Source organism: Lynx canadensis, chromosome C1 (assembly GCF_007474595.2).
Source record: "Lynx canadensis isolate LIC74 chromosome C1, mLynCan4.pri.v2, whole genome shotgun sequence".
In the NCBI taxonomy this organism is placed as follows: domain Eukaryota; kingdom Metazoa; phylum Chordata; class Mammalia; order Carnivora; family Felidae; genus Lynx; species Lynx canadensis.
In genome coordinates, this window is record NC_044310.1 from 105,367,910 (window position 1) to 105,505,155 (window position 137,246).

Sequence of the window (137,246 nt, forward strand, 5' to 3'; positions counted from 1 at the left end):
TTCCAATCCAGAATTCCCTCTACCTTTCTTGAGAGTCCTCCCCAGATTCCTCTGTGCTACACACCCACAGGCCCTTTTCCAGCTGGGTGCAGTGTCTCTTGTTTGGGCTCCAGCTAACCTTTGGGTGCCTCTCTACCTCCTCACACCTTGTACTATTTGGTTCCCTTTCTGTAGCTTCTGAACCCTTTTCTCAAGCAGTTTTCCTAGATGCCGTGTTTCTCCAAAGGTGCCCACAAGACTTTATTTTATTTATTTGAGAGAGAGAGAGAGAGAGGGCATGTGAGTGGGGTAGAAGGGCAGAGGAAGTGAGAGAATCCTAAGCAGGCTCCACACTCAGCGCAGAGCCCTATGCGGAGCTCCAACCCACAACCCAGGGATCATGACCCCAGCGGGGACATCAAGAGTCCGACACTCAACCAACTGAGTCACCCAGGTGCCCCCCACCCACCCCCACCCCCGCACAAGACGGTTTAAATGATTGCTCAGAGGACCGAAGACCGTTGAACCTTTTTAAGATAGCAGTGGGCAGGGGAAGTTTGGGGGCAGGAGTTGGATAGTCAAGGCCTGAGAAATAAAGATAAGAGGGTGTATCACTCCCCCAGGAAACAAAAGAGAAGGTGGATGGAGGAGGGGGCAGTGGCTGTGGGCAGCATTAGAATGATGTTACCCCGTCTGGTCAACAGAGCGGGAGTACACACACTCCTGCCTTGACTGGACCAGGAGATTTTGATCACTACCTTTCTGACCCATCCCCCAGTGCCCAGGGCAGACATGGCCACACCCACAGTGCCCCAAGCTGCCTGCCCTGATGTGACTCACTTCCTCTATATGGGCTGGTGAGGTGTCCTGAGGCAGAGGACACCAGGCCTTCAGCCTGGGATTTAAGTATCTGGGCAGGCTTCTAGGAAAGAAGAGACATGGACTCCAGTCGAAGAAAGTCAACCTGACCCAGGTCAGACTGGCTTGTGCAACACAGAAGCCTATTTGGGTAAAGGAGTAGAGCTTGGCCACCATGTAAGCAGAGGAATTCAGGTGCCAGGAGTTCTGGGGAGAAAAGGTTTCATAACAAGAGGAAAAATAACCAGGAGGAATTTCTATGTGTTCTGAAATTATGCAATGCAAGGATTTTGCAGAAAAGCAATATGGAGTTGGAGTTGAACCAATATTCATGAGTCAACAGCTGAGTCTCTATATATTACTGCTTATCCCCTATATATTCCACTAAGAGGGGCCCCAAATCAGCCATGCCCTCATCTAAGTGATGAAGAAAACACAGGAGAAGTTGGGAGACCTGGATCTTGTTCCAAGCCATGGCCCTTGGGAAGTCACTCCACCTCCTGAATCAGTAACAAGAGGGGGGTAGGCTAATCACCTCCAACAACCCCTCCTCTCTGAAATTCTAAAAGTTGAGAGCATGGGGGTGAAAAGTGGTTAGTAAATCTAAAAACAACCTCGATCTAACCCTGGAATTGAACAAAACAAAACGCCAGGACCAAAGGAGTGAGATTCCAGCAAGTTTCAGTGGAGCAGTTGTAAATGCATTTCACACACTCCCTCCTTGAACTTCTGGGCCACAAGGACTACTCTTCCACCATGCGGCTCGGGTTTGGCCTGCATTCTTCAAATATGGGGTTCAGCCTTGCTCATCTGCCAGGAATCCCTTGCAGAATTTTGGACTGGGGAAACAAAAGCCCTCTCTCTCCCTTCATCTTCCTCTAAGCCTACTTGGAACATGTGCCCAGAAGAGACATATGGGCAGAGAAGGGTAGAGAAGGTCAAAGACATGGGACCAGAGCTGCAAAGCCACTGTATGGCGGTAACCCAGACTAGGAAGTCTCCTGCAAGTGTCTTGAGGTCTCAGAGTGTGCAGGGGTGGGGGTGGGGGGGTGCCGGTGTCTGCTGGAGGCTCTTCTTTTGATCCTGCCTGCCCACCAAGTCCACCTAGGAACCTGGTGTCCTCCAGAGACTCCACTTCCCAACAAGTGAGCAAACGGAGCCCCTGGAGATCTGTGGGCGGAGCCAGTGCCTTGGAGACCTCTAGTGGCCACTAGGGGGCTCCCGGCTCCCGGTGGCTTCTAATGCCCTCCTGTGGCCAGATTGAAGATTGGCAAGATAGAAGTTGCAGAAGAGAGCCAAGACTGGACTCCTAAGGGAGACAAGTTAACAAAAACAGTTACCATTATAAAATAACATTATGGCAATATTTATTGTTTTTTTAAATGTTTATTTATTTTTGAGAGAGAGAGAGGCACAGAGTGTGAGCAGGGGAGGGGCAGAGAGAAAGGGCGACACAGAATCTGAAGCAGGCTCCAGGCTCTGAGCACAGAGCGTGACGTGGGGCTCGAACCCACGAGCTGTGAGATCATGACCTGAGCCGAAGTCAGACACCCAACCGACTGAGCCACCCAGGCGCCCCTCAATATTTATTGTTATGTATTGGTTAACATTTTGACATGTGTACCTACTGCTTTGTGCAGCAGCCCTCTTCTAAAGTGCTCTACATGTATTTATTTAATTCTCACAATAGCTTATAATATAAACACTATTATTACCTCTTGTTTCAACAATGAGGAAACCAAGCACAGAAGGGTTGAAATAATTGCCCAGGTCACACAGCAGACTGGAATTCTAGTCTAAGAAGTCTGTCTTGGGGCATCTCAGTGGCTCAGTCGGTTGAGTATCAGATTTCGGCTCAGGTCATGATCTCACTGTTTGTAGCTTTGAGCCCCGTGCCTCACTCCCATTGCGCTCTGTGCTGACCGCTCAGATCCTGGAGCCTGCTTTGGATTCTGTGTCTCCCTCTCTCTGCCCCTTCCCCTCTCACTCTCTCTGTCTCTTGAAAATGAACAAATGTAATAAAACAAGTTAAAATTTACAAAATAGTAATAATAAAATAAAAAATAAATAAAATAAAATAAAAAAGAAAATGAACAAACGTCAAAAAAAAATCATCTAAGAAGTCTGACTCCAGGACCTTTGCTTATAATCACCATGCTGAAACTGAGTCCAATTTTCCAGGTTTCCAAGGAATTACAGAATGCTCAGTTAAATCACAATTTCAGATACACCACAAATAATTTGTTGACTTAAGTATCTCCCATGAAACAGTTGGGTCAGACTTAATACCAACAAATTATTTGTTGTTTACCTGAAATTCTAATTTAACTGGGTATCCTGTATTTTTAGTAAGTCTGGCAGCCTTGTTTTACAAGGCATTTTTCTCTGCCAAATGACATCACACATATTACCTAATTTAATCCTCCCTGTAAGGCTATTCTCAGATGTCTAGGATGTCCCCTCCATACACTTCTCCCAATATTCCCATTTTTAAAAATGTTTTTAATGTGCCCAGCCCCTGCTTGACCTATCTAGGGAGGCAGGAAGGAAACAGCTCCTAGATAGACCCCAGGGAGCTGACTGGGAATTAGTTTCCAGTGACTGCCTGCTCAGGAGCCCCTCAGGCTCCCCAAGGCTGTTTACCTGCTGTTCCCTGCACTGACGACTTTGACCCCAGCTGCTGGGGTTGCATCACTTACAGCTACAACATCTCTGGCAGCCAAAAGGCAACAGAAGCAATCTAAGACACAGGGACCCAGGGAGCCTCTCCCATCTCCCTGTTGCCTTTTGGGAGTATGATGCTCTTGTCCACAGGGAACACCCTTTGCATTTTTCTCTCTTGACTCTGCTGATCTGTTCCCCACCCTCTAATACCTGTGTTCTTCCTTCCCCACAGATATAAACAGTCCCCTGGCCCTTCCCAGTCAGGCTGGCTGGCTCTGATAAGGCAGTAGTAGTCAGGGACTTTGGGGGTTAGGAACCCCTCTGGGGTGCAGGCTGGGGTGCCCTGCTGGTATGTGCCCCAACAGGTTTTTCTCTATCAGCCTCAAAATCAGCCTAGAGCCTGTCTGACCTGTCCCCCCAGAGAGCTGGAGCCAGAGGCAGAGCCAGGTCAGAAGCTGGATTTAGAGACTAGGTTTTTATGGTCCCTCCTGGCCCCACAGGGAGAGCAAGGCACAAGGCCTCTTGTGTCTTCTCAACTGCTGAGAGGCTGAGAGGCTGAGCAGGCCTCCGTGGGCTGAGGCCGGGGCCCCTGGGAGGAAAGATGCTCTGTGGGGAGGGGTTTACACGGGGGACCAGGTACAGCTTGGTCCTCTCCCACATTTGGGAGGGGCCAGAGCTAGAGGCGACAGCTGAGCTGGGCTGCCAGGGAGGTCATCTGACTGGCTGCCCGGCCTGGGCTGACACGCCCCTTCTCCTCTAGCAGGCCACACAGAAGCTGGTGTCCACACAGGCAGGCGCCAGGCTGTGACGACTGCCACCTCGCCTCCAGCACCTCTGGGTAAGCACCGGAACCTGGGCCCTCGTGTTGGAGGAGGTGGGGAAATCTGGATGATCCCATGGGAGAGGGAGAAAGGAGTTTTTCTTTTCTAGTGTGGGTGCTTCCTCCCTTGTCTAGGCACCCAAGTGCCCGCAAGAACACATATACACATCAGCTCAGAGAGTGCACCTGCTTACCTAAAGATCCCTGCCAGAGACGCCAAGGGTGAAAGGCTAAAGGTGAAAGGCCGGTGGCAGGCAGGTAGCCTGGGGGGCAGGGAACAGGGGCTGACTTGTGGGCTGGGGCTGAAGGTGAGGAGGTGTTTTAGGAGTTATCTCCCACCCCACATACTTAAACCTACCACCTTGCCTCACCTCCCCTGCGCCACCCCAGGAACACCTAGCCAGTCTACGGGAAGCAAGGGATGTGGCTCTCAGAAGGGGGTCATGCACCTGAGTCCAAAGTTTGGGAGCCATGGAGTCAGGGAGGGTTTGTTGAGGGCTAGCTCCAGCAGCATTCCTGACCAGTCCTTGCTTCCTGAAGGAGGGGTGAGAGCTGGGAAAGAAGGGGGCTCCCCTCCTACCCTTCCACTTGTGCTCTCAAAGCTGCCAAGCAAGTCGATACTCTCTTTTTGTGCAAAAGGGGAAAGAAAGCATGGGAGGTGAGCCCCGGGGTCTGAGGGTCATAAAGAGGCCCAAAGGGCCAGGAGGCTCTCCTCAGTTGGCTCCCATTTCCCTCCCTGGCATAGCCAGTGACACCATGTCTGTGACCAGTGGGAAGACAAGACCATCCCTGACCCAGGAGATCCTCAGCCATCTGGGCCTTGCCAACAAGGTAGGGGCTGTAATGGTTGGAATCATGGTTGGTGTATCAACTGCAGGGCGATGAGAGGATGGGGGACAGGAAAAGGGAGAGCAGGCCCTGAGACCCTGCCAAGGGCTGGGTTAAGGCCCTGGGGTAAGCGTGCACAGACCTGCGATGCTCCCCCCAACCCCTCACCCCTCGTGCTCTTATAGACTGCAGCGTGGGGGACCCTGGGCACCCTCAGGACATTCTTGAGCTTCAGCGTGGACAAGGATGTGCAGAGGCTGCTGAGGGCAATTGCAAGCCAAGGTGAGCCCTTCTCCCTCTGCACCTGGGGCTCTTCCCTACAGGAACCAGTCTGCAGACCAAGAAGGAGCCAGGAAGGAGGAAGTGATGTTGTTCAATAAACGTTTGTGGAATGCCTTAATTCTTGTCTGTCAAGTACCGTGGTGGGTGTGTGGTTCCTATTCTCAGGACACTGCCGTGAGGTAAGGCTTATTTCCATTTTACAGATGAAGAAACAGTGAGACAAAGGGGCTGGCCCGAGGTCACATGGGTCACGAAGGCAGGGCCGGGCCGGGACTCTAATCCAAGTCTGTGATCCCCAGAGCCATCTCTCCCCCAGCATACCAGGCCACCTACACTTAATTCGGGGCCAGGTTCACATGCCATTTTGGCATCTTATTCGCATCTTCTCGAGGCCAAATGGAAGTTGGGGTGACGCAGCCCCTGCCCCTATCTTTCATGGCCCTTTCCTAGATCTCCATCTCTCCTCCTCTGGAGGCTTCCAGCATGAGGAGGAAGGGGATCCCCCCCCCCCCACCGTAAAGACTCAGCTGGGTTGTGACCAGCTGATGGCCTAGCCCTCACCTCTGTTCAGGTGTGGACCGCAGCGCCATTGTGGGCGTGCTGACCAATCGGAGTAGGGAACAAAGACAGCTCATCTCTCGAGCCTTCCAGGAGCGCACCCAACAGGTGAGGCCACTGACTTCCCAGGAGCAGTGGACTGGGGTGAGAGGCCGCCCCGAAATCTTGGGGTGCAGCAGTACCAGCTGGAGGGGGGGTGGCTGGTGCTTCTGGCCTTAGATAAAAGCCAGCCAGATATTCCAAATGTCCCCTGCGCCTCAGGGACCTCCCCCTCATATCTTCTCCTCTGCCATGGGGCCATTTATCACAGGACCTGGTGAAGTCCCTGCAGGCAGCACTCTCTGGCAACCTCGAGAGGATGGTGATGGCTTTGCTGCAGCCTGCAGCCCATTTCGATGCCCAGGAATTGAGGACAGCTCTGAAGGTACCAGAAGAGGCTCTCTGGGTTTCTAGGAAATGAGGACACCATTGAAGGGAGGAGAGGGTTCACTGCCTGGCCTTTGCCCACTCCAGAGGTATCCACTTGGCAGAGGCCCCCTTTAAACAACCCATATTGACCCTTAGAAGGACAAGGGGTCATCCTCTGCTCTCTGCCATACTGCCGACATGGCCCAGTCTCAGAGTGGCCTCCCAATTTCCCACAGAACCCAGGTTCCACTGAGGATGTGGCTGTGGAAATTCTTGCTACCCGAAGCCCACCCCAGCTGCAAGAGTGCCTGACAGTCTACAAACATAGTAAGAGCACGTAAGGAGCATGGAGTGGGGGTGGGGTGGGTGACAGGTTAGGTGAGCCCTCTTGGAACCTGTCTGCCTCAGAGCTTTTCCCTTGGGGTCTCTCCCCCCACCCACCCTTACCGGTTCTCAGTCTCCCCAGGGTAAGAGCCAGATGTGATCATTAAAGAAAGAGAAGCAGTGATTAACCATCTTAGTCTGGGGCCCCAGGGCGGATCCCAAGGTAATGACAATGTTGGGCGCTATGACAGCCCCAAGGGTGCCCATGTCATCTTCTCAACCCCTTCCTGATTCTGCCATCATATCACATCCCAGACTGAATGGAACCTTGCTACAGCTGAGGTGTGTGTGGGGGGGTACTTCTCCCTAAGTCATGAGTGTTATCCCTCAGGCCCTTGTTTGGCTGCCACATGGCTCACCCACTAATTGCTGACTGGCCTTTTCTCACCATCTTAGCAAGCCCCCCCCTTTTTCTTGCTTTCCCCAATTTTCCTTTGATGTCCATTCTTGGCCTGTCTTAATCCCTCTCCTGCCTCTTTCACTTCTTGCTTCTGTCTTTCTTTTCCCCTTCTCTTTTGTCTTTCACGTCTTCACATCTTTCCTCCCGGATCACTTCTCTGTGCCGCCAGTGAGAGGACCGGGCCCTAGCCATCTGGCCTCATAATGTAGGTTTCCCTATCCCCCTTGACTACCTGGCTACTACTCGAATCACAGACACCTCCTGCCCAGGGCAGGTTGGCTCCTGGAGATAAGGCTACTCCACTAAGTAGGGCATGGGTTACTCACAGTTTAGGGATGTTTTCAGAGTACCCACGATGGTGCTTCTGCCTTACATCCTGGGAACTACCGGCCATCAAGCTACCCCAAGCAGGGGCTGGCAGTAGGCACAGTGGGTTGGGCATTTGACAGAATATCTACACTGGAAAAAATTGGGAGGATTCAGAGAGCTCCTAACCCTACCCCAGATTTCCAGTTGGAGGTGGAGAAGGACATCAAATCTGAGACCAGTGGCATCTTGCGGGACCTGCTCCTGGCCCTGGCTAAGGTGAGGGGGACTAGCCTGCAGGGGAGGGAGTTATACTGCCAGGGAAGGAGCTGGGGTGGGGTGGGGAGCATTGCAATGGTATAATTAAGGAGAGAAGGCTTTGGGAGGAGAACAGGCTGGGGTCAGTTTGCCTGGAGATAAAAAGCTACCCCTCAAAGAGTCCTCCTGAGAGAGTTTCTCATAGGGGGCCCATGAGAGCTATTCTGGAATCATTGACTACAACCTGGTGGAGGACGATGTCCAGGTGAGCAGGGGTGAGGAGTCTGCACAGCCACGCACGTAAGACACCCTCCCCCACCATATCCTAGAGCCAGTGACCTATGTACCCACTTGTCCTGCAGACCTCTTCTTGCCTGGGGGAAGGAGTCCTTAGTGACATGTGAGGACATGACCTGTTGGGTAGTAACCATCTGAAGCCTTTTCACTCCTTTAGCCTCTGACTCCTGAACTCCCAGGAAGTGAGCCCGTCACGGATGACCGTTCTCTTGGGCATTTGGGTGGGGGAACCCTCCTCACACCTTTCCTTGTAGATCATTGAATTCCTTGAGTGCCAGGATTTCCCCAAATTGGGGAACTGAGCTGTCAGGGCAGAGCCTCTGTCTTAGCCCTATTCCTTTTTGTTTGCTTGTTTTAACCATAAATAAAAGCAACTACTTTACACTTTCAAATAAGCATTTCTACTGTGAATCCTGTTCCCATCATCATGATGATGGATTCTGGGAACATCACAACCGTGGCTCCCCAGCCCCCAAACAAGGATCCTGATTTACTCCTCCCTCCCAGGCATTAAAGCAGGCTGAAGGGCCCGGCACAGAGGGCACATGGGTCATAATATTCACGCAGAGAAATCCTGAACACCTTGTCCGAGGTACACACGGGACGTCTGGTCCTCCCAGCTTACTCTAATGATGAGCTTTGGCTGAGGAAGGTGGGGAGGGCTCATCCTTCTCTGTGATAATCACCCCCTGCTCTCATTTATCTTTCTGACTACTTCCCACACACACCACAAGTGTTCGATCAGTACCAGCGGTGCAGTGGGCACGAGCTAGAGAAGACCATCCAGAACATTTTCCACGGAGATGACCAGGCGGCTCTGCTCAGCCTAGGTAGGACCTGCTCAGGACATGTGGGGTAGGGTGCTCACCTGGCATGGGGAGCCATCTCCCCACTGTTCTCTCCTTGCTTGCAGTCTCCATGATCAAGAACACACCACTGTACTTTGCTGATAAACTCCATCAAGCCCTCCAGGTGAGACAGACACTTCTTTTCCCTCCCTTTGGAACAAAAACCAGGGTGGGGTAGCAGGGAGGACAACTTCTGGGCAACAGAGAGGAAGTTTCACGCTTTTGCTAGTGTAACAATCTCATATTTGTTTTATAATCATAAAGCCGCTCTCTTTTCCTAGGTTTACTAACTGTCTTGTCAATAGCAGAGGATTGAGCTGTGGTTAGAGCTAAATTAGTCGAAGCAAAAGAGCACTAAGGCTACAATTTTGGCCTAATTGGTGTTAGATGGCCAAACATAGATATAAATTTGCTCTATAAGACAGCATCTTGTCCAATTTCAGTGGTGGCCAGAATAATGATGGTGATAATGCTAGCAAGAATGGTGACAAGAGCCAGCATTTCTTGGGTGCTCATTGTGTCCCAGGGCCTATGCTGAGCTTGTGACACACATTTCAATTAATCTTCATGGCCACATTCCATCCCTGTTTTATAGATGAAAAAATTGAGGTACAGAGAGGCTAAGTTCTTTGCCCAAGGTCACACAGCTAATAAATCATACAGGCTTCCTACAAAACACATATGTTAACACATAACACTGTATGTTAACTCTACTGGAATTTAAACACAATTAAACACACATACACACACACAATGGTGCCAGAGGACATTTAACTGCCATGTGTCAAATCATAGTCTATACCATAGGTGTTGGTCTATACTATAAGCTATACCATAAGAGTTCTTAGCATCCAGGACCACCTTTTCCACTCTGGTCGGACTTTGTTCCATATTATCCACACTTAAGTTGGTGATGTTGGTTTGAGTAATTTAATAAACAGAATCCAATCATTCTACTCACTGAGCTAGGTCTCCTATTAGTATAAATGTCCCCTGAAACCTATAAATAAAAAAACTCACCCCAACTCTTAAGAAGATAAAAGCAGTTATCATTTTGGTAGATGGCATAGCTTCATGAGGACTGTTTGAGAAACCATCATGCCTTATTGACAGCTATTCAAAAGACAGTACGTATATGCCCTTATTTTATCATCAATGGAGATTTCCACTGTATTTATCCCATGAAGTCTGTACTATTGTATTGAGCCAACACTAAGACCGATTTGAAGAGTTGTGGTTATCTGTCTAAATTCTTGTTATAAAAACAAATTTGAATCCTAGCAGTAAATGACTGTAATGTATTTAGACTATAGGACCCATACTCTTGGATGTAAATGCCAGGTTGACCCTTAGAAGTAGAAGTCAAAAAATAATATAGGCCTGTTTTTCTGAAAACTTTTTTATTTTTTATTTTTTAAAAAATTTTGGGGCGCCTGGGTGGCGCAGTCGGTTAAGCGTCCGACTTCAGCCAGGTCACGATCTCGCGGTCCGTGAGTTCGAGCCCCGCGTCGGGCTCTGGGCTGATGGCTCAGAGCCTGGAGCCTGTTTCCGATTCTGTGTCTCCCTCTCTCTCTGCCCCTCCCCCGTTCATGCTCTGTCTCTCTCTGTCCCAAAAATAAATAAACGTTGAAAAAAAAAATTAAAAAAAAAAAAAAAATTTTAAGTTTATTTATTTATTTTGATAGAGAAAGTACAAGTCAGGGAGGGGCAGAGAGAGGGAGAGAGAGAATCCCAAGCAAGCTCTGCACTGTCAGCGTGGAGCTCGATGCGGGGCTTGAACCCACGAATCGTGAGATCATGACCTGTGCTGAAGTCAGATGCCTAACCGACTGAGCCACCCAGGTGCCCTGAAAACTTTTTTTAAAAAGGAAAAACTCAATCAGATGCTTCTATCTTATTCTCTTATGAGAAATATGTGAAAACATAGATTGTGACAAATATTTATTCAGAGAAGTGACCTTCAGTGAAGGCTGATTCAGGAAAATTCAGACCAATATGAACCATACAATGAATTTTCATTAAAAGATCCTAGAGAGGGGGCAGGCACCTTGGTGGCTCAGTCGGTTAAGCGTCTGACTTCAGCTCAGGTGATGATCTCATGTTTTGTGGGCTCAAGCCCAGCGTTGGGCTCTGTGCTGACAGATGGGAGTCTGGATCCTGCTTCCGATTCTGTGTTCCCTCTCTCTGCCCCTCCCCTGCTCCTGCTCTGTCTCTCAAAAATAAATAAATCAACATTAAAAAGAAAAGAAAAAACACAATCCTTTATCATAATACAAAATTGGTGATATATGAAATTTAAGATAAAGTAGCTACTAGGCACACTGACAATGAGATCATGAGTCCAGATGAAATATGGCATCCTGTTGTTACTTCCTCATTTTCCTTTCTATTTTTTTCATGGGAACGTATGATCTGTGTTGGTGCCATAAGTATGGGTGTCAGGCAGTTCTGGGAAGGGTCTTATGAGTCAAGCAACAGGAAACTCTGGGAAAGGGGCTCATAGGAAATAGTGACCGCACCAGTGCACATTTTTTATTTAGAAATCTGTCATGGTTACACATTTATTATAATCAGTTATAATTCAATTTGATACTGTATTGTACCTCTGTTATTTCTAAACAGAATCCTCCATTACCTTCTTTAACCAAAAGGCAGAAGGCTTGGTACAGGTTTAGGAGGAAGAGAGTGATGCTGAACCCCAGGGGTCCAGCCAGGAGAAACTGATAGATACAGATGAGGATGTGAGGTGGCCCTGGGAGGTCAGGATTCAAACCGGAAGGCACATGACCCTGCTCCCTATCAGAACCCCATCAATTCAGTTTGGGGATAGGCTGGGTATATGCTCCTTGGACATTCACTAAATTGGAAGTTATAAAGTTCCTGGCTTTCATGCTGTAAGTGTTTATAGGTAGCAAGTCTTTCCGATCCTTTTTATATTTTTATATTTTTCATTTTTCCAAGTCTGGGTTTATTTCAAAATTATAAAGATTTATGTTATTTTTTATTACATATAATAGCAAATATAATACAATTATATGGATTTTATTACTTTATATGTATTTTGTTACATACAATACAAATACTTATTACATATAATAAGCAATTTTTAGCTTAAAGTAAAAACTTTCACATTTAAAGTTTAAAAAAAAGATATTGGGAAAAAATTAGAAAAAAAGGGGGGTTGGGCGCCTGGGTGGCTCAGTTGGTTAAGTGTCTGACTTTAGCTCAGGTCACCATCTCATGGCTTGTGAGTTCAAGCCCCACACCGGGCTCTATGCTGACAGCTCAGAGCCTGGAGCCTGCTTCAGATTCTGTGTCTCCCTCTCTCTCTGCCCTCCCCCACTACACTCTGTCTCTGTCTCTCAAAAATAAATAAATATTTAAAAAAAATTTTTTTAATAAATAAAGCACGTACCAGCTAATGCACCAATACTTCCAAGGGTGTAAAACGCTGCAAAAAGCTTTATGCCACCAGGAAACCACAGCAATCCAGTTCCACAGATGGAGAAGAAAATGCTGCACGTGAATCGAATGAGAAACCATTTCAATCTGGTGCTGAAACTAAGGAACGAGGAATCCGGGACCTGTGTGGTCAGGCCCTGCTCCTGGGAGTCCTGGCGGCTCAGGACCTTCTCCACGGCCCCGCTCCCCTGCAGCTTCTGATTTTTTTTTTTTTTTTTTTTTGTCCGTGCCTTTGGGGCTGCCCACCACTGAACTCTTGAGGAATGAGACTCTAAGCTAGAGGCCTGGCCAGGAACGGTGGGTACACGGCCAGAACAACACCTACCCCAACTGCTCCCAGAGACTCCTCTTTCCTGCTGCATCATCTTCCACAAGGATGGACAAAGAGACAAATTTTGCTCCTAGATAATGCACACGTCTCTTTTCCCTGCACTCACACCTTGCTTCCCCTTTCTAGAGTAATTTACCTTGCCGTCCAGTCTCTGCTCTGTGAGAATCTTACTACCATCCTCTCTCCATTCTGTTTCACTCTCTACCAGGACATGGGGCCCAATTACCAAGTCCTGATGCGCATCCTTATCTCTCGAAGTGAGACTGACCTTCTGAGCATCCGAGCTGAGTTCAAAAAGAAATTTGGGAAGTCCCTCTACTCTTCTCTCCAGGTGAGACTTGGCTAGTTCTTGACCTGGAGCCTCAGAGCTTCGCCCCTCACTGCCACTCTGCCCTCACTGCACACAGCAGAGTGTATTTACGCCCTTGGAGAACTCATGAGTCTTTGGTTAATTTAGTACAGAAATCTTGATATCAGATAGTTGTGGGCCAGCACAAGGGAGGAAACAGAGTGCCTGGGCCATGGTGGCAGTGGGGTCTTTCTAACACTTGACTCTCTTGTCTACAGGATGCAGTGAAAGGGGACTGCCGGTCTGCCCTACTAGCCCTGTGCAGGGCTGAAGACCTTTGAGACCTCCCTGCCCTCCCTGCCCCACCACAGACATTCAAGGATATGAGATCCCCATGTTTGGCTGGGCCTGCAGGAAACCAGCTGGGCTCCAAATAAGATAACCCCTCACTGAACACCACATGCTCCAGCTTCTTGTGGAGGCTAGAATTTGAAGTTTCTTTCAAGTCCCTTAATTTCTTCATCTCAAAGTGAGGTCTATATGTGGGTCCCCTAGCTCTGTCCTGGGTATAGACATCTCTTTGATGGTTTCTGCCCTATTCATCCTTCCAGTACCCTGGCCAGAACATCTCACTGATTCTTGAATTCTTTTGGCAAACCTCGCTGTTGTTTGTGTGCCCTGATTAGAGTTTGGGTGGAGCAGGACATGGGCTGGGAGGAGGTCTTGAAGTTGGAGGTGCCTTTGATGTGCACTTGCATATGCAACAGGGATCCTGTTTGACACTCCAGTGCTGCAGTAAGCAATAAGCCCCCCCCCTCAAGGTCCCCCCTTCCCCCCATTATTCTCTCTTCCCCAGGAAATTTCAGGCAAAGAAACAGAAACAGGAGCCAGAACAAGGTCAGAAATGGTCAGAAGTAGCAAAGAACCATCTGATCGCGCTGCCCTCTCCCGCCTGGAAAGTCTTATGTTAAGGGAGCATAACCCCCAAATTGCATCTGTCCAAAGCAGGGACTTGGAAACCCACCTCCCAAACTGGATTCCCATTGAAGATCTATCAAAGACTCATAAACAGAAACAAAAAAAAAGAAACAAAAAAACCAGGCTTTGGTTCCCCCTGCTGGCCCTATTAGAAATGACAAGCAAAGCACACGCCACCCCCCCCACCCCCCCACCCCCCCCCCCCCCCCGCCCCACACCTCTTTACCCCACCCACCCCACCTTTTTGCATTCCTTAATTGGGTCAAATACTTAACCTGACTGCTGCAGGGCAAGGCAAACAACAGATCTCAGGAAAGAAGTTTTATTTCCAAACCTTAGGAAGGCATTACAAACAACGGAGATAGAAACCCAAATCAAACCCTGAAACAATGGGAGACAGGCCTGCAGGATCCCCAGGGAGACCCAGCCAGTCAGGGGTGGGAAGCAGGGGAGACGCATTCTAGACACATTCTAGACGGAGCCCTCACCCTGGAGCCTGAGTGTGTATATTAGTATGACTACTCCGGGGAAGGGGATCTGGGAACCAGAAAGCCTCACCCCCACCACCCCCAATGTTGCCCTGGATGACCTGGAGGCAGAGAAGGTGGCAGCACATAAGGGCAGGACCTTGGCGTTCACTGCCTGCTGGGATCCCCACCAGTCCATAAATAAGTTACCCTGCGTATCTCAGGAGTTGAGCTGGGGAAGCAAGCAGAAGAGCCATGGCCTCTGAAAGAGGAGGCAGGGCAGGCCCAGCCTTGGGCAGAGCTACAGCAGGACACAGTCTGACTCTTGCTTCGGCCTCTGCCGACGCTCCCCGGCTGGACGTCCCGACGTGGCTCCTCTCCCCTGTATGGGATTGAACAGTGGGTCACCCACCAGCTCAGAAGAGCACAAGGACAAAGGCTCTAGATGGAAGTGGGGGCTCAGTCAGTTAGGCATCCGACTTTGGCTCAGGTCACACTCTCACGTTTCGCGGGTTTGAGCCCTGCATCAGGATCTGTGCTGACAGCTCAGAGCCTGGAGCCTGCTTTGGCAGTGGGGAGAGAAAGATAAGATGGGACCCAGGGGAGAGAGACACCTTGAAGAGACCATTGCAGGACTAGCAATGACAAGTGTCCGGATGCGAGGAGCAGGGTACAGCTCTGGGCCAGTGGGAAGGCCCCTAGGCAGTGACCTCTCACCTGTGGGGAGGCCCGCCCTGGTGCAGGCTGGACTGCTGGCTGCTGCTGGTACTCCTCTTGCTGAAGCTGCTGGGCCAGTTCCAAGTCACTAAGACCCAATGTGCCTTGTGGTTGCTGCTGCAGGGACAAGGCGATTAGGTAGTCCTAGAGAGAGTCGCGACAGAACAAGAGCGGTGAGGTGGGCTGGGGCCTGGGGGACATTCAGGCCAGCTTTATGTTTCCAAACCCATTTTTCTTTCTTTTTTTTTAAAAATGTTTATTTTTGAGAGACAGAAACAGAGCACGAGCAGGGGAGGGGCAGAGAGAGAGGGAGACACAGAATCCCAAGCAGTCTCCAGGCTCTGAGCTGTCAGTCAGCACAGAGCCTGATGCAGAGCTTGAACCCACGAACCATGAGATCTTGACCTGAGCTGAAGTCAGACGCTTAACCGACTGAGCCCCCCCAGCCCCCCAAGACCCGTTTTTCTTCTCCTTCAAATTCTCCAGCTCCTCCTCCAGAGCAGAACACACAGACAAGCACATTGTGTGTGGTGACACTCCAGGCATGGAGGCAGTCCGAAGTAAACAGTAAAGGGGCACAGCTGTCATGTGTCATGATCTCTAGATGACCAAACGCATGCCCTGCCTGCAGCAAAGAGCTCCGAGGCAGCCGTGCTCCCTGCACCCTCCTGGAGGCCCCACACACCTGGTCTACGAGCCGCTGCTGTTCGGGGGAGCCGTTCCCACCTCCCGCTCCAGGTCCCTTGCCAAGGGAGTGACTCAGGTGGAAGTCCGAGTTGCAGAAGCAGCTGTCCCCATCCACGTTGTGCAGGCTCTCCCATACCACCTGCTCCTCCTGCAGGAAGCCCTGGTCGGTGACCAGCAGGTACAAGTGACTCTGCAAAGAAGAGGACAAAGCTCGTTGGTAGGATAGGTGACACAGAGGCAATGTGATGGCCAGAAATCACCTGGGATGCAGGGACCATTTGAGTCATCTGGTGTGCTGGCTGCCACCTGTCAGCGCGGGCATGTGTGTCTTTGACAAATACGTGTGGCCGTGGGGAGAAGGAAGGGATGTCTGAGCATATGGTCAGCTGGGGGTAAGTATGGCGATCGCTGTGGTCCAGCCTGAGTCCTCAGGGCTACGGGTCCCACACAAGATGCTGCTTCCTACCCTGCTTCCCATGGTTCTCTGGGCTCACCTGATGGCTCTGAGGATAAATCCTTTGAGAGCCAAAGACCTTTCCCTCTTCCGTTTAACTCCATTCCCTTCCTGGGAGCGATTTCCTGTCCCACTGACGACAGGCTTATTCCTTCTGGCTTGCTCTGGCCAGTGAGATGTTAGCAGAAATGACACCCGTCATCTCGAGGCAGAGGCATTAAAAGTGAGTGCGTGGTGTCCCTCTCTCTCTTTTCCCTCTCATATTCCAGATTAAAGCTGTTTTGTCAGCCTGGGTCCAAGAGCACAGAGAACATAGGCCAGAACTGCAGCCAATCTGCAATGGCCACATGGCACGCATGAGAAATAAACCTTTGTTGTAGGAAAACACAGGGATTTCAGGGCTTGTTTGTTACCTGAACTCAATCTACCCTCTCCTGTCTGAAATACTGACCAGGAAGAAAAAGCCACGGGGCAGTGACAGGACGCCACCCCCCAGCCCCCATCCCCAAAGCCTCCTTACCTTGTGCTTTGTCATGGTGCTAAAGTGGTTGTTTCGGAAAAAGACGCTAAGTTCACCCTCCTTGGCAGCGGCTGTGAGCTCACACAGTCCATGGTAGGTCAGCTGTGCTGCAGTGGTCTCCAGGAACTGCTCTGCGATCAGGCCTGCCGGAAGGAAGGGCACAAAATTGCGGGGCAAGAGGCTTGGCTTAAATCCAAAATCCACAACAGGAGGAAGGATCATTCATAGAATCCCTGTCAAAAGCCCTAGGGATGAGGGGCACCTGGGTGGCTCAGTTGGTTGAGCGACCGACTTTGGCTCAGGTCATGATCTCGTGGTTTGTGAGTTCAAGCCCGCATCGGGCTCTGTGCTGACAGCTCAGAGCCTGGAGCCTGCTTCGGATTCTGTGTCTCCCTCTCTCTCTCTGCCCCTTCCCCACTCCTGCTCTGTGTCTGTCAAAAATAAATAAACATTAAAACAATTGTTTTTAATTAAAAAAAAAATAAAGCCCTAGGGATGGTCCCACCTTCTGAAATCCCTTGGGACCTGGCGGTATTCATTCACCCAACGGGTAGTTCCTTGTGCCTGTACTTTGTGCCAGGCAGCATGCTGGGTACTGTACGCAACCGACAGTTCCCCAGATTCTCTCTCGTGGGGTGTTTATTCTAGGGGGACTTGGTGGGGGAGGCAGACAATAAACAATAAACTGAAGCAGCCGTCCTTCCCTCCACTAAGAGTCCTTCCCTCCACTAAGATCCGCAGGAGAGAGGGCAGGGCTGTTACCTTCTGTCACAAGGTTGGTGTCGCTAGAGTGTTTGCAGGTGATAATCTTCTCTACCAGCTGGTTGTAACTCAGCTTCCCAACTGCGCTCACAGCCTCAGGACTCTGCGTGGGCAGTGGGGCGGGGTGGTACCAAGACAATTAAGATCTTTTGAGGAAGGAAATGAAGCAAGCCCGAAAGGATCACAACCCTGTAACCAAAGAGTCTTGACATTTTCTGTACTCAAAGAACAGACCTCCGTGCGTGTGGTCTGCCCGTATTTGAGTGTTACCCCTCTCCCCAGAAAGGTTAAAATTCAAGGAATTCTGCACTGGGTCCAGCCTCTAAAGCCTATTCTCTTCTCAAGCCAATGTAATTCCTAACTCCCCAACACCCACCCCACAAAATGCTGTTCCTCTGTCAGCTTGAGCTGGATAGCAGCCTCATTTGGGCCGTCTCACCCTCACCTGTGGATCGACCAGCCAGCCGTGGTACAGAGGTATGCCTAGGAGGTCAAAGACACTGCACTCAGGAGTATACTCAAAATCAGAGACCCCTGTGAATCGCACATTGACGTCCAGACCTGTGGCCAGTTTAGGCAACACTGTCATTGCATCGTCCACATTCTGGGGTTAGGAAAGAAAATGATGACTATGTCACATCAACATGGTAGATATAATCTTCACCTTACGCAATAAGTCAGTTATATCTCAATAAAGCTGGCAGAAAACAAGAAGACAATAATGGCTAGTCTAGCCTCCCCTCTCCCGACACCTAGCTCCAGAAATAAAAATAATAAAATTGTTGCTTTTCCTCCCTGGTTCGCTTCCAGGCTACTCCATTCCTCTTTTGTCTCAACCAGTCTTTATCTTGTATAAAGGAACATATTTTCTAGGACAAAGATATACCCTCCTCCTCCAGAAAGAAATAAAAAAGAAACACAGACAGAAATCATAGTTTAAGGGCCCTTCTTGAGAAGCAGAAGAAAGGCCTCTCTTCCTAGCCTCAGTGTCCCCTCACAAACCTGCAAATCCCCACGTCTGCAGACCTTTGCCTCACCTGCTGAAAATTCAGCTGAAGTCCCTCTGACTTCTCCTGGGGCTTGATGGACAGGAGGCAGTCTCCTATAAGACAGGGTCCCTTTTCAGCTTACCCAATTCCCCCAAAACCTACTTCCTCTTCTCCTAGAGAATGGTCATGGACCACAGATTTTCAGAGCTGGAAACAGCCTTAGAATCTAATCCAGACCTCTCACTTCTCAAGGAAAAGAGAGACTCACAAAGATGAAGAGCTCACCCAAGGTCACGTGTGAAAGTTCAGGGCAAAGTAGGGTTACAATCCCAGGTTGCTCAGGGCAAAGTAGGGTTATGATCCCAGGCTCCTGACACCTTGATTTTTGCTTTTCATTCCCCAGCCCTGCAGAGACGCCCTGTACACCTTTACCTTCCCTGCTACTCTGAGCCCCAAACGGGCAGTCCCTTCCTATTCTGGATTTCTGAGTGGATAGCTCTTGAACCTCCCCAAGGCCTAGGCACTCACCAAGATGGGCCATGAGCTCATCTGATGTGATCACTTCCTTCTGAGGGGACAGCTTCACCTGGAGGCAGAAGGGGCGACCAAAGGGTTAGCCATGTGTGTATTTTCCTTCACAGAGCACTGAAGCAGAAATACATAGAAGGACTGGGGGAAGGGGAGGGAGTCGTGGGAAAAAAGGCTTGTAACTGGAGTGAGGGAATGCATGTGAAGACATTCCCATTTGCTAGACAATAGAAAATACAAGAGCAAGGCAGAAACTTGTTTCATTTTGTCTTGTTTTTGTGAATATCTTCTCATTTGTTCAAGCTGGAAAACTATGGAGAATAATCTGGAACGTGTTGCCAGGTTTGAGGAGATCGGGATGATCGAGGAGATGGATCAGGGAAGAGTACCCTCCCCAGCAATGTCTAAGCCCCCATCCGGACCCTCTCTTACCTTCCACTGAAGAAAGAGGATGTTCATGATGGCCAGGAGAGGGCAAGGGCCGTTAGTGCTCTGGGTGATGATGGGTGTCCGTTCTCCCTTCCAGGAGATCCACTTTACACAGTAGAAATCTACCTCCGGCTGTCGGGCCCTGGGGGGCTGGGGAAGCTCCTGGGGTCTGGAGCACGCCCCTCCTGTCTCTGCCTCAGGCTGTGTCCCGTGGGCTGGCCCCAGTTGGATTGAACTAGCATTAGGTGCAGGTGACTCAAGGTTATCCTGGCCCTGGGCCAGCGGCGAAGTTTGGTCTACCGTCTCCTGTTCTCTAGCTGCCCCATCAGCATCTCCGGCATCCTTGTCCTGGGGGTGCACATCTGGTTGTGACAGGACCTCACGGTTTTCAGGGCTGACTGCTTCTATAATCCTGGCCTTACCAGAGGCTGGATGCCCAGGTTGATGGTGTTCCATGGTCAGAAGAAGTCAACTGAGAGTCACCAAAGGATTTTCCTGCCCTCTAGGAGTTGCCTAATCTAGGCTTGGTATGTGAAAAAGAGACCAATCCAATAAGGAGGAAGTCATTGGGCTGGAAAGCAAATGGACCCAGAAAAGTCTTGTTAAAGGAATACAGTGTGGAAGCCCGGACAGTGTCTGTACAGTCACTCCTGGCTATGGGGAGTATGTGTCTTTCTTACTTAGCTGGGGAAGCAGAAGGGCCCCAGCCTGAGCTCTTGTCACCCCTAACTTAATGTGACCACATGGGACCAATGAGGATACAGGGCTTTCAGGTTGGGAGGAAGGATTTCAGCAGGATTGAAATCATTGGATGGAGTCAACTTTCCTGAAATGATACGGACAAGGAATGGAAAAAGGATGGAGAGAAAGGGAAAGTAAAGGCAGAAAGAAAGGAAAGAGATGGAGAAAGAAATGTTAAAACTGTCCAGCTGAGCCTTGAACAACACTGTTTTCAACCGCACGGGATTTCAACTGAGCAGACCCACCATATGTGGATTTTTTTCAGTAAATACGTGAACAGTACAGTAAATGTATTTTCCTTATGATTTTCTTTTTGTTGTTGAAGTATAGTTGACACACAATTTACATTAGTTTCCATTTTTTTTTTACTCTTATTTATTTATATTGAGGGGTGGTGGAGGGACAGGGAGAAAGGGAGACAGAACCCCACACAGGCTCTGTGCCTAGCCCAGAGCGCCACTCAGGGCTTGACCCCATGAACCGGGAGACTACAACTCAAGCCGAAATCAAGAGCCCAACACTCAACCAACTGAGCCACCTAGATACCCCCTTTACGACTTTCTTAATAACGTTTTCTTTTCTTTAGCTTATTTTATTGTAAGAATATAGTATATGATACATATAACATAAAAAATATGTGCCAATTGACTGCTTATGTTATTGGTAAGGTTTCCAGTCAATGTTAGGCTGTTAGTTCAGTTTGGGGGGAGTCAAAAGTTATACACAGGTTTTCTTTTTTTTTTTAATTTTTTAAAATATTTATTAATTTTTGAGAGACAGAGTGTGAGTGGGGGAGAGACAGAGAGAGAAAGGGAGACACAAAATCCAAAGCAGGCTCCAGGCTTTAAGCTGTCAGCACAGAGCCTGACGCAGGGCTCGAACTCACGGACCATGAAATCATAACCTGAGCTGAAGTCAGACGCTTAACCAATGGAGCCACCCAGGCACCCCAGATTTTCAAATGCATGAATGGTCAGTGTCCCTAACCCCTGCATTGTTCAAGGGTCATCTGTACTAATGGTTATTAATACAGTGATCTTTAGCTCACCCTGTAATGGTGTCAAGTTGGTAACCCCCAACATAGCCAGGAGGGTGGTAATTCCTCTCCCCTACACCAAACCCCACTCCCTGGCTGTTCGTGGATCATCCAGAGCACACACAGGCTGCTTATATCCTTAGAGCTACCTTCTCTTTGCTTCATCCCGAGGGTGAAAAGATTAACAATCACAGAGTGCTTGGGGTGAAAAGTGGAGATACAGACAGACAGAATCATCCCCTAAAAGATGAAACACCAGTGAGAAAGAAGTCTTTCTCCTCCAAGGACTCTACTGAACTTTACACAATCCCAAACTGCAGCAAAAAGGTCTTGGGAGGGGCTTCCTGTAAGCCAGAGAGGGGAAATGTAGGCCATGTGGACTTGAATCAGAGACAGGTTCTGATAGGCAACTTCAGATTCCAGCACAAAAACCACTGCCCCACAAATTCTGTCAGTACACTCTCGACAGCTGTAGTTGGCATAGTCAGTTTCTCAGTTCCTCTCTGCTCCCCAATCACCTAAACCTGGAGATACTCTCTTGCCCACTCTTCATATATTATGGAATGTGAAATGCTTTTTATTGACTTACATAAGAAATATTCCCTCGTAACAAGCACAGGGTCATGTACAGAAGTGTTGAAACATTATATTGTACACCTAAAACTAATATAACACTGTTAATTAACTGGAATTAAAACTAAAACTTAAAGGGGGCGCCTGGGTGGCTCAGTCGGCCAAGCGGCCGACCTCGGCTCAGGCCATGACCTCTCAGTTCATGAGTTCAAGCCCCGCGTCAGGCTCTGTGCTGGAGCCTGCTTCGGATTCTGTGTCTCCCTCTCTCTCTGCCCTCCCCCACTCTCACTCTGTCTGTCAAAAATAATTAAACATTTTTTAAAAATCTGTTAAAGGGGCGCCTGGGTGGCGCAGTCGGTTAAGCGTCCGACTTCAGCCAGGTCACGATCTCGTGGTCCGTGAGTTCGAGCCCCGCGTCGGGCTCTGGGCTGATGGCTCAGAGCCTGGAGCCTGTTTCCGATGCTGTGTCTCCCTCTCTCTCTGACCCTCCCCCGTTCATGCTCTGTCTCTCTCTGTCCCAAAAATAAATAAACGTTGAAAAAAAAAATTTAAAAAATCTGTTAAAAAATTAAAACTTAAAAAAAAAAAAAAAAGGAAATACCCCCCCTTACATTCATCTTCCTGTGTACATGTTCTTCCTATTCCCATGTAGATTGTTTTAGATATAAACCCTGGGCCTGTTTAACCTGCTCTCTATCAGCACTAAGCATCAAATCTAGCACAGACATTTAATTAAGGCTGTGGATGGCAAAAAAATATATAAAAAGCCACAAACGCTGTCCCCTGGAAAACATCTCCCTTCAATCTCTTAGCTCCCCTCTGCCCCTCACTCACGGTAAGAAAAGGGGAGAGCTTAAGACTTGTTAGAAATCTTGTCTTTTCTCCAGCTCCCTCCTAACCTGACACTATGCTTCCTTCTTGTAAAGCGGCAGGAATTCAGGGCTAGGTAAAGGTCTGAGACATGAAGTTGAAAGACGTAAAAGTTACCAAAAGGAGTCTAGTCACCCAAATTGATACTCCTGATTCAAATCTAATTCGTGCTAGCTGCATCTCATTACATGTTGTTAATTTAGAATCAGACTAGCAAAAATTGCCTGCACACCTTACACTGTTTTTTCTCTCTCATTTTTTCCTCCCCTCCCAAATGACACTTAGGTTGAGCCTTGGAAGCAGAAACCAGAGCCTGGGAAAGTTAAAAGAGCTTGGAGAAAAGCAGCGTTTGTTTCTTATCTTTTCTGTCCAATGCCAGAAATGATCAATAATTCAGTGGGGGTTGGGCAGCTAGCTGGTGAGGGAAATGAGCCAAAGGAAACCAGGAGCTGGACACCACAGGGAGCTGAGTCCCAGACAAATTGGGCAAAGCTAAGTAAGCTAAGTCTTAAGTGGAGGGGCAGGAGACGGAATGAAGGATTTCTACGCTACAAGGTGAGCTCCTGGTGGGGTGGGCATGGAGTATGTCTGAACAGGAAAGGAGGAGAGGGAGGGCACTCAAACAAACCAGGATTTCATTATTTTCCTCTTTTCTAAGTCCCACACATTCTCTCCTGCTGGAATTATCCTCTGGTGGTGGGTGAGGGAGTTAAAATAGCCCTGGCCCCTCCCTCGCAGTGGCAGTAAATAGTCAAAAGTTGCAAGAAATATATAATATGGGTGGGTAGCTTCAATAAGCCATACACACCCCCAGGAACCTTCCTACTGCAATCTCCTTCTCAGTCTGACCCAAATCTTCATGCAACTCCGGGTTAAAATTTTGTCCCCCCAATAAGTCAACCGCCCCTCTCATTCCCTGTCTATTTGCTTGCAGGAGAGACGGGGAAGTTTTCATTACAAGAAGTAAACGAAGGGACCACGCCTCATCCCTTTTACATAGCCCTCCTGCCTTACCTCCTCTCAAAATCCAGACTTGTAGAGACCAGGAGTGGAGGGAGAGTCCATGTCACCTCCCCAGAGCTGGAGAGGAAAAAGAGAACTGGGGGTTGGAGGGGAGGTAAAGGAAATGGTTAAAACAAAGTTTTTTACCTTAAAGACGCTGCTGCTGTCCCAGGACTGAGGAGGAGGGTCCAGCTGTGGCAGTTCGATGGGGGAAGTAGCTACAGTGAGGGGCGCTGCCACAGTCCCAGCTGCCTTTCAGCTGTCAAGGCCAGAGCTTATACAGGTCTACACAGGTTTATGAGCGGCGGTCCCGGCTTGGTGGAGGCCACTTCCGGACCCACGCCCACGACTGGGGTCACCAGAGAAGGGTGGGGGCAGGCTGGGGTGCAGCCTAGGTGCTCCCAGGTCGCCCCAGAGCGTCTTCGGGTTCCCTGAGTTGTTGAGTCTAGGGCGTGCGCTCCAGGCCCAGACTACACGCTGGTTTTCAAAGGAAGTTTGTGGTTTTTCTTTTTTCTTTCTCTCTCTTTTTTTCCCATCAGGACAAAGAAAAATATTAGTCAAGGACGAGCTCCCTGGAGGAGGAGGGGCTTGCCCAGCACTGAAGAATTTCCATCAGGGCTTTCTGACCTGGTCAGCAGCTGGGTGATCAGCAGTGAGGGAGAGAGAAACAAGGAGAGGAAAACAACAGACCCTTTCTCTTCCCTCCGCCTGCCGCTGGAAGGGACGGAGCGCTTGTGCCTCTCTGGTGAGAACAGGGAAGAACACTGCCCTTGCTGAGCATGGGGAGGAGCAGGGCTGGACAGCAGCAGCCGGCTGGATTGGGCTTTCTCCCTGGGTATGGCGGGCCTTTGCTCTGGATCCACAGAAGCAGGGCCACGGAGCATAACATTTGCATATTTACTCATTTAAAGTTAAAAAATCCTGCTACTTTCTAAGTCCTTACTGTATCTTTTTTTTTTTTTCTTTCTTTCTAGAAATGGAACTGGTTGGGCTGTGCCCCTGGTGGTGCAGAAGGTGTGGAGGACTCCCCAGGCTCTGGGAAGAGAGGCAGCAGAGACAGAACTAGCTGAGCAAGCAGGAGATCGAATGAATACCCCTGTGCCCTGGTCCTTGTTCCCAGCACAGGCCTCAGCTTCTCATCAGTCACCTCCTCTAAGTTCCTAGGGGGGCAGGGAGGGTCCAGCAGGAAAAGCTGTCGGTAAGAAATAAAGGGATGGATCAATAAAGGAGGGGGTATTTGATGATGAGAGTACATTTATTTGTAGTAGTCTGCATACTGTGGAGCTGGAAGGTGGCAGTTGAGGGAGGTTGGAACCCAGCTCTACATTCTGAAGGGCTCTCCTAACTCGACTGGCAGGGCTGTGTCAGGATGAAACTTCAAGCAACTCTGAAGGCTGAAACGTCAGTTTGAACAATTAGGGAGGCAGGAAGCAAAAAACCCAGGTTACAACAGTCCAGGAAAAGGAGACGTTTGCTGAGGCTATAGAAAAAAAACAGGCCACCAAGTTGTAAAGCAGCAGGAGTTGGCAAGAGACCGTAGTAGGTATTAAAAAGAGATGTCAAAGATTATTCTATTGTTTTAATAACACGGACAATCAGAAAATTGGTGGCAAAGGTCAGTTTGGTGAAGAGGAGAATTCGAGAAAGGAAGACTAAGAGCTGTTTTTGCCATGTATAATTTAAGACGTCAACCAGATGCTCCATGTAATGTATGGAAAGATGCTATACTTAGCCTGAGTCGAGAGGGGAAGTTCAGATGCCACAAATATAGGTCACACTGACACATATACATTTCTCTGTCAAATGAGTAATCTCGGAAAACTCGCCTTCCTTCGATTCTTGTGGCCATTTCGGAGCTTCTGAACTACGTTTCCCAGCACGCCCTGCGCCACGCCCCACTTCGCCCCTCCGGGAAGGGGTCCCGTGAGTCTCTGGGCGCAGAGCTCCGCCTCCGCCGCTGGGGGCGGGGCGACGTCGGACTCCAGGAGTGTCGGATTACGCACTTCCTCCGGGGTTGGGGCCGAATCGCTGTGTGGCGGGTTCGAGTCCCGCCTCCTGACTTTCGCCCCAAGCCCCTGAGTCCGAGGCGGGGAGCATTCGCCTGGTAACGTCTCCACGGCCAGGGGCGGTGGCACACCTTGGGACTTCGCCATGGAGGACTACCTGCAGGGTTGTCGAGCCGCTCTGCAGGTAACGGATCCCGGTCTGTGACTGTAAGGAATGGAGTATGAGGTCCAGGAAGAACGAAGATGTGGAACCTGGGGACCCCCGAGGGTGTGTGGGGAAGGAGCATAGAATTGTGGGGAGGGGGCTTGGGATCAGATCAGCCTTGGGGCCGGAGGAGTGAGGAACGAGAACCTAGCTCGGGGGAATGCTGCTCAGTCTCCCCGTGTTTGGCTCCTGCCTTTGGGGTTTCCCCAAGAGCTGGGAGGGGGAATCGTGGGTCTGGGAACTGCATTTGAGCCTCTGCTCGCTGTCGCCTGGGTCAGCTCCGTCAAAAGGTGAAGGACTGTGGTGCCGCCAGTCGTGCCCCGCGGGGTGTATTTATCCCTTTCTCCCCGCCCCTCTTTCAGTTCTCCGCTCGCAGGGCCTCCTTGGCCCATTGGCCTCCCTGTGAGCCCCGGGGGTAGGAGGGAACCAGTGTCCACAGCCTTATTGCCTCAGAAGGGCTGTTTTTGTCTGGCGGGCCGAACTCATTCTAGATTTGAGGTGGTCATGGTGTTTTACTTTAAATCTGGTTTTAAGCTAAACATGCTCAGTACTGCAGGCGTATCAGTTGTTGACCCAAAACTTGCATTCCTTTGCCTTCAGTTTTCTTCTTTGGCCTTAACCCACATGTAAATTACGTAAGAATCCCTCGCCAGGAAGGGATAAGCCCAAAGTGTGTTTGGAATCAAAACTATAAGCTTGATTTCTGAATGCTTTGTGGCTTATTTACGGTGCCCTGAGCTGGTTGGAATCTCCCAGCCATGCTGACTGGTCATGCACATTAGGCTGCTACTCCCAGTTAGCATCACAAAGCTGACCAGACAGAGGCTGGAAGAGGTCCCTTGCTTGGCCCCTGCTACCTCAAGTGACACTGCCCCTGTGGAGACCTAGACAGATGGTTGACTATGCTTTCCTTTTGAAGTATCTTTATTTTGAAGTATCTTTAAACTCTGCAGATTCCCTTGGGCGACAGATTCTAGTCTTTAACAAATCCTTAAAGTCACCTCTTTCCTTTTGCAGATTCGGCTTCTGGCATAAATGAATGTCCTCACCTGAAGTATAGGTGACAAAGGACAATTTTAATACCAATTGCACCAAATTTTTCCTTGTGAAATACAGACTTTGGGAAAGTTGACCTAATGCGTAGGGCAGTTTGGAACCAATTCGTTAGGTTACATATCTTTGTGGCACTGTTCCAAGTGCTATGCAGTTGGAACTACCCCCCCCCCCCCTGCAGAACCCAAATGACAGGTCTCCTTTCTACCACTTGGTAAAGAGCCCTTAGATCTGAAACCTCACCAAATATCCTTTCATTGCATGCATCTATGCTAAGTCGTCTTCACTCCAGAGTCCCCCCAGGTTAACAGTATATCTCCTACAGCAGTATGAAGCTGAAAAATACTGGATTTTTCCAGTATTGCTGGTATCCTGAGTTTTCTCTGCCTGCATTCATGCCCCAAGAAGCAAGATCTAGATCTTTATTTTTCCAAACTTGTGAAGTTGTGAAGGTGAAGTTGTATCTTAGAGTTCTTATTATCACACAGCCTAGCCGGGGCTGGAAGAAATGAGAAAATCAGACTCTAGGAATCTTAGTGGAGGAACTGGTGACAGGACATACAGGTGGTTGCCAACAATGTAGATTGCTTTTAATTTATAGGGTGCCAGGCTGGTTTAGTCAGTAGAGCATGTGACTCCTGATCTCAGGATCATGAGTTCAAGCCCCACGTTGGGCATATCACTTACTTTAAAAAAGTAAAGATAAATACTAGAGTGGTATTTGGGTGGCTCAGTCAGTTAAGCGTCCGATTCTTGATTTCGGCTCAGGTCATGATTTCACAGTTGGTGAGATCAAGCCCTGCATCAGGCTCCACATGGTCAGCAGAGCCTGCTTGGGAATGTCTCTCTCCCTCTTTCTCTGCTCTTCCCCTGCTAGTGCTCTCTCTCTCTCAAAATAAATAAACTTAAAATAAATAAATACTAGATTGTTTTTAATTATAGAAGTAGTAAATGTACACTGTGAAAAGATTTAAATACAAAAAAGACACGAAATGAAAAATATCGTTTATCTTCTCCCCATCTAATTCCCCAGAAGCTGCACCATGATTTCTTGTGTAAAGAGATACATGATTTAGACAGACTCTATTAGGTTTGAGTGTTTCTGTTAAGCTTTGGTATAACTTTTAGGGAAATGTGAATGCTTGACTTTTACATAGGATAGAGACAGCGTTTAACTGGCCAATTCCCCTATTGATTTATTTTTGTTATTTGATACCAGAGAAATTTTTTTAATATATATTTTTTTTATTTGAGAGAGAGAGAGAGAGAGAGAGAATGCGTACTTGGGCAGGGGAGGAGGCTGAAGGAAAGAGAAAAAGAGACAGAATCTCAAGCAGGTTCCACACTCAGCTTGGAGCCTGAATGTGGGGCTGGATCCCATGACCCTGGGATCACGACCTGAGTAGAAATTAAGAGTCGGCACTGAGGGGCACTCAGCCGACTGAGCCACCCAAACACCCCTGATAACCAGAGAAATTTTCTACAGCCTCTGCCACAACGATAGTAAGATGTTCCATTTTATTTATTTATTTTTAGTGTTTATTTGTTTTTGAGAGAGACAGAGACAGAGAGATAGCACGAGTGGGGGAGGGGCGGAGAGAGAAGGAGACACAGAATCCGAAGCAAGCTCCAGGCTCTGAGCTGTCAGCACAGAGCCCGATGTGGGATCATGACCTGAGCCGAAGTCAGACACTTAACTGACTGAGCCACCCAGGTGCCCCTAGGATGTTCCATTTTAAAAGAAATCCTGTTTAACTAAATATCGTATTCATGGTGACTCATCTTTCACGTCTAGTGGATAAAAACCTTTGCTTCAGGGCGGGGCTGCGTTCAAGTATAGGTGGTATCCATCCAGCTGCCTTCGGATAATGTGTGTTGTCTGCCCTCCTGTATGCATAGGGCAGGAATCAGGAGTGGCCAGCTGTCCTTCTGACAGCACAGTCCTTTCCTCAATATCTATACCATTCTCTGTGCTGGGAGGGCTTCTCTATCCCTGGCTCTTTTTTTCCTTCCCTCATTAACTATTTTGTAGACTAGGTGTCAGACCATATTCAGCTTCAGAAGGGAAGTGGTTGACTTTGCCAGCCCTAGAGCCTATCCTTTCTTCCCACACGAGGCCACAAAGAACATCAGGACACAGTCATTGTTACTACCAGCTTTGGGTGTTTTTGTTTGTCTGTTTAAGAAAGAAAAGTTTATATTTACTTGGGGTGCTCAGATTTCATTTCTTCCACTGGCAGCTCAGGTTTCCTCCTGCTCTAAGTATAGCTATATCTGTCCTGAACTCTTCCTCTGATGGTCAGAAAACCAAAGCAGTTTGGCTTTGCTTTCAACTGGTGGGGGATGGGGGGGGGAGAGGTGGAGGGTTAAGAGATACACACACTCCTCCTAGATGAAGAGAAGGGTGCCTTATAAGTTGGGCAGCCCAGGACAGTTTAGTTTATTCAGATATAACCATTTATTGCACCCTTTTTTATCCTTACAAGTGTCCCCGTTTGAATAACAATGTATGGTCACTAAGTCATAAACTATGTTAAAAGTTAAGATACATGCCCACGAAAAGAGGGCGAGCTCCTTAGGGTAGAAGCTCCATATGAGGGCTGCAGGTGCTGGAAGCTGGAGGTCTAGCAGAAGAGTATTGCTCTGGCCTGGGTGGCCAGGGGAGGCATCCCAGAGACAGGGCCTTCAGGTGGCATGAAGAGGCAGGGACCGGTAGGGAAAGGAGAAGATGGAAGGCAGCTACAGAGCAGACACTTATGGGTTATCTCATTTAATCCTCGTCACAACTGCATGAAATCGGTTACACGATTATCATTTTTAAATGAGGCTTGGAGAGGCCAAAGTCCCATAACAGGTAAGAAGGAAAGCTGGGAGGGGTGCCTGGGTAGCTCAGTCGGTTTCCGACTTAGGCTCAGGTCGTGATCTCGCAGTTTGTAAGTTCAAGCCCTGCATCAGGCTCTATGCTGACAGCTCGGAGCCTGGAGCCTGCTTCAGATTCTGTCTCCGTCTCTCTCTGCCCCTCCCCTGCTCATGCTCTGTCTCTCTCTGTCTCTCAATAATAGGTAAATGTTAAAAAAAAAATTAAGCAGAGCTGGGATTCAACCCTAGTCTGCGACCTCTTCACATGACAGTTCTGCCGCTTAAAGGGCAGAGCTGGGAATATACACAGCATGTATTGTGGGTGGTGAGTAGACCGGACAGGCTGGGATGATGGTGGACCGTGACAGGGGAGGGGAATGCCACCATAGCCTCTGCTCAGGCCTGCTTCAAGATGGGCTGAAAGCCCAGAGGACTCCTTTGATATTCATTCCTTTGGGTTGCCATCTGGGCTTGAACAAGCACAAGGGGCTAGTTATTCCCATTCCTGTGGATATCCTCTCAGAGTCACAGAGTTGTATGTGGCGCCTACTTCCTGCTCTCCTGCTTAGCCCCCCTCCATGCTGGGGATCTGACCCATCCTCATTCAGCTGGAGCAGCACTAGTGTGAGTGAGTTTTGGAAAGTTTCTCAGAGGGCCCAGCACAAGGGGGGGTCCCACTTGCTCTGCCTTTTCTCTGTTCCTCTTACCTTATTTCTCTAGAGTCCGGGCCATATGGCCGCTCGTGTTTACACAGTTCCCTTTCCAGTGAACACAGTGCCTCCCCTTGCTGCTTCAGTGAGCAAGCTATCTCCACAGTCACTTACCTCAAGTGCTGTGTTGTCACTCTGGTCTGCAGCCATCTGGGCAGTTCTCGGTATCCGGGAAACAGGGGGACTTTCTCCGGTATCCGAAGGAGAAATTGCAAGTTAGAGGAGTTAATATAGGACTGAATTCTCCCCTTATGTAGGAAAAGAGTTTAATATTGAAAAGAATCTCCCCTCCCTTGTGTCGTTCAGTGTGAGTGGGTCTGGCCTGCCACCCTCTTGAGGTAGGCTTAGAGAAATGGGTGCAGGGGAGAACCTAAGGGCGGACTTTCCCCGCAGGTCCTTTGTGCGAAACCTCTGCCTTTTGTACTTCTCTGAGGGTGGGAGTAGGAGATGTGGGGGGTGGGGGGGTAGTTTAAAATAAAAAAACTTGTGTGGGGGGGCGCCTGGGTGGCTCCATCAGTTAAGCATCCAACTCTTGATTTTGGTTCAGGTCATGATCTCACAGTTCATGAGTTTGAGCCTTATGTTGGGCTCTGCACTGACAGTGTGGAGTCTGCTTGGGATTCTCTCTCTCTCTGTCTCTGTCTCTCTCTCTCTCTCTCTCTCTGCCCCTCTCCTGCTTGTGCTATCTCTCAAAATAAGTAAATAAACTTAAAAAACACAAACAAAAAAACCTGAGGCACCTGGCTGGCTCAGTTGGAAAATCATCTGACTCTTGATCTTGGGGTTGTGGGATCCCATGTTGGGTGTAGAGCCCATGTTGGGTGTAGAAATTATTTAAATACATAAAACTTAAGGAGAAAAAAAACCTGTTTAGTTACTGGATAGGGCGATTTATGCCACCAAAAGTCCTCTAAAATTGTACCTTTCTAGCTGTAGCTCTCTGGGGGAGGGAGGGTAACAGCCAAACAGGCAAGATGATTCTAGGTTCCCCCAGATTCCTTTTCTTCCTATAGTTATATTACTTGATAACTATTGCTTGCTATGTTTTGCTCCTCTGAACCCCAATCCTACTTTTCTAAACTCTTGGCATCTAGTAAATCTTCCCTGATTGAAGAAGTCAGAGTGTTTGGATTTTTACCTGAAAACCTGGCAGTTTTCAACTGGGAGTGATTTTGCGCTCCCAGTGAATATTTGGCACATCTGGAGACATTTTTGATTCTCATGACTGGGTGTGCTACCGGCATCTTGTGGGTACAGTCTGGGGTTGCTGCCAAACTTCTCCCACACAGGACAGCCCCTACAACAAAGAACGATCCAGGCCAAAATGCCACTGGTGCTGAAATTAGGAAACTCTGCTGTAACTGGTAGGTCTCATTTTGTTTTTATCTCTTCCTCTCTCAGAAGCACGCTGAGGTGTAAGTTCCAAAGTAAATTTGTAAGAGAGAATTCTTGTGCCCTAAACTGAGCCATGGACATAATTCTTAAAGTACCTACCTCTTCAGGTTGTTATTTAAGACTCTGATAGCTAGGGAGACACAAGGGAACAAGGTTAATACTAACAGCAGATATCCCTCCCTCCTCAGTTCTTATCAGCAGCTGGACTTTTCAAAGCTTTAAAAATAAAAGTTCCAGGGCACCTGGCTGTCTCAGTCGGTAGAATGTGCAACTCCTGATCTCAGGCTCATGAGTTCGAGCCCCACATTGGGTATAGAGGTTACTTCAAAAATAATAATATAGTAATAAAGGGCTGGGGGCATTTTCATGGATTGGGTAACTGGATTTTATTTTACCTTTATTTTCAAAAGCTCTTCGCCTCTTATGATTTAGAAGTGTATGGATGTTTTTCCCTATTTGAAAACAGCAGGGTCAGGGGAGGAAACTGGGGTTGATGCAGCCTGACTATCACCTATCCCAACTGTTCTACCTTTGATTTCTCGAGTGCCCAAAGAGGCGTAAGACGTTAGAGAATTATTTACTGCTGTTCTTTAAGTTAACAATCAAGGAGGAGCGCCTGGGTGGCTCAGTCGGTTGGGTGTCCGACTTCGGCTCAGGTCATGATCTCACGGCCCGTGAGTTTGAGCCCCGCATCGGGCTCTGTGCTGATAGCTCAGAGCCTGGAGCCTGCTTTGGATTCTGTGTCTCCCTCTCTCTCTGCCCCTAACCCACTCGCATTCTGTCTCTCTCAAAAATAAATAAATATTTTTTTAAAAAATTAAAAAAAAAACAATCAAGGAGACAGTGTAGTAGAAGAAAGGGCACTTTTCTACCTCCTGGTTGGATGTGGAATGCTTAAACTTAGCAACACACAGGTGGCCTGTCTGCTAATATCCTCATCCATGAAATGAGGACTGTCATAAGATTGGCTGACCCACCTCCTCTGTGAAGATCAGTGAGAGGGTGTCTGGGAAGCCCTGCTCAGGTGTAAGGGCAGTGGAAACGGACAAAGGTATGTCTGCTAGCGTCCCATTCTCATTCCTCAACAGGAGTCCCGGCCGCTACATGTTGTGCTGGGAAATGAAGCCTGTGACTTGGACTCCATGGTGTCAGCTCTTGCCCTGGCTTTTTACCTGGCAAAGGTGAGTACTTAGCAACAGAGTCCTTGAGAATGAAAAGATCTGGATCCAAGACCCAGCTCTGCCACTTTACACCAGTTACCCTTGGGTCAGTTAAATCCCTTAACCTTACTGAGTCTTAGGTCACAATCTCTAAAATCTGAAATGATGCTATTTTGCAGTGCCCCTGGGAGGATCAAATGAGTAGATGTATGTTGAAGAATTTGTAAATCATAAGGCAAATTCAAGCTGTTTATTATTTGAGTTCTTCTGGGTACCAGTGATCTCATGCCCAGGTCAGCTCTTAAGGATTAATAATCCCTTCTCCGCAGCATCTAGAACCAGGTCTTTTCCATGAATTGTCTTCTTGACCTTCATGTATACTAAGAAGGAGAGAGGGCAAGAGTTGTCCTTTTGTTTTTATCAACTGGGTAGTTGTGGCTTTGAGAAAGGCAATTACTTCTCCAAGATCATATCTCCTCTGGTTCCAATAATCTTGTTACTTTTCCTGTCTATGCCAAAACATTGCCATATGTTCTTTTCACTTTCCTTATCCAGACAACAGAGACTGAGGAAGTCTTTGTGCCAGTTTTAAATATAAAACGTTCTGAGCTACCTCTACGAGGTGACAACGTCTTCTTCCTTCAGAAGATTCACATTCCAGAGTCCCTCTTGATTTTCCGGGATGAAATTGACCTCCATGCCTTGCACCAGGCTGGCCAACTCACCCTTATCCTTGTTGACCATCATGTCTTACCCAAGTAAGTGGAAGGAAGTTAAGCCAATATTTAACATGTGCCATGTTGAGCTCTGATGAGTAAGAAATAAAGAGAGGAAGAATTTCTGCTCTTGGGGATCTCACAGGCTAATTGCAATTGCTGGGTTATATCAGATATAGAAAATCAACAGAAAATATTGTTAGTTCTCCAGTTATGCAAGTAACAAAAAAAAATAGAAACACAGAGAAGTCAAACTAAAGGATAACTCAGAAATCATTTAAATCTGCCTTTAGTACCATTATTTTGTGGCAGATTCACTGTAACAGAAGCCTTTGAATAATGGTTGCAACTGTTTGGGTTTTTTTTAATATTTTTTGAGATGAGAGCATGTGTGCAGATTTGGGGGAGGGGCAGAGAGAGGGAGAGAGATGGGGACAGAGGATCTGAAGTGGGCTCTGCTCTGACTCAGACTCACCAACTGTGAGATCATGACCTGAGCCAAAGTCCGATGCATAACTGACTGAGCCACCCAGGCGCCCCAGTTGCAGGTCTTTTTAATTTTAATCTTTAAATATATTTTTATTTTCTTTTAAGTTTATGTATGTATTTTTAAGAGAGAGAAAGCATGTGTGTGTGGGGTTGGGAGTAGGGAAGGGACACGCAGAGAGAGAGAGAATCGCAATCCACATTGTCAGCGCAGAGCCTGATGTGGGGCCTGATCCCACAAACCGTGAGATCATGTCCTGAGCTGAGATTGAGTCAGATGCTTATCGACTGAGCCACCCAGGTGCCCCAACTCTTTTTAATTAAAAAAAAAATTTTGTTTTAATTTTTTTAATGTTTATTTTTAAAAGAGAGAGAGAGAGAGAGACTGAATGCGAGCAGGGGAGGGGCAGAGAGAGAGATAGACACAGAATCTGAAGCAGGCTCCAGGCTCTAAGCTGTCAGCACAGAGCCCAACACAGGGCTCGAACTCACAAACTGTGAGATCATGACCTGAGCTGAAGTTGGACACTTAACCGACTGAGCCACCCAGGGGTCCCTTTTCTTAATTTTTTTTTTTCAACGTTTATTTATTTTTGGGACAGAGAGAGACAGAGCATGAACAGGGGAGGGGCAGAGAGAGAGGGAGACACAGAATCGGAAATAGGCTCCAGGCTCCGAGCCATCAGCCCAGAGCCTGACGCAGGGCTCGAACTCACGGACCGCGAGATCATGACCTGGCTGAAGCCGGACACTTAACCAACTGCGCCACCCAGGCGCCCCCCTTTTCTTAATTTTTAAAAAGCAAAATTATTTTGGGGGGGCGCTTGTGTGGCTCAGTCAGTGAAGCATCTGACTCTTGATTTTCAGCTTAGGTCATCTCACAGTTTGTGATTTCAAGCCCTGTATCAGGCTTTGTGCCAAGCAGCTTGGAGCCTGCTTGGGATTCTCTCTCTCCCTCTCAAAATAAATAAATAAAATTAAAAAAAAAAACAAAAAAACAAAATTCCTCCACTTACGCTCTGTTTCTCTCTCTCTCAAAAATAAATAACATTAAAAAAAAAGGGGGGGGTGCCTGGGTGGCTCAGTCAGTTAAGCGTCTGACTTTGGCTCAGGTCATGATCTCGTAGTTCATGAGTTCGAACCCCACGTCAGGTTCTATGCTAACAGCTAAGAGCCTGGAGCCTGCTTCGGATCCTGTGTCTCCCTCTTTCTCTGCCCCTCCTCCACTTACGCTCTGTTTCTCTCTCTCTCAAAAATAAATAAACATAAAAAAAAATTTTTTTTAAAAGCAAAATTATTTCCTACAAAAGAAAATATCTCAGTGTCATTGTGACGGGTGTTAGCAGTGTGTGGTAACTGACCCTCGAGAGGACAAATAGGTGTGTAGAGGATAGAGTAGTGAAATATACTGGAGGGGAGCAGAGGATACGAGGGAAAGTTTCCTAAGAGAGTTGACCCTTGATCTCACTCTTGAGTGTTTGCTCTTGGAATGGGGAGGTGAGGTAGTTAGGAAGAGCATCCAGGCAGAGAGAGGAATTAATATAAGCAAAGGCAGGCAGGCATGAAATAGCATGGTAGATTGGGAGAAATGGAATTTGTTATGCATGGCTGGAGCATAAAATGTGACCCAGAAGTAGGACATAGGAAGAGGTGAGACTAGGGAGGTGGGTGGGGCTAGATTTTGGACACCCTTTAGGCCCTGCCAAGGAGATTAGACTTGATGTTAGGATAGTGGGGAGCTATTATGAATTATATTTTATCCAGATCCTGACAGAATCAAATTTGCATTTTTCAGATGATCACTCAGCAGCTTTGTGGAGGATAGCTTAGGAGGGCCTGAGACGGGAAGTGGGTGTTTGGTTGGGAAATTGTTGGAACGATCTAGGTGAGAGATATTGAGGGCTTAGAATAAGGCGATAGCAGAGGGTTGGAAAGGAGGAGACGGATAAGGATTGAGGTAGAGTCCATAGGATCTGGTGAACTGTGTGCCATTTGGGTATTAAGCAGATTGAGTGACAGGAGAGACTGAAATACTGGGTGCCAAGCGTGTCAGTCGGAAAGGCAGCTCCTAAGGAGATCAAATACGTGGATGAGATGCTTGTCGCTGATACTTCACCAAGTTCACTTATATACTATTTTTTCCCGTTTATATGCTATTTAAAGATGACTTCGGTTCTCACATGAAAGAAAAGAATTGAGAGCAGTGAGCCGAGGTGGAAGTGACCAAAGTTCTTAAGTGTTTGCCTAAGATGTGCATTTTCCTTCATGGGTGAGGTGGAGCTTTGGTTAGAAGCAGCTGGAGTCCCCCCACCCATCTTTCTTTCTCTTTTCCCCACACCCACTTTCCCACACAGAAGTGACTCGGCCCTAGAGGAGACAGTTGCAGAGGTGCTAGACCATCGACCCATCGAGCAGAGACACTGCCCTCCCTGCCACATTTCAGTTGAGCTGGTGGGATCCTGCGCTACCCTGGTGACCGAGAGAATCCTGCAGGGGGCACCAGAGATCCTGGACAGGCAAACTGCAGCCCTTCTGCACGGTGAGGGTGGCTTTCGGGTTAGTTCCTCCGTGTCCACCCCAGAGGAGAGTGGAAACGTCTAGCCTCTTCTAGCTTAATCATACCCTTTCAAAGCTATCCAGCTCATATCAAAGGCTGGGTTCTTTCAGGGGGCAATCAGGCATGAAAAGGCTGTGGTGAAAGCAGAAAGGAAGACAGACCTAGAAGCTGCCTGTTGGTGGCTATGTGACCTTGAGCAAAGATTTCTCAACCTTTCTTGTTCTCATTTTCTCCATTTGTAAAAAATAAAAAAGAGAGAGAGAGATTGAACTAGACTATCTCTTCCAACTTCTAGGTTTTTTTTAATGGAATTTGGCTACAGAAGGGAGATCGTGTCTCTCTGACTCGGTCTCAAGATCTCTGAGGGTTGAGCTGCTCAGGCACCCTTTCTGCCTGCCCACATTTTAGTTTGGAATTGGGTGGTCTTACTCAGCACATAGTCCCAGTTCCTCATTTCGTTTCCAGTGTGTTTGCCGCACGCTCTTCCCTGTATTATGTCCACCTGGTTGGAGGGTTGTGTGTGTTCTAGTGGTTGTGAATGGAAGGCCATGGGATTTGAGTCCTGCCTCCTGCCTCCACAGGAACAATCATCCTGGACTGTGTCAACATGGACCTGAAAGTTGGAAAGGCAACCCCAAAGGACAGCACATATGTGGAGAAGCTGGAGGCCCTCTTCCCAGATCTGCCCAAGAGAAATGACATCTTTGATTCTCTACAAAAGGCAAAGTTTGATGTATCAGGTGTGAAACAGTAAACTGACTTCTCTCCCTCCCGCATGAGAAAACAGATGGACAAGCCTTGTTCACAGTATTTTTGAACACTATTGAAACAGTTTTCAGAGCATGTATAATGCTTTAATCAGAGAGAACCGAGGTAGTATGTGAGTCTGATCATGAGCTAATCAATTGATTTACTATCCTGGCTAATGGGTAGGAGAAGGAGGAATATATTAAGAGTGTCAGAGGTTTCTGGGCTAATCAGAAAGTATATGAGTATAATCTGCTGAGGGAATGCTAAATTATCTGAGTGAGATCTAGATAATTGTTTAGGGAAGCAGAAGAAACATTTAGGGTAAATATACAAAGGACAAAGGAAGAGAACAAAAAAACTTCCGTAGTTTGTTACCCAGATACTACCTATTGACCTTAAAAAAAAAGTACCACATGTACTTACAGAAGGTTAAAACAACACAGAAAGGGGTAAAATAATCTGTTTATAATCATATAATAATTAGTTATCTCCCCTATTCATTGGCCCAAGGAGAGGCTGTGTTTGTTCTCACCTTTGACCCATCTTGGTGTCCTCACCTTCCTGGGCTGGGGACCCTGGGCTCTCTTGTTTGACCCCTGGTCTCACATTCACTGTCTAGGACTGACCACTGAGCAAATGCTGAGAAAGGACCAGAAGACCATTTGCAGACAAGGCATTAAGGTGGCCATTAGTGCAATATATATGGATTTGGAGGTAAGAGCAAGGCGTGGGTGGGGAGAGAAAATCTTCAGTTATATATGTAACCTTGCCCCTCATTGCTGGCTCATCTCCAAAATAAATCTTGTACCCATGTACCTTTCCCTTTCAGCAGACAGGTCTGCTGTCACTCCCACAGTCCGTGACCTCTCACTGCACTACCACAATAGCTTGCATACCGGTTTCCCTGCCTCTGCTCTTGCACCCCTACAAACCATTTTCCCCATAGCAGACAGAGTCATGTCTTTATAAGGTGTAAGTCTGAAAAAACAAAACAAAACAGATGTAATTCTGATCACATCAGCTCCCTTCCTTTGCTGCCTTTTCATTGCGCTCCTGATAGAATCTAAAGGCCCCAGGGGCACCTGGCTGTCTAAGTCAGAGGAGCGTGCAACTCCTGATCTCAGGGTCGTGGGTTCGAGCCCCACGTTGAGTGTAGAGATTACTTAAATACAACTTAAAAAAAAAAAGAAAAAAAGAATATAACAGCCCTACTGTGGTTTACAGGACCCTCCTTGATTTGGCGCTCTCTCTCTCTCTCTCTCTCTCTCTCTGACCTCATCTCCTTCCAGCCCCACTCCTGTACTCACAGTGCTATAGCCACACTCATTTTCTTTCTGTTCATGGGATCCATTAAGCTCATTCCCACCTCAGGGCCTTTGCACTGGCTTTTCCCTCTGCGGAGCTGGCTCTTCCTTATCACTCAGGTCTTAGTTCAGATGTCTCCTCTTTTTTTTTTTTTAAATTTTTTTTTTTCAACGTTTATTTATTTTTGGGACAGAGAGAGACAGAGCATGAACGGGGGAGGGGCAGAGAGAGAGGGAGACACAGAATCGGAAACAGGCTCCAGGCTCTGAGCCATCAGCCCAGAGCCCGATGCGGGGCTCGAACTCCCGGACCGCGAGATCGTGACCTGGCTGAAGTCGGACGCTTAACCGACTGCGCCACCCAGGCGCCCCAGATGTCTCCTCTTATAAGAGGTTTTTCCTGACCACTGTGACTAACATAATATCCTTCGTGCTCAAAAATCTCTAAAATATTTTAAATTTTGTTTTATCTTTAGCAGTTAATGGACTGAAGTGATCAATTTCATGGTTTCCTTGTTTATTGTCTACATTCCTCTGCCAGTTTATCAGCTCCACCAGGGCTGGAGCCCTGTTTCTTCTGTTTCTTCTGTATCGGCACCTTTGACAGTACCTGGCGCATAGCCGGTGCTCAGTAAATTTTGTTGAATGGGTGAATGAGTGTAACTTTGATAACGATATTTTACTACCTGGTTCCATATCATATTCATTTTAAATCATTTGGCAACTGGATCTGAACATATCCTGCCATAGTCTGTACAGCTTTCTATAAATACTGTGTAAAACTACTGAATAATTTTAATAAAACAAAATGGCCTGGTCTCTTCCCTTGCTGCCTAGTTTGGGAAACAAACATAAGAGTAGAAAAGGCTTGCCAAATAGCATAAGTTGACACAGTGAGAAATTGACACGTGAGATATGCCAAGGACAGAGAAAAGCCCTGATCTGGATCGGCTGGTAGTAGTATTCAGTAGAGGAAATACCACATGAGACTTTGGAGAAGAGTAGAGATTGGCAAAGAATGAAGAGCCAATGATACACTTGTCCCGTGTGTGTTACTGGTGTGTGCCATTGTTCTATTAGAATGAAAATACCCATGAGGCGAAGACCTTGCTTAAAAAATGGCAAGAGCAGGAGAGCGTTGTACGTGCCAGGCATGTTACATACGCAATCATGTTTTAATTCTTAAAATAGGCACATGGTAAATGTTTTATCCTCAAACTTAAGTCCAGGGAGGTTGATACAACTTCTTGATGGTACAGCTAATAGTTACCTATCAGAGCTGATCTTCAAACCAGTTCTGTCTGAACGCAAAACCTATATTTTCCCCATACTACATACTGCTTCACGGCACACAGAGAACACAGAGTAAATATTGGATACCTTTTTTCTGGAGAACAAGACCCAGGTTAACACGGAAAGATACCCTTTGTGAACACGTTTTGTTACTGGTGACAAGGAGAGTCCAGCGGTAGCCCTTTTCATTGCCCCATTTCTTCTTTTTCAGGCCTTCCTGCAGAGGTCTGGCCTCATTGCAGACCTCCATGCTTTCTGCCAGGCGCACAACTGTGATGTCCTGGTCGCCATGACTATCTTTTTCAACACTCACAATGAACCAGTGCGGCAGCTGGCTATTTTCTGTCCCCATGCAGCGCTCCGAATGATGGTGAGTCTCTGTCTCTTCTCCAGCCTGAGGTCCCTACAGAGCTCTGCTTGTGAGCACTGCCCAGTGCTGTAAAGACCTCTGCTTGGTTTTTGTGTTTACACAGAAGTCCTTTGACCTCTTTCCAGAATCCTCCCTCCCTGCCCTTCCCCATTCTCTCTATATGTGAATAGCCTTAGTCATACTGTTAAGAGAGATTCAAAGGGAATTAGAGACACAGTTCCCACTTAGAAGAAGGACCTTGAAATCAGATTAAAAGACAGTGTTATAAATTTGGAGTTAAAATTCGATTCTTAGCCTAATCTTTAATCTTCACCCCAGAAAATCAGTTCCTTCCTTTTTACCCTATGGCCTTGAAAATGGGAAACTCAAGAGAAGCCTTTTCTACTACTTAACCGTGCAGCGATGAATGACAGTGTCTAATGCTAATTCTGTAGAAAAGGGATTGAAGCACAGGTGTTCCTTCCTGATCTGTTTGGCCACCTTTCCCACTTCTTCCCCTTTCTTTTCCTCTGTTGGTTACTGGGCAATTAGCCCAGGGAAGAAGAATTTAAAAGTGGACGCGAGGGGAACCTGGGTGGCTCAGTTGGTTGGGCGTCCGACTTCAGCTCAGGTCATGATCTCACGGTCCGTGAGTTCAAGCCCCACATGAGGCTCCGTGCTGACAGCTCAGAGCCTGGAGCCTGCTTCAGATTCTGTGTCTCCTCCTCTCTCTGCCCCTCCCCTCCTCATGCTCTGTCTCTCTCTGTCTCTCTCTGTCTCTCTCTGCCTCTCTCTCAAAAATAACATTTAAAAATTAAAAAAAAAAAAAAAAGTGGATGTGAGGCAGTCCAGGGACTTTGGGGTTTATTGGGCTACGTGAAGGCTGCTAAAGACTGGTCTGCATACAGCCTGATAATCTTTTGCATCCATGGAAGGTATGTCACCCTTTCTTCTCTTCCACAAAGCAAATGTGATTTCATTCAGTGGAAGGTAGTTTGGCACTGTGGAAAGAAGTAGTTTTTGTGTTTTTGGTTTTTTTTTTAACGTTTTCTTTTTTGAGAGAATATGAGCAGGGGAGGGGCAGAGAGAGAGGGAAACACAGAATCCAAAGCAGACTCAACTGACTGAGCCACCCAGGTACCCCAGAACTACAGTTTTAAAAGGCAGATGGACACGTTTTCTGTCCCAGATTTGCCACTTACCTGCTCTCTGAGCTCAGGCAAGTCAGTTGACTTCTGAATCTGTACATGGCATAGTATTACCCACTGATTAGCCTGATGTGCTCATTAAACCTAATATCGTACGTAAAGTACATTGCTGGGCACAGAGTAAGCACTGAATAAATGGTGGCTCTCACTAATCGTGTCCAGAAGGAAAGGGTGCTTTGGCCATGGGAAGTGTCTCTCCCACCTTCCTAAGTGTCCCCACCTTCCCCCCCCACCACACCCTTGCAAAGTTCTGCAGATAACAGAGGGTTCCCCCACTGTCCAGGCTGCCTCTGCACTGGGAAATGGGAAAGAGGTTTCACAGCGTGTCCTGCCATTTCATCTCTTCCTCCTCTGTTGGAAACGATAGAAGAGAGTGGTTTAGAACACTGGTTTTGGTGGCAGACCTGGCTTCAAGTGTCAGTTTTGCTTCATTCAAACTATGACCTTAGGCAAGTTACTTCATCTAAGCCTCTGTTTCCCTACCTGTGAATGAAGGTAATACTAATCCAAATTTTAGAGGGTAGTTGTGACGATTAAATGAGGTAATATGTGGAAGTGGTCAGGCTCAGCACCACGCCTGATGTACCTCCCACCCCCACTTTGATCTGTTCATTCTTTCTGCCTCTGTCTTGCCCCTGACCTCAGTCTACATGTGTGTCCCATTCTAGCTAAGGATAGAGTTCAAGTTTTTGAGCACAGATATACACTTGGAAACAACACTAGGTCAAGGGGTCCTGGGTTCTGGTTCAGACTCCCATCATCTACGTGCTTTTGCTCAAGATGCTTAATCTCTCCAGGCTTGGGTTTACAAAAATTAAATATATGATCTCAATTGGGGCGCCTGGGTTGCTCAGTTGGTTAAGCGTCCTATTTCAGCTCACATCCTGATCTCGCAGTTCATGGGTTCGAGCCCCGTGTCTGGCTCTGGGCTGATGGCTCAGAGCCTGGAGCCTGCTTCGGATTCTGTCTCCCTCTCTCTCTGCTCCTCCCCCACTCACATTCTGTCTCTCTCTCTCTCTCTCTCTCTGTGTCTGTCTTAAAAATAAACATCAAATGTTTCTTCTGTTTCTAAATACTGTATGTATTCGCAGTAATACTGAACTCTGGCTGATTTATCAAAAGTGTTTCTCCTTCTATAAGGGAAGCCTCTAACTTAAGAGACCCCAGCTGTTTGCTTCACCACCTCACGTACCATCTTCCCATCTTGTCTCCTCTTTAGATCTGTGGAGTTCTGGAATGCTCCCACTCTCCGTCCCTGAAGCTGACCCCTGCCCCAAGCACCCACCCTAACCTCCAGGCCTATCTTCAGGGCAACACCCAGGTATCTCGGAAGAAACTTCTGCCTCTGCTCCAGGAGGCCCTGTCAGCATATTCTGACTCTGTGAAGATCCCGTCAGGGCAGCCCGAGACCGAGGGTGTGTGCAGGGAGCAGGCGGACAAGGACTTGGACAGGGCGGGGAGCTCCCTGGTGCCTGGACTGAGTCAAGATGAGGAGGAGCCTCCACTGCCCCCCACGCCCATGAACAGCCTGGTGGACGAATGCCCCCTGGATCAGGGGCTGCCAAAACTCTCAGCTGAGGCCATCTTCGAGAAGTGCAGTCAGATCTCACTGTCACAGTCGACTGCTGCCTCACTGTCTCAGAAGTGACTGCTGGGGCGGTCGGGGTAGGGAGGGCGGTTGCTCGAACCACCTCAGTTGCACGTGTTGAGATGTGTCAGCAGTTCTGACTTCGGTGCTCTGGGGTCTGGTGTACTGTTTTCGTGAACCTGGGAGGAGAAAGAAGTGAAAGAAAACAGTTGCTTGAGGGATGGCTTTTGGCCTTTTCTCCAGATCTCTACCCATTAGACAGATTATATTATTTAATTTAATTCTCCAAATCTGCACTGACTCTCCTCTGTTTCGTTGGCCAGGGGCACAAGGTAGTACCTGCATAGCTGCGGCAGAGCGGCACAGGAAAGCATACCCCAGCAGTGCCCTCAGTAAGGCTCTTCAACAGAACCGGTATCTCTCATGAAACCAAGCAATCATTGTCTCCTTGTATTCATTTATTCTCTTATTCATTCAGGTATTTATTGGTTACCTCCTTTAAGCTAGATAGAAGAGTGTGCTTTTGGAAACTTCTCTTCTGTTTTCAGCCTTCAGCAGAATCCGGCCCCATGATTCCTCTTTCTGCCCCCAGTTAAGTGGTGGTGTCTAAGGCCGAGGTGGCCACAGTTGTGTTCTGAGCTCATTCTGACTCTTTTAGGATTGTTTGGAGGCCATTATCTTCTGTCCTGGTCAGCTGGCCTGGCTCTCAGTTTCTGGGATACCCCAGAGCCACAGGGACCCTGAAAAGACCCAGAAGACCCCTGGTTCTTGAGAGTTCAGGAGACACCCAGGAAGGCCTTAAGACCACATAGGCACTCTTCCCAAAAGACAGCAAAAGTGCAGTGAGAGCCCCGGCTCTATGCCCTGCTTTGGTGGCCCCAAATTCCTTGTCCATCTCGTTCTCTTCTTGTTCATATCGAAGGGAACATGGAGTTCTAATACTGAGTGCCGTGAACTATGTCTCTCTTGGCAAGACCCTTCATTTCTCTAGGTCTCATTTTCCCCATCTGTAAGACCAAGGGTCTGGACTAGATGTTCTCTGGTATTCTGGGATCTGCCTCTTTTGCCATCTCTCCCCTGCTTCTGTGTGTGTGTGTGTGTGTGTGTGTGTGTGTGTGTGTGTGTATTTTATTTCTGTTTTCCCTGGGAAAGCTCAGGGTGGGTGAATTGTATTTATATGTGATTGTACCAAGGGACTCAGCCTCATGTAGCATGTACAGGGGTGTGATTCATACCGTAGTGACCCACAGAGCACTCCCCCACTGACTCGTTCTGCATGTGTAGAGTCTCCCTTTTGCCTTCAGACCAACCTGCTCCCCTTTTTCCTACCCCACGGCCCTATTCCATGTAAGTTGCCAGTGGTTCCACCGAACAGTGGGATGTGTGACAGTTTTGGCATGACGTCTTCAGTAAGAGGGGGATGATGTGACTTCGCTTTAGGGGATGATGTCTGTAGCCATTGGAAGGTAAAAATAGTTGTGTGATTTCTGAACCAAAGGAATTTATGTTTTGTAACTCGGGTACCTTATTTTGCATTTTGTTAAAGTATTAAATACTTTTTTTTTTTTCCTGTTTGGGGTCTCATTGTCTCTTTTTATAACTGTCATCAGGCCCTTCCCTCTGATAATGGTTTCAGTCTCCTCAAGACGCATCTCCCTTCTTCCTGCTCTAGGGGACAGCTCCCTTCATTAACTCTTTTTGGGAATGAGGAGTGACAGCCTTCTATCTCTCCTTATCCTCAGCCTTTCATTTGTTTCTTCTTCTAGAACCCAGAACGCTCCTAAAGATGGCTTTCCCAATCTTGCTTATGCTCAAAAAGTGGGGCCAAGATAGTCTCAAAACCAAAATATTTTTTTACCACTGTCTTTTGCTTTTTGTTTTTTTTTTATTTTTTTGTTTAAAGAGCAGCCTCCAGGTGGCTCGGTCGCTTAAGGTCCAGCTCTTGATTCGGCTCAGGTCATGATCTCATGGTTTGTGAAACTGAGCCCCATGTCGGGCTCTGCACTCACTCTGCAAGAGCCTGCTTGGGCTTCTCTCTCTCCCTCTCTCTCTGCCCCTCCCCTGCTTGCTGTCTCTCTCAAAATAAGTAAGTTTTAAAAAAAATAAAGAGTAGATTCCAGAAGATTATAAGGAGTCTGGAAGGGAAAACAAACTGCCTTCCTTGACTCCCCTGAGACTAGCCATTTTAGAAAATGTTCTCTCCTCCAAAGCCCGCCCCCACATAGGCAGGGTTTTTCTCTTGGGCAAACCTGTTCCTTGGGAAGGGAAAGGGAGGTGGCAAAACCTGTTTGAAGGCGAGGTTGCCTTCCTTGGAGGCAGGAGCATCTAGCAGTGAGACAGAGAAGGCCACGAAAGTTCTGGGGAGCCAGGACAACCCACTCTCAAGACAGCTGCAAGCATTTAAGGGAGACAGACCAACGTGGCAAGATGGGGACCACACAAGAGGTGGGAGAAAAGACGTTAGACCTTGGGTAAGTAAGATCTGGCCCACTGGATTGGAAACGAGCAATGAATAGTTGTGAGCTCTGACCAGGGCAAATCTTGGCTTCCTGGAAGAGACCCAACTTCAAGAAAAGGAATTTGCAGAGGAGTAGGGTGGCTTCAGGTAGAAAATGGGGAACTGGGGGTTCAGGATAATCCCCTATTGTGTTGTATCTGATAAAACTGCCCGTTGGGGGGCCTGGGTGCCTCAGTCAGTTAAACGCCTGACTCTTGGTTTCGGCTCAGGTCATGATCTCATGGTTCGTGGGTTCAAGCCCCACATCTGGCTCCGTGCTGATGGTGTGGACCTGCTTGGGATTCTTTCTCTGTCCCTCTCCTGCTCGCTCTCTCTCTCTCTCTCTCTCTCTCAAAATAAGCTTAAAAGAAAAAGAAAGAAAGAAAGAAAAGCCTGCCTGTTGTGTTTTCTAATATCCACTCCCCAGAATGGCCCTCAGGAAAGCTGACCCAGAAAGAAGCTGAGGTCCAGGTACTCCTTCCCAGCAAATCTTCCTCCTTACCTTCTTCCCCCACCCCTCCACCTCTGCCAGGCTTTGCCCTGACCACTCCCCAGCATCAGGCCTGACGAGGTGCCATCATCTCCAGCCCTGCCTGGTGACAGCTGGGCGGGTCTGTCAAGTTCCACCCAATCGTATGTAACAAGGAATATCTTTACCACTCTCGTGTAGGTAGAGCAGGGCCACAGAGTTAAATACGATTATACGATTAGCTTTACATTCCACCCTCCCTGGGCTCTGAAAACCCCACCGTGGGGGTGATCTGTTTCCAGGAAGGGGTGGAGGTAGTAGAAGTATCCAGAAGACAAGAGATCTGAGGGTTTTCTTAAGGCCTGCTCTCTGCTCTGTACCTTAATTACTGTTCATTCCAGTGTCTCCTACCTACGATCCAGTTCCCTGAAGACACTGCCGAGTTTGTCTCACGATCACCTCTTCTCCCCTGGGACTCTTAGGGCTGGGGAGAATGCTGAAGCAGGGCCAGCAGCACCCCTGAGACTCGGGGAGCTGGAGCTGAAGGAAGAGTGGCAGGATGAGGGATTCCCCAGGTGAGGACTTTGAGGGATGTTCCTTAGGACTTGAAGGAAGGAGCGGGGGAGGGAGGCAGAGGTGAGAAAATCGTGGCAGGGCAAGAGGACTGATAAACTGATACCTGGCTCGATGCGGTTACCCTCATTTCTGCTCCCCCTTGGAATCTTTCCCCTCTAGACTTCTTCCTGAAGAAGTTGACCGTTCTGAAGATACTGAGGATCCCAAGAGAGACTCACAGGCAGGTTGGTAAATTAGAACATAGGTCTCGGGGCCCCTGGGTGGCTCAGTCGGTTGAGTGTCTAACTTCGGCTCAGGTCATGATCTCACGGCTCATGAGTTCAGGCCCCGTGTCGGGATTTGTGCTGACAGCTGGGAGCCTAGAGCCTGCTTCTGATTCTGTGTCTTCCTCTCTCTCTCTGCCCCTCCTCCACTCATGCTCTTTCTCTCTCAAAAATAAACATTAAAAAAAAAAAAAAAAAAAAAAGTAGGCCTCAAGCTCTTGATTCTAGCCCAGACTGCTGCCCTCATCCCATCACAGTTCTACTTCTCTTTTCCCCAATGTCCCATGTTAGTTCTTCTTTAGAATTTACCCCATCTCACTACTTCTATATGCAGGAATTCCATCTCTTCTTGCCAACACACACATACTTTTTTATTCTTTTCTCCTTTCTCCCAATCCCAGGTACACCAAGCACTTTAGCCCTGTGTAGCCCACGCCCCATGCGTAAGCGTCTCTCTGCCCCAGAGTTGCAGCTGAATCTGACTAAGGAGACTGGAGGCCGTGGAGCTTCTCCCACTCATTCCGAACCTTCCTCTCCTGATGGCAGTTCTGACCTGGAGGTAGACGAACTGGAGACACCTTCAGACTCGGAGCAGCTGGACAGTGGACATGAATTTGAATGGGAAGGTGGGAAAGAAACCTGAGGCTGGAGCTGGTAGGAGTAGAAGCTAGAGTTAAAGCAGCTCAGGATGGATTTAATCGGACTAAAGTTAGAAGCAATAATGTGGGGACCAAGTGATAAGGTCAGCAAAATTACTTTCCTCAGAACAGAAAGCTAGAGCCTATAGATCCCATGCGAGAGTCATCAGTAGAGGGGTGGGGAGGGTCCTTTGTTTATTAAGGAAAATTTTATCCGTTGAGTGTTACATGCTATTACTGAGCAAGAACCGAGTTATAAAGATGAATAAGATAGTCCTATCCTCAGGGAATTCTCTGTTTAATAGGAAATTAAAATATACATATTTTATGCAAATAAATATAGTTAAGGATTATGGTCTCCATATGTATAGGTTATGGTCAGCAGGGATGAGAACAAGGTCAATTCTGCCTGAGAAACATTAGGAAAGACTTCACAGAGGAGGTGATTCTGAGCTGGCCTTTATCAGGTAGCTGGGGAGGCATTCTAGGTGGAAGAAACAAGTTGGGTAAGAACATGGCATGTTGGAGAATTCAAAGTATTAAGCATGACTATTTTGATATTAAAGAAAACTTTGTTTCTTCTCTACTCACAACGCTTCCGACACCAGATGTGTGGGTTTTCCCCACCCCAACCAATTCTCCACTTCTCCAGACATCAAAAGGGTGTCTTACAGTTCAGCCATGCTGCTTGACTGGAGTCAGCACAGACCCCACAGGTTAAGGGCTCCCCTACAGGATTGCCCTGGACTTCAGATGCCAACCACATGTCCAAATTGTCACTTGAGCTTCTGAATCAGGGTGCTATGTTAAGTTGGCAAGAGTCAAATCATGGAGGTCCTTGCTACCATACTGAGGAGGTTAGATTTTATCCTGTAGGCAATGAAAAGGCACTGAATGGTTTTAATCAAGGGAGTAACATGATCAGATTTGACGGCTCTAAAGAGGTTGGAAACAACCTAAAGGTCCATCAGTCGAGTATTAAATCTAATACGGTGTGTCCATGCAATGGAATACTAAATACTAGGCAACAATTTCTTAAGATGAAGCGGCTGTTTCCATTGCTATGGAAGGATCATGCAGAATTGCTGGATATGGTATATTGCCATTTGAATAAGAAAGGTAGGGTAGAAAACAAAGCTTGCTGTAGCAAGGGGATAGAAGGTGGAATGAAGTAAACAAACTAGAGGCAAGGAGACCAGTTAAGAGGTTAGCACTAAAGCCAGGTGAGTAATGCTAAGAACCTGAATCAGGACAGCAATAGTGGAAAGAATAATAAGAGAATATAATGGAGATAGATGGAAGAAGATATGGGGTCCAGCTGGCTTGAGCACTGACAGAGAAGAAAATCTTGGATGACATCAGTTTTCTCTCTCAGGCAGCTAGATGGATGGAGTCATCAAGAAAGGAAATATGTGGGGCGCCTGGGTGGCGCAGTCGGTTAAGCGTCCGACTTCAGCCAGGTCACGATCTCGCGGTCCGTGAGTTCGAGCCCCGCGTCAGGCTCTGGGCTGATGGCTCAGAGCCTGGAGCCTGTTTCTGATTCTGTGTCTCCCTCTCTCTGCCCCTCCCCCGTTCATGCTCTGTCTCTCTCTGTCCCAAAAATAAATAAACGTTGAAAAAAAAATATTTAAAAAAAAAAAAAAAAAAAAGAAAGGAAATATGGCCGGGGCACCTGGGTGGCTCTGTTGATTGAGTGTCTGACTTTGGCTCAGGTCATGATCTTGCAGTTCATGAGTTCAAGCCCCACGTCAGCTTCACTGCTGTCAGCCTGTCAAAGCAGAGCCCACTTCAGATCATCTGTCCCTCTTTCTCTACCCATCCCCTACTTGTGCTCTCCCAAAAAAAAGAAAAAAAAAAAAAAGGAAATATGGGAGAGAGGAGGAAGAGAATGAGTCTGACTTACAGCTGGGTCTGGTGACTTGAAGATGACACAAACTAGAGATGTCCACTCTAAGCGTTTAGGGACATGGGTCTGGAGTTAGGAGAGACGTGTGGGTTAGAGAGGCAAATTTGGAATCATCATCTTACTGGTGGTGATTGAAGACATGGGAAGAGATGAGCTCACCCAAGGAAAAGCATGGAAAGAAGAATCCGGAAAAAAACTAATACTGGCAAGGGCCATGGACCTACCATAGTGCAGGGTTACCTCAAGGCCAGCGTCTAGTGAAAAAGTGAGGATCATGAGTCACAGGAAATAGAAACCAGCAAGCGGTTGTATTGATTGGACAAACTAGGGCTGGAGTCCTGGAAAACACTGAGGAATGAGATGTTGGAGTAATCAACTCTAAGAACCTGGGGAAGTTACAAGACACTGAAGGTATGTACCGTGCCTTATGGACCCTTCCCCATCCCTCTCTTTTAGATGAGCTGCCCCGTGCAGAGGGTCTGGGGGCCAGTGAAGCAGCAGAAAGGCTGGGCCGGGGTTGTGTGTGGGATGTAGCTGGAGAAGATGGTCGTCACTGGAGAGTGTTCCGAACAGGACAGCGGGAACAGCGAGTGGACATGACGGTCATTGAGCCCTATAAGAAAGCCCTCTCTCATGGAGGTAATGACTACCATAAGTGGAGGGGTAAGAACTGTGACTGACTGAATAAAAGGCTTGAGTTGGAAACTCAGTTACTGGGTACAAAATCCTTCCTGTAACTTTCAGAGACCCTCAGAGTCCTTCAACCTAAACAGATGTACTGTCAATGTGTACCTGTTAACTGAATAAATGGTCCCTTTGTCCTCTCCAGGTTACCATGGTGATGGCCTCAATGCTGTCATTGTCTTTGCTTCCTGTTACCTACCCAGCAGCAGCATCCCCAACTATACCTATGTCATGGAGCACTTGTTCAGGTGAGTCCGACGCCCTGAAGGGCCCCAGGGTGGATGTTGGGAGGGAAAAGCAACAACAAGAACACCCTGTGATCAGCAGCTGACTGGAAAGTCTACAGTCATGTCCCCCCGACACCCCACATCCTGAAGCATGTCCCTTCCTTGACAGTTGTGTGCCCCCCAGGTATATGGTGGGAACTCTGGAGCTGCTGGTAGCTGAAAATTACCTGCTTGTCCACTTGAGCGGAGCCACGACTAGAGCCCAGGTCCCACCTCTGGGCTGGATGCGCCAGTGTTACCATGCTCTGGACCGGCGGTGAGCCACGGGGCAGCGGGGCTGCCAGTCTCTCTGTGCCTTCTCTTTCCCTCTTTCCATTCTTTCTTCTTCCACGTAGCCCCTTCCTCTTTACCTTGTCCCTCTACACCCCTTTCCAGGCCTCTCCTGTCTTCTGTCCTCTCTCGGAATCAGGGAAATCTAGTCGCAGATCTTGCCTTTCCCATTTACCTGCTGTATGACTTTGGGCAAGTCACTTAGCCTCCCTGGGACTCCATTTCCTTCTCTGCAGAACAGCAACAAGAATACCTTCGCCATCGCGCACGTGTGAAAATCAAATAAATCAGCGTGGCATGTTGCCTGGCACGCAGAAGGTGCTCCCTTTGGTCACCATCTCACCATTTATTTCACTTCCCAGGAGCCACTGTCTCTGCCTCTCTTCTCTGCCTGCTTCCCTGACCCGTAAGGCTTTGTTCCATGCGACGTTCCCTTTTCCTCCTTTCTTTCCCCCATCTTCCCTTTGCTCACTTTTCTCTTTCTTTTTGTTTCTTCCCCCCTCCCCCCCACTGGCCTTCCTCCACCTGGAGTTCTGTCAGTTGTCCTCCTCACAAGGGGAGGGGACAGGGGAGTCGCCAAGGACTTAGGCAAGGGTAGGGCACAGGAGGGAGGTGGGGCAGAGGAGGACTCCAGGCTGAAGAGTTCTGGCAAGAGATTCCTAAAACCAAGGAGCCTTGGGGCACCTACGTGGCTCAGTTGGTTAAGCTCTGGCCTTGGGCTCAGGTCATGATCTCACAGTTCACAAGTTCAAGCCCCGCATCGGGCTCTGTGCTGACAGCTCAGAGCCTGGAGCCTGCTTCGGATTCTGCTGTGTCTCCCTCTGTCTCTGTCCCTCCTCCTGCTTGCTCTCTCTCTCTCTCAAAAATAAATAAACATTAAAAAAAAAGATTTAAAAAGAAATAAAACTGAGGAGCTTTGCAGGGCTAAACATGATGGGTGGGGCTCAGACTGTGGCCAAGGAGCAGGGACTAGCCCCAACTGCCAGAGAAATCTAGAAACTGCAGAAGTGAAAGCACAGAAGATAGCTCCACCTGATTTTCTGGAATGAAGGTGGGAGAACAGAACAATCTCCTATTCTGCAGCCTCCGGAAAAACCTGCGTGGCCTGGTCGTTGTCCACACCACATGGTATGTGAAGGCATTCTTGGCACTGCTGCGACCCTTCATCAGGTACAAGCTTTGGGGACCAGGACCCGCTCCCATTTTCAAAATCAAGATTAAGAAGATCTTGCCCCACCCTGGCTCCTTCTAGCCTTAACCATGCTATACTTGTCACATGTCCCTTTGTAAGCCTCTCCAGGAGCCCTCTTCCCAGTACAACACACACTTGGCTTATCCTCTCTTTTCAGTTCCAAGTTCACACGAAAGATCCGTTTTCTGAACAGCCTGCGAGAGCTGGCCCAACTCATCTCCTTGGATCAGGTTCACATCCCTGAAGCTGTCAGACAGTGAGTTCCGAGCTTAAGGATAAAAGTTGGGGGTGGGACGTATAAAGCCCATTCCCGTTTTCTTAATGCCTTGGGAGAGATGCAGGGGAACTAAATAAAAAACGATACATGTAAGTGCTGAGGCATCCAAGAATAAAGGAATATTCACAGCACCGAATTTAGAGGAGACTGAGATCACCCCTAGAGGTCAAGAAGGGATATGTTGGCAGTGCAAAGGAGAAAATGTGTTGGGGGGAGGTCCTAGGGGACCTCCAGCTTGACCAGCAGCAGATCTCCTTCAATTCTCTGGCTTCTCTCCCCAAACCAGTAGGTAAAATCCAGGTCTTGCTCCTGTACCACCTTTTTGTTTTTCTCTCTCTCCTAGGCTGGACAGGGATCTCCATGGCTCAGGAGGCACCTAGTATAAGACAGGACTCAAGGACCTTAGAACCAAGCAAAGATACTGATCTGCCTATGCCCTAACCCTGAAATATCTGGGCTGCTTCCTAAACCACCTCATCTTCAACCCTAGTGCCACTGGACCTTCACATATCATTGGGGTGTCATTCCTCTCATAACCCTGCCTTCAAAGTTCTGAGGTCCGGAACCTGATTTCCCGGGGGGGGGGGGAGGGGGAGGAGGCGACACATCATTTCAGCAGTAGGGGTGCATATAGGGGTGTCTTGTATGGGAAAGGGCAAGGCTGTGGGTTTTAGTCCTGCTTGAGCTGCAGAACCCTGGGCAACTAACTGCATCTCACTGAGTGTCCTCTTTTCCTCCCCCTTCAAATGGGAGCCCCTGGTCGCCTGTGAAGCTCAGGGTGGGTGGGGCATAACTGACCGCGGCAAGCCCCCCACCCCCACCCCGTCTGTTGGGGGACCAGGAGTCAGCTCCCTACGTATTGAAGAACCGCTGTTTCCTTCTTCGTCACGTCTGCTGCCTGTGAGCCTGGGAAGGAGCGCTTTCAAAGCCTGTAGTTTCGTCCTGTCTCGTAAACTCAGATCCGTAGCGGTTAATAAACTGCGATGCACGATGTAAGCTCGGCTCCGAGGAAGTGCACTGCCTGACCAGGCCCTTACGTCACAATTGCGTCTGGTGGTTCTGCCGGAGTTCTGGCTGCTGGAGTTCCTGGGATTTTAGCTCAGCCCCTCGGGCTACGCCGAGAGGGCCTGGGGGAGGGGCGTGGCGCGCGGTAGGAACCCCACGGGCCTCGGTTCCAACGGCCCCCTGGGTCGAGAGTGGAAGGGAGGGAAGAGGTGGGAGACCCGGCCTCCTTCGCTGGCCTCCTCCTCAGCCGCCCACTGCCCGGCCCCATGGTCCCCGCCGCCGGCGCGCTGCTCTGGGCCCTGCTGCTGAGTCTGGGGCCCCGGCTGGCGGGGGCCCAAGGCCTGACTTCCACCGAGTCGCAGCGGGTAAGTTTCCGCTCCGGGGTCCCTATGTCCCGCAACTACCGGACCACCCCCCGGACCGGCGCTCCCAAGAAGATGAGGGTAACAATGGAGGACGAGGATGACCTCGTGGCCCGTGCCGACCGCCTGGCAGGCCCGGCCGCGGCCGAGCTTTTGGCCTCCACGGTGGCCACAGGCGTCAGAAAGTCAATTGTGTCATCGCCGGAGGAAGATGAGTCTTTGGAAGAGGGGGTTGTGATCAACGCCAGAAAGAGTAATGTGAGCGGAGAGGCTCTCCGAGCGACTTCCAATACGGCGAGGATGCCCAACCCAAGGTTTAAAGCAAATACCCAGGAGCCCGAGATCAGGATGTCTTCTTCAGACCAGCGGGCCAACACGTGGATGTCCACTGAGGACTTGGTTCATCCCGAGAGTACCATGAGCCAGTGGTCAACAGCAGGGTCCACCCCGAGACCGTGGCCACACCCCTCACCAACAGCCATGCCGCCAGCAGAGGACCTGCGGCTGGTTCTCATGCCCTGGGGCCCATGGCACTGCCACTGCAGGTCAGGCACCATGAGCCGGTCCAGGGCAGGCAGGCTGCAAGGCCTTTCCGGGCGCCTTCGAGTTGGAGCACTGAGCCAACTCCACACAGAGCACCGGCCTTGTACCTACCAGCAGTGTCCCTGCAACCGGCTTAGGGAGGAGTGCCCTCTGGACGCTGGTCTCTGCCCTGACACCAGCTGCACCACTCAGACCACCACCACCACCACCACTACCACTCCCATACCGCCCCTCAGCTCTAGACTCAGACCCACCCCCTTCCTCTTCTTTGGCCCCAGCCCCAGCCCCAGTTCAGCCCTTGCTTTTTGGAGACGAGTCCGGATCGGGCTGGAGGATATTTGGAACAGTCTGTCTTCAGTGTTCACAGAGATGCAACCAGTAAGTGTTTGGTGAGAGCCAAGGACCTTTGTTGATGAAAAGTCCTGACATCCAAAATCCTGTTGGGTCAACCAGCCGGTGTGCTTCCATGAACTGTCATCTGTTTGGTCATTCATTCATAATATACTAGTTATTCACATTATTGTTAGCCATTGATTCCACTCATTTCTTGGGCAACTGCTGGTTGGTTAATGGGTAACATGTATGGGTCATTAGAGAATTATTGACCAAATTGTGAAGATTGTAGGTATATCAACAATTCTTGATGCAGACAATAGATGTGGAAGATATAAATCATTCTCAGCTCACGAATGCAGTCTAATAGTAACAACAGCTAATATTTAAGGTCTTACTATGTGCACTTTACCTGGATCGACCCTCACAACAATGCTGTGAGGTGTTATTCCGTTACAGAGGAGGAAATGGGGGGCACTGACACCAGTGCCGAAGCCCTCCACCACCACTATCCCAAAGAACTCCTGGGATGATTTCCAGTAACTTAAGAATTCTTTGGGAAGGATAGTCCTCTGCATTACCAAATGAACTACCAAAGGTTCTGATTGACTTGATAAAATATTCTCAATTGATAGGATTTCGGGACATTTGTGGGAGAGAGGAAGGACACTAAAATAGTATATACGGTCAGTCATTTTGCAAGTTTGTTTTTGTCCTTCTCCCCGGATATCCAATACCAATGATTCAATATAAAGAAGCCTAAGTAGGGGGCAGTAGCGTTGAGGGAATGAGGGCTTATGGGGAGAGGGAGATGAAGCAAGGAAGGGAAAACATAGATGTGGTTCTAACATTTCCCCTCTTCTCTTCTGTTTTCTTACCCAGCTAGAGAGAAACCGCAGGTAATGGCCACTTCATCCTCAAGAGAAGGTGTCAGCATCTCAGCCTCCTCACCCTTTCAATCCCAGAACCTACTGGATATTTTTAGTACAGAAAAAATTAGAAAAAATATTGGTCTTGTGTCTCTTTACAGACGTATCTGAGGGTGGAGGCCAGAAATCTCTTCAACCTTAAAACTGAGCTGTGTAGCTAACACCATTGGGCCTGATCCCTTCCCTTGTCCTCCAGCATATTTCACCCCCACCCCGTACCCCAGGATAAATTGTTGATGTTGCTCGTCTCCCTCCTTTCCCGATTTTTTAAAGATGAAAAATCTCAGATGAAAGCCAAGAAGAGGGAACAGGAAGAACAAGGAGGTGAGCTCTTGGAAAAGGATGGTAGTCTTATCTTCACAGTACTTGGCCTTCTCTCCTTGGAAAGGGTGATGTTGGCACAGAATTCCATGTCGGCTACTTCCTAGGAGTGACATCAACCATATCTATCCTTTGACCCAACACACACCTGTAGTGATCACTCTGCGACTATTTTGCTTACACGTTTTTTATTTGAAAAATGTAGTTAAAAGTCCAACACATTTTTAATATAAATTATGACTCTTGAACCCATTGCCATCACTCTTAAATATTGTTAAAGTGATGGTAGCATACACATTAGAAAAGGTAGCTAAAGGCAAAAGAACACCAAAGAAGACTGTGTCCAAAGAAAAGACATCAGAATAAGGCTAAAGATCAGGGTGTCCTGAGTCCATGAGCCCCCCCATCTTTCTACCCTATCCTGTTAACCCTTCAGATTGAGTATAACCCTCAGGCCATTAAGCTACTTTAGGACAAGATGAGCTACTTTCAGAGCAACTAGCTAGATTTGAACAATAAATTGGGAATGTATGACCAATCTTAGACCCTGAAAAGGGCAGGAAATACACTGAAATGGAAACACAATTAGAACCTGTCACTAGAGGAGGGGCACACTGGATGGATGGTGGTCTCAGCAGAGTGGATCCTAGTTCCCACATTCCTGACCCCATCACCATCAAACAGGATGCTGCTTGTTACGGAGCTAATGAGAGACCCCCACCCTCTCAGTCTCTGAGCAGGCGGGAGCTCACCGGTTTTGTCCTGCCTTCCTAACCACCCTGCAAGGAAGGGGACAGAAGAAACACCTGAGAAAACAAACTGCCTAAAGACCCTGTTCCTGCATTATTTTCCCACCTAAAGCAGACTCTTCAGCCAGGTGGGGAGTGGGACCTGGTCTTCAGACGAAACTCCCTGAGTCTTATTCGTATCTGGTTCTAGGACCAGGGCACAGAAAGAGAGCTTAAAGTTTGCAGAGGACACACCAGGGTGTCTGTGGCTCTCTCTATTGCCTCTTCTCCCTCCCTCCCCCAATCTCACCAAACCCTGTTCCTGCCTCCATACTAGAGGAACCCCTTCTCCACAAACAAGAACAGAGAAGGGTAGTAGGCATCGCATCCACCGGAGACATGAACCCATGTGAGCAGAGCAATACCCTGAATAAAGAGCCTGTTTTAGAGATGATGTGCGGCCCCGTTGAGCCTGCTTTCCAGAGGGCCTAGTTCATCTATGGCTCAGGCTTCAGATGAATAATGAAATGGGTGTAGGGTGAGGAAAACACTTTACAGAGAGATACCTGGACTCTTGAGCAGTGGCCCTCAACTAGGGGTGATTTTTGCCCCCGGGGGGAGACATTTGGCAATTCCTGGACATTTTTGGTTGTCGTAACTAGGATGGGCCAGATGTGCTACTAAATATCCTAGGATGCACAGGATAGTCCCCCATTACAAAGAATTACCCAACCCAATGTCAAAAGTGTCTGGGTTGAGAATCCATGCACTAGAGGTGTCCCCACTCCCATGTGGTAAGGACTGGAAGATCCCTAAACTTACAGACGATTGTTTTCAACCAACCACTCCTCCCATCTTCAGTGGTTTGGAGGTCCACTCAGAGACCTACCTCCTAGTTTTGCAACATTCTGGGTTTCTCTCCAGATCCCTCTTTCTCCTCACCTGGGCCAGCAGGGAGATTGGCAGAGGGCAGGCAAGGTCCCCAAGAGTTAAATGGAATACCATCAGGTTAAGATCCACCTCTAACCTAGGTCTTAATCAATGGGAAACAAACACGTTCCTAGTGGGGATGAGGTCAAGGGTAGAGGTAGTAGAAGGAGGGAGGTCATTAAGAGAACTCATCTTAAAATTTTAATTAAAGATGTTGGGGGACTCACAATGCTACAGAAACAGGGTTAGAGGCCTAATTAGAGAAAGACCCTGGTAGTTGCAGAGAGATACTGAGGGGCTGTGAGCTTAAAGTCTGAGATCTAAAGAGAAAGAGTAGACTCGGCAGTGGTCACCCTCCCCTCCTCTCCCTGCTTGACGTCTGCTTCAGTTCATTCCAGGAGGAAGAAGAAGGGCAGGTAAGGAGCTTCTCAGCAAAAAGCCAGCTTCAGCTTTGGGAATCTCACTCACCTACCCCATTTAAGGAGTTCCAGGTTAAGAGTTTAAAACAGATGGCACCTAGACCGTCATTCAGGAGAAGGGAACTTATCCTGGGTTCCCAGAAAACTCCTATCTCAGATCTGAGAGTGTCCGGGGCTTCAGCTGAGCTCCTCTGGCCAACCAGTAGTCACTTGGTCAGTCCTGCTGCCTTGACCCCATCTCCAGGAGGGGCTATAGCCAGAGGGAATAGAGGGAGTCCAGCCCCCAAGCCTTCTGAGGCACTAATAGGCAGATAGGGAAAAGAGGGACCCGGGGGTCACTGGTTCTAGGAGGGAGCAACATCTCTTCTGGGCTGGACATGGAGTGGAGGCTTCGACAGCAGAACCTGATTTAAAAAGAAATTGAAGAAGGAGGATTAGTCTCAAGGAAAACTGAGGCCTTAGGGGTAAGGCACCACCTAGTGTAGACTCTCGGCTATTTCCACAGCATGCTCTTTTCTCGATTTCTATCTGTCTGTGCCTCGCTGTCTCTCTGCCCTTCTGGGTCCTCCATTCTTGACTCCCCCATCCTAATACTTGCTTCTCTCACCTCCCATTCTTGCAGGGGATCGGGGTTCTGAGGTGGGGCGTCAGGATGTGCTATCGGGCTGGAGATGTTGGATGGGTGTCCTTAGTTACTTACCATTCCTGTCGGAGCTACAAGCCCCTAGAATTGCTCCATGGCCTGTCTCGGTTTCCCTTGGATCTCATCTGCTCCTGGACAGCACCTGTCTGTGAAAAAGCACACGTGAGACCCTCATCCTGTCTTGATGTCACACAGGAAGCGATCTCCCCTGTGCTCTCCATGGAAGAGGCGGACCCCATTGCTTTGGCAAAAAAAAAAAAAAAAATCAATCTGAAAAGGTTAAAACCAACCACCATTCTTCCAAGGGAAGTTTCAGTGTCTCCCTTCATACTGACTTTCATGAGGATGAGATAAAATGGGTCTTCTACTAATAAGACTCTCACAAAGGACTCTCTCATATTTATCGGAGTTTCACAATTGGTGAAAAGACTCCTTCACTATCTCCAGGCCTATTTCCCTTGTTCTGAGAGCAGAAAAGTGTATTAGACATTATTTAGGACAGGGGTGCTCAGTCAGTCTTTTTCCTGTCCTAATGCAACCGGCCACAATATGACTATTAACTCTTAACTAATAGAAGGGTCTGGTTTGGGGGAAAAGCCCTCCAAGTAACTCTGGGGTCACATATATCCCCTGTCCCAGTAAAGAATAATTTACTAATTATAAAAATGAGGGAGCTTAGGCCAGAAACCTGAAATGCCAGGTCTCAGGTTTATGTGGCTGGTGACCAGGACTAGAATCCTAGCCTCTTACTTCCCCATCGATATTCATATGTCCCCTGCTTAAACTTCAAAAAAGGGGAATGGTTCTAGGCCGCAATCCCACATCAACCTCTCCCCACTGCCTTGTTACCATGGTAAGTCCATCTCCGGCCCCCATCTCCCCAGAGCCAATGTGAGTCAGGTGGACAAAATTCATTGGTTCCCCAATCATGGTCCGGTCAATTCGTCTCCTCTTCTTCTTCTGCTTAGAGAAGACAGGGGAGTTAAGTCGGAAGCCCCCTCTTCCACACGAAGTGTGGAAAACCACTTTTAGTGGTCTTGAAAACCACTAAAGGAAGAGCTAAGGGCCTGATGGGCAAGGGTATGTGGCATCACAACAGGGAAATCACTACGGTCTAACAATATAAACACAGAGAGGACACAGGCAGGGTGACAATGACAAGAGCCTGCAGAGTGAATGCCAAAGAAAGGACATATCAAAGTCACCTCTGGCTGATGAGGAAACAATGGGGGGGGGGCGGAAGGGGGGGGACGGACAGGTACTAAGCTCCGCCTACAACTCCCAGCATGGACAGAAACAGGAAGTGACAGCTAGGGCTATTCAGTTCCTCTGTCTCCCAGTTCCCCTGTATCCCATGTGCACACCTGCCTGGCCATAGAGACTACTGTGACGGAAAGGGAGGCAAGCAGGGTGCTTTCTGGGTGCTGTGTCTGCCTCACAGGACGCGGTAACTGACTTCTTTGTGTGCTGGGGTGGGGGGTGGGGGGTTGGGGACTCACCGGCTGGGGTTTCTCTACCACGCAGCAACCTAGTTTGTGCCAGAATTCACTCATGTTCCCTGATGGTTCCAGTTTCACTCCTCTGCCTGAGGCCCCAGAGGGCTCTTGCTCTGGTGTTTTGACTGCCCACTCCTCAGTGCCCTCAGGTGTAATGACAACCCGGGTTTACTCAGCTGGACAGGTCTGGAGACAGCACAGTCTGTGGTACCCTTGGCTGGGCAGTGAAGTTCAGTGTCTCAGACCCTGAGAGACTAGCAGGATGAGACTGGGGTGAGCAGGCAGGCACAAGGTTATGTCTTCTCAGCCCCAGAAACCTGGATGGGCAAAAAGTAAAGAGAGAAGAAAGTTGGTGAGAAATCCCAACTCTACCACCAGCCCCTCCTTGAGAAGCCTCCTGATGAGCCTAGATCTTCTTGTTCTCCCTTAAAGACCCTGGTCCTGCACCCAACACTAACCTCTCCAAACACAGGAACCTCACAGTGTGATGCCCAGAGAAAGGAAAAGAACCAGAAGGGCACCAAGCGGTTGAGGAGCTGCTGGAACCAAGGGAGAGGCAGGGAATAGAAGCATTTAGGGTGAGGATGGGAGGGGCCAAGGGACACTGGCACAAAGGAGCAGTTTTGGGGGTGCCACAAGTCCCTCCTCCCATCTCCCTGGGTTTAGGGCAGAAGGGGAGGGGCAGTTAAGTGACCTTTAAGAGGAAATGGTGGTTTTTTTGTTCTCACAAACAGGGCCTCCACCCTTGTCCCTCCCTTTTTCCTTACCTTACCCTAAACATCTAGATTTTCTTTAAGACCAAGAGAGGCCTTGACTGCCCAGGTTGTAGTTGACCAACTGCAGCAGGTTGGACCTCAAGAAAGACTTTCTATGGTGAGGAGTTTCTTCCCTCTCTAATCCCTGCCCTTGTTCCTCCTCATTTCCTTCAACTGAGATCCAACCTTTCCCTTCAACAGCTCCTTTATTACTCGACCTTGAGATCTTTCCCGAAGGCTGTATACACCACACTCCTGCGTGTGCACCTCTGCGTGCACATATGTGGCACGGCCAGGATTCCTGCGTGTGTGCCTTGGACAGATGATCTGTGCACAGGCTGTAGGGACACAGGTACCAGGTATCTTCTGTCCCACAGGCGTCTTTCTCCAGCTCCCCACCCTCTTCACATGTCCCATCGTGCAGTGCCGCTCTGCTCTGCCTCATCCCCCATGGGGCCTCAGGCCTCCCCGCCTGCCTCCTACTCTCATGCTGTGACCTGTTCTCTCCTCCCTCCTCTCCACTTCCATTCCCAAGCTTCACCAGCCAACCAGACATGAGGAACTTTCCAACAGCATTAGTGTCCAGGGAAGAACTTCCTTCCCTTTTCCTCCCGGCCAGCCAGGCTAGGGCACACCTGGGTTTCCCCTGGGCTCACTGCACTTCCCCAGTCCTATGATACAGGCAGCCTCAAAGACTCCAAATGGGGCTGCTTCATGAGTATTACACTCTAGCACAAATAGGAATCTCCCTCCCCTCCACACCTGGAACCCCGAAGCTCTGGGCCCAAGACCGCTCTAAGAACTGAGAGGATTTTCTAATATAGCTTTGGGATGAGATCACACAAACACTAAGATACGGCTTGTAGGGGAGAGAAAGACCTAGGAGCCTGAGCTTTACTTCCCTTCCCACCACTGGAGGGGAGGAGTAATGAGACAGGGGCGGAAGTCAGAACACAGCTGTCCAGAGAGGGGAGCTGTGGTCAGTGGGGAAGTCAGTCAGTCACAGGGTTTGTCGCAATGGTGGTGGTGGCGGTTGTTAAGGGCTGCAGGCAGGGGAATGAAGAAAACAATGGAGAATCAGAGGAAACCCCCAATACCACCAGCCAGGCTTTACAGAGAGTGGACTCTCCCCCAACACCCAGCTGAGTGGACAGAAGTGGACGGTGGGAGGGAAGAGGAGAGAAGAGGGGAGAGGAGAGGGAGGGAAAGGGGCAGTGGAGAGAACAAGGACGTTTCTGTTCCTTTTCCAGGGATCTGGCAAGAGCTGGGTGGAGGGAAAGCATGTGTGTGTGGGACTTGGCACGAAAGGGCCAATGATGATGAGAAGTGACCAGGAAATTCCATTCCCCAGGACACAGAACATAAGGGTCTCTGAAACTTGGCAGGGGAGTCAGAGTGTGGAGAAGGGTGGGCAGGCTGAATGTGGTGGTGGCAGGGGGTACAGGCCAGAAAAGGAAGTAAGAGCAACGGGCTGCCACTCTCCTTTAAAGTATCTAGAGATGAGTGAGTTGAGGAAAAATGAAGTCCGGAGCTGGTAAGCCCAGGAGGAAGAGACACCTGCATTCACTGCCCACTATTTTAGCCCCCCAGTGGAGGGGAAGGGGCTGGGAAGAGAGCAGGAGGACTCAGCATTAGACTGTGTAAGGCCATATCCTGACAGCCTAGTAGCATTGAGAACTGGGCCTGAGTCCCAAATAGGAAGGCTGAACGATGGAGCTGGGAGACACCAAGGTCACACTAGGACTTAGGAGCTTCCCAACCACTGGGGGAGTGAGCAGGAGGAGGGATGGGAGAAAGGTTCCAGTGGGAAAGGATGTACAGATGTAGTTCCCCGGTCCTGTTCTAGCCCCAAACCGGTTTTCCCGGTCCCGCTGCCTTCAGCCCCAAGGCCTCCAACCCGCTGCCCAACAAGCCTTCACAAGAAGCAGCTGGAGAAAGAGAAAGAGAACTGAGAGAATGGAGTGGGCAATTTTGGCTCTCAGCCCGGTGCTGCAGCTGGTTCCTTGTGGAGACCTCCCGACACGCAGGGCTGCTGAGGGGCTCCGGGGAAGTAGGGGAACAGCACTCTTCGATCAAGTGACAGGCATCTGCCCCAGTACCGACTGTGCCTTTCCCCAAGGAAGGTCTTGTGGGGGCTTACTAGGAACCGGAGCTAGGCTCTAAGCTCCCTCCCCAGGAGACTCAGTCCCATGGACTGCATTTCTGTCCACTCCCCAACTCTACCCAGAAATCCTCTGCTCCTCCCAACGCTGAACGAGGACTGGGATCCCGCTGTGAATTTTCCAGACTGTCACTGTCTTCCGTGGCTGCTTTGGCCTCAGATTTGGCCGTCCCAGGACCCAGCTGTGTGCTTCACTGTCCAGCACACGCCACCGCCGAGGTTAGTGAGTCTCGGAGACTTTATCCCCTCTGGCCTCCGTCCCCCCACCCCCCCCATCCCAGTCCCTCCCTGCCCTCTGCCCTTCAGCGGCCACGGCCTGCGCACCGCACGGGCGGGGATGGAGACTGTTCCTCTGGGAACGCACTCCTCTTCCCACCAACCCTGCATCTCTACAGTCCCAGCCTCCCTCCCCCCCACCCCCAGCATCCGGTGCGTCTCCACCCGGCAGCGCAGGCGGGGCTCACCGCCCGGGGACCCCCGCCGCGGTCTCACCTGCCGCGCTTCGGCGTCGAGGCGTGCGGCTGCCACGGGTGGGGGCTCCCGCGCCGTGCCCGCCGGTGTGGGCTTCCCGGGCTGGCTCCGCGGCGCGGTGGGAGAGCCGAGGGCGGGCCGGCAGAGGTGGGGCTGGCTCGGGGCGGAAACGGCGGCGACGCGATTACGAAACCCGTCCGGCCCGGAGCTGGGCGCACTGCTCCCCCCCGGACTGGGGAGGCACTGCACCACACGGGGCCGTGGGAGGTGGCCTGGCGGCTTCGGCCGGCTGGCACCCCTGCGCGGGCCGCGGGCGGGGGGGTGGGGGGCGCGCCCAAGCCGCGATGCCCGCAGCCTCACGTCCCCCCTTGCGCGCCAGGCATTGCGGGGCAAAACTAAGAGGAGCCCCCAAATCCCCCGAGCCCGACTAAGTTTAGAGATTCGTGGAAGCACCCCACCCCATCCTCCCGTGCTCTCCCCGAAGTGGAATGGGGCTAGGTTTATTTACTCATTGTGAGGGTGCGGAGGCGAGTCGCAGGAGTAGGGATTGGAGGGGGGAGGGGCGAGGATTTTTTTTCGGATTCTCAAAAATAAAACATTTCGTAACTTGAAATCCTTAAATTGAGGCATAAAGGGACACCCCTCTATTGTTATCCAGAGTTAAGCTTTTTAAATCCATAAGCCTAAAATTAGGGGACAATTAACTACTCATTCATTGCACCCCAGGCAGCAGGGGGGTGCGGGAAGAGCTCCGGAATAATTGTGCCGACCAATAAAGCCTACGAAGATGCTTTAATCCTGTCTCCCTCCCTGAAGTGTTCTGGAACCTATCATTTGAATTAGCCGAGTCAGGCAAGGAGGGGGCGGGGAGTCCTTCCGCCCTTCTTAGGAGGGGCTGCATTGCAGGGGGAGACTGAGCAGATAGACTCAGCCACTGGAGCGAGAGAGGGAGTGAGAAGACAAAGCCGTCAAAGCCCCAACAGCTTGCTTTCTCTCCAGCCCTGAGCAGACGCCGGAGCCTCGAGGTACTCCTTCCATCTTGGGAACACACTAGTAATTCATTGATAACAGGTAAACTAAATTGCGGGAAGGGGGGCAAGGGGCTGCAAAGATAAAAGAGCAGCTGCTTCTAGTTAGGTTGAAGACCCTTAATAAGGATGAGGTAGGGACAGTTCAAGAGAAGGGGCGCTGTGAACAATGGGTAGGTTTTGGTCACCTTTTAGATCCCTTTGCTAAGATTTCCATTATTGCCTTCTAATACACAGACATTAATTTCTAACAATTTACATGGAATTATTATTTCTCAGCGTTTATCTCATTTCAAGTATCTATTTGCCTAGAATTTGTCTTAGGTGTTTTATTATCTTCATTTGTTATCTCCATGTTCCTTTTCAAGCTATAATTTGTTTTACCTGTTTTTTGATGAATCTGTAGTATTTGCTCTAGCCTGTACTTCCATATATATATATATATATATATATATATATATATATATATATATACATACACACACATACTTTTTTTCTGTGGTGTTCTATTGATGTGTCTGCCTTCACCCCAAACTTATTTGTCTCCATAGGAGGGAATTTGGGGGAAGGGATGACATAATATTGAAAGTAATCCTGACCTCTCGTTTAACAGCCTCTCACTCCCCATCTCAAACCTTTGCTCCAAAGAAAGAGGCAGCTTGAGGTAGGAAGGTGGGGGCCTCTGTGTTGGAGAACTGCCTGATCCTATATTGAAATCAGTACAGCCCACAAAAGCTACATAGCAGATTCTGGGAAGGAATGCTTATTTGCAGCTCAGTGAGAATAGATGGGGGAAGGTCATGGCTAACAGGGAAATCCAAGACCAGAATGAGGGAGGCACTTATACTGAAATGCCAGAGAGCTTCCATCCCCTCCAACCACCATCCCTGTCATTCCCCCCAATGGTGGCAGCATGACACAGCAAGGCCCTGTCAGGCAGGTAGGCCTTGGGTTCCCACAGAGGGTCTAGACAAAGGGTATTTGGGTGTGTCTGTGGGGCTCAGAGAGAGTGTGTCTTTTTATACTACATATTTGCTAATCATGTATCCCTAAGAATACAAAGGGTGATATTTAGAAATTACCTTTGCCTAAAGTATCTGGATCATTTAAAATGAAGGACATTTGGAAGGATTTATTGAGCATATATTGTGGTACAAGGCACTGTCCAAGCCCTTTAAGAAATGGAAAGAGAGATGAGGTATGGATGGAGAACAGTTGGGGAGGGGAAGAGAAAGCTTGCTGAACAGGGACCTCCTGCAAAATTTGGAGACTTGGGAATTAAATCCATACTATATTAAACACCAGAATTTCCTTACTGATGAGAGTAGAGTGAATGGTATTTTAGTTGCAATTTTCTGTGTGGTCAGTGTTCTTGACTTGAATTTAAATGTCATACATGCTTGTATGAGTGTCTTTCTATGCATTTGGTACTCTCTGTACATGTCTCCGAGTTCATGGCATAGCTAGAGATTTTAGGCCTTGTAAGTTAATATTTTGTAAAATTTCCTTTAGCATTTTTTTATTGCAAGATACGCTCTGCCAGACGCTCAGGGATTGTTTAGACAATTTTTATACATATCTGGTTTTAAGAAAAGTAGTCAGTTTGTCAAAGAGCTTTTTCACTGTCTCAGATTCTAGCTTGCTCTCTACTGTCTTCTGCATTTTCATCATTCAGATCAGAATCACAGGAACAGTCAACATCTAATCTACTGAGTATCTGTTCTTCAGCAACTAAGAATTCTTGCAAGTTTTGAGAATATTGGTATAGGATTATATAAAACTGTACGCAACTATCTATGTACAACACATCAACAAAGACCACATGGGGAATGAGACCTATGTTCTAACTGGCTGGAAGGCTTCACGAGTCAGCAGATAATTTCTAACATGTTTTCTTTTCTTTCCTTTTTAAAAAAAAATATATACCGTATGTTACAGCACAGAATATATTTATTTAAGTAATCTCTACACCCAACATGAGGCTCAAACTCACAACCCCAAGATCAAGAGTAAAACACTCCACTGATGGAGCCATCCAGGAACCCTAAACATGTCTTCTAGTTTTAAAATTCTATGATTTTTCCCCCCTGTGATTCTATTTTTTAAAGACTCTATCATGTGCCCATATTATACTAAGCTTGATCTGGAGAGGACTGGTAAGGGAGGAGATATTAAAAAAAAAAAAAAAAAGCCAGCAATGTAGGCAAATAACTGGCAATTTAGTTAAAAAAGAAAAGGAAGGAAGGAAGAAGAAGAAGAGGAAAAAAAAAAAGTCTCTGGTCAGAAGTCCGTAACATTGATGATCCTAAGGTGGTCCCTGTCTGAAGCCAGAGTAGGTAGTCTGATAGGTCCAACCATTTTTTGTAACTCTTTCTGTGCACATGTCTCTGGAAATTACTGTGGAAATGATCAGAGTTGAGTATCATAGGATGATGACCTCACCTTTCCAGCACCCTCCCCCACCCTGTTCCAGTCCCCACATAACCTTCCTTCTAAGCAATTTCTCTGCTGAGTAATGCTCAGTTCCCAGGGTTTATTTTGGAGCCTGAACCTCAGAAGAAAAAGAGCAACTGAGAACTGGCTTTTAACATTAAAAACATCCTGGTCTGCCCACTCACCAGTCCTAAAGCCCCTACACTCACACATAACTGTGCTCTAGATTAAGGCTTTTTTGTTCTGGCTCAGTAGAGACAGTTCACATTATATGCGGTTATAGTTCCTGTAGTGCAGTGGTTCTCATGTTCGCCTAACACATTATATGGGGGCAGTTGGGAACCTATTTAAAGCCACTGTTTAGGAGCCTCAGGCCTGGTAGGAGCCAATGGAGTGTACTGGGAGGAAGGCCTTTTAAAATGGGGTTCTATTTTTGGAGGCAGTGGAATGTTCATTCTGCTTCTTTGGGAACATTTCAACTAATGCTTTTGCCCCTTCTTGGCTAGTAACCAGCAGGGTGCAGGAGGCATACTAGTCCTATAACATCAGGGTGTGGGTGGGAAAAGATGATAGGAGTACTTGTTAGAGCATAGAAAAGTATCGAATTCTGTCAAAGGACTTTCTCCTTCTGGTCTAAACTCTTACTTTCCTTACCTGGAATTCCCAATCCATTTGCTCTCAGGTAAATTCTAGCATTAGGATCAGAGAATCAAGATCTTGTTATAGCATAGGAAAATTCTTTCAGCACCTACCTGGGCTTTGTTTTGAAGGAGAGGTAGGCTAGAGAAAACTATAAATACAGGCTGTTCAGGCTTACCTGTGGGCTAAAAGATGGGAGTGGCAAGTTATGGATGGATAAAGAGAGAAGATTAGGGGTGCTTTGGTGGCTCAGTCAGTTGAGCGTCTGACTTCAGCTCAGGACACAATCATGGGTTCAAGCCCTGCATCAGGCTCTGTGCTGACAGCTCAGAGCCTGGAGCCTGCTTTAGATTCTGTGTCTCCCTCTTTCTCTTGCCCCTTCCTGGCTCATGCTTTCTCTCTCTCTCTCTCTCTCAAAGCCCTTTTTAGAGGTACCTATTAAACCAAAGTTAGGAAAAAGCCAAGTATTTAAAAACATAAGAATTCAGGGGAATGATTTCTCTAAGGACTTGAATTCTTCTAGGGACTTGTGGTAGTCTTGAAACTTGGGTGGTATTTTAAGATGGAGAGCAGAGAGGAGCTTTCCAGGCTGGTGGAAACACATGATGTGGGGAGAGTGGAGCACCTGGAGAGGGCATGGGAGCTCTGCGCCCTCTTCCTGTACTTGGCCTTGTGTATCTCCTCCATCTGCCATTCCAGAGTTGTATCCTTTTGTTGTAAACCGATGATCTTGTACGTAAAAGAAATAATAATAAATACAAAAGATGGAGAGTAGACAAAGTTAAGCAAGACAGAAATGAGCATAACTAGCAGAGACTGTACCATGGCTAGGAAGGATGAGCCAAATTCTAGAAAGCCTTGAAAACCAGACCCAAGATTGACTTGAAGCATTAGGCAGTGAATAAGTCCTTCCAAGATGGGAGAAGGCAGGAAATGGTAGAAAATAGTAATAAAGGAAAGGTTCCCAAAGCTTGTCCTAGGAAATCTGGATCACGTACAGAGGCAAATGATAATGGGAGGTTTTTATTTTTTTTTTAAGGTTTCTTTTTTTATGTTTTTTTTTTTTAACCTTCATTTATTTTGAGAGAGAAAGGGCGTGCCTACAAGTGGGAGAGGGGCAGAGAGAGGGGGAAAGAGAAGCCTAAGCAGGCTCTATGCTGTCAGTGCAGAGCCCAGTGCGGGGGGGGGGGGGGGGGCTCCGTCTCATGAACAGTGAGGTCATGACCTGAGCCCAAATCAAGAGTTGGATGCTTAACCGAAGGAGCCACCTGGGTGCCCTTGTGAAGTTTTGAAGTAAGGAAAGGCCGTGGGCCATGAAGAGGTTGCTATAGAATGAGGACTAACAGCTGGTTCCTTTCTAGGAAGTTATGAGGGACCCTGTGAGTAGCCAGTACAGCTCCTTTCTTTTCTGGAGGATGCCCATTCCAGAGCTGGATCTGTCGGAGCTGGAAGGCCTGGGTCTGTCAGATACATCCACCTACAAGATCAAAGACAGCAGCGCTGGCAAGATGACCGGGCAACCAACTGGAGTTGAACAGGAGAAACACTCCGAAGGCGATGCCCTCCTGGAGTACAGCACCTTCAACTTCTGGAGAGCTCCCATTGCCAGCATCCACTCCTTCGAATTGGACTTGCTTTAAGCCCAAGACTCCTCTCTCCACCACCTTGCCCTGTCTTGCCTTGCAAGCCCCTCCCTTCCCACCCTTTGTCCTGTGAATCTTGCTCTCTCCCCTCTATGGTGTTGAGGTGGTGCTGATGAATCTGCCAGAGTTGTGTTGTATTTATTAATTAATTATTTATTTATTTATGTTATCAGTTTTTCTCAAAAGCCCTTAAGCCCCAAAGTTATCCCCCCAGACACTAATTCCAGAAAGAAGCCTGGTGGGGGGCGCCAGAGTGTAGTATAGTAGTTCAAAATGGGGGACAATTTTTTTTTTCATTTTAATCTTCTTCAGAGATTGTTCAAACCTAATATCCTCCTCCAGATCGGTAAACACAAATCTTTCTTCAACAGTCGCTGAAAACCCTGGAAGCTTTGAGATTATCTACTACGAGACAGTAGGATTTCTAAAAGGCTGTTAAGGTGTTAAGTCTCACTGTTGGATCTTGCTCCTTACAATACCTTCTTTTCCTCAGAGAAATCGGGTGTAATGAAAGGTATAAAACAAGAGGTGATAATACCTCATGGAAAACGAAAATAAGGGAAAGAATTGAATCGTTTCAGAAATAACTATATTGTCAAAGGGGTAATCCTTCAAACCTTTGCACTTTACAACTTTGCTCCTAACGCTGAGGGAAATGACTCCAATTTCAAATCTTAAAATGTAATCTTGCTGAGTACTATGATAATTTGTAAGGTATGATTCTGTTTCTAAAAGGCATAATAGGGTTTGGCCTTTAGTGTTTTAGTCTTGCCACCTCCTGCGTCTGCAATGGAGAATACTGATCAATGGGCCTCAGGCACAGTTCCTCAGCTACCTTGAGACCTTGAAATAATCACATTATGACCCTACACCTTGTACCCCCATTCCTTCCAAAATTATTGCTGCTGATTTGTGCTGCCATTTTCTCATTTCTTGAATAAAGACATTCAATCCCAGGCCTGGATTCTAGTTTTCTCTCTTCAAAGAGAAGCGGTATAGATCTCCAAAATTAGCCTTGCTTTCACCTTCAGCTTATATATTGTCTTTCAATAAGAGTTCTTTTAGTAGCCTTTGTACATTAAAAATGATGAATATCAGATTGGATAGGTATCAATAAGGGTGAAATCAACTTAAAATTACAAAGCTATTTAGGAAGAAATGCAAACAACCACTCTTCTGCTTGACCATTGGCTACCAACATACTGAGGGAGTAATTCTAGATGCCTCAGAAGGCATCTGTGGCACGAACCGTGCTCTTAATCTCAGTATAGATGCCTTAAAAAAAGAAACTAAGTCATCCAAATACGTTATCTGCTTATTTATAACTCAACTCATTAAAAACAAAGCCCCACTGGTCGTTTTTGGGTCCTTACTATACGAAAGGCAATGAGCCAGGAGATAATAAAAGGATACACACGGCAATGAAACAAGATTTTGACTCTCAAAAAAAGGGAACCTGTAAATACCAAGGTGGATCACACTTGGGGAGTATGCCATACTTTAAAGATGGCACTACCAAGTTCAGAAAAGGAGGTAGACGCGAAAACAGTTGGCTTTGAAAGGCCCACCAAAACCGACAAAAGCCAAGATCTAATGAAAGTAGAGCCGAAATGTGTCCTTTTCTACGTTCACGTACTTTTGAAGGGCTTCCTTCCCGATCTCTCGTTGCCCTTAGGTAGTGGCGATCAGCGGGCGAAGGTAAGAATCATCTGGTAAGTAAAATGCGTTAAGTAGGTTTGCAAACTCAAGCTGCATGCCCTTCCAGGCCCCTCAAAAAAGCCTCCGTTATTTGTTCCACTATTCTGAGCAGACACCAGGGCTCAACTTAAGCACAAAGCCAGGAACGTCTCCAACAGTTTCACCGGAGGCTGAGACAGAGAAAGCTTTCCCATCAATCCTAAGGCTGGCCCCAAGACAAGTTACCAAGAGGATACAGGATCGACGCTGATACCGATTTGCCCTCTGCACGACGCCGGGCTCTTGGCGCCAAAATAAACCATCGGGTCCATCCCCCTACCGGAACTACACGACACGTAAGACACGTAACAACAATCCTCCGCCTCGCCAAATAGTCCTCTCTGGGTCGTCTCGGATACACGCTTTTCCACTTCAAAAGGCCTTCGGTGGAAAAAAAAATGAGCCTCGGAGGTGCGCCGCTCTTCGGTTCTAATGGAAATGTGGGTTTTCTGGTCATTGTCTCCTCACAGATCCCTCCGCCAGAAATTGTATTCGCTGAGTCTTCACTTCCGGGTCCGCCATCTTGTTGCCTCCATTTCTCCACGAGGGGGGGTTAAAGGCCCCCAAAATATGCATATATGAAAAGGCCAAAAAGTAACCGTCAGTGACAGGGAGTCTTAACTAGAGAAGGAAACGGGACCAAACTGGCGGGCTCGGTGAAAGCGCGGCCGGCAGCGTCCCGGACGAGGAGGTGAGGGGGAAGAAGATGTGTACTCTGGGGGGCGTGAGGGCTGGAAGGGAGACTGCCGTGGGAAGGCGCACCGCGCCCAGCCCAGCCCCGAACTTCTGGGTGCAGACTGAGCGGCGCCCCTTCACCGGAGCGGGGGCAGCTCGGGGAGGGGGACGAAGAGGAAGGGGATGCGGCCGGGAGGAAGGGGAGGGGACTGAGAGGAGGTGAAGAAGGGGGTGGGTGTAAGACCTGGGGCTGGGGAGCTGGACCCAGGGAAGCTAGGGCCACAGAGGTGACCGCTAGGGGGCAGCGCGGAGCTCAGCGCCCCCCGCCGGGCCAAGACCTTGGCTTACTACCCCCATTGACTCTTCTTCCTGAAGGACAATGTTGCTGTCTGCAACTGGAGGGTTTGTGATGGAGGAAAAAACGGGGACTCTCAACTGTCTGACTTCAATAGTAGCTTAAAGATTTTGAGGGAGCTCAGTAATCTGCAAGAGCAGTAAGGGCCCCGCCCTCATTTGTGGCACAGTTGTTTGTACAGCTGGCTGCCCGGTGGAGACGTGTGCAAGAGAAAAAGAAAAATGGGTCGTCATACTGTGGTTTCTTCAATTCCATTTCTCCTTCTCGTTACCTTTCTTCTGTTATCACAGATTTCCTTGAGCCAGCAGAGATTATCCCATTCCCCTCCTTCTTCCCACAAGGACTTCTTTCTCTCTTAAACATCTACAGAAAAGGACGTTCCGTGGCTTACCTCCAACAATTTAACAACATTTTTGGCCGTCAGGGGCCATATTTTCCTAGTGCCATTTGACCCACCTAATCCAATAGAGATGTTATTAAGCATGTATTTTCATACACTCTTTAATAACAGTGAAAGAACTGCCCCACCCAAAATCTTTTTTTTTTTTTTTTTTTTTTTTTTTTGTTTATTTATTTTCAGAGAGAGATAGCGTGCAAACAGGGAAAGGGCAGAAAAAGAACGGGAGAGAGAATCCCAAGCAGGGTTCCCCCTGTCAGCTGCAGAGCCAGACTTGGGGCTCTGTCTTATGAATGGTGAGATCATAACCTGTGTGGAAACTAAGAGTGAGATGCTTAACAGAGGAGCCACCCAACCCCCTACCTCTCCTCCCCACAAATTCTTACCTCAACAAATGTAATTATTCTATGATAATAAGAGTACTTTGTTGTCAACAGCGCAAGCACTTCATCAGTTATTAAAACAAACTTATCTAGGGGCACCTGGGTGGCTCAGTTGGTTAAGCATCTGACTTCAGCTCAGCCCAGGTCAGGATCTCCCAGTTTGTGAGTTCAAGCCCTGGGTCGGGCTCTTTGCTGACAGCTCGGAGCTTGGAGCCTGCTTCAGATTCTGTGTCTCCCTCCCTCCCCCCCACCTTCCCCCACTCACATTCTGTCTCTCTCTCAAAAATAAATAAAGATTTTTTTTTTAATTAAAAAACCACAATTATTTGGAGTTCTTGTGTGTTTGTTTGGGAGAGGGAGTGTGTACTTTGTTATTTTATTCATCTCCAAAATCCTAAGAGACAAGTTAGACCAGATTTTGTTTTGTTCTTCACTTCCAATATAGGAAAAGTAGAGGTATGTCCAGTAAGGGAGAATGTTTTCCCAGTGTTTTCAATAATCAGGGAGCTTGAAAGTGCCTCAAGGTCCTCTGGACTCTTTGGCCACATCTCTTGTCTGGTGGGTGTTGTCAGCATTTACATAGGATATGGGAGAAGGGAATACAGTCCCCCCAAAATGCTGCTGTTTTATTATTACTTTCTAAAGTTTTATTTATTTAAGCAATTGCTACACCCCATGTGGGGCTGGAACTCATGACCGTAAGATCAAGAGTTGCACACTCCTCTGACAACCAGCCATGAGCCCCAAAATACTATTTTAAAAATACATTTTATTTTTAACTTTGGATAGATGCTTCAGGTTAACTCAAAAGAACGGAGGATAGGGGAGAAAAGAACCTTGAAGAGCACATTTCTAGACTTTTTTTTTTTTTTTCAACGTTTATTTATTTTTGGGACAGAGAGAGACAGAGCATGAACAGGGGAGGGGCAGAGAGAGAGGGAGACACAGAATCGGAAACAGGCTCCAGGCTCTGAGCCATCAGCCCAGAGCCTGACGCCGGGCTTGAACTCACGGACCGCGAGATCGTGACCTGGCTGAAGTCAGACGGTTAACCGACTGCGCCACCCAGGCGCCCCTAGACTTTTTTTTTTAACAGTGATGAATATAACTCCCTACTTACATTCTAATCCCAAAGTTTAACTATATCTTTGTATAGTAAGAAATAAGGCTTTTCATGGCCTATTTAAAGAATGGGATGACAGATGCCTGGGTGGCTCAGTCGGTTAAAGGTCCAGGTCTTGATTTTGACTCAGGTCATGGTCTCATGATTTGTGAGTTTGAGCCCTGTTTGAGCCCCACTTCGGACTCAGTGCTGACAGCGTAGAGACTGCTTGAAGTGTTCTCTCTCTCTCTCTCTCTCTCTCTCTCTCTCTCTCAAAATAACAACAAAAAAAGAATGGGATGACAAATCTGAGTCAATTGCCATTTAGAGGTACTGATCCATGAGTCACAAATATGATTAAAGAAAAACAATACGGGGGCGCCTGGGTGGCGCAGTCGGTTAAGCGTCCGACTTCAGCCAGGTCACGATCTCGCGGTCCGGGAGTTCGAGCCCCGCGTCGGGCTCTGGGCTGATGGCTCAGAGCCTGGAGCCTGTTTCCGATTCTGTGTCTCCCTCTCTCTCTGCCCCTCCCCCGTTCATGCTCTGTCTCTCTCTGTCCCAAAAATAAATAAACGTTGAAAAAAAAAAATTAAAAAAAAAAAAAGAAAAACAATACAATTAATATATATATGAAGGCAGACTATAGTGAAAAAAATTGACTTCAAAAATACTTTGGAAGAGTTCACGTGCTAAAGACAACAGTTTCCATGGGATAAAATCAACTTATTTATATAAAGGGTCTCGTTTTCTAGAAATATCAGCTTCCCTGGAATGTAAAGCAAACCAGATTTCTCCTTAGGCAGGTACCCCAACCTTCAACAGTATTTTTTTTTGTGGTAAAGAACAGCTGAAATTTCACTATTAGGATACTTCTGGGATGCCTGGGTGGCTCAGTCAGTCCATTAAGCGTCTGACTCTTGGTTTTGGCTCAGGTCATGGTCTCACGGTGCCTGAGTTCAAGCCCGCATCAAGTTACATGCAGACTGTGTAGAGCCTGCTTGGGATTCTCTCTCTCTCTGTCCCTCCCAACTTGCGCTCTTTCTCACTCTCAAAATAAATTAATAAACTTAAAGAAAAAGAAAGATACTTCTGCTTTTTGCCAGCATGTCTTTCCCTTTGTGACCAGTTATTATGGAAGTGTTTAAGACTTGGTGATATACTGTGTATATCTATATCTACCTATATATATATATATATATATATATATACACACATACGCCATATATACCATATGTGTATGTATGTACTATATATACCGTATATATATGTGTGTTATGTATGTATATATTATGTATACATACCATATATATATGTGTGTATGTATGTATATATATGTGTATAGTGTAATTTGAGAAAATGTGAGGGAGTCATTTATGACTAATGAACCTCCTAAAAATTGTTAAGTATTAGTAATAAGATCATTAAATTGCAAGGCAATTTTGATATTTTAAAAGGAAGGTGATTACGGAGAAATACAAAGTATTGGTTTTCTATAATAAGGTTTTGCTATCATTTTTTTCTTTAGCATTTTCTTAAGTTGTGAAAACTGACATGTAAGTTATAGAAGTTTGCTATTAAAGTCCATCCTCTCCTTGTGAACATACTCATTCAAAGGGTCTGGACTGTAGTGTGAACTGTGCTCATTCTGAACACTCTCAGGTGGTCTCCTGGACACCCAGGTTTGAGGACAATGCTCTGGGATATAGATATGGAAGGTTAAATCACATGGTGGCTGAATGACTTGCCTAAGCTGATGAGCCTCAAATTTTCTGGTTTCAGGACTCATTTATATATATATATATATATATATATATATATATATATATATATATATTTTAATGTTTTATTTATTTTTTTGAGAGAGACAGTGTGAGTGGGGGAGGGGCAGAGAGAGAGGGAGACACATAATCTGAAGCAGGCTCCAGGCTCAGCTGTCGGCACAGAGCCCGACACGGGGCTTGAACCCACGAACTGTGAGGTCTTGACCTGAGCCGAAGTCTGATGCTTAACCAAGGAGTCACCCAGGTACCCAGGTAAATGAGTCCAGGTCCACCCTTGGACTCATTTATATTCTTAAAAATTATTGAGGACACCAATGTGTTATATCTATTGGTACTTAACTATTTTCAAAATTAATTTTTATTTATTTATTTTTTAACTATGACAGGTACTTGTTTGAAATTACTTCATATTTCCTGATGTGTTTTATTTTCTTGCAAGAGAGTGTGTGTGTGCAAGGGGGGGGCCGGGGGGGGGGGAAGGAGAAAGAAACTCTTAAGCAGCCTCCACGCTCAGTGCGGAGCCCAATCTGGCTTGATCTCAGGACAGTCAGATCATGACCTCAGGTGAAATCAGGAGTCAGATTCTTAACTGGTTGAGCCACTCCGGTGCTCTTGGAAATTAATTTAAAAATGTTCATTCATTAAAATACAATCATAAATCCTGTACGTGTTAACATAAATAACACATTTTTATAAGAAATGTATCTTCCGAGTTAAATAATGAGAAGAATGGCATTGTTTTGTTTTTGCAAATCTTTCTAACCTCTGGCTTAATAGAAAACAGCTGCAGTGGGGCGCCTGGGTGGCTCAGTCGGTTGAGCGTCCGACTTCAACTCAGGTCATGATCTCACTTTTGGTGGGTTTGAGCCCTGTGGTGGACTCTGCGCTGACAGTTCAGAGCCTGGAGCCTGCTTTGGATTCTGTGTCTCCCTCTCCCCGCCCCTCCCCTGCTTGCACTCTATCTCTGTCTCTCAAAAGTGAATGAACATTGAAAAAAAACAACAGCTGCATATCTACTATTGCATGTAATCTGTTGCAATATGTACTTGGAAAAAGGAATATTTTAATAGCTTTTTTGGGTAATTCTGGTGTTCTTCTTTGATTCTACACAAAAACTGTACAAACTAACGATTTCTTAAAAGTTACTTGCAGTGAAGAATCTGAAACCATATGAATGAAATTATTATACTCTGTTACCTTAAAACCAACTGTTCTTTCACTTTAAAGTATTGTTTTTACTTGTACGTGATTTTATAACATGCATTGGTCATTTGAAAAATATTGGTTCTGCAAATTACGCAGATCATCCAAATGTTGATGCATATTATTTTACAATATTAAAAAATCACATTCATTAGTATCATAACTAATTTCATCAGAAAACTTTATAGTAAGCTGTTAACTCATGGTGGTGGATTTGTTTCCCAAAATTCTAATTTTGCTTGAAAGCTCTAATTATAATTAATAAATGAACACTGCCAATTGTTTTCCTCGAAGTGGCAGGTTCACTTTATTCATTTTTGAAAAAGTTTCTGCTGTATAACTAAGTCTCAATATCCTTGGATTGTCTATTCATCATTCTTTGGTGTGACATAACATTTTTTTAAAGTTTATTTACTTATTTTGAGAGAGAGAGAGAGAGGGAGTGGTCATGGGAGTGGGGCAGGGGCAGAGAGAGAGGGAAAGAAAGAATCCCAAGCAGGCTCCTCACTGTCAGCGCAGAGCCCAACATGGGGCTGGGATCTCACAAATCATGAGATCATGACCTGAGTCAAGGTCAAGAGTCAGATGCTTAACCAGCTGAGCCACCCAGGCGCCCTTGACGTACATTTCTACCCACAGTTGTTTCAAAGGGATGAAATGCTGTTTTTGAGTCCTTAAGCTAGAGAGGTGGTAATGTGTTGTACAGGTTTCCAAAGTATTTTTCTGAATACTGAACATTAAGGAACTATTGTTTAGGGCCTAAACTTTTCCAAATATCTGATTGTTAGATGAGGTGGAGAGAAAGTGCCATACTGGGTAGTCAGCTTGAGAAATATCTTACATATATTTAAGTACAAGAGGTCTTCTCAGAGCATTTTACAGGCAGCTTTCCTTGTGTTTGAATTATAGCTTCCTGAAAACTTTTGTTCCTATGCATAAAGATGTCTTTGGTGGACTTGGGGAAGAGGTTACTAGAAGCGGCAAGAAAAGGCCAAGATGATGAAGTGAGAACATTGATGGCAAATGGCGCACCATTCACCACAGACTGGGTAAGCTCTTTTCATTATTCCCAATGTGTGCTGTTGCCAATTTCTTTTTTCCCCCAAACATTTAATTTTTTTAATTATTTTTTTAAAGTTTATTTATTTATTTTGAGAGAGAGATTGAGCATGTGAGCAGGGGATGGGGGGGGGGGGGAAGGCGGGGGAGAGAATCCCAAGCAGGCTTCACTCTGTCAGTGCAGAGCCCCATGCAGAGCTTGAACCCATGAACTGTGAGATCCTGACCTGAGCCAAAATCAAGAGTCGGACACTTAACCGACTGAGCCACCCAGGCGTCAAAAAAAATTTTTTTTAAGTAATCTCTATACCCAATGTGGAGCTTGAACTCACAACCCCAAGATCAAAAGTTGCACACTTTACGGACTGAGCTAGCCAGGTGTCCCCCAACCTTTTTCTTAAAGGCTGAACATACTGTATTGCCTTTTCTCATTCCCTTTCTGCTTCATTCTCCTACAAGAGTTTTGTTTTCTTCGTTTTACCTAAATACTTCTTTTAGTTTTCCAAATTGAAAGAGTCTCCTGTGGATATATATAGATGGTAATTGTAAGGTATTATATACTTGTGATTTTCCATAATGTTTCTTAGAGTATTTTCTGAAGGTTTAATTCTCCCTGGAGTGTACTTAGGTTATAGGCTTCTGTAATTAGCTAAAAATTAAACAAAATCAGTATAATAAGAGTGCATTTCTAGACTAATAAACTACTTGTTTCCTTTTCTCTAAAGTATCCCGGTTAATAAGGAATAGTCTAGGCATTTGTTACCTTTTTACCAGTGTTAAAATACATTAAGAGGAAGGTGTTAATTTCATGAGCCTAAACAGCCAGCTTGAAGAGCAGTTTCAGAAGATCCAGGTCCAGGTTATAATGTGGACTTGCTAAGCATTCATGGATTTTATAAGCAGTATCTAATTTAATTTAAAAAAATTTTTTTAAATGTAATATCTGCACACAACATGGGTCTCAAACTCACAACCCCGAGATCCAGTCACGTGATCTACCAGCCGAGCCAGCCAGGCGCAGGCATTGCCTAATTTGAACAATTTGATGAGCCAGTGTCCTCTATGCTGGGGTGATTAATTCATAGTTTTAGAGGTCAGCAGATTGTTAGCACTTCACAAAAAGGAAGAAAAGGAAACCTATGAGATTAGCATTTCTATAAATAGACCTGAAAAGAGCAATGTGAATTAAATCCAGTCAGGCAGAAAGGCTGAATATATAAGAAAGGCAAAGAAGCAACATAGGCTTAAAATAAAGAACGTAACACAAAGAAAGGAATAGATCTCTGGCCAAAGTGGCCAAAGATAGGTAACTCTTGAAAGATGTACTTTGAGATGATACAGACGTATTGCTATTTGACAATAGCTTATTGCTGTTCACATGCCATTGCTAAAATTTTAGCACCTCTTCATCTCATCAGTCTTTTTGCTTTGTTTTACGGTGGCAACAGACTTCTATTCCAACCAATTAAATTTTTACCCCAAATTTCTCACTAACTTTTTAGCCTCTGCCCTTTTCCTAAGAATTCTTTTGAATTTGCCTATCCCTTACCTTTACCCCAATGCAGAATGTTCCTGTTTATCCATTTTTTTTACCTTCTTCTAAGCCTTGCTTAACATCATGTCCTTTGGAGAATCTCACCTGGTAACTCCACCTGACTTAAATCTATTAGCACTTATTTAATTGGTGGGATGTTTATTTGCCTGTTAGTATATTAAGCTCTTAATTAATATTCTTTACTCTTATTGGCCACCCAGATTCTCTCTCCAAGGACAGGAACCATAGACTGTACCTCTTGTTCATTTGTGTCTCTCAATGATTTAGGACTCTGCACACGGTTGATACTCAATGAGTATTATTTTCCCACAGCTTGGAACATCACCCCTCCACCTTGCAGCCCAGTATGGTCATTATTCCACAGCAGAAGTGCTCCTTCGAGCAGGCGTTAGCAGGGATGCCCGGACCAAAGTGGACAGGACCCCCTTGCACATGGCTGCAGCTGACGGACATGCCCACATCGTGGAACTGCTTGTTAGGGTAATAGTGGTGGATCTATATTGTAAGAAAGATATCCACCTCCCTGTATTCTTACTTGAATGGGTGGTAGGAAACTAGGCTGGGAGAGATTAAGTTTAGGAGAGTTCATAGCACAGACTTGCATCTCTTTCAAGAGTCGTCATGGCTATGAGGATCGGGTTGCCTAATCTTTTACAGGCTAAGCAGACTTTATTGATTTCTCTTCATTCCCTTCTGCAGGTGTTCTCTTTACTTATGCCTGTTTTTCTAGGCGCTCAGCTCTCTGTTAATAAATGCGACAAAAAATCTGCTCTTTTCTCCTTCCTTTCCCATCTGTTATAATTTCCCCGTTGTCCTTAGAAGACCTACTCATTGAAGACATTATGTCTGTCATCATTCAGGAGAATTTGAAGAATGCTTTTCCCTTTGATATGTCTTAAACGTGATCTAAATTTGAATATGTGTAATCTCCATGGAAATCCTCTCTATTTGGGTTTTGGGATCTTGCACCTGTGCTACTGTAACCAGTGTCTGTTTGAAACAATTACTATTGTGTGACAGAACGGTGCAGATGTGAATGCCAAGGACATGCTGAAGATGACAGCTTTACATTGGGCCACAGAGCACCACCATCGAGATGTTGTGGAGCTGCTTATCAAGTATGGAGCTGACGTGCATGCTTTCAGCAAGTTTGATAAATCTGCCTTTGACATAGCCCTGGAGAAAAAGAATGCTGAGATTCTGGTCATCCTTCAGGTCTGGTTCTTTTTATACCCCTAGAGTATATTGTAACTCAAGTTAAGGATTTTTTGTAGGAGCTGACTCAAAATTGAATTTTCTATATCTTATCAAGATAGTACATCTGATATGTCTCAATCTTGTGACTCACTGTCGTTAGTATTTTTTTTAACCTTTATTTACTTAAAAATTTTTTTTAATGTTTATTTTTATGAGAGAGAGACAGAGCACGAGCAGGGGAGGGGCAGAGAGAGAGGGAGACACAGAATCTGAAGCAGGCTCCAGGCCCTGAGCTGTCAGCACAGAGCCTGACGCAGCGTTCAAACTCACAAACTGCAAGATCATGACCTGAGCTGAAGTCAGACACTTAACTGACTGAGCCACCTAGGCGCTCCAGTATTTCTTTTTTTTTAAATGTTTATTTATTTTTGAGAGAGAGAGATAGAGCACGAGGTGAGGAGGGACAGAGACAGAGAGAGAGAGACAGACAGACAGACAGACAGACAGAATCCAAAGCAGGCTCCAGGCTCCAGGCTCCGAGCTGTCAGCACAGAACCCAACTTGGGACTTGAGCTCACAAATCATGAGATCAGGACCTGAGCCAAAGTTGGACTCTTAACCAACTGAGCCACCCAGGCACTCCAAAAGTTTATGATTTAGGGGTGCCTGGATGGCTCAATTGGTGAAGCATCAGACTTTTTTTTTTTTAAGTTTATTTATTTATTTTGAGAGAGAGAGAGAAAGCATGAGCAGGGGAGGGGCAGAGAGAGGGAGAGAGAGAGAATTCTAAGCAGGCTCCATACCGTCAGTGCAGAGCCCAGTGTGGGACTCGAATTCACAAACCCTGAGATCATAACCTGAACTGAAGTCACTTAACCAATTGAACCACCCAGGTACTCTGTTATTGGCATCTTAAAAAAAAGTAGCATTCTATATAGCCCTGAATTATTCACGGTGATTGAAGAGTAGTGTTGTGGCTAGTATAAAAACAAGATTTCTTTGGTTTTAGAGTGTTTTTTTCTCCATGAAAATTTCCCTTTCTAATTGAGCGTGACTTGGGACTAAAAGCCTCTTTATGTTTTCTGAATGTACATCAACTGATACGAGGCAGTACATAGCTCTAATGCATATTGAGTCATAAGGAAGCCATCTCAGAATTAAAAAGGAGCTGTGATTATTTCACCCCTTAATTTCTTAATCCAGCACTTGTATATCAGAGAGTAATAGGATGAAGGATACAAAGGTTGGTAAGACATGCCTGCCCTTGGAGTGTTTACAGTGTGATGAAGGTAAGGATAAGAAATCAAGCATTACAATATTACATTGATACATTGGTATTTATCGAGCATTGCAGGGCCTCAGAAGAGGGAGTATGAATGATACTTAATGCAAAGATTAAAGTGTATATAGAGGGGCGCCTGGCAGTTTCACTCAGAAGATCATGTCACTCTTGATCTTGGGGTCATGAGTTTGAGCTCCACACTGAGTGCAGAGATTACTGGGGAAAAAAAAAAAATATATATATATATATATATGTATATATATATATGTAGAAGATGAACTGAGTTTTGAAGAAGTAGGCAGAGAAGTAAGAAAATTATATTCTAGGCTAGAAAAAGAGCAAGCCAATGACATAGAGGTATGAAAGGATATGGGATGTTCAAGAAAGCATATGTTTTGTGACTAGAGATTGAGCAAGGGAAATGGAGTTTGGGAGTGGAAGGAGCTAAGGCTTAAGGGTTAGGCAGAGTTTTGAGTGTAGGGCTGTTACATGCAAAAGAGTTTAGACTGTTTTATGGGTAATGGGGATCCAATAGAAGCTTTTAAATAGAAAATTGAGATTTCTTTTTTTTTTTTTTTAAATAAGCTTTACGTCCAACGTGGGGCTTGAACACAGGACCGTGAGATTAATAGGAGTCCCATGCTTTACCAACTGAGCCAGCCAGGCACCCCCATTTTTAAAAATTTTTCAATATTTTATTTATTTTTTAAGCTGTTTTTTTTTTTTAAAGTTTATTTATTTTGAGAGAGAGAGAGTGAGCGGGGGAGAGGCAGACAGAGAGGGAGAGAGAGAATCCCACTGTCAGTGTGGAGCCTGATGTGGAGCTTGAACTCATGAAAGTATGAGATCATGACCTCAGCGGAAATCAAGAGTCAGTTGCTCAACCGACTGAGCCACCAAGGTGCTCCTGTGAATTGTTTTTGTTGTTTTTTTTTTAAAGATGATCATTTGGAGTGTGATACACAGACCTGAGAGAAAAGATACTCAATGTGACTTTCATTAGGCCAGGGAAGGGCCAGTAGGGGCTTGAATTAAGGAAACAATAGTGGAGTATGGAAGAAGAGGCAGATTCAAGAAGGAATTTAACAGTAAGCAGAGAATGGATAATCTGTTTCACCTGAAGCTATTGGTCATAGGGATAATTATATGTAAAAAATAGGTAGCCATTTCTGTTGCATTTTCAGGGGTTTGTTTTTCCTGGCAGATGGTTCCCTATAGACTGGTTGTACTCTTCAACTTTAATTCCTTATTTAGAGCTCTTTCATAACTGGACTTTTGAAGTAGATACTATGCTTGTAGAAAACTGCTTCTGAAAGTTAGAAAATTAGATAAGCATCTTTACACCTAAATTGTACAAATACCCCTGGAAGCAAAAGTGCAGGTATGACACTAGACTTTAAAATCTGGCACTCATTTATTTGCTTGTTATATATTCTCTTAGGAATTTCTTCACTGGCAAAGTGGAACAAGTAGTTGGACAAAACTCTGGAGAATATTGTTCTCTGTAGATTCGCTGTAGGGATCTCTTGCTAGCGCATTGACTTGTACATAATTAATTGCTCGTAGAGTTTTAGAGCTGCAAATTACTTTTTAGGCCACTTCCCTCATTTTCCAAATAAAAAACAAGATCCAGACAGGTAAAGTGAATTGTCTAGAAGTTTTTACAAGTAATACACTTTTTTGCAAATAATAACACTTCTTTTTTTTAAATTAGAAATAAACTTGGGAAAGCAGCCTAACATCTTTGTTGCCCTGGTCTGGAAAAACAAAACAAAACCAGTAGTCTTAATAAGAACTCTGAGCTCCCTGGGACATTGTGTGCCACAACTAGTTCTGCTCCACAGGGCACTGGGGTGCAGCAGCTGCTCAGTGACTGTATAACTAAAGCTAACGAGCTCTGACTTTGAACTATCCTGACTTGCTTTGTAGGAAGCGATGCAGAATCAGGTGAATGCTCATCCCGAGAGAGCCAACCCTATGACTGTGGCCACCCCATTCATCTTCACATCTGGAGAAGTTGTCAACCTCGCCAGCCTTGTTTCTTCAACCAACACCAAAACAACCTCAGGTAATATCTTGATAACATGACATTTATTTTAGACTTGAAATTAACACAACCCCTGTTTTTCCTATGAGATGAATGGATAGCCTGTCCTTTGTTGAAATATGTAACAAATAGAAGATTTATAATAAATTTTAAAGCTAATGCACTTTTTCTTTCTTGGGGAAGGGAAGATCATACACAGGGATTATACATGAGTGCTTACTATATTAAAAGTAAAATAGTTTACAGATTAATCTGTGGAAGGGTTATATGTAACCACAAAATGAAAATATAAGGGTATTTTAGCATGGTACCATTAAGGAAAACAGTTAAGTACCATAGTCTAAAATGTGACAAATAAACCAGAATAAACATAAATAGGTGTTGGAGTGCTGCTATAAAAGAGGTACATGTGATTATTTGAATAAAGTGTAAGAGCTTCGATTTGCAATCTTGGGAACATATGTAACAACAAAATAGAGAAAAGCACCTTTTGAGATCCTTATGTTTTTAACAAAAACATCTATCTAAAACAAATAGGGGTGCCTAGGTAGTTCAGTTGGTTAAGTGTCTGACTCTTGATTTTGGCTCAGGTCGTGATCTCACGGTTCATGAGTTCAAGCCCCACATCAGGTTCTGCACTGACAGTATAGAGCCTGCTTGGGATTCTCTGTCTCTCCCTCTCTCTCTGCCCCTCCCCCACTTGCTCTTTCCAAAACCAAATGTAAATAAACATTTTTAAAAAATACAAATCGGGGCGCCTGGGTGGCGCAGTCGGTTAAGCGTCCGACTTCAGCCAGGTCACGATCTTACGGTCTGTGAGTTCGAGCCCCGCGTCAGGCTCTGGGCTGATGGCTCAGAGCCTGGAGCCTGTTTCCAATTCTGTGTCTCTCTCTCTCTCTGCCCCTCCCCCGTTCATGCTCTGTCTCTCTCTGTCCCAAAAAATAAATAAACGTTGAAAAAAAAAATTAAAAAAAAAAAAATACAAATCAATTTGAGGGGCATCTGGATGGCTCAGTCGGTTATGTGCAACTTCGGCTCAGGTCATGATCTCACGGTTCGTGAGTTTGAGCCCCGCATCAGGCTCTGTGCTGACAGCTCAGAGCCAGGAGCCTGCTTTGGATTCTGTTTCTCCCTCTCTCTGCCCCTCCCCTGCTCTGTCTCTTTCAAAAATAAACAAACATTAAAAAAATAAAAAGCAATTTGAGCTATTTTCAACATTTCCTTACATATATTTGTTTTACAGTGAGGGGACTTGTGTCTTCATTTAAATAAATTTTCCAACTGACTTGGTTTCTTTTTCTGTTTCTGACTTTCATTTAAAAATAAGACATTGTGGGGTGCCAGGGTGTCTCAGTCAGTAAAGCGTCCAACTTTGGTTCAGGTCATGATCTCATGGTTTGTGGGTTTGAGCCCTACATCGGGCTCTGTGCTAACAGCCCAGAGCCTGGGGTCTGCTTCAGATTCTGTGTCTCCCTCTCTGCCCTTCCCCTACTTACGCGCGCTCTCTCTCTCTCTCTCTCTCTGTCTCAAAAATAAACAAACATTTTTAAAATTAAAAAAAAAAAAGGACATTGTATTCCTAGTTAAGTTTATATAATATCAAAGAAAGACCGTGAATGAAGTATTATTATGGAAAGGCAGTGTGGCAAAAAGAAACAAGCATATACATGATATGCATAGAATTTTACATTTAGAACTGCATTCAAATACTGATTTATTGACTACATGCTTGACCTTGGGAAAACCTTTGTCTAAGCCTTCTTTACTTATCTACAAAATTGGGATATAATAATACATACTTTATGAGGTGGTTGTGAGACTTCAAGTGAGATTTGTATTTCCAATTTATAGCAGGACTTCAGTAATAGTATTAAATGAAAATGTAACTTCTCAATGAAAGTTAATTCAGTTATGCCCTCAGGGGGGCAGTAGAGACCTTCATTTTGTAGGCCATCAACTATCATTTAAAATCACTGTGCTTTGCTTTCAGCCGGATGATTCAAAAGGTTTAGCTTAAAAATAAGTATACATATAATCAGAATATCCACAGCTTTTTGGATTTGTTGTGGTTCAGGCCACAGTGATTAGAACAAATGCCTTTATAATCCAAAAGTCTTTAGAAGCTAGTAAAGTTAGGGGTGCCTGGGTGGCTCAGTTGGGTAAGGCTCAGAGCATGATCTCACGTTTCATGGGTTCAAGCCCCGCATTGGGCTCCGTGCTGATGATGTGGAGCCTGCTTGAGATTCTCTCTTTCTCTCTCTCCCCCTCTCTCTGCCCCTCCTCTGCTCTCTCTCTGTCTCGAAATAAATAAATAAACTTTAAAAAAATTAAAAAAAAAGAAGCTAGTTAAGTTATATGTTCACAAATACGTGAAAGGAACTAGAGTTGATAATCTAATTATTGAAATCCTTCAGACCCTGACCTGAAATGATAAGCAAAGTTGAAGACATTTAGAATAGAGCTTCTTAGCCTTGTTTCCCATGGGCCTCTATTGTATTCGTCATGTTGCTTTTAGCAGACCTATCGTTTCTCTCTTCTGTATGTTGCCGACCACAAATTGAGATTGCTAAACCGTTACATAATAGACCTGATCTCTCCAGTGTTGTCTTACGCATGAAACAATTCTACCTAGCTCTTCCCCTTCAGGGGAGATAATCAGTGCAGATAAAAGAGATGAGGAAAGTTATAAGACAAATTCAGGTTGTATTACTCAACTGGGTTAAAGGATTTTCTTTTCCCGAATGGTGGGTGGCTTGTTTCCCATCGTCCAGTGATATTTTTTTCATCCAGTAATATTTTTAAGAATTAACTGAAAGGGAGGGGCTACCACACATACACAAGAAGAATTAACTGACATTATCCTAGAATTATCATTTTGATGGATATTTTTGATAAAATTCAGATTATAAAGCGTGCTTTCATTTTTCCATTTGTGACTAAAGATATCACTGATCATCAGTGCTACCATCAAACTGCAGCCATTCAGAAAGGCAGCTAGACTAAATTAAACATTAACCAGGGCAAAACAAAGTTATGGAGATGAATTTCCTATTTCTGTAGGATCATAAGATGCACTCCAAAGTCAAATATAAATAGCTTGTATTAGTTCATAAGGAGTACAGGCTTTGGAATGTAATGAATTGCATTCTAATCTGGGCTCTGACATTTACTACCTGTGTGACGTGGGCAAGTTATGTAGTTTTTCTGGATCTAGTTTTCACCAACTCATTGAAATTGCCTAGCTTACCATAGCACACTCCCCTAGGTCATGGCATAGAGTTTGTCGAAGCCACATTCTGAATTGGTAACAAGAGTCTTCACTGATAATGTCATTTCATTTCAAAACAACAGCATCCATGCACATTCTACTTTATTTTATGTTGGGCCTTATATTGAGGAGAAGGAAGCAATATTGTTTAACAGTAAAGTACCTTGTTTTCCTAGAATTCACTGGGATAAGTCTGAGGAGATCATTGGTATCATCTCTTTTCAGTTTCAACTGTGCATGTCAGAATACTAAACCCAATTTCTCACAAATGTTCTTTCTTCATTTTGCTGTTGAGTGGACTTAGGTAAGTTAGTAATCAAAGGGAGAACACCCTTAGCCTGGTATCATCATGTACTGAAAAGTATATAATACTTTCTCAAAAGTAGTTTTACCTAGCTTTTCTACTTTAGCTGAGTGACCTATCTGAGGTTTGGCCTACTTGAACTTTAATTATAACAGCTGTGTGTGTGTGTGTGTGTGTGTGTGTGTGTGTGTGTGTGTGTGTTTTAACTCTGGTAAAATAGTAACAACTTTGTTTTTGGATTGCTAGTAACTTATTGCCATATACATTCTACCCTCCTCGAGGGATATATATATATATATATACAGTAAAACCTTGGTTTGCAAGCATAATTTGTTCCCTAAACACGCTTATAATCCAAAGCACTTGTATATCAAAGTAAATTTCCCCATAAGAAATATTGGAGGGGCGCCTGGGTGGCTCAGTCGGTTAAGTGTCTGGCTTCAGCTCAGGTCATGATCTTGTGGTTCATGGGTTCAAGCCCCATGTCAGGCTCTGTGCTGACAGCTCAGAGCCTGGAGCCTGCTTTGGATGCTGTGTCTCCCTCTCTCTCTGCCCCTCCCTTGCTCATGCTCTGTCTTTCTCTTTCTCTATCTCTCAAAAATAAACATTAAAAAAAAACAAAAAACAAAACTGGAAACTCAGATGATTCATTCTACAACCCCAAAATATTCATATAAAAATTATTATAATACTGTAATACAAATTAATAAAGAAAATACTTATATATTTTATCGATAAAATAATATAAACAAATAAAATAATATAAATAATAGTATTTATAAAATATTAATAAATAAAACAAAATATAAAGAAAAATAAACACATTAACCTGTACTTCCCTTTGAAAATCTTCATGGCTGGTGTGAGGGAGACAAGAAAGAGAAGAGGTTATTTTGTAGGACGACTTTCACTATCACTAATGGAATCACTGCTTTCCCTTGGCTCAGTGGAATCTTTTCCTGCATGAGGGCCATTGTATGTGTTTGCACAGATGTTGACTACAATACAGTATTCATAAACTCTTTGTTACTGTATTTAATGTAACTGGCAATAAGGCAGCAGAGGAAAAGGTCCATATCTGCAGGCAGCCTGACCTAGAATGAAGCAAAGCATTCCTAAGCTTACTCTTGTATGGAAAAGCAAAGGACTGTCTATAAGTGCTTGGAAGTGACAAAAAATACACTAGTGCCAGTTGTGGGCACCTTCCAACGTTCTGAAATATCATTGATTTCTGCCAGATATTGCCCCTGAGACCAAGCATCCAAGCATGGGAGACAATCACCCACAATGCTGCTGTGAGAAAGAGAGGAGAGAGGAGACCCATTGGCCCAGTTGTGATCATGTGATGTTTGGTGTCACATAGTACTCGTATTGCAAGACATCACTTGTTTATCAAGTGAAAATTTATTAGATATGTTTGCTGGTCTTGTGGAACACTCACAGAACAACCTACAATTCTAGGTGTTACTGTATATATATCTAAAAATTGTTCCTTGTGTCATTGGTGAGGTTTTTTTTTTTTAATATTTATTTATTTTTGAGAGAGAGAGACAGAGAGAGACAGAGTGCAAGCAGGGGAGGAGGAGAGAGAGACAGAGACAGAATCCAAAGTAGGCTCCAGGCTCTGAGCTGTCAGCACAGAACCCAATGTGGGGCTCGAACTCACGGACCATGAGATCATGACCTGAGCCAAAGTCAGATGCTTAACCGACTGAGCAACCCGGGCACCCCCTCATCTGTGACTTCTTATGTCAGTGTTTGGTATGATAAGTTGAGTGATGGGAAAAGCATGAATTTAGTAGGAACATTAGAGAATATAGCTGGATCTTGCTCTGCATGAAGTTATGGGATAGACATCGATTCCTTTCTGGAGGTCAGGCACTCTGTGTTCCACTCAGACTGTTTGGTTCCCTGCATATTTTATGAAGGAATTAGAATAAAACAGGGTTATCATCACTATCTCCACCCTAATCAACCACTGCCACCGTCATCATGCAAAAGCTTTGAGTAAGATCATTTGTAGCTGGGGTGCCCAGCTAGCTCAGTCGGTAGAGCATACAACTCTTGGTCTCAGGGTTATGAGTTTTTGCCCCAAATTGGATGCAGAGATTACTAAAAAAATAAATAAATTTAAAAGAAGATAGTTTGGGGGCGTCTGGGTGCCTCAGTCAGTTAAGTGTGTGATGCTTGACCTTAGTTCAGGTCTTGATCTCAGGGTGTTGAGTTCAAGCCCCGCACTGGGCTCAGTGCTGGACATGGAGCCTACTTAAAAAGAAGATAATTTGTAGCTATTAAGAGTACTATACAAGAAATCCACCTTTTTTTTTTTTTTAATTTTAATGTTTATTTATTTTTGAGAGACAGAGAGAGAGAGCACAAGGAGGAGAGGGAGACACAGAATCCAAAGCAGGCTCCAGGCTCTGAGCTGGCAGCATAGAGCCCGATGCAGGGCTCGAACCCACAAATCGTGAGATCATGACCTGAGCCGAAGTTGGTCGCCCAACCTACTGAGCCACCCAGGTGCCCCAGAAATCCACCTTTTTAAGGCAAATCTTCTGAAATTTAAATTTATAAACCAGTTAAGTTACCTACATTAATCATATCAGAAAAGGATCCTTTGCTCTGTGGAAGGATTTATTACAAAGAGTGTTGAATGGGAATTTCTTTATTTTACAGATAACTGGCATTTTGATAGACAAAAGGCTGGAAAGAATCTTTAAGCATAGGTAGTGAGAAAACATAAAAATCAAGAGTACATTGAAAGGGTACCTGGGTGGCTCAGTCAGTTGAGTGTCCAACTTTGGTCACGATCTCATGATTTGTGAGTTTGACCCCCACATCGGGCTTGCTGCTGTCAGGACAGAGCCCACTTTAGATACTTGTCTCCCTCTCTTTCTTCCCCTCCTCTGTTTGCACTCTTTCAAAAATAAATAAAACATTTAAAAAAATTATTTAAAAAGTATTGGGACTCCTAGCTGGCTCATTCAGTAGAGCATGTGACTGTTGGTCTTGGGGTTGTAAGTTCCATCCCCACATTGGGTGTAGAGATTACATAAAATCTTAAAGAAAATTAAGAGTACATTTAAAAAGTGGGTAAGTGTATCTGGGTCACCTAGGTGGCTCAGTCCATTGAGCATCTGACTCTTGCTTTCGGCTCAGGTCATGATCTCATGGTTCGTGAGATTGAGCCCCATGTCAGGCTCTGCGCTGACAGTGAGAGCCTGCTTGGGATTCTCTCCCTACCCCTCTCCCACTCTCTTTCTCAAAATAAATAAATATTTTTTAAATAAAACAATCAGAGCCCAGTCAGGAGACTAAACTACATGGCAAGTTGTATAATTTTTTTATAATATATAACACATAATTTGAATATGTTATACCTAAATGTATGTATAATTTATAAAAAATTATTAATAATAGTGGTTAACTACTAAGATATGAGGAGAACTCTAAAGAATACCAGAATAGCCAATTTAGGGAGCAGACACTCCTTCTGTATGACAAAACGTAGTTTCATGCTAATTGTCAAGAAATATTGATAAGGGTCCAGCTTAAGTATGACAAGGCAAGGCAAAACAGGGATTTGGAGCTGAGAAGCAATAAATTCACAACTGACACAAAAGTATCTTTGAAGTTCTAATGAAAGACATAATGAAATGCAATTTATTTTATAAAAGTTAGATTTATGCAAAATTGTGAAGTAATACTTTTTTTTAATGTTTATTTTTTAACGTAAACATGAGCCAGGGAGGGGTAGAGAGAGAGAGAATCCCAAGAAGGCCCCGTGCTGTCAGCACAGAGCCCGATGTGTGTGTTGATCATGACCTGAGCCACAGTCAAGAGTTGGATGCTCAACAGACTGAGCCACCCAGGCGCCTCAGTAATAGTTTTGGTAAATAAAGTTAGGCATGGCTGTTGCCCGATCTAATGCACTTTCGTCCTGGAGCGTAGTTGTAAGAATAGCACACAGGAACAAGAATACAAGATTATAAACATAGTTGTTTTTTTAAGTGCATCATGAGATAAGTAAGTAATTGTTTTTAGCACAAACTGGTCGTACTACTGTTTGACATTCAGTAAGTGAAGTGTCAGGTTTTTAACTGTTCCTGCAGTAGAGGTCAGTGCTATGCTTTCTCACCTGTCTAGCTGATGGATAGATGCAGTGTGGTTAAGTAAAGCCCAGGCAGAGCCTCTTCCCGCAGCAGCAATAGTTTAGGGTAAGTCATACTCTGTGTCCTTACCACCTGCTGCCAAGCAGAGCTCTGTACAGCCAGCCGAGTGAGTGGGCGGCACTCCTGGGCTGCCGGCTACTAATGCTCAGCACTGGCAGTGCCAAGAGAATGAGCAAATGTGGGGAATGTAGTGGCCCTATACCAAGCATATTACCTTAATCCCCTTTAAAGGAAAAACTTTTCTAAACCTTCCAAACTGTTAATACCACAATCATTGGTTTATATCAGTTTGTATGGGAGAGCAAAGCTGAGGTTTTGATTTAATAAAAGCCATTTTTTAAAATGTTTATTTATTTTGAGAGAGAGAGAGAGAAAGCAGGAAAGGGACAGAGAGAGGGAGAGAGAGAATCCCAAGCAGGCACCACACTGTCAGCACAGAGCCCAACCTGGAGCTCGAACCCACAAACCTTGAGTTTATGACCTGAGCTGAAACCAAGAGTCAGATGCTTAACCAACTGAGCCACCCGGGTACCCCAGATAATAAAAGCCATTTTTAGTTCATCTCCATTTATTTTCTACACCAGACCTCATTTGCCTTTTTTACCAAAATAGGTGACCCCCATGCCTCCTCAGCAGCACACTTGGCAAATTCCACCACCTCGGTGCTGGCCACCCTTGCAGCTCTTGCTGAGGCCTCAGCCCCCCTCTCCAACTCCCACAGAGCCACAGGTAGGTAAGGGATATCTGCTGGGCAAATCACCATTTCTTCTTTGTTTCTAAATTTATTCATTGATTTTGGGAGAGAGAGGGAGGGGCATCAAGGGAGGGGGAAAGATAATCCCAAGCAAGCCCTGTGCTGTCAGCACAGAGCCTAACAAGAGGCTCGATCTCATGAACTGTGAGATCATGACTTAAGCTGAAACCAAGAATCGGACACTTAACTGACCAAGCCACCCAGACACCCTGAATCACCATTTATTCTTTTTGTTTTCACATTTCCAGCAGATTTAATTTGCATGAAGTATAATTAGATAAATCTAGGAAAGAGGCATGTAGAATCATTGAGCATCAGAAAGAAAAATGACTAAGCAGTATAATCAGATGGCTGAATAATCTTAGAGAATGTCTAAGTTAATTTCTTTGTATTTTTGCAGTTTCAAGTTTGTTTGCCCTGACTCCAGTTGCTTCAGATTGAAGTGTTTAGTCTTCTATTAGAAGATTATTTGGGAAATACTTTATGTTATGTTTTGACTGATGCTATCATAGGATGATTCAAAATAGCAGCTTAAATATGTTGTATTTATAAAAGCGTCAAAATACATAGGACTGCTACCTCTCTCGTCATATCCTGGGTACTTCAGGGTGGCTTCCTTTTATTTTCACTGGAGATCATATTTTGGCACTTCTTTTTTTTTTTTAATTGTTTTTAATGTTTACTTATTTTTGGGAGAGAGAGAGAGAGACAGAGCATGAGTGGGGAGGGGCAGAGAGAGAGGGAGACACAGAATCTGAAGCTCTGTGTCAGCACAAAGCCCAATGCAGGGCTCGAACTCAAACTGTGGGATCATGACCTGAGCCGAAGTCATATGCTTAACCGACTGAGCCACTGAGACGCCCCCATATTTTGGCATTTCTAATAGAGTTGGGGCGACATATGCTGTATAGTGCCCTTCTGATATTTAAAATAAAGAGGTTTCAAGTCACTTAGTGGGAGCCAGTAGTCTATGGGGAAAAGGCTTAGAGCTCCATATAGGTAGGGGCAAATAGTCATAGGTAGGGCTAAATAGTCATGTAGGAATCTTTCTGGAGCCCTCTGGCAGAGTCTGCTCCATTATAAATGAAGGCAGATTGTTCTGATTTCTTTCTGCCATTGACATTTGGGTGTGAGAACATTCCTCCAATCCTATTTTTCCGACTGGCAGCAATCATAAAGATCTCCATTCACACATGTATGAGTGAGTGCCATGGCAAAGGGAAAAACAATATATTTAACTTGTGTTTGTTATTTTTATTTGCTTTTTAAAAAAAATTTTGTTGATGTTTATTTATTTTTGAGAGACAGAGCATGAGCGGGGGGAGGGGCAGAGGGAGAGAGGGAGACACAGAATTGGATGCAGGCTCCAGGCTCTGAGCTGTTGGCACAGAGCCCAACCCAGGGCTTGAACCCACGAACCATGAGATCATGACCTGAGCCAAAGTGGGACACTTAACCGACTGAGCCACCCAGGTGCCCTTAATTTGCTTTTTGACTGAATAAATTACTTAACTTCTCCAGGTCTCAGTCTCCTCACCTCTGGCTGAGGTTGGATGGTTGGATCAGATTATCTGTTGAGGTTCTTTCAGCTATAACATTTAACTGTGTTTTGTTTTTAAGAGATGTGAATGCTCTATTTCCATTTAACCACCTGAATGTGTTTCATGTGGATAGTCCATACCCCATTTAGTGCAAAGTTTACCTTAGACTCTTTAGACAGAGAAATTCCATAGTGGTAAGAACTCTTTTCCCTAATAGTTACTGGGAATATTGACTAACCAAACTGAAAATCTTTTTTTTTTTTTAAGTTTTATTTATTTAAGTAATCTCTACACCCAATGTGGGGCTCAAACTCACGACCCCAAGATCAAGAGTCATGCTTTTCTGACTGAGCCAGCCAGGCGCAATGCCACCCCACCCCCACTTTTTAATTACCAAACTGAATTTTAATTTTGTTTAAGTGTTTATTTATTTGTTTTTGAGAGAGAGCACGTGGGGCAGAGAGAGAGGGAGACAGACAATCCAAAGCAGGCTCCGAACCGTCAGCATAAAGCCATCAGTACAGAGCCCCACACGGGGCTTGAACTCTTGAACCATGAGATCAGAACCTGAGCCAAAGTCAGATGTTCAACTGACTGAGCCACCTAGGCGCCCCTAAATTTTACCATCTTAGCCATTTTTTTAAACATTTATTTATTTTGGGGCACCTGGGTGGCTCAGTTGGTTAAGCAACCAACTTCAACTTAGGTCATGATATCACAGTTCATGGGTTCAGGCACCACATCGGGCTCTGTACTGATTGCTCAGAGCCTGGAGCCTGCTTCAGATTCTGTGTCTCCTTCTCTCTCTGCTCTTCCCCCATTCACGCTTTGTCTCTCTCTCTCTCAGAAATAAATACACATTAAAAAAATTTTTAACATTTTTTAATTTTTATTATTATTATTATTTTTACATTTATTTACTTTTGAGAGACAGAGTGTGAGCAGGGGAGGGGCAGAGAGAAAAGGAGACACAGAATCTGAAGTAGGCTCCAGGCTCTGAGCAAGCTGTCAGCACAGAGCCCGATGTGGAGCTTGGACCCACAAACTGTGAGATCATGACCTGAGCCAAAATCTGACGCTCAACAGACTGAGCCACCCAGGCATCCTTTTGTTTATTTTTAAGAGAGAGCATGTGAGTGTGAGTGGGGGAGTGGTAGAGAGAGGATCCGAAGCAGGCTCTGCACTGTCTGCACAAAGCCTGATGTGGGGCTTGAACCCACGAACCAAACCGTGAGATCATGACGTGAGCCAAAGTCGGATGCTTAACTGACTGAGCCACCCAGGTGCCCCATGAATATCTTGATTTAACATAATATATATAAAGCTCTTAGAAAGGTACCTGGGCTACGCTGTAAGTAGTTGGTGTTAGTTGCTATTAATATTATTGTTTATCTGTCAGATGGGAGAAGCCACCTACCATTTGTGTCTATCAGACCTCTTCAGTGCTTTGACTACTTATTATTGTTAATTCACTATTAAATACCTCCATTTTCTTACAGAAATAGATATACTCTAATTTATAATTATTTTTCTAAGTTCCATAGATTTATTTAGACTTTCAAGATGCTTTCTGAGAAAAGAATTCCATGATCAGATACGCTGGGGAAACTCAGCATATCTTACCCCTGTTGGAGAATCACAGTGCTCATTAGCCTGTTGGGGTTTCTAATACTTCTTACAAAACAAACAAAAAATTTAAGCATATTTAAACTGGCATTTTGAAAATACATTTCTGCATAGGGCCCATCCTTAGTGAAAGCTATTAACATCTCAATGAAGACATTTTAGAAAATACTGTTCTAAAGCATTCACTATTTTCTTTTCTCCTCTGACTTAGCATTGTTCACAAAAGCTTGCTTTAGAAACTGTTGAATCTAACTTCTTAAGTTTTCCTATCCCTGATTATTTATTATCAATTTCAAGGAGGCTGAAATTGTTAAACTCCTGTTTTTTAAAAAGCTGAAATTTCAAATTCACTTTTGTCATCTCTAGCTAATTCAGAGGAAATCATAGAGGGAGATTCCGTTGACTCATCAATCCAGCAAGTGGTGGGGAGTGGAGGCCAAAGGGTCATCACCATAGTGACTGATGGAGTCCCTCTGGGTAATATCCAAACTGCAGTCCCTGCCGGAAGCATTGGCCAGCCATTTATTGTAACTGTGCAAGATGGACAGCAAGGTGAGTTATCCCATTTAGGCAAATGTGTATTAAAAGATATTTTACACACTCCACATTCTTCTGAAAATGAGGCATTAAAGCAAGTAGTGGGACTAGGAGAATGCCAGATGCCAGATGGGGCAAAGATGCTCCAAGATAGAAAAAGAAACAGAAATCAGGCTGGGAAAGCCTGATTTCCCTAATATATATAAAACTTGTGAGTAAAAGCCAATAATCTGATAGAAAAGAGGAGATAATATGAACCAATAGTTCATAGAAAATACTAATAGGTCTTAAAATATGGAAATGTGTTCAACCTATTTCATATATAGCAAGAGAAATGCAATTTAACATTGTACTGAGACACCATTATTATACTGTATTGTCAAAAGTGTGGGGAACTAGGCACTTTTTAATTTTTTTTTTAATGTTTATTTTTCAGAGCGGGGGCGTGAGCAGGGGAGGGACATAGAGCAAGAGAGACAGAGGATTGAAGTGGGCTCTGCAATGACAGCACAGAGCCCAATGTGGGGCTCAAACTCACAAACCGTGAGATCATGACCTGAGCCAAAGTCAAGACGCCTAACCGACTGAGCCACCCAGGCGCCCCAAAATAGACACTCTTATAAATCACTGGCTGACTCAGTTGGTGGAGCATGGGACTCTTGATCTCGGAGTTGTAACTTTGAGCCCCATGTTGGGTGTAGAGAATACTTGATCTTAAAAAAAAAAAAAATCACTGGTTAGAGTGTAAATTAATGTATTCTTTAAAGAACAGTTTGCAATATCTGTCAGTACTAGATACACATACCTTTTGGCTAAAAAGTTGTTTTCTAAGAATTTATATTCACACACAGAAGTGAAATATATACTAAGTTATTAATTACAGCATTATTTGTAATCATCAAAGATTAAAAAGAACCTAATTTGATGGTTGCTATATTTGTGGTGAGCATAACGTAATGCACAGAAAAGTTGAATCACTGTGTTGTACACCTGAAACTGATGAAACATTATGTGTCAACTATACTCAAATAAAACATTTTTTCTTTTTTTTTTTCTTTTTAAATTAGGCTTCACACCTAGCACAGAGCCCAGCACGGGGCTTGAGCTCACAATCCTGAGATCAAGACCTGAGCTGAGATCAAGAGTCAGATGCTTGGGGCAGATGGGTAGCTCAGTCACGTCCACTCCTGGTTTCGGCTTGGGTCATGATCTCACAGTTCATCGGATCGAACCCAAGTCAGGCTCTGCGCACAGTGTGGAGCCTACTTGGGATTCTCTCTCCCCCTCTCTCTGCCCTTCCCCCATGTGCTCTCTCTCTCAAAATAAATAATTATTTACATAAAAAAAAGAGTTGGATGCTTAACCAACTGACCCACCCAGGTGCCCCTAAATAAAAATTTATGTATTTATTTATTTATTTTTAATGTTCATTTATTTATTTTGAGAGAGAGCACAAGTGGGGAAGGGGCAGAGAGAGGGAGAGAGAGAATCCCAAGCAGGCTCCACTTTGTCAGCACAGAGCCCAACTTGGGGCTTGATCACAACCCACGATATGATGACCTGAGCCAAAATCAAGAGTTGGAGGCTTAACCAACTGAGCTATCCAGATGCCCCTAAATAAAAAAAATTTTTAATGAAAATGAAAAATTAAAACAACCTAAGTATACATCAATAGGGAACTGGATAAAGAAATTGTTACACCCACGCTTTGAAATACTATGCAGCTATTTAAAAACAATGAGGAAATGCCTTATATACTAGCATGATCTTATCTCTAAACTATATTGTGAAGTTACAAGAGCAAGATGCAGGACAGTATAGAATATGCTGCATTTGTATTTTTTAAAAAGAGGGAGATATATGTATTTTTGCTAATATATTTGTAGACTTAGACCATCTCTGGAAGAACATTCAAGAATAACATTGAAAACGTTGGTTGCCTGCTGAGACAGTACGTGAGGATGGATGGGAGGCTTTTCACTATATATACTCTTATAGTTTTAGTTTTTGAACCATGTGAATGTATAACTTATTCAAGAAATACATCTGTAAATTATTTTTTGAAAAGAAAGAAACTAATCACACAACTTCATTCTTTAAAAATATTGGAGTTTAGGGGCTCAGTCAGTTGAGCGTCAGACTCTTGATCGCAGGGTCGTGAGTTCAAGCCCCACAGTGGGCTCTGTGCTGGGAGTGAAGCCTACTTTAAAAAAAAGAAAAATGGGGGTTCCTGGGTGGCTCAGTTGCTTAAGCATCCTACTTCAGCTCAGGTCATGATTTCACGGTTTGTGAGTTCGAGCCCCATATCAGGCTCTGTGCTAACAGCTCAGAGCCTGGAGCCGGCTTCAGATTCTATGTCTCCCTCTCTCTCTGCCCTTCCCCCGCTCACACTCTATCTCTCTCTCAAAATAAATAAACATTTAAAAAAAATTTTTTTAAATTGGAGTTTGAAAAGAGGAGGGTTGGTTTATTGAATCTGAGTCACCAAAATTTTCACTTGGCCTAATAATGATGGGGATTTTATAATTTTCAAACTTTAAATTGGTGGATCTTTGCAGTATAGGAAGAAAGAGTAGGAATTAAACCTTTATAATCCAAGTTTTGGTATCATAAATTCTTAATGGTTTTATTTGGAAATATATTATTGATGTTTTTGTGAACATAATTATCACTTAATGCTTTGGGGGCTTCATTGGGTAGGTGAGAGACTCTACTTATAATGGAGTTAAATAAATGAGAATGGAGTTGTTTCAAAGAGAAAAAAATTGAGGTTTTGCCTGGATGAACTACACTGCTTTTTACAAATGTATTAACCAGGCACACAGAAGGACAGAAGGACAGCTGAGATTTTGTGAATTATCTGCAGAAAGTTTTAAAACCCAGACTAAAGTTCCTTTTCCACTTAGCTGATATCTAAGCTGTTTTCTATTGCCATCAATTGATGAGTACCCACAGAATACAAGCTAATTTTTATTTTATTTTATTTTATTTTACTTCTTTGAGAGAGATGGGGGAGCACAAGTGAGAGAGTGCGGGCAGAGAGAGAGAATCTCACGAGAGGCAGAGAGGGAAAGAGGATGAGAGAGAGAGAGAGAGAGAGAGAGAGAGAGAGAGAGAAGCAGGGCTCACCCAAAACAGGGCTCGTGTTTTACCCGAAGTGTGGCTCGAGCTCACCCAGTGTGGGACTTGAACTCCTAAACTGTGAAATCATAAGCTGAGCTGAAGTCAGATGCTTCACAACTGAGCCATGCAAGCACCTCACAAGCTAATTTTTAAATCAACCAAACCAAATAACTAGATAAATCTTCTGTTTTAAACAAAAATCATAAGGTACCCTAAAACCTAAATAGAATTTTAAGCTTTTGTATTTTGTGATCATTGTAGATTTATGTACAAGTGTAAGAAATAAACAGAGAAATCGAGTGTACCTATCACCCAGTTTCCCCCATTTTGCAGTAGTGCTTTAACATAGAAAATTGACATTGATACAGTTTACCAACCTTATTGAGATTTTTCCAATTTTATATGCATTAATTTGTGTATATACTTAGCTCTGTGCAGGATAATACATGTGTAGATTTGTTCTAGGACCACCACAGTCAGGACAGAGAACAGTTCAATCACAAGGATCCCTTGTGCTACTTTTATGTCCACAGCCCTCTCCCTTCCCACCCCATTCCTAACCCCTGGCAACCACTAACTCATTTGTTTTCTACCTCTATACTTTTGTCATTCCAAGAACATTATAGGGGCGCCTGGGTGGCTCAGTCAGTTAAGCGTCCAACTCTTGGTCTCGCAGTTCATGAGTCCAAGCCCCACATTACACTGAGAGTGCGGAGTCTGCTTGGCATTCTCTCTCTCTCCCTCTCTCTGCCCCTCTCCCACTTGCTCTCTCTGTCTCTCTCTAAATTAATTAATTAATTTAAAAAAGTATATCATATAAATGGAATCATGTAATATATAACATTTTGAGATTGGGTTTTTTTCTCTCAGCATAATTCCCTTAAGAGCTATCCAAGTTGCTGTTTGTATCAGTAGTTCATTCCTTTTTATTGCTAAGTAGTATCCATGGTATGGAGTTTAACCACTCATTGAAGGACATTTAAGTGTGTTGCTAGTTTTGGACTATCTATGAATAAAGCTGTTATGACCAATACTGTACAGGATTTATGGGAACATAAATTTTCAGTTCTCTGGGATAAATGCCCAAAAGTGCAGTTGCTGGGTTGCATGGTAAGTGCATGTTTAGTTTTGTAAGAAACTGCCAAACTGTTTCTTAGAGTGACTGTACAGTGTTACATTCCCACCAGCAATTTATGAATAATCCAGTTTTTCTACATCCTCGTCAGTATCTGGTATTATTAAAATTCTAGCCATACTGATAGATGTATAATGCAGGATGTGTGTTTTGACCCTTCACTCACTTACCTATAAATATCTAAGCAAATTAGATACAGTGAATGGCCAGCTGCTTTCATGTGAAGTTTCTCAAAAATCTTATGTAAAGACATCAGGCCTTCTTTAGACAAATCACTCCTAAAGAATTGTAAGGCGGGGTGCCTGGGGGCTCAGTCGGTTAAGTATCTGACCTTGGCTCGGGTCATGATCTCACCATTTGTGAGTTCAAGCCCCGCATCGGGCTCTGTGCTGAGAGCTCAGAGCTAGAAGCCTGCTTCAGATTCTGTGTCTCCCTCTCTCTCTGCCCCTCCCACCCACTCTCTCAAAAATAAATAAACATTTAAAAAAACAAAATAAAAGCAAAGAATTGTAAGCTTCTCAGCCATAGCTTCTAACCTAGAGTGAGACATCTTTATATAAGAGCCTCAGACCTAGTTGTTGACTGCATGGCTTCCAGATTTGCCTCTCTAATCCTTTCTGTTTCTCTCTGTAAGGCTGTGCTTTACCTGTTGATTCTAAAATCCGAAGAGATATGAACAATAAGATTTCAGATAACATCTTGCAGTTTATTTTCTAATTTATTTTTTTTTTTAATTTTTTTTTTTCAACGTTTATTTATTTTTGGGACAGAGAGAGACAGAGCATGAACGGGGGAGGGGCAGAGAGAGAGGGAGACACAGAATCAGAAACAGGCTCCAGGCTCTGAGCCATCAGCCCAGAGCCCGACGCGGGGCTCGAACTCACGGACCGCAAGATCGTGACCTGGCTGAAGTCGGACGCTTAACCGACTGCGCCACCCAGGCGCCCCTATTTTCTAATTTAAAGCAAGCAGTAGGAGTCAGTGAGGCGCCTGTCAGTGTGGAGCCTGCTTGGGATTCTTTCTCCCTCTCTCTCTGCCCTTCCCCTGCTTGCGCTCTCTCTCTCTCTCTCTCAAAAGAAATTTAAAAAATTAAAAAAAACAAACTTGAAAGTAGGCAAAACCTCTTTGTTTTACTATGTATTCATTATCTCCAATTGGTGTCCTTTGGCTTGTAGTTCTAACTGTACCTGCTGGTCAGGTTGCAGAAGAGACTGTAATTGAAGAAGAAGAGGAAGAAGAAGCAGAGAAGTTGCCCCTGACTAAGAAACCAAGGATAGAAGAGATGACAAACAGTGGGGAGGAAAGCAAGGTAACGTGTTTAGGAGTGGTAGAGAGAAGAGACAGGAAATACTCAAAAGGCAAACTTGGAAGAAGGCCTGGACCCTTCTTTATATATTTAAAAAAAAAATTTTTTTAATGTTTATTTATTATTGAAAGAGACAGAGCATGACTGGGGGAGGGGCAGAGAGAGAGGGAGACACAGAATCCGAATAAGACTCCAGGCTCTGAGCTGTCAGGACAGAGCCCGACGTGGAGCTGGAACTCACAAACTGTGAGATCATGACCTGAGCCGAAGTCAGACGCTTAACTGACTGAGCCACCCCGGTGCCCCCCTTGTTTATATTTTTGTCTACTCTCTGGATGACCAGGGATCAGGAATTCTTACCTGGCGGTGATACGGTTTCCTTTTACAGGAGGGCACCGAAAGAGAGCTCCTACAGCAGCAGCTCCAGGAGGCCAATCGAAGAGCTCAGGAGTACCGACACCAGCTCCTAAAGAAAGAGCAGGAGGCAGAACAGTACCGCCTCAAGCTAGAGGCCATGGCCCGACAGCAGCCCAACGGAGTTGATTTCACCATGGTCGAAGAGGTGGCGGAGGTAGATGCCGTGGTGGTTACGGAGGGAGAGTTGAAAGAGAGAGATGCGGGAGTGACTTCGGGGGCCACAGGGACGACAGGGCCACATGCGGGAGTTTCCATAGAAACTGTTTCATCTTAACATGCGAGGGCCACAACTTGGACTGTGTCCGTCTTTTTCCTCTTTTTAAAAGAAAATACAGAGGACTCACATTGTATAATCATGTCCTAAAGAAGAAAGGATGTCCTAAAGAAGAAAACTATAGCAGGGCACAGTGCTTGGACTCAGGAAGGCTTGCTATGCAACTGGAAAATGCAAAGCCAAATCAGGGGAATACTTCTTCTGGGGGACCTAAAGAATAAGGACCAAATTTCCAGCTCCCATCATCACTGCTTTAAGCTTAGAGGTAAAAGAGTGCTGGATATTGTGGGTTGATTGTTTTTTAAACAACTGACTTTCTGTCAGAAGATTTTAAGATAACATTCCTAGTATGAACACACACAGGGCCTTTAATAATCGTACCATCAGGTGACCGTATAATATGCCTTAGATCGATGTGTACCTGGTAGAGAAGGAAACTAACTGGGAGGGGGGTTAGAAGCAAGCTTTTGGGAAGAGAAAGAGATCTATTCCACTTCCAAAGGAGCAGGCATTCCCTTCTGTCCTGAGCTCACTTCACTGAAAAGAAATTGGTAATTGCCTCACTAACTCTGCATCCATTATGTGTCTATAATTCAGATGCCAGTTTAAGAAACTGAAGTGGAATATTTAAAAACTGGAAAGGAAAGAGAACTTGTTTACGTGGGAGAAGTGTATGTCAATCCAAAATCCTCCAGGCTGTGCTTCCACAACGCTGGAAGGTGGCCAGAAAGAGCTTGTGGGGTTATGAAACAATCTGGTCTCGAGATCCAAACTTTGCTCTGGCTGGATTTTATAAAATCACCATCAGGAGGGTAGTCTGTTGCTAGAACAACTTGCTTCCAAACACTTATTTATATAATACCAAGGTTTAATATCAACTTTTTAATTTTATAAAATTGTGTGGCGTTTGAAATCTAAGTGTGCCTTTCTGTGGAGTTTGTGTGGTATCCTCTTAATTGCAAAAGAAGTCAGGGGACAGGTGAGTGCTGAGGGTGTTGTTGGAATTTTATGTTTCACTTCGGATGAGTAACTTGTTCTGTTTCCTTAAGGTCGGGCCCTGCGCACAGCTTTCGTGCCTTATAGGTGCTCGGTGTGTGATGGCAAAGGGAGTAAAAATCAGCAGTGTCATAAAGTAAGGAGCCAGAACTTTTAGCCTGATAACTTTGTCTGCCTGACTCCCTTCTCTACCGCTATGCCTGCTCCCTCTGCCTAGACACTACTGGAAAGTGTTTCATTGCTGGGTTTTCTTCGTGTGCCAGTTTGGAGTTTTTTCAAAAGAAAGGGGGGATGGCTGGAGAGAGAGAGGTTGTGGAGAGGTTACATTACAGAAGTTACTGCTTTTGAAATTGGGCCCTCATCATTCTCGACCTGCTTGCTTGCTTTATTGTAAATTAGAAGAAGAAACCAGGGGGAGATGTGCCAAGTAAACATTTGAATGACTGTTTAGAATACGGTTTTCTTAATTAGCGATCATGGGGAAAACATACATTTTTAATCTGGAATAAAACTTGACAGTTAACATGGCTCTATTTACCTTGATTAGTGAAGTAATTTGCTGCAGTTTTCCAGAGGTGCAGAATCACTTGGGGCTCAAAATAGACTGAAAACATAACTCCCCAAACCAGATTTAGCAAACAGAATTGGCTAGTAGAGGCTTATAGGCAAAAATACCAGTTTTGAAATGAGTCTTGGCTACTGGCCACCATAAAACTAGGTTTTCTCCGGGGACTTGAGAGATTACTCTGGGTTTGGGGGGGTGGGGGAGGGTGGCTAATGAAACGCAGTGGAGGAGCGTAGGTAAGGGTGAGGGGACAATTGTGCCTTCTGCTGCCAAATCATCCTTTTTGTGTGTGTGTGTGATGTTTTTCTTTTTTCTGAGTCCCTTTGTGAACCAGGTGCTAACAATAAGCTGCTATTGTGTGCCTTTTCAGAGCCTTAGCTTAACAACAGAGATAGAGATAGAGGGTCATTTTAGGTATGATTTCCTAATGTTCTTTGTGTATATATTGACTTTAATTCTTTTTTTTTTTTTTTTTCCTTTCCTGTTAAGGGGGTGGAGGTTAACTCTGCAGACGATATCCAGGCCCAGCCCCCTCACTCTTTGGGGTAGCTTCTGATTGGGGACGGGAGTTGCCATCCAACACTCCCTGCTGAGCATAGCTCCTTACTGCTTTGGGGAACTGTTTAGAAATTCTTACTATTCTCTTTCTGCAGGAGGCTGTCATTCTCACCTAGAAAAATCTTTACTACAGTCCAAGTCATTTTTGATGATGGGGTCTCTGAGATAGGGAGTTGGGATAGGGAAAGAGAAAAGAGAAATGTCTGGAAAGGGGTGGGTAGCAAAAAGGTATTTGTTGTTATTTACTTAAAATACACCATTTAGCATCCCTAGGAAAAGAAATAGGATTTCGTCTCCACTTTGTATTGCCTTGAAGAGAATGGTAGGTCAGGATCGCTTGAAGTAGTTAGAAGTTAAATATTAAATGCATTAATGGCAGTACCATTTTATGATTTAGCATATCCTTCTGGATCAGCAATGGATGTTGGGAAAATGTTGCTAGATTCTTCTGGGTTCGTGGATTCACCTGGTTTATTGGCAAGATTGGATTACAGAGAATCAAATAACAGACAGGTGGTTCAGAGTTGGTGCTTAAGCCGAGAAACCTGGAACTTAGGATGATTGCCTACCTTAAAATAAAGCTGCTTTAACAATATCAGTATTAATATATGAATTTTAGGCTCTACATTTGACTTTGGTCATAAGCCTTCCCCCAAGAGAGAAAGAAAGAAATGTTAATATTTCTGTTCTTGTTCCTGGCTTCAGGGAAATTACTTATAAATATATAAATGAACGTTCCCTTCCTATCACTACCTCTGTGGGATCTCTTAATTGTAATGCCAGAGTTGAGGTCTCTTAATGGAAGTATGGGAGAACTTGACTTTAGGATTTCTGTGTTTTGAACCCAGAGCCTTAAAAGATGTTCTTTTTCTCTGTCAGAGCTCTGTGTAGTTATTTTTGGCTTTGCCTTTCCCCCCCTGTCTTCAGCCTTACCATTGAATTATTAACATTTTTGTGTCTGCTCAGTAGTGTTAGAAATCTATGGCATACAAAATGACTTCTTTATATTGATGTAAGAGAAATGAATTTACCAGAGGGTTCTGTGACCAGGGCATTTTTAATACTCCTTTGTTGGGTGCGTATCACTGTGTACATTTATAAATACATACAGATTTTCCCACTTTTTTCTTTGTTTATTTGAGGTTCAACTCTAAAGTACCTGGTATAACCTGGAAATATTTTCATTTCATTAAACACATTAGAGAGGGTTTCTGTGGCTTCACTAAAGGGGCTGAAGAATAAAAAGCCTTCTTTTGGCCCTTCTCTGAGACTCTGTAACAGGCATAATGAGAAACCTGAGGAGTCATGCCCCAGGGAAAACCAATCTCTGGCTTTACAGAGATTTGTTTAGCGTGTGGTGTGATGACACCATGTAAGCCAAACAGCTCAGAGTGGTGTCCAGGGTAAAGAGGGAGCCGCCCTTCCGCATAGCAAGCCCCTGTATCCACTCCTATGGCAGCAGGTAGGCGTGCTGACTGGCACCTGTAAAACCCCTGACACCTCTGTACAAGGAAGAACCCTGGATAAGGGCCATGGCGCAGGATACCTGCTTTCCCAGTTTAGAAATCTCATCCTTTTGAGAAAGCATCATTTTGAGAAAACGTGTATGGCTGTCTCCTCACAAACATCATTATAGACTTCCAGAGCTAGAGGACTTCAGGCAGATACTGACCTCTTCCCAGAAGTTGAATAGGAATCAGTTTTTATCCAGATTTACTGGGGAATGGTCTCCTGTTCTCTACTGCTTGTGCAGACATCTCTGTATGGCCAGAAAAGGAGCTTCAGAATGGAATATATGTCAAGACCACCTATATGCTATTCTGGGCTCTTATCGATCTCCATTTTATGTGATGGCTATTTTCTGACTTAGTACTCTCTTTCCCATGCCAATATGTTTAACAAGAGACCAGGAGCAAGAAGGATGTGAGTTTGAATTAAGTAGTTTTGAGCCTCTGGTACTTTTTTTTTTCTTCTTGGAGCTTCTTTAGGATTAGTGGGTGGGGTGACATTCCTAGACTCTACAGTAGCAGTTTGGCTTGTTAGTGGCAGGAAGTTGTGATTTCCTATCTCTCTCTCCTCCCCCTTCCCCTCTAACTTCTTCTGCTTCTGTGACCCCATTGGTCTTATCTCATTGAGTCTTTCCCAGGCATTAATAATTAATAGGTCGTTTCTAATCTCTGGGCCTTGTCCTTCCTCTTTCCACTCCCCTCCTTCCCTATTACATATTTTCTGCTCATTCTGAAATGGTTTGTTTTTGACAGTTAATCTAGGTCCCAGCCTATACCTCGTGCTTCCCTTCCCAGTTGCTTTCAGGCATCTTGGTCTATCAGCAGTAAAGGACGGATGGCAGCTCCCTTCTCTGGCTTTGTCCTGTGTACTGTCCTTCTGCCAAGGTCATTTATGTTAGTGGAGAAGAGAAAGAGGGTGGGTGGGGTGCCTAGATTCTTCTGAAAATGTCCTCAGTTTTTCAGGTTTTCTGACAGCTTTATGTACAGTATGTTTTAGGAAAGCTTAAATATACTTCTCTTTATTTAGGATTTTAATAGGGTTTGATTTTGATGAGGAGGATTGTGTGTATGTGTGTGTGGGTGAGCCTTTGTGTGTATATGTACCTATACAGATCTATATTATATATACAATTTTTGTACTATCATTTAAAGTAAAGATGTTTCTTAATAAAATGTCAAAGTCTTACCATTTCAGGGTGTCATTGAAGTTTTTTCCATCTCCTGGGCAAAAATTGCATCTCGTTCCTGATCACAGATAAATTCCAATAGGAAGTGTTCTCTGTCCAGCTGAGCTAATGAAGGCAGAGCAGGGGGAGGGTGTGGGAGGGTCTTCTTTCCCCTGTTGGGGTCTCTTGTAAGCCATTCACAGCCTCTGCATTTTCCTTATCTAGCTACTCCTCAGCTGGTATTCTTAACAGGCAGAGCAACTGGAGGTAAATGAGAATGGAGAGAGCTTTTGACTGGCTTGTTAGACTTACGTCTTTCTCCCTTCTGTCATCCCCCCACTCCCTTCCCTAGAAGCAAACAACCAGGACGAGAGCACAGGAGCTGAAGGAGATGACTCTGTGCCTTGTGTGGGAGTAAAGTCAACACGAAGATATGAGGTGGAGGGAGAACATGAGGTTCAAGAAGGCTTGGAAATAGATTTGCTCTGCTGGCTTCTCAGCCATTCTTAGTTAATAAGGTGCTGTTTTGCTATCTCAGTCCAACACAGCATACATTTATTAAGTAAATACAAGTAGCATCCTGGTTGTGGCTCAACCCCCACTAGTATCCAGGGCTGAAGAGACCCATCTGGCTGGCTAGAGGGGGTCCCCATCCAGGGTACAGTGTTCTCAAAGCTGCTCCGTTGGCAGAAAGGATGCCTTTTGTTTTTCTTCAAAAAAAAAAATTTTTTTTTAATTTGAGAGAGCCAGGGAGAGGATCAGAGAGAGAGAGAGGGAGAGCGTAAGAGAGAGAATCTTTTTTTTTTTTAAGTTTACTCTTCTTTATTTTTATTTATTTATTTTTTTAATATGAAATTTATTGTCAAATTGGTTTCCATACAACACCCAGTGCTCATCCCAAACAGTGCCCTCCTCAATACCCATCACCCACCCTCCCCTCCCTCCCACCCCCATCAACCCTGTTTGTTGTGAGAGAGAGAATCTTAAGCAGCCTCTACGCTCAGCTCACAGCCCAACCTAGGGCTCAGTCTCACAACCGTGAGATCATGAACTGAGCAGAAATCAAGAGTCAGTCACTTAACAGACTGAGCCACCCCAGAGCCCCAAGGATGCCTTTCTTAAATAAAGGAGGATAATACTAAAGCCAAGGACATATAAGCATCTGTGCTCAACAAGTAGAACCTCCAAGGCAAGGCTCCAAGTCAATATTCAGGAAATTGAACACTACCATGTACTAGGTTGCATGTAGGTAATTGCTTTTTGATGTGTGTGTGTGTGTGTGTGTGTGTGTGTGTGTGTGTGTGTGTATGGTCAAAAACCCTGTGTACATATTAATTATAAGGTACATCTGGTAGCGTACCTCATAAATGTGTATACAGCCTTTGTTCTGCTGAGAGAAAAAGAGCAGGAACTTGAGGCTTGAGAAACAAAGAACTAAAAGTCTTGCTGAATTCAAATCCTAGTGTGAGAAATCAGGAGCATGGGAAGGTTGGAAGGGAATTGGAGAGATGGGAACCTGGAGTTCTCTGAAGGGTAATATTCTTAAAGGATGGGAAAAAACCATGAATTACGGCAACTTTCTTAAGATTTCCTCTGTGAAAATGAGCCCTCTACTCCAAGAAGATCAGTAGGTAGAAAATACAAGAGAAAGTCGCAGTGGGAGCAACTGAGTGAAAACCACAGCTATGTACGGTTTGTGCAAGATGTCTGATAGATAAATAGAGTTAAGTTTGTTATAACTATAGGGGACAACTTTAAAAAAAAGGAAACTAGATAACTGGGAAATTAATAGTCATGTCCAGCAGACAATTTACATGTGTTAAAAATGTTAAAAAAATAAAACGAAAAAACTATAACGGACCCCTGAGCAAAGTGTGGGGCTGCACTCTGCTCCCATAACCACTCCTAAAGTTTAAGAAAGTTCTTACTATAAGAAATGTGCTGTTTGAGAGGGAGGCCAATATTATAAATAATAACAGCTTCTATGCATTAAGGGTTTTTTTGGTGGTGTTTTTGTTTTTTGTTTTTTTTTTGGTTAACTCTTCACCCAACTTGGGACTTGAACTCACAACCCAATGTCAAGAGTCACATGCTTGAGGCACCTGGGTGGCTCAGTCGGTTAAACGTCTGACTTCAGCTCAAGTCATGATCTCACACTCTATGAGTTCGAGCCCCACATCAGGCTCTGTGCTAACAGCTCCGAGCCTGGAGCCTACTTTGGATCCTTTGTCTCCCTCTCTCTCTGCCCCTCCCCCACTCATGCTGTCTTCCTGTCAAAAATAAACAAACATTAAAAAAAATTTTTTTTAAGTCGCATGCTCTACTGACTGAGCCAACCAGGTGCCCCTCTATGCATTAACGATTTGCTACATGTCTGCCATTGAGCTAGACGTTTCACATACACACAAACACACCTATCTTGCAAGATATGTATTATCTTCAGAATATAGATTAAAAAAAAAAAAAGTTGTGACTGCCCAGAGTCCCTCAGAGTCCCTCAACTTTAAAAATATATATACTTTCTAAAACTACAGTTCTGGGGCACCTGGGTGGCTCCATCGGTTTGGGCGTCTGACTCTTAATTTTGGCTCAGGTCATGATCCCATGGTTGTGGGATCAAGCCCTGCGTCAAGCTCCGCGCTGAGCGTGGAGCGTACTTGAGATTCTTTCTCTCTCTCCCTCTGCCCCTTCCCACACTCCTGCTCTCTGATTAAAAAAAATAATAAAACTACAGTTCCTACATTGTTATCAGTGTTCTTTCCTGTGTAATTCGTCCTTGAATCAGAATATGATCTTGCTCACTTAACTTTGGGCATATAGTTAAGAAACAGGGGTGACATAACTTCAGCCTTTTTTGCAAACTCAAAGTCAGGTTTGCTCCAGAACCAATTCAGGAGGCATCTCCACAAAGTTGCTGGCCAGCAATACTTGAACAAGGAGAGTCAAAGGTAACCTCACTTGTGAAGACTGGGTGGGGTCTTCAGCTCTAGGATGCTGGATAGCTTCTATCTTTCCTTCTAGACTACTACTCCCTCTATATCTTTTTCTCTATCCTGGGAGGCTATCCTGCATGCATTTCATCAGTGGGCTCCCTGCACTTTGGATTCCACTTGGATTCCTGCTCTGGCAGGAGATCAGAGGGAGAGAAAAAACTTGGATCGGTATATGGATTGCCCAGGTTCCATTCATTGGGGCCCCCTGGGCCTAGCTGTACCCTTTGGTTAAAGGTCATCGCTCCTCTCAATGCAGTCTCTCCTGCCAGTTCCGAATAACCACTATCTCCCTTTATCCTTTCAGGCCCAAGGCTGTTACTACCCTCAGTTACTGACCTATCCCTTGCCCTCACTTTAAAATCAGTCCTTTGTTATTTTGAGTATGTTGTCTTATTTCCTGTTGGGACCTTAATATATGTGGTAGAGGTAGGCAACCTTGGATTCATAGGCTTCATATTTTATCCGTGAACTTCAACCTAACTCATGGATACAACCTTAAATTCTTATGAGTTAACCGTTCTGAAGGGTCTGCTGGATTAAGTAGCAGAAAGTGACTCATACCTGTATGGTTCCCAAGTGTGGGGTAGTGCCATCAAGGAGATACAAATCTGAGAGACAATAATAGCTCAGGCCCCTGTGACTTAGTTCCCAAAGTACCCAAGATGTTGAACAGCTTTTCAAGCTTTGTGACTATAGAACCTTCTGTGTTTCAGATCCCCAAAGTCTTACACAAGCTGATGCACTCTGCCCACTGGGGCCCTGGTTTCTCCATAACCTCCCAGGATGCGTCTGAGAAATCAGCGTAGAAATCCCTCAGGGGGACAACTGTATCCTCTTGCTGGCACATACTGGTTTTTTTCTAAAGACAAAGTTTGAACTAGTATCCTAATTTTGTTTTTTTTTTTTTAATTCTAATTTTTTAGTGTTTATTTCGTTTTGAGAGATAGGGAGAAAGAATATGAGTGGGGGAGGGGCAGAGAGACAGGAAGACAGAGGATCCCAAGCAGCTCCTCACTGACAGCAGAGAGCCCCACTGGGGACTCAAAGTCATGAACTGAACCATGAGATCATGGCCTGAGCCGAAGTGGGACACTTAACTGACTGGGCCACCCAGGTGCCCCCCTAATTTTATTTTTAAAAGTCTGTTTGTTTATGTATGTATGTATGTATTTTTGAGAGAGAGAATCCCAAGCAGGTTCTACACTGCCAGTAGAACCTGATCCAGGGCTCGAATCCATGAACAGAGAGATCATGACCCGAGTCAGATGCTCAGGGCACCTGGGTGGCTCAGTTGGTTAAGCGTCCAACTTCAGCTCAGGTCATGATCTCATGGCTTGTGAGTTCAGGCGCTGTGATGGATTCTGTGCTGACAGCTCAGAGCCTGAAGCCTGCTTTGGATTCTGTTTCCATGTCTTTGCCCCTCCCCTGCTCACACACTGTCTCTCTCAAATATAAACTTTTAAAAAACTTATAAAAAAAAAAAAGATGCTCAACAGACTGAGACACCCAGGCATCCCAAACTAATATCTTAGTTTAAAAAAAAAAAAAAAAAGTGTATCAACATTATCTTTAAGTATCCTTAAATTAAGAGGTCATGTTTATCCCTCTGTTGTCAGTGTCAATAAGTTGTTTGAATTCATTCCCTTAGTTTATTCACTACTCTTTACCAGGGTGAGGTATTTCATGAGTATTAACGAATTGCATACTTGGTAGTAATCTATTTGGGGCTTTTCCCACAAAGCACTTAATTTAAACCTATGTATTTATATGGTGCTTTATTATAACCTCCCTGTTGCCATACATCCTTTACAAAAGAAATTGAGGCTCAGAGAGGTTAATCGAATTGCCAAAGTCACACACAAAACTATTAAAGTGGCAGAGTCCAAGACTTTCATTCTCAGTGCAACATAGTTGCTTTTGCTAGCCCTGAGAAGTTCTGAGAATCCAGTTTAGTCCACTCTTTAGGCTAGAGAAGCCGTCATACTTTGTAAATGTTAATAAATGAACACCCTTCATGATTAAAATGAAACAAGGACTTTAACCTGTAAATTGCTGCTGCCTGCACAGAGTCACAGGATTAACTTCTCTTGCACCTCTCTTTTGAGTCTATATTTAAACTTGAGGGACATTTACCCCTTTCTTGTGACCACCTTCAGAGCAAGCACTGAAGTATTTTGAGCCTTGTCCCTCAGAACAGAAGACTGAGAAAGGATGCAGCCCTAACATTTTTCTTTGTCCTGGCTTTAACACCTTGGTTTGAAGAGGATAGTGAAGTCGTGTTTGGAAAGATTCTCCGCTCCTCCCTTGCTCTCCTTCACCATCTAGGAAACTAGCAACGGTTTTCAAACATCTTGGTTTATGTAAGGCATCCAAAGAGGGTTAAACTAAGACCTAAAGGACCTCTCCAACCTGGGAGAACAAGCTCCAAGCAGAGGGTAGACTGCAGAGAGCAAATATGGCAGAACAAGGTGTGAGAAAAGTTCAGAGGGTAATTTTCAAAAAACATTGAGGGTAAAATCTATTAAGACTGTGAGGATATAAAGGGAAACCGATTGCTTAGAAGATCGCAAAGTTAGGACGCCTAAGCATGAGTTTGGAAGAATCACCATCTCAAAAGGTACCCTGTTTTCTCCTTTGAAAGTATTTTTACATACATTATCATTACTTGAGCCTCTCAAACAACCCCATTTTTCAGATGAGGAAACTGAGGTTTGGGGCAAAATTGTGACTTGTCAGGATTACAGGTAGTCAAGGGAGGAGCAAGAAACAATCTCCGTTCTTCACCAAATTGTTCTCAGCGGTTTCCCTTCAAAGGCCCTTCCGCGGCAAACAGGGCAATGGACTGCCAAGGCTTCCTTAGCGGCAGGGCCTGGGCCGGCCTCCAGGCGGCGCCAGTGGGACGGCGGCCTAGGGCTCCAACTGGGCGGATACTCGGGCCACGCGCCGGCAAAACCCCGGACTTGTAAATCCGCAAAAGCAGCCACCGCCCCCGAGAGGCTTTAAGAGCCCTTAGACTCGAGGTAGTGGGCGGGACAGACGGTCCTGTCAGCCCCTCCCATTGGCCCGAGGGGTAACAGACAGGTATCTTCAGCCAGCCCCAGCTAGATGAACAACGGAACGGGCATCCGCTAGCTGAACAACGGAACGGGCATCCGCTAGCTGAACCTCGTCGGCACACGGTGTGCAGCCGGAGACTCCTCCGCGAGAGGAGGCTACGCATGCGTGCAAGGGAACAGACGCTCTGGATACTCCCTCCCGCTCTGTGAAGGGAAACTAACTGCTCCTTAGGGAACTGCCAAGGGTAGCCCCTGCCTCCGACAGCGCGGACTCCTTTGCTCTTCTGTGCAGCCTCCCGGTCATGCGACCCAGACTCCAAATTCTTTAGGACAAGATTTCTTGTTGTGAAACGTAAATCACTTGCGCTGCAGCTTCCTTTTATTTCTCAAAAAGTACCCTCCCCCACCCCATGGAACAAGCTAGGAAAACGTCCTCGATCCAGGAACGTGCTCCGGTGCACTCCCCACCCCACCTAAGCTTGGCCGTGGGTCTCCTGGGCCCCGGCTCATCGCCACACACCATTTCTTTGCTTGCCTCCTTCAGGAAACCTTTCCTGATTAACCCCGGTGGGACCGCAGCCATCCCAATTACTCGGGAGAGTGCGAGGCCAAGATAAAGGCAGAGATTCGGGGGCAGAGGCGCCTAGCGAGCGGACCGGTTCCCGCCCCGCACCCTCCGCTAGGAAAGTCAGGCACGACTCGGGGACAAAAAGCTGTATTGGGAAGCGGAGGCTCCTACACGGTAGGAGGAGGCACGTCCCGGGAGGCCCGAGGACTCCGTACACAGCGCGCGCGCGGCCCCAGCCCCGTCGGTCCGTCCATCCCTCCTGCGGCCCGCCCGCGGCTCAGTCTATGGAGGAAGCCCGTAGGGGCGAGTTAAGGCAGCTTGGCTGAGGGAGGGGGAAGTAGGAGTGCGCCAGTTCCCCCCGAAAAGCTGGCTCACTGAGGGGGCGAGCTTCTCACCTCCCACTCCTCTCTCGAGGACAGGGGGAAAGACAGTCAATAAATAAACCCGAGGCGGGCTGAGACCCCAGGAGACTCTCAGAGTCCAGAAAGGCTGGAGGTGTGGAACGCGGAGAGAAGGAGGGGTTCTGTCCTTGGAGACGCGTCCATGCTCTTGGCCTTGGAAGGCGCGGGCCTCAGGGGCCCAACTGGAGGACGCAGCGCAGCTCCCTTTAAAAGTGAAAATGGCTGCCGTTGGGGATGGCCGGCGGGGGGGAGGGCGCGACGAGGGGCGGCTTCGGGGGCAGCTGCGGCTTCTCGACGTCCACCCTCTTTAGGGCGCGGCCCCGATAGCCCTCCGGCCGGCCCAGGTACAGAAGATGTCTCCCGGGCCCCCCACAGTACCTGGAGGGGCCCCCCGAGGGCACCCGAGTGAGCAGGGCCGGGGGGGCACGATGCGTGGGGAAGGGCGTTCTGCGGCCGCCCCCGACCCCTAGCCGGGGAGCGGGGGCGGAGAGGGCGGGCCGCGTGGAGGGGGCCGCGCACTTGCCCTCGGGGGGCACGTCCAGCCTCAACGGCGGGCCACACTCCCGGGGCAGGAGGCTGGGGCCCGCGAACAGGGTGGGGGTGGGGCTGGGTTCCGGCGGGAGCGCCCGCGAGGTAAACGCGGCCGCGGCCAGGGGCTCGGCCCCCTTCCTGGGTGGCTGCGGACCGTGCAGGTAGCGCAGCAGTTCTTCCAGGGTGGTGACCTCCACCGCCTGCCCGGGACAGCCGGGCGGCGGCGGCCTCACCAGCACGCGGGGCGCGGGGCCGCCCGCCGCGTTCCCGCCCCGCACGCGGCCCTGGCCCTCCTTGGCATTGTTCCCGTTCTGGTTCCACTCCCAGGGGCCCCCGGCGTGGCGGAGGTGCTTGGCCGGCAGCTCGGGCGTGGACTCCGGCGTGGGCAGGCAGGCCAGCTCCGGCGGGGCCACGCCCTCGGGGGGAGGCAGGAAGGTGGTGTAGAGCTGGGGCGGCTGCGCCCCGTCTCCGTCCTTGGACTGCGGCGGCTCCGGGCCCGCACCGTGTAGCCGGGCCAAGCTGCGAAGGGAGAGAGGGCGCGGGAGCCCCGGAGTCTCGACGTCCTTGCTCCGACGTCGGTGGGCTCGGCGGCACGCGCAGGAGACCAGGAGGCCAGAGACCGAGGCGCCCAGAGCGAAGGCTGCGGCAGCACAGGCCAGGAGGAGTGGGATGGGGACGGAGAGGGAGGCTGAGGCTGGGGGGAGGTCCCGGCGCACGCCTGCTGACCGAGAGGGAGGAGGGAGGCTCAGCCGAGGTAGGGGGGTGTGGGAGGGCGCTGCACCTCGCTCCCGCTGCTGCTCGCCTCCTCCGCTCCAGCACAGCCTGACCCTCCTCAGAATGACCTCCCCTGACCCCTCAACGCACAGCCCATCACACCAGCCTTCACACACAGGCTAGAGCTTGGGCCTTGGGGAGTCCCCAACCCAGCTCTGGCCCCTGGAGCCATGCCAAGAGCAGGTGCCAAACTCTGCCAGTGCAGAAGGAGGTGGGTAGGAGATGCCCAGCTCTGGGGAGAGGGGGCACCAGACAGGCATTAGTGAGCATCAAACGTGTCAGTGAGGGGCTTGGAGTTCTTCAAGAATCAGCAGCCCCACACTTCACTCCTGTCCCTCCCAACCAGCCCCCTTACCCTGAGTGTGAGCTCCAATAGTGGAAGACTGGGGCCGGGGGTGGGCATCACTGAGGGGGCTGGGGGTCTCAAGGGAAGGGCCAGGACCCAGAAGCACTGGTGACAGAGACCAGGTCAGAGCCAGTGAGGCTCCTGTTTTCCACCTCTGACACCCATTCAGAGGGTCCTCCCCACCCCCACCCACCCCCTTTGGAACCCCAAAGTCCAGAACTCCAGCCTCTCCTTTCTTCTGGGCATGGGGAAGGGCTCACCATGCAGGCATTCTTTCATGTAGTTTTTTCAAAGACTATTTATTTAAGCACCCTACTGTATGCCAAGCACTGAGCTATATGCCAGGTGTGTGGAGGATGCTAACCCTTGAGACTCTCTCAGTGGGTCCGGGGTGCTGGTCTGCTGCTGCCAGGGAGCACAGACTCGGGTGAGTGTGGGCCGGGCAAGGGGGGATGAAGTTGGAATAGCCAGACTCACCATAAGCAGAATCCCCTGTACCAGATTGACTCCCAGTAGCTCCATCTATGAAGAAGGAAGACGGAGGGTGAAGACAGGGGCAGGGGAAGCTTCTAGAAGAACTGAAAGGGGTGAGTGTGCTACAGAAGGACAGAAACCCACACCCGGGATGGTCACTGAGGGCCTTCAGAGCCATGTGCAGCTGTGGGTACAGCCACCCCTGCCCCGGCCATTTACCTTGGCAGTCACTGTGCTCCATGGATTCCTGGTTCCCAGCCGGATCCACATCAGTCCTAGAAGGAAATGAGGTGGATGGGGGTGTCTCAGTGCAGTTATCCATCTTGCCCCCCAGCCCCTGCCCCGGCCCTCAGCTCCCTCTCCTAGTAGTGGGGAGCTTTCTCCTCAGGAGGTCCAGGGGCCCCTCACTTACCCACCGGGTCCCCTGATATCCACACAGCCTCTGGAGCTGTGCCATCCACAGTATGGGTCCTGAGAAGCCAGACAGCTCCTGGGGGAGACGGAGACATCTGAGGCTCTCCCCTCTAATCACAGCCCATGCCCCAGCCCCAGATCCCATCCTGCCTACCCTGATTCCTATTCTAGTCCCTGGTTGCTGCATACCTACAGAATGCTCCAGGCAACCCTCCCTCCTGACCCTCCCCTGCATTTCTCTGCCACCCCCCCATGCCTGTGTCCCCATGCTCCTTCCGGCTCAAGGAACCTCCCCAGGCAGGCCTGCCCTCAGCCTCTTCTCACCTCTGACAGGCCCCGTGCCGGGCACACCGACTGAGAGGGAGGTAGATGATGCAGCCAGAAAAAGCCACAAAGAGCCTGTGACTTTCAGTGTCCAGCTCCAGCCCTATGACCCGCCGTGCCGTTTGGGCCGCCCGCTTCCCACTGCACCTAGGATGGAGCCAGAAGGAATCAGAGATGGCGCAGGTGAGGCTCCTGTCTCCGGGGGGGGGGGGGGTAAAGAACAGAAGGTGGGGAGGTGCACAAGCCCTGAACACAACTCATAGGACTGCCCTACCAAACCACCCAGCTTCTTGCCAAATCCCTATACCCTATAGCTTCTGGGGAGTTCCCACCCTATCCCCCCACATCTCCATCCACCACCTCACTTCCCATTCCTGCTCTGCAAGGGGGGTGGGGGGGGTTGGGAGGGACTGCCAGACGAAGGCCTCACCTGGCAGGGCTGTAGGCATTGATTTCTTCCAACAGGATGGGCTCAGGGCCCCCTGATGGCCCCCCTGGGGGCAGTACCTTCAGCACTGTCCCATCTTCGGAGCCCAGGAACAGGACTGTGGTGTTACCGTAGGGACCAGCCCTACCATCCACAGCTAACTGGGTCAGTAGAGCCCTGGAGGGATAGGCCTTGGGTCAGGGCAAGCTGACTAGTGGAAGATGGCCCATGTATCCTGGTGCCCACTTCCGGGTGCTTCCTCCCGCCCAGACTTTTTCTTCTTCTCGCTCTCCCTTCCACTTTCATGGGTTCTTCTTCCCACCAATATGATTTAGCTTGTGAGGTCGGAGACAGAGAGTGGCGGGGGGGGGGGGGGGGAGTTGGGCAGTAGCTGTCATTTGTCTAGCCACATACCTGCTGGTGAGGGTGAGCAGAGGCTGATGGGTAGCAGGTGGCACGGCCGGGTCCAGCAGTGGGTGAGCCTTGATAAAGGTCAGGACGTCGTCAGGGAGATCTCTGGAAGAGGGGAACAAGGCAGCCACACCTACACCTGCACAGGATCCTGGCCTGGTAGGCACATGGAAAGGAGCCATGTTAGGACGGGGACCCAGGGTTTAGTTAAGTACCCCACCCCCCCAGCTGCTCCCAAACATGATTGGTAACCTTTGCTCTACCCCTTCACACAGACATTCAACTACTGCCTTCCTTTTCTCCACAGCTCTCCAGTCCCATGCCAACCCACTGAGCCCCCTCCCCCTAATCCCATAGACCCTCTCTTCATAATCCCATGTGGGAACACACTGCTTGCTTCTGCCCCCACAAAAGCCACCCCCATCCTGGGTACCTGGGGGAGGGAACCCTGTCTTCAGATACAGGTGTCCAGGCCCCATCCAGACTCCTCTGCTCCTTGAACTTGCCCTCAAACGCATGCTCGATATCATCCAGGTAGAAGGCACAGACCGCAGAGCCAGGGATGCTGAAGGAGCCAGAAAAGGATGTGGGCTGGGGGTTGGGAGGGATAGCACAGCCCCTCCCAGGTGAGACACGGCAGCTGCCCTTATGCACCATATTAGGACGTGGAGCCTGAGAGGGTGAGACAGTCTCTGGGGGCCATGCTGGGAGAAAAAAAAATGAACAGAATAGTAAACTGGCCTTGAATGGAGTCTCCCCTCATTATAAGGCATCAGCAGGCTGTGGGAGGGGGGCTCAGACGCTGGTGGGACAAGGGACAGATTGGGCCATGTCGGTTAGTCTACTACTAACCTATTGGTCTGCGTGGTGAAGACCCCAAAGAGAGCAGAGCGGCCATACAAGTTCACAGGCCCAGTTAAGGCCTGTAAGACGTCAAAATAGAAGGTAGAATCTCCAGGAACAGAGCAGTTGAGCCGCAGCTTCAGGAAGGATGTCCAGTGGCGGTCCAAGGCCCGAGGTGAGCCGCCCATGTCACGTTTACATACTCGGGCCACCCTGGAGAACTGTACCTGGGTGGGGGGGGGAGAGCCAGGACTAGGAGAACAGGGAGGGCCCCAGGGCCAGTGGCGGGGACACGAATCTGGAGTGTTGGAGGACCGAGAGACCAATGTTAGGGGCACAGCAAAGGAAGGGTATAGCATGGTAGATCGGTTGGGGTCAAGGATGAGGGACACAGCAGGATGTGGGGGCAGAGGGCTGGGAGCTACTCCAAGTTGGGGCTCAGAGTCCAAGGGACTATATGGTGGAGATTAGGGCCAGGAGCTCTTCACTGACTCTTGACTGGCTCCTCAGGATCCAGCAGAACTCTCTAGCTACCCACCCCTGGTGCCCACCTCCTTACCCTTCCCAGCCGAGCATCCTCCACCGAGACCTCTCGGAAGAAGAAGTAGACATGGTCTCCGTGCTCCAAGGCATGGACGAAGTGTGGCTCTGAGGGGGCGGAGACAGGAAACAGCATGCTCAGAGACTCCAGGCCCCACACAGCCTTCTGCCTTTCACACAGGCACAGTACCAGTACCACCACCCTCTGCCTGCTCCCTGAACCTCCCCCTGTCCTCCCCCTGCACCTCCTCCCCAAGAGCAGCCTCCCTCCCCCAGGCCCGCCCTGACCTCTGAGCCACTTGGAGTCGTACTTGGCCGAGCGGAGTGGGGGCTGAGGCCCAAGGCTTCTGTAAACCACAGCATCACTGGCCTGGAAATCCGCAGCTGTGGCTGAGTATAGGCTGCCCTCTGGAGGGGCGGGTAGGGGGGAGTCAGGGGAGGGCCCAGGGATCTGGCGCTTCTTGGGCCTCCTACACCCCTACCTCACTCACCCTGGCCCTGCCCCCTACCTCAACCTTCCACTCAGGAGCATAGGGAGAGACCAAATTGGGAGAAGGGCTGAGGTGGTAGCCCCCTCCGGCCACAGGCCCGCTTCTCACGTGCCCAGGTGCACACCTGCAAAGATGGCCACGTTGGACTGGGTGGCATCAAAGGGGCATCGAGCCTGCCCACTCAGCTCTTCACCCTCCTGCTGCAGCGAAGTTATCTGGAGGGAGAGGGAACAGATTCTTGGAACCATCAGGGTCTCGGAGTCTGGCTCCATCACCCACCTCCCCGCGTCCCCTTGCCTCTCTCCCCAACCCCTTCAGGACCCTTGCATTCTGGACACTCCGGTTCCCCTACCCTCGCTGGTTGCCCACCTTGGGTTCTCTTCCCACTCCCATCATGACCCCTTCCCTGCCCCACACCCCCTCCCTCCGCCTTTGTACCCCATAGCTGCGGCACACGGGGCTGAATGAGTTCGTTCCACAGGCAAGGAGTGTCTGGGAGTCCCAGGGAACAAGAACACGAATATAGTTGTGGCACTCGTCCTAGAGAAGCCAAAATTCCAGGTCAGCGACAGGGCTCCCTAGGACTGGGACAGGGGGCCACAGGAAGTAAGGCCACCTCCCCTGAGACGGTCAGAGCAATGTGGGGTAAAGTCCCAGCCAAGCTATTTGCTACCCTGCAACCTCAGACAGATTCTTTGGCCTGCTAGAGCCTAGCTCTTCTGTGAAGGAAGGCAAAAACTATTCATCCCCTTTCCTGCATCCCCCCCACCCCACCCCAGATGCAAGTGGGCGGGAAAACTGGGCACAGCAGAGGACTACTGTGGTCCTGGACAGAGCCTGGAGAGGCGGGAAATTCTCCCCTCGAAATTGTCACCCCGCTCCTCACGCTCCTCACCGTCAGCTTTCCCCGCACAACACAGTTCTCCATGTCTTGGCTCCGCCATGTTAGATACTGAAGGGAGAGACAGAAGGGAGGGAACATCATGGGGCAAGCTGGATGCCCCCTCACATGACGGCTCCTTTTGGATTCTTTCTCCCACCCGCTGGACCCCCAGCAGACCTTTCCAGGCCTCATCTCCATGCCTGCACCTCCTGCCACATGCCTCTTACCTTGTTGGGCACCAGCCCCTCCCCTGCCTCCTGGGCTTGAAGATCGAAGGAGAAAACGTGATCCCTGCAGGGAGAGGTAAGGAGGGATCAGAGCCAAACGAAGGCACCCCACCTGAGCTCCTTACTGCCACCCTGCTCAGGCTCAGTGGTCAGAGACAAACATCGCAGACCTCCTGCTATCCCCCCCTTACTCCATGCCTCGGCATTTGCGCTCTGGGTCCAAGCATGTCCACGTCCCATGGCTTGTACACCTGCATGTGTCCCCTGCAAGGTGCTGCAGTGGCCATGCAGGTCCCATGTCTGCCCAGGAGCATGCATGTCGGCCCCACAACAGTGCCACGGCCAGTTTACCGGGCAGCCACTAGCAAGGTCCGGTTCAAGGTTAGGAATCTCTGAAAGTCCAGCCCAAGTTCGGCAACCACAGCATCATCCTCCAGGCCCCGGAACCAGGATAATGGGGAAGTCCCTAGAAGACACAGAGAGGTGGGTGCTGAGGCTGAGCCAGGACACCATGCACTCCCCCAATACCCTTTCCAGCCAGATGAAATCCAGCCATGGACATTGTGGATGAGGAAGACAAGTTGTGAGATATTAAAAAAACTATTAATACAGCTATTAATAAAATAATGCTAGCCCTGAGCACTTAACCTCGGCCAACCACCATGTTGGCATTTTAGATGCCTTGTTTAATACAACCCTATAAGGGAAATACAGTAAAACTTGGTTTGCAAGCATAATTCATTCTGGAATGATGCTTGTAATCCAAAGCACTCGTATATTAAAGTGAATTTCAAGAACCATTGGCTCAGTTGTGATCAAGTGATATTCAGTATCACATACTATTTGTATCACAAGACATCGCTCATTTATCAAGTTAAAATTTATTAGAGGGGCACCTGGGTGGCTCAGTCGGTTAGGCATCCAACTTTGGCTCAGGTTATGATCCCCCACGGTTTGTGAGTTCAGGCCCCACATCTGTCTTTGTGCTGACAGCTCAGAGCCTGGAGCCTGCTTTGGATTCTGTGTCTCCCTCTTTCTCTGCCCCTCCCCTGCTCGCGCTCCGTCTCTCCATCTCTCTAAAGATAAACATTTTTTTAATTAAAATTAAAAATAATGTTTGCTTATCTTGCCGCAAGGTTTTACTATACTAATATTGGCCCCACTTTACAGATGAGGAGTCTGAGGCTTAAAGCCATTAAGGAATTTGCCTAGTTTATTTAGCTGGGAAGTGGAAGGCACTGGGATTCAGATCCAGGTCTGTCCTACTCCAGAGCTGAACACAGTTCCTTCTTGGAAGGGCTGTAGGGCTGGCTAGCGCTCCCCTCTCGTTCCCGTGCCATACACTGTCCTGTCTGGAGCACTTACTCCATTTCTCCCAGCTTTTGGTATCATCCCCTCAAAGCTCTTCAGAAGCCACCTCAGCCGTCCCAGGTCACTGTCTCCGTTGACCACCCTCCGTGTCTGCTGGCCTGACCATGGCAACCATGATCATCAGCGCCCAGAGGCAGCTCAGAGTTCAGACATAGATGCTTTAATGTTTATACGGTGCTCAGAACCGCATCTGGCACATGCAAGTGTTTGCTATTCTTATCCCCCAACACTTACTCCCAGGGACCCAACTGCAGTCCCTTGGTCCTTAAAATTACTCCAAATTCTACATCCATAACAGGAACCTGCAAATAGATCAAGGTTCTTCTCAGAAAAAAGTGGGTGTATGGTTTCCCTCACAGTGGGACCTAGGCTTAGTTGTGGTGCAAATGGTGGAGATGGGGGAAGAGGTGTGGGGAACCACTGAACCAGCCCTGAACCTTTGTGGCATACCTAACAGTAATAGCAAACACACAGGCAGCACTTACCATGTGCCAGACTGTGTTCTCGGCGCCTCATTTAATCCCTACATAACTCTGAGGCAGAATGCTATTTGCTCTCTTCATTTTGCAGATGAGGAGACTGAGGCAAAGGAAGGTTAAACAATCTAACCAAGGTTGTGAGGCTAATGAGTCGTCGGGCAGGGATCCAAACCTGCTAAGGTTTGGTCTGGCTGAGAGTCCGTGCTCTTAACCACCAAATGACCGCACTGCCTCCAAGTGAAGGAAGCAGGGCCAGCAGCGCCCGCGCCCGCCCGTTCCCTCTACCTGTCTGCTTCCCCTGCTGGGTGTCTTCCTGTACCCTGGCCTCCTACACAGGGGTCTGGAGTGCAGAGCTCACCCAGCGGGGTGTCGGGCCAGGGCACTCACCTTGCAGGTCAGAGGTCAGCAGAGGGAGGGGGTCCTGGGGGAAGGCAGCCTGGGTATGGGGAAGTGAGAGCAGCAGGAGCAGCAAGGGCATGAAGCGGGGGGCACGGGGCATCCTGTGCGGGGCAGCTCAGGCCCCAGGGGGTGCCCCCTCACCCATATGCCGGCCCTGAAAGAGGAGACAGATAAAAGTGGGGGAAGGGGCCAGATCCCTTCCCCCCTGGCTCAGGCGGGCTCCTCCCCTGGTCTGACCCTAGAGGACCCTGTGGGCCGGGGGAATCAACCCTTTCTCTGGCACTGCCTCGGTCCCAGCCAGCTGTCACTGTCACTCCAGGCCTTTCTCTCTCCAACTGGCCCAAACTGGCTGGCGTGAGACCTGCAGGCATGACCCCAGGTAAGGACAGGACACACCCGTTCCCCTTCCAAACCTCACACGGCCTCTTCTTTCTTCTGAGCGGGCCTGGGACATTCGGTAGGTGACACCTCCCGGCCCCCCTCTTACTAACCCCTTCTCAGTTATAATTAGGCACTGAAGCCTTAAAATTATAAATAGTGACTCCTTGGCACTGGAAGGAGGAAGAGGGCACCGTGTCTGCCTCACCCTCCCTCACAGACCCGGACGGCACCCTGGGAGCCATTCAGGCGCTGTGCCCGGGGAAGAGGCAGCTGCAAGGAAGCCATCCCCTCTCTAGGGTTGGGGAAGGACAGAGTGGGGGCAGGAAGCCTAGGGGTCGTTGTCTTAGTCTAAGTTCATGCCTCAAGGGCTCTTCTCTTTGCTAGGGAGAAGCTGGATAGGGAGGGGTATGGGGTGGGGTGGGGGGCTGCCTTAGCCAAAAATGCATCTGCATCAGAGCCAGATCAGAGGCTAAACTTAGCTCTGGCTGCAGCTGTCTGCCCGACCACTGTGCCCCCTCCCAGCCTCTCCAACCCCCTGCTCCCTCCCTGGCTCCCAAGAACCAGTGCAAGTACTTGATGAGGAGGAGCAGACGCCTATGAGGAGCCAGGGATGCAACTGGCTATACTGGTGATGAGAAATGGCTCAACACGTATGTCCCTCTTTCCCTTCCTTCCCTCTTCAGGCTGCCTCAAAATGGAAATATAAATAATTCAACGACAGGCACAGGCAATGGTAGCCCAAAGTCCAGGAAAAGATGGATATGGTGAAAGCGTGGTGAGACTGCCCTTCCCACTCATCAGGCACTGCCAACCCCACCCCAGCTGACCCCGGTTGGGCCCCCGCAGTGGGAGGTATACTCCAGCTTCCTGCCCTCCCTCCCCTCAAACTGAAGCGAGGGGCTGAGTGGCTCCTGAAACCAGGTCGGGTGAGAATCCTTCCTTTCTGTGAATAGACAGCTATCCCTCACCAATCCTTAGTTGTTCATCCCACCATGTCCCCTTAAAGAACAGACCCTGGGTTTCCAAGCCCAGCCCATTCCATCTCCCCAAATCCACTCTTGGAGCCAGGACCCAAGTGTACCCCACCCCCAGTCCAGCGTCACTGGTGGGGAGGTTGACGTCAGATGGGGTCCCAAGAGGGCTGGAGGAGGGGAAGGGGTAGGAACATCTAATGATGACCCCCTCCCCAGGGGCAGAGCAGTCAGCTAGCTAACGACCCTCTGGTGCTGAAAGGCCAAGCCTCCCTAACCACCCCACCCCCATCCCCGGATGCTGGTGCTCCCAGGGGAAGAGAAAGGGACCCAGCCTGTCTCCTATCCTCCCCCTCCGGCTCCCCCCCCCTCCAAGTTGCCCTGGGCAACTGGTATCTTCACCCAGGAAACAACTTTGGCCTCTGGCAAGTGGGGAGAACAGCCAGACCCCTCTTCCTGCTCCCAGACCAGGCCAGTTTCCATCCCCTGCCTTCAGGAGCTGCTGCTCTTTCCTCACCTGGGGTCGTGACTCCTGTGGGGGTTTGAGGGGGATAGGAAACCTGTGACCTGATGGAAGAAGGGACAGAAGGGAAGAGGCTTAGCTAGACCTCCTTACCACATCCCTTAGAAGTAAATGTGAAAATTTAGGAGAAGTCTACTGAAGCTAGGGAAAGGGACGTGCGGCCCTGGAAAGGTGTGGGTGTGTTGTGAGGTGGGGTGGGGCGGGGTGTTGACAGTGAGCTAGATTACAGAGGTGCTGGCCGCTTCAAACCCAAAGATGTGAGGGCAGGGGGAGGGGCTGGCCCCTAGCTGGAAACTCCTGGAACTGAAGGACCAGTCTTGGGGAAAAGGGTGACAGGGAGAGTTTGTGGGGCATGACGACCACTCCCACATTAAAACCCTCAGAATCCAGCAGGCTTCACCGAGAAAGCGCCCTAGCTGGGGACAATAGAGGCTAATTTGCATCTCATTTACATGCTCTTCATTTCTAGGCAAAATGCTCCGATAGCAAACATCCCCAGCCCCTTCCTTCTTCCCTAAGAGAGCAGGTCCTGCCTCCCTCCTGCCCAGTGTCTCTGCACCCCACCCCCTGCCTTGGACTGGATTAGTCCAGCCTCTGAAAACACTTGGTTGGCCTTCGCATTGGCCCCCTAGACTTGTATGATATGTCTTTAAGAAGGCTTCCCACATTGGTTTTTGGAGGAGCAGCATCTGAGCAGTTCCCATCCCACCCGGGGCCTGGGGAAAGGCATCATACCCCCCATCTGAAGCAAATGGGGGAGGCCTGGCCAAACCTTTCTTCCCCTCCTAGGTCTTCTCTTTGCTGGGAGAGAAAACAGCCCTTCTCTCTCCTCCTGGCCCTACGGCCACCTCTGGGGAGTGGCCAGGGTCATAGCCAGAGTCACAACCAGAGTCAAGGCGGGTGGAGGGGGAGGCTGGGGAAGGGATGGAGAAGGGGAGACCGGGCTGGGGACAATAGCAGGAAGCTCTCAGGCTGGTCTCCCGCCCCAGTCCACCTTCCTCTGGGGGAGCAGACAGGAGGTAGAGGGGGTGGGGGGCGCGGTGAGGATCCTCGAGAGAAACAGGCTGAAGGCGCATTCCCTTCTCCAAGACATTTCTCCCACCCTCTGCCCCTGGTTCCGCACCTACTCTCCCTTCCACCCAACCCCCATCGAGGATAATCCAGGTGTTTAGAGCCTGGCATAAGATGGGCCCGGGGCCAGGGGCTCGACGTGTCTCCCCCTCACTGGATCTGGGGCTCCGAGAGGGGCGGGCAGCAGAGTCTGGGCCGGGACCGGGTCCCAGAGCCACGTTAGCGGGAGGAGGGGCTGGAGGGGCCTGCAGGCGCAGACAGAGTGAGGATGAGAGCGGGGGTTGGGGAGCGGAGGCGGGTCTCCCAGGCCAGAGAAACAGGGCCAGAGGCTGGGAACCAAAGAGGGCAGGCCTGCGGCCGGCGCTGAGCGGGGTCCGCAGGCTAAAGGTTCAGTCTCCAGCTAGGCTCTCCTCCTTGGGAGACCCTGGTCTAACAAAGCCCCGGGGCGAGTGGGGTGAAGAAAGGAGAAGGGCGCGGGGACTGTTGTTTCTCGGGGGCCCCCTTCCCCGACTCTCTGCCCCAGCCAACCTCCTGAGAGGTGCTCAGACTCCCGCTTGCACAAGGACAGAGGTGCAACCGTGACACCAAAGTCCGGAACGACGCGTCCCCCTTCCTATCCCTGCAGAGACATCGAGAGGAGGGTCCAGTTCTCCGCGGGTTTCGGAGCCTTAGTTTCCCTGCCCGGGAGTCAAGGCACCAGGGTTTCCACCCTCTGCACGGTGCGCGCCTCAGATAATCCCCTTTCGCGCTCCCCAATCCAGGGGACGCGACTCAGAGAAGCCCGGTGGGAAGAGGAGCCCAGACGCTGCGCCCAACAGTGCACTGACGGGGCTCGGCCACGGTCCCCTCCTCCCTCCAAGCACCCCAACTCCGCTGACCCTCTCCACCAGCCAGGCACACAGCGCGCTGGCACCCTCCCGGTTCCCTCTCGCACTTCGGAACGTTGTCCCCAGCTGCGGCGTCCCCCGTCCTCCTGGCCTCCCCTGCAGCCCCATCTCCCCAAGCTCCGGGGTACTTGCTCCGAGATCCGGGTCAGCGGGACCGAGATCGCAGCGGGCGGGCAGCAGCCCCGCACCACGCCGAGTTCGCAATCCGTGATTGGGGCTCTGGCGAGATGTGATGAGCGTCCGAATGGGATGGAGCCCGGATCTGAGCTCCCGGCCGCTGTCGGGTCTGGCAAGCCGCGGGTCCCAGTCGCAGCCCCCACTCCCTCCGCGGCTCCGTGCAAGAAAACAATGCGACCGCCCGGGGCTCTGGGCCGGGCCCCAGCCGCCCCGCCCGCCTCCCGGCCGGCTCCGCCTCCCGCCCGCCTCTGGGTCGCCGCAACCAATCTGGCTCTCGGAAGCTGGCTGGACACCGCCTTCTCGACACCTCTTCACCAATAGTCCTCCTTGGGGGCGGGGCGTAAGGAGCACCGCCCACCGAGAGGGCCAGGTCTGGAGGCTGAGCCAGAGACCAAAGCCAGGCGCGAGATGGAGAAACCAGCGGACCATCGCCGAGACTCGTACGGAGGAGGGGGTCTCACGGAGAGGTCCTGGGAGAAATCTTACAAGAGAGGAAGGAAGCGAAGCTGGAAGGAGAGACCGACGGGAAACCCGGAGACTCGGCTGGGCTGGACTGTCTGAGCCGCGCGACTCAACCTCCCTCCTTTCTCCCCAATGGCTTTGGCTACCTGGCTTCCACTTCGGGGGGGCTCTCCCCTCTGCCCCCAACCCTCTGTCCCTCCTCTCTACTGTTTTTACCTCGACCTCCTTGTTTCTTCCCATGTGCCTCCTCTGGTTCATGATGACCCCAATAAGGGAGGCCTAGCATGCGCTTGAGGGCTTGAGGCCTGGGAAAGGAAAGGAAGGTGTCACCAGGAGGTTTTCCTTGTCCCCATCATCTCCTCCCCTCTCACCCCTACTGACAGAGCAGGATGGGCTTAGGCCACTAGGCCAGGAACTACGGAGCCAGGAAGCCAGGGTGGCTGGCAGTCGGGCTGTTGGGTTGATGGAAGAGGACAGGTGAGTGAGGCTCAAGCCAAAAGAGAGACGTGGAGATTGGGACAAACTGACTCAGAGAATCACACAGAAAGAGGAGCAACATGGAGACTCCAAAAAGGGAAAGTGACCAGTGTCCCAGCCCCACGTATAGCCTTACTGGTCCCAGACACAGGATTAGTGTTCCATCTTTCTTCAGAGGGCCCTGGACATTCCTTCGAATAGCAAAACTGCTTCTTCTCCAACCCCATCCTCCATAAAGACTCTTTGATTCTGGGAAGGTCAGTGGGGAGGGAGAATGAGATTACTTCAGACAGCACTGCTTGGCTCCCACCTTGGTATCGCCTGCTAAGATTCTTCCCTGCGTGGGGGCTGGGACAAAAGACGTTCTCAAAATTCCCAGGATAGTGGGTGGCCTGGGAGACATTGGCATTCTTGGACAGTTTTATCTGAGTGGGCACCTCCTGCCCCCTACTCCCACATACTAGTCTCTGGACAAGAGGAAAGGAGGCACAAGGGTTTGCTGGTCTTTACTGAACTCCGATCAGGCTCACTGACTGGGCTAAGCCTCACAGTGAGTAAGCAAGATGTATCTCCCCAGCTTCTAACAAAGGACTTAGGTACTCAAATACATGCTCATTAAATAGGTTAGTGAATAGAGACTGAAGTGTAATTTATTTAAAGTTTTAGGGCCCAATTAAAATCTCAGTTCCATCTATAAAGTATTAAGCACTTATTTCATATACAATTCGCTGTGGGATGCAGTCCCAGTCGTTGAAGAAATGGCCATCTACCATCCTACCAGAGCAGACCTAGCAGGGAGTGCCTCGTGATCCGCAGCCCATGTCCCCTACAACTCCAGCCAGCCAGCAAAAGTCACCAGGCACATAGAGTCTACACAAGCGATGACCCATACCTAAGACCATTCCTTCAAGTTTAGGAGAAGTAGCTGTTCCACTAATTCATAGAAACAAACACAGAAAGTCAAGCAAAATGAGGAGACAGAGGAATATGCTCTAATTGAAAGAATAAGATAAAACCTCAGAAAAAGAACTAAATGGAGATGATCAATATTCCTGTTAGAGTTTAAAGTAATGATCGACAAGAACACTAATCAAAGGGATACACAGACCCCTATGTTTATAGCAGCATTACTTACCATAGTCAAGATATGGAAGCAGCCCAAGTGTCCATCAATTGATAAATGGATAAAGAAGATGTGGTATATATATATATATATATAGGAATATTATATATATATATAGGAATATTATATATATATATTATTTATATATATAAAATGGAATATTATTCAGCCATAAAAAGAATGGAATTTTGCTATTTGCAATGACATGGATTGATCTAGAGAGTATAATGCTAAGAGAAATAAGTCTGAGAAAGACAAATACCATATGGTTTCACTCATATATGGAATTTAAGAAACAAAACAAGCAAAGGAAAAAAGTAGAAGGAGATATCAAGAAGCAGACTCTTAATTATAGAGAACAAAATGGTGGTTACCACAGAGGAGGTTGGGGTAGGGGGGGAAGAGGGGATGGGGATTAAGGAAGGCACTAGTTGGGGCGTCTGGGTGGCTCAGTTAGTTAAGCGTCTAACTTCGGCTCAGGTCATGATCTCATGGTTCATAAGTTCAAGCCCTACATCAGGCTCTGTGCTGACAGCGCAGAGCCTGGAGCTTGCTTCAGATTCTGTGTCTCCCTCTCTCTCTGCCCCTTCCCCACTCACACTCTCTCTCTCTCTCAAAAGTAAACATTAAAAAAAATTTTTTTAAAAGGAAGGCACTAGTGATGAGCACCAAGTAATGTATAGAAATGTTGAATCACTATATTGTACACCTGAAATTATTATACTGCATGTTAACTAACTGGAATTAAAATAAAAACTTTAAAAAAATAAAGCAATGGTTATAAAGATACTCACTAGACTGGAGAGAAAAAATGGAGGAACTCAAAGAGAACTTCAACAAAGAGAAAATACACAAAATAATAAATCAGAGTTGAAAAATACAATAACTGAAATTAAATACACACTAAAGGGAATCGACAGTGATTAATGGATGCGGAAGAAGATCAGTGATCTGAAGGGTAGGATAATGGGAAGCACCCAAGCTGAACAGCAAAAAGGAAAGAATTTTTTTTTCAACGTTTATTTATTTTTGGGACAGAGAGAGACAGAGCATGAACGGGGGAGGGGCAGAGAGAGGGAGACACAGAATCAGAAACAGGCTCCAGGCTCTGAGCCATCAGCCCAGAGCCTGACGTGGGGCTCGAACTCACGGACCACGAGATCGTGACCTGGCTGAAGTCGGACGCTTAACCGACTGCGCCACCCAGGCGCCCCAGGAAAGAATTTTTAAAATGAGGTAGGTTAAGGGACCTGTTGGATGACATCAAGAGAATAAACATTTGCATTATAGGGGGTCTCAGAAGGAGAGGAGAGAAAGGGGCAGAAAATTTATTTGAATAAATAATAGCTGAAAACTTCCTTAATCTAGGGAAGGAAATAGACATCCAGGTTCAGGAAGCAAAAAGAGTCCAAAATAAGATGAACCTTCAGAGATCCACACTAGACACATAATAATTAAAATGTCAAAGAGGGGCGCCTGGGTGGCTCAGTCAGGCGTCCGACTTCAGCTCAGGTCATGATCTCAGGGTCTGTGGGTTCGAGCCCCACGTCAGGCTCTGTGCTGACAGCTCAGAGCCTGGAGCCTGCTTCGGATTCTGTGTCTCCCTCTCTCTGACCCTCCCCCGTTCATGCTCTGTCTCTGTCTCAAAAATAAACATTTAAAATAAAATGTCAAAGATTATGGGGTACCTGGGTGGCTCAGTCGGTTGAGCATCCAACTTTGGCTCAAGTTATGATCTCACAGTTCATAAGTCTGAGCCCCACATCAGGCTCTGTGCTGACAGCTCAGAGCCTGGAGCCTGCTTCAGATTCTGTGTCTCCCTCTCTCTCTGCCCCTTCCCTGCTCATGCTCTTTCTCTCTCAAAAACAAACATTAAAAAAATAAATAAAATAAAATGTCAAAGTTTAAACATAAAGAAAGAATTTTAAAAGCAGCAAAAGAGAAGCAAAGTTATGTACAAGGGGAAACCCCTATCAGCTGATTTTTTTCAGTGGAAATTTTGCAGGCCAGAAGGGAGTGGCATGATATATTCAAAGTGCTGAAAGGAAAAAAACCTACAACCAAGAATACCCTACCCGGCAAAGGTGATCATTTAGAATTAGAGAAATAGGGGCGCCTGGGTGGCTCAGTTGGTTAAGGATCTGACTTCAGCGCAGGTCATGATCTCATAGTTCATGAGTTCAAGCCCCGTGTCAGGCTCTGTGCTGAAAGCTTGGAGCCTGGAGCCTCCTTGGGACTCTGTCTCCCTCTCTGCCCCTCCCCGGCTCATACTCTGTCTCTGTCTCTCTCTCAAAAATAAATAAAACATTAAACAAATGTTTTTTTACATAGAAACAGAGAAATTGTTTCCCAGACAAAAGACATGTGTGTGTGTGTGTGTGTGTGTGTATGCACATACATACATGTATACATATAGTGAGGAGGAGGGACTAAAAAAGTTCTTTTTATTCTTTTATTTTAGAGAAAGAGAGAGAGAGCTTGAGTGAGGGGAAAGGGGCAGAGGGTGAGGGAAAGAGAGAAAGAAAGAGAGAGAGAGAGAGAGAGAGAGAGAGAGAGAGAATCTTAAGCAGGCTCCACAATCAACACAAGGCCCAATGTGGGGCTCAATCTCACCACCCAGGGATCACAACCCGAGCCAAAATCAAGAGTCAGACGCTCAACCAACCAAGCCACTCAGGTGCCCCAAGAGAAGTTCTTTTTAGAATGTGTTTAAACTTAAATGACCATCAATATAGAATGCTATATATTTAGGATGTGATATAGAAGCCATGATATATCATGCTAATCACAAACCCAAAACCTGTAATAGATACACAAAAAAATGAAGAGAAAGAAAACCAAACAACGCTACATAAAATTCTCAATCACCAAAAGAAAAAAAAAAAAGAGGCGAAAGACAAATACTATATGATTTCACTTGTATGTAGAATCTAAAAACCAAACAAACAACAAGCAGAAACAGACCCATAAACACAGAGAACAAACTGATAGTTGCCAGAGGCAGAAGTGTTGGGGAACGGGCAAAATAGATGAAAAGGAGTGGGAGATACAAGCTTCCAGTTATGGAAAGAACAAGTCATGGGGACGAAAGAGACAGCATAGGGAATATAGTCAATGGCATTGTATTAGCATTGTATGGTGACAGACACTTGTGTAAGCATAGCATAACCTACAAATTTGTTGAATCACTATGTTGAACATATGAAACTAATGTAACATTGTGTGTTAACTATACTTCAATAAAAAGAAAGAGGGGCCACTGGGTGGCTCAGTTGGTTAAGCATTTGACTCTTGATTTTGGCTCAGGTCAAGATCTCATGGTTTGTGAGCTGGAACCCCATGTCAGACTCCACATTGTCCGCAGGGAGCCTGCTTGGGATTCTCTTTCCCCCTCTCTCTCTGCACCTACCCTGCTCACATACGTGTGCTCTTTCTCTTTCAAAGTAAATAAATAAACATTTTAAAAAGTTTAAGGGACGTGAGTGTGGCTCAGTCTGTTAAGTGTCCAACTTCTGCTTGGGTCACCATCTCACAGCTCGTGAGTTCGAGCCCCACATCGGGTTCTGTGCTGACAGCTCAGAGCTCAGAGCCTGGAGCCTGCTTCGGATTCTGTGTCTCCCTCTCTCTCTGCCCCACCCCCACTCACACCATCTCTTTCAAAAATAAATAAACATTAAAAAAACAATAACTTAAAAAAGAAAGAAAGGGAAAGAAAATACAAAGAAAATGTCAATTGGGGTGCCTGGCTGGCTCAGTCAGTGGAGCATGCAACTCTTGACCTCAGGGTTGCAGGTTTGAGCCCCACGTTGGGTGTAGAGATTACTTAAAAATAAAATATTTGAAAAAGAAAATAGCCATCTATTGAGGTTAAAATAAAACTTAAATGCACTAAATGATTAAAATGCAATACCCATTCGAGAGAAAGAAAGAGAAAGAAAAAAGAGCTACATTGAATATAATTCTGAAATGAAAGAGACACAATAAATGTTCTTCATGATGACTGCAGGGAAAGCCATTGGATATATTTTATCATGGAAGATGGAGAACTTTAGTGGGAGTCAGTTTGGTGCAAACGAAAGAAGAAAATGTTCTAAAGAGCAACTTAGCTTAAGCAAATTTGTACTTGGTAAGCCTGGAGCCTGAAGCATAGATAGCAAAACGCTGGGCAGGAGTGATGTAAGAAAGATACTAGTAACAATCAGAGTAAAGGGGAAGAGGGAGACAAATTATGGAAGGCTTGGAATGCTAAAGTGAGTAGGTTAAAATAATCTGACAGGAATAGGATGTCATTTCAAGTTCTCAAATAAGGGTGTTCCTTATCAAAATGCTTTTATTTTAGCAAGGAGACAAGGAGACCTACCAGCAAGAAAATAGGGGGTTCAAGGTTGAGGGGAGAGAGGCATTCAGGTAAGGATGGTGACACTGGGTATAGAAAGAAATGGATGAACCAGAGAGCTACATCAAAGGACAAATCCAAATGACTCTGTTCCTGCTTCTCGGGGTCTTACGGAGAAAATCCCACAGTCCCACAGATCAGAGCCTCTGATAAATTCAGGATCTCCAACTTTGGAAAATCACCCTCTCCCAATCCTTACAAATAGCTATTTCAAACTTCCACCTCACTCCTCAAGTTTCTTTCATCACTACTTCTTCCTTTATCTCAGCAGCTGCCACATCTGTCTTCAGAGAAAATAGTAGTAATGTGAGAATTCCACCAACTTCTTGGGCCCTCTCCAGATGTCCTTAGGGACATCCTCACATCTTGGTCATCCCAGTAGATGAGGCATCTGTATCTCCTGTCCAAGGTCCACCTTCCCACCTTCCTGTAAGTTCCATGTACCCAGGGCCTAGCTATGGCCATCTTGCCTGTCACTGTACACTTTGTATTTTGCACACTACCTGGCATATAGCAGGTGTTAACTATTAACATGTTGGTTGAATAAATCTGTCCTCTTTATCTCCTACTTACAAGCTTTATTCCCTGGGTCTTCAAATCCTTTCTCCTTCCTCTATTTTTAACCTTTCCTTTTTTTACTGACATTTTCCCCTCAGCATCTACACATGCTCAAGTATCTCACATGATTAAAAAAAAAAATTCTCAACTTTCCCCTGATCCTTGTCTGTATTTAGCCATCTCTCCATTTCTTTCTTCCCTTCACAGCTAAACTTCTAGAGTCAACTAGAATTGCTGTATGCATTTCCTTCTACTCATTCACTTCTCAATCATCTTATTATTATTTTTTTGCCCCCATCAACCCACTGAGATTGTTCTCATCAAGGCCACTAATGACCTCTTCGTCACATTCAATGAACAGTTCTTCAGACTTTATCCTTTTGCCCTCCTTATGGCATTTGACCCTACTGGCCCCTCCTTCCTTGAAACACTCTCCTCTTTTGGCTCCTGGGTCCTTCTTTCTCTTGACAGAGACTAGGCGTTTAATAAAAATAGGTAGTCTTAAATGAATGAGTGACTTAACTTCTATTACCATGGCCTCTCTCTCAGCCTTGTCTGATCTCTCCGTATGTGCTGGTGTTCCCTAGGGTCACGTCCGTACCCATCTCTTCTTGCTTTACACATTCTCATTGGTCAAGATAACCCACACCAAACATTACAATAATGACTAATGTGCTGTTCCCCATCAAACCTAGCTATTTAACCTGGGTCTTTCTCCAGAGCTCTAAACTCACTTTTACAATTGTTTATTGGATACTTCCATATGGACTTGCCATAGGTCTTTACGACTTAGTGTAAAGACAGGAAGCTTGTCTTTTATCTTTGTATCCCCAGCACTTAGTGATAATGCCCAGAGTTTGGTTAATGGAGGAAGATATAAATGCATCAAAGATGTGAACTATTTCCAGCTACATCAGGCTGAAGTCTTGGTTGACTGCTTCAAATCGCACTGCATTTTCTTTTCCTGAAATGATACGAGTACTGATTTTAACCATGGTGCATCCTCAGTGAAACAGAAACATAGGAATGTTCCCTTCTGCCTATTTTCCCAGATAACTGAAGTTTATCCAATTACGTGCAAAACATTTTCATTCTAACTGTTTCAAATAGGGCTTATTCAAAAAGGGATTATTAATCTCCTGTGGATTATACAGTGGAAAGAACATGACTGGGTCGTTAAGACCTCAATTGAGCTATTGGAGTATGGCTTTGGATAAATCACTTCTAAGGCTGAGTCTGTCATCTGTTTGAGCGGCCACTTTCCCTGCTTGCCTACCTCACAGGATCAAGTGAGATAATGCAGGTGAAATGTTTGGTAAATCCAAAAGTGTTTCACACATTTAAGATGCCACCATTTAACCAATTTTTTGCTTACTCAGAGGAAGCACCATGAACTTAATTGTACAGGAAACGAGTGAGGATGCTGAAGGATAGAATATGCATGGTTAATACTGTTGGCTCCTCTTCTGTATGGCCACGAATGCTAGTTTTCATTTTTTTGTTTTCCTAGTCTCCTCTTTCGATCTCTGTGAATTCTCATTGTTATCCTGTTCTTGCTTCTAAAACCTCCTCTTTCCTCTTTTAATTTGCTGCTAATTATATGCTGTGGGTTTGGAGATTACTAAAAATGGGTATAGATTAAAAGAAAATCAAAGAGGGGCACCTGGGTGGCTCAGTCGGTTAAGCAACTGACCAGCTCAGGTCATGATCTCGCAGTTTGTGAGTTCGAGCCCCACGTCGGGCTCTGTGCTGACAGCTCGGAGCCTGGAGCCTGCTTCGGATTCTGTGTCTCCCTCTCTCTCTGCGCCTCCTCCACTCACACTCTGTCTCTCTTTCCTTCAAAAATAAATACACATTAAAAAATTAAATAAATAAAAGAGAAAATAAAAAAAAAGACTTGTCTATGAGTGAATTAAATGAACAATATTCCATGGGACTGTTGTGTTGCTACTGTTTCCCCCTTATCTCCTGCTTCTTGGGTGGGTTTTAAATTTATTCTTTCAGCCAATATTGACTGAGCAGGGTGTGTGAGGCACTCGGCAGGCACTAAGGCATCATCCCTGCCCTCATGGAGTTTACAGTCTAGTGGGGATGCAGTTAAAAAGCCACAAATTACAGTGAAGAGGGTAATTATAATAGGGGAGGTATACGGTTCAATAGCACTATGCATCAGAAGGGTGGTTTAGGGACTTGTGATGGCTCCACAGATTTGACTTTCCAGCTGAGACCCGAAGGCTGAGTAGAATTAAGTAGGCAGGGAAGAGGTGTGTGTGTGTGTGTGTGTGAAGAGTTCCAGGCAGAGACACAAGAAGGGGGAAAGTCTAGAACACAGAATGAGGTGGAAGGAGGGAAACAGCAATCACGCACGGTGAGTACTGGAGGAATTGAGACAATTACAACACAGCTGGAGCCCAGGACAAGGGACAGAGAGAGCTGAGCACAAAGAGCACACAAGAGGAGAAGCCGGAGAGGTTAGTGGGTAAGGAATTGGCAGAGAATTGTGGACTCAGAAAGTATTTGCAATTTCTTGTATTCACACGTCTCTTATTTTCCAATTAGATTGCACATTTTTAAATGTTTATTTCTTTTTGACAGAGAGAGAGAGAGAGAGAGAGAGAGAGCGCCAGCAGGGGAGGGACAGGGAGGGGCAGACAGCACAGAGCCTGACGTGGCACTGGATCCCAGGAACTGTGAGATCATGACCTGAGCTGATATCAAGAGATGGGCACTCAACCAACTGAGCCACCCAGGCACCCCAGATGGCACATTCCTTTTAAAAAGGACTCTCAGGGGGGCGCCTGGGTGGCGCAGTCGGTTAAGCGTCCGACTTCAGCCAGGTCACGATCTCGCGGTCCGTGAGTTCGAGCCCCGCGTTGGGCTCTGGGCTGATGGCTCAGAGCCTGGAGCCTGTTTCCAATTCTGTGTCTCCCTCTCTCTCTGCCCCTCCCCCGTTCATGCTCTGTCTCTCTCTGTCCCAAAAATA

At 46.9% G+C, this 137,246-nt stretch overlaps 9 protein-coding genes and 2 long non-coding RNA genes across 27 annotated transcripts; 8 read left to right on the plus strand and 3 right to left on the minus strand.

Annotated features, from left to right (window-relative positions):
* Positions 1 to 3,857: 3,857 nt before the first annotated feature.
* On the plus strand, positions 3,858 to 13,633 carry ANXA9 (annexin A9). 2 transcript variants are annotated; one of them, XM_030327848.1, is made up of 15 exons: positions 3,858 to 3,948; positions 4,262 to 4,339; positions 4,457 to 4,557; positions 5,067 to 5,152; positions 5,335 to 5,431; positions 6,003 to 6,097; positions 6,300 to 6,413; positions 6,634 to 6,724; positions 7,687 to 7,766; positions 7,951 to 8,010; positions 8,550 to 8,634; positions 8,777 to 8,872; positions 8,956 to 9,014; positions 12,892 to 13,014; positions 13,251 to 13,633. In XM_030327848.1, exons 4-15 carry the CDS (start codon positions 5,078 to 5,080, stop codon positions 13,311 to 13,313), a joined length of 1,038 nt encoding a protein of 345 aa, XP_030183708.1. In that variant the 5' UTR covers positions 3,858 to 3,948; positions 4,262 to 4,339; positions 4,457 to 4,557; positions 5,067 to 5,077; the 3' UTR covers positions 13,314 to 13,633. The 2 variants fall into 2 exon arrangements, with proteins under 2 accessions (XP_030183708.1, XP_030183707.1); XM_030327847.1 differs by having other exon boundaries at positions 3,864 to 3,948; positions 4,457 to 4,579.
* Positions 13,634 to 14,256: 623 nt separating this feature from the next.
* MINDY1 (MINDY lysine 48 deubiquitinase 1) lies at positions 14,257 to 24,486 on the minus strand. Of its 2 annotated transcripts, none has more exons than XM_030327842.2 (10): positions 23,873 to 24,486; positions 19,507 to 20,329; positions 19,075 to 19,132; positions 18,595 to 18,659; positions 18,003 to 18,161; positions 17,558 to 17,660; positions 16,796 to 16,938; positions 15,820 to 16,011; positions 15,135 to 15,278; positions 14,257 to 14,799 (listed from the first exon to the last, which is right to left on the minus strand). In XM_030327842.2, the coding sequence occupies exons 2-10, from the start codon at positions 19,957 to 19,959 to the stop codon at positions 14,719 to 14,721; spliced, it is 1,398 nt and encodes a 465-aa protein (XP_030183702.1). In that variant the 5' UTR covers positions 19,960 to 20,329; positions 23,873 to 24,486; the 3' UTR covers positions 14,257 to 14,718. The 2 variants fall into 2 exon arrangements, with proteins under 2 accessions (XP_030183702.1, XP_030183703.1); XM_030327843.1 differs by having other exon boundaries at positions 19,507 to 20,074; positions 23,873 to 24,269.
* LOC116738271 lies at positions 23,764 to 25,619 on the plus strand. 2 transcript variants are annotated; one of them, XR_004344007.1, is made up of 3 exons: positions 23,764 to 23,840; positions 24,265 to 24,470; positions 24,700 to 24,966. It is a non-coding gene; the product is annotated as an uncharacterized LOC116738271 (long non-coding RNA). The 2 variants fall into 2 exon arrangements; XR_004344006.1 differs by lacking the exon at positions 23,764 to 23,840 and adding an exon at positions 25,534 to 25,619 and having other exon boundaries at positions 24,378 to 24,470; positions 24,700 to 24,923.
* An 83-nt stretch (positions 25,620 to 25,702) lies between these two features.
* On the plus strand, positions 25,703 to 44,938 carry PRUNE1 (prune exopolyphosphatase 1). 5 transcript variants are annotated; one of them, XM_030326022.1, is made up of 9 exons: positions 25,705 to 25,915; positions 31,848 to 31,922; positions 33,042 to 33,134; positions 33,669 to 33,871; positions 36,670 to 36,854; positions 37,454 to 37,612; positions 38,242 to 38,336; positions 40,431 to 40,589; positions 42,996 to 44,938. In XM_030326022.1, the coding sequence occupies exons 3-9, from the start codon at positions 33,096 to 33,098 to the stop codon at positions 43,422 to 43,424; spliced, it is 1,269 nt and encodes a 422-aa protein (XP_030181882.1). In that variant the 5' UTR covers positions 25,705 to 25,915; positions 31,848 to 31,922; positions 33,042 to 33,095; the 3' UTR covers positions 43,425 to 44,938. The 5 variants fall into 5 exon arrangements, with proteins under 5 accessions (XP_030181880.1, XP_030181882.1, XP_030181879.1 ...); XM_030326020.1 differs by lacking the exon at positions 31,848 to 31,922 and having other exon boundaries at positions 25,703 to 25,915; XM_030326019.1 differs by lacking the exons at positions 25,705 to 25,915; positions 31,848 to 31,922 and adding an exon at positions 25,926 to 25,999.
* An 853-nt stretch (positions 44,939 to 45,791) lies between these two features.
* BNIPL (BCL2 interacting protein like) lies at positions 45,792 to 52,992 on the plus strand. Its single transcript, XM_030327757.2, has 10 exons — positions 45,792 to 45,809; positions 46,652 to 46,905; positions 47,066 to 47,130; positions 47,571 to 47,795; positions 50,170 to 50,352; positions 50,543 to 50,645; positions 50,809 to 50,940; positions 52,038 to 52,124; positions 52,304 to 52,402; positions 52,767 to 52,992. Exons 1-10 carry the CDS (start codon positions 45,792 to 45,794, stop codon positions 52,801 to 52,803), a joined length of 1,203 nt encoding a protein of 400 aa, XP_030183617.2. The 3' UTR covers positions 52,804 to 52,992.
* On the plus strand, positions 52,992 to 55,645 carry CC1H1orf56 (chromosome C1 C1orf56 homolog). Its single transcript, XM_030327754.1, has 2 exons — positions 52,992 to 54,711; positions 55,549 to 55,645. Exons 1-2 carry the CDS (start codon positions 53,695 to 53,697, stop codon positions 55,567 to 55,569), a joined length of 1,038 nt encoding a protein of 345 aa, XP_030183614.1. The 5' UTR covers positions 52,992 to 53,694; the 3' UTR covers positions 55,570 to 55,645.
* A 442-nt stretch (positions 55,646 to 56,087) lies between these two features.
* On the minus strand, positions 56,088 to 63,657 carry CDC42SE1 (CDC42 small effector 1). The gene is made up of 5 exons (XM_030327762.1): positions 63,541 to 63,657; positions 60,136 to 60,449; positions 59,486 to 59,596; positions 58,694 to 58,782; positions 56,088 to 58,397 (listed from the first exon to the last, which is right to left on the minus strand). Exons 2-4 carry the CDS (start codon positions 60,187 to 60,189, stop codon positions 58,708 to 58,710), a joined length of 240 nt encoding a protein of 79 aa, XP_030183622.1. The 5' UTR covers positions 60,190 to 60,449; positions 63,541 to 63,657; the 3' UTR covers positions 56,088 to 58,397; positions 58,694 to 58,707.
* Positions 61,880 to 70,218, plus strand: MLLT11 (MLLT11 transcription factor 7 cofactor). 4 transcript variants are annotated; one of them, XM_030327760.1, is made up of 3 exons: positions 61,880 to 63,267; positions 64,426 to 64,544; positions 68,981 to 70,218. In XM_030327760.1, exon 3 carries the CDS (start codon positions 68,987 to 68,989, stop codon positions 69,257 to 69,259), a length of 273 nt encoding a protein of 90 aa, XP_030183620.1. In that variant the 5' UTR covers positions 61,880 to 63,267; positions 64,426 to 64,544; positions 68,981 to 68,986; the 3' UTR covers positions 69,260 to 70,218. The 4 variants fall into 4 exon arrangements, with proteins under 4 accessions (XP_030183620.1, XP_030183621.1, XP_030183618.1 ...); XM_030327758.1 differs by having other exon boundaries at positions 61,881 to 63,267; positions 64,426 to 64,590; XM_030327759.1 differs by having other exon boundaries at positions 61,881 to 63,267; positions 64,519 to 64,590.
* Positions 70,219 to 71,372: 1,154 nt separating this feature from the next.
* Positions 71,373 to 107,310, plus strand: GABPB2 (GA binding protein transcription factor subunit beta 2). Of its 5 annotated transcripts, none has more exons than XM_030327748.2 (9): positions 71,374 to 71,690; positions 77,805 to 77,944; positions 79,822 to 79,989; positions 80,530 to 80,724; positions 83,918 to 84,056; positions 92,392 to 92,508; positions 96,067 to 96,252; positions 101,671 to 101,804; positions 102,190 to 107,310. In XM_030327748.2, the coding sequence occupies exons 2-9, from the start codon at positions 77,837 to 77,839 to the stop codon at positions 102,490 to 102,492; spliced, it is 1,350 nt and encodes a 449-aa protein (XP_030183608.1). In that variant the 5' UTR covers positions 71,374 to 71,690; positions 77,805 to 77,836; the 3' UTR covers positions 102,493 to 107,310. The 5 variants fall into 5 exon arrangements, with proteins under 5 accessions (XP_030183613.1, XP_030183608.1, XP_030183609.1 ...); XM_030327749.2 differs by having other exon boundaries at positions 77,837 to 77,944; XM_030327751.2 differs by lacking the exon at positions 92,392 to 92,508.
* Positions 107,311 to 113,808: 6,498 nt separating this feature from the next.
* SEMA6C (semaphorin 6C) lies at positions 113,809 to 126,840 on the minus strand. 3 transcript variants are annotated; one of them, XM_032594379.1, is made up of 18 exons: positions 123,226 to 126,840; positions 121,340 to 121,454; positions 120,989 to 121,052; positions 120,774 to 120,830; positions 120,317 to 120,418; positions 120,003 to 120,093; positions 119,676 to 119,795; positions 119,407 to 119,495; positions 118,857 to 119,074; positions 118,438 to 118,569; positions 118,008 to 118,160; positions 117,597 to 117,770; positions 117,167 to 117,313; positions 116,841 to 116,918; positions 116,648 to 116,703; positions 116,432 to 116,476; positions 115,964 to 116,059; positions 113,809 to 115,555 (listed from the first exon to the last, which is right to left on the minus strand). In XM_032594379.1, exons 1-18 carry the CDS (start codon positions 123,335 to 123,337, stop codon positions 114,510 to 114,512), a joined length of 2,895 nt encoding a protein of 964 aa, XP_032450270.1. In that variant the 5' UTR covers positions 123,338 to 126,840; the 3' UTR covers positions 113,809 to 114,509. The 3 variants fall into 3 exon arrangements, with proteins under 3 accessions (XP_032450270.1, XP_030179710.1, XP_032450269.1); XM_030323850.1 differs by lacking the exon at positions 115,964 to 116,059 and having other exon boundaries at positions 113,809 to 115,552; XM_032594378.1 differs by lacking the exons at positions 115,964 to 116,059; positions 120,774 to 120,830; positions 120,989 to 121,052; positions 121,340 to 121,454; positions 123,226 to 126,840 and having other exon boundaries at positions 113,809 to 115,552; positions 119,699 to 119,795; positions 120,317 to 120,383.
* On the plus strand, positions 115,583 to 117,236 carry LOC115519959. Its single transcript, XR_003970642.1, has 3 exons — positions 115,583 to 115,819; positions 116,456 to 116,541; positions 117,176 to 117,236. It is a non-coding gene; the product is annotated as an uncharacterized LOC115519959 (long non-coding RNA).
* Positions 126,841 to 137,246: the final 10,406 nt, after the last annotated feature.

Coding starts and splice junctions, on each gene's coding strand:
- ANXA9 (XM_030327848.1), top strand. CDS start 5,078: ATGTCTGTGACCAGTGGGAAGACAAGACCATCCCTGACCCAGGAGATC. Junction 5,153..5,334: donor ATCTGGGCCTTGCCAACAAG/GTAGGGGCTGTA, acceptor GTGCTCTTATAG/ACTGCAGCGTGGGGGACCCT. Junction 8,011..8,549: donor TGGTGGAGGACGATGTCCAG/GTGAGCAGGGGT, acceptor CCTCCCTCCCAG/GCATTAAAGCAGGCTGAAGG.
- MINDY1 (XM_030327842.2), bottom strand. CDS start 19,959: ATGGAACACCATCAACCTGGGCATCCAGCCTCTGGTAAGGCCAGGATT. Junction 15,279..15,819: donor AGCAGCGGCTCGTAGACCAG/GTGTGTGGGGCC, acceptor GACTCTCTCTAG/GACTACCTAATCGCCTTGTC. Junction 14,800..15,134: donor CAGGGCGGGCCTCCCCACAG/GTGAGAGGTCAC, acceptor AATCCCATACAG/GGGAGAGGAGCCACGTCGGG.
- PRUNE1 (XM_030326019.1), top strand. CDS start 25,946: ATGGAGTATGAGGTCCAGGAAGAACGAAGATGTGGAACCTGGGGACCC. Junction 36,855..37,453: donor AACTGCAGCCCTTCTGCACG/GTGAGGGTGGCT, acceptor CTGCCTCCACAG/GAACAATCATCCTGGACTGT. Junction 37,613..38,241: donor GGCAAAGTTTGATGTATCAG/GTGTGAAACAGT, acceptor TTCACTGTCTAG/GACTGACCACTGAGCAAATG.
- BNIPL (XM_030327757.2), top strand. Junction 50,941..52,037: donor TACCATGCTCTGGACCGGCG/GTGAGCCACGGG, acceptor CCTATTCTGCAG/CCTCCGGAAAAACCTGCGTG. Junction 52,125..52,303: donor CTGCTGCGACCCTTCATCAG/GTACAAGCTTTG, acceptor CTCTCTTTTCAG/TTCCAAGTTCACACGAAAGA.
- CC1H1orf56 (XM_030327754.1), top strand. CDS start 53,695: ATGGTCCCCGCCGCCGGCGCGCTGCTCTGGGCCCTGCTGCTGAGTCTG. Junction 54,712..55,548: donor TGTTCACAGAGATGCAACCA/GTAAGTGTTTGG, acceptor TTTCTTACCCAG/CTAGAGAGAAACCGCAGGTA.
- CDC42SE1 (XM_030327762.1), bottom strand. CDS start 60,189: ATGAGTGAATTCTGGCACAAACTAGGTTGCTGCGTGGTAGAGAAACCC. Junction 59,597..60,135: donor TGGTAGAGAAACCCCAGCCG/GTGAGTCCCCAA, acceptor TTCTCTAAGCAG/AAGAAGAAGAGGAGACGAAT. Junction 58,783..59,485: donor CCGGAGATGGACTTACCATG/GTAACAAGGCAG, acceptor GCTTTTTCACAG/ACAGGTGCTGTCCAGGAGCA.
- MLLT11 (XM_030327760.1), top strand. CDS start 68,987: ATGAGGGACCCTGTGAGTAGCCAGTACAGCTCCTTTCTTTTCTGGAGG.
- GABPB2 (XM_030327748.2), top strand. CDS start 77,837: ATGTCTTTGGTGGACTTGGGGAAGAGGTTACTAGAAGCGGCAAGAAAA. Junction 77,945..79,821: donor CACCATTCACCACAGACTGG/GTAAGCTCTTTT, acceptor ATTTTCCCACAG/CTTGGAACATCACCCCTCCA. Junction 84,057..92,391: donor CAACACCAAAACAACCTCAG/GTAATATCTTGA, acceptor TTACCAAAATAG/GTGACCCCCATGCCTCCTCA.
- SEMA6C (XM_032594379.1), bottom strand. CDS start 123,337: ATGCCCCGTGCCCCCCGCTTCATGCCCTTGCTGCTCCTGCTGCTCTCA. Junction 117,771..118,007: donor CTGCTCACCCTCACCAGCAG/GTATGTGGCTAG, acceptor CTATCCCTCCAG/GGCTCTACTGACCCAGTTAG. Junction 116,704..116,840: donor GATATCAGGGGACCCGGTGG/GTAAGTGAGGGG, acceptor ATTTCCTTCTAG/GACTGATGTGGATCCGGCTG.